Source organism: Sminthopsis crassicaudata, chromosome 2, assembly GCF_048593235.1.
Source record: "Sminthopsis crassicaudata isolate SCR6 chromosome 2, ASM4859323v1, whole genome shotgun sequence".
NCBI classification, from domain to species: domain Eukaryota; kingdom Metazoa; phylum Chordata; class Mammalia; order Dasyuromorphia; family Dasyuridae; genus Sminthopsis; species Sminthopsis crassicaudata.
The window spans coordinates 78,805,981-78,950,159 of record NC_133618.1 but is presented as its reverse complement, the minus strand read 5'-3'; the positions used below and the strand labels follow the sequence as shown (position 1 = coordinate 78,950,159).

The window sequence follows — 144,179 nt, the reverse complement described above, 5'->3', positions numbered from 1 at the left end:
ATGAAAAAAAGAAAGTGAAAATAGTATGATTCAATCTGTATTCAGACTATATCTTCTTTGTCTGAATGTGGATAGCATGTTTCATCATGTATTCTTTGAAACTGTCTTGAATCATTGTATTGTTGAGAATAGCTAAGTCATTCATAACTGATCATCACACAATATTACTGTTACTGTATACAATGTTCTCCTGGTCCTATAAGTCCAGGTTTTTCTGGATTCATCCTGTTCATTTCTTTTTCTTTATTTTTAGCTTTTTATTTTCAAATTATATGCATAGTTTTCAACATTTACCTTTACAAAGCCTTGCAATCCAAATTTTTTCTCCCTCCCTTCCCCCCACTACCTTCCTTAGATAGCAAGTAATCAAATATATGTTAAAAATGTGCTCATTCTTCTATACACATTTCCATAATCACCATGCGGCACAAAAAAAAAAAAAAATCAGATCAAAAAGGGAAAAAAATTTAGAAAGAAAACAAAAACCAAGCAAACAACAACAAAAAAAGGTGAAAATATTATGTTGTGAATCCAACTCAGTTCCCATAGTGGCTCTCTCTGTGTAGCAGATGGCTCTCTCGAACTGGCCTGAACCTAGACCTCATGAACTGTCATTATCAGACACAACAGATATTTCCTTATACCATCAATTTTCCTTAGCTTTCTTCATTCTTTCTGATTTCTTTCTATTGAGTTCAATGCTTAAGTGTATTGTTGTTGTGGTTTGGTTGGAGGGTTTTTTTGTTGTTTTTTGATTCTTCTATTCATTTCTTTCTTTCTTCCTTCCTACTTCTTCTTGACTCTCAGCTATCACTTTAGTCTTTCTTTCTTCTCCTTTCCTTTCCCTTCTTTCCTTTCTTCTTCTTCCTTCCTTCTTCTTCTTCTCTTCTTCCTTCTTCTTCCTTTCTTCCTTTCTTCCTTTCTTCCTTTCTTCTTCCTTTCTTCTTCCCTTTCTTCCTTTTCCTTTCTTCTTTCTTTCTTTCTTTCTTTGCTTCTTTCTTTCTTTCTTTCTTTCTTTTCTTTCTTCCTTTCTTTCTTTCTTTCTTTCTTCCTTTCTTCCTTTCTTCCTTCTTCCTTTCTTCCTTTCTTCCTTTCTTCCTTTCTTCCTTTCTTCCTTTCTTCCTTTCTTCCTTTCTTCTTTCTCTTTCTTTCTTTCTTTCTTCTTTCTTTCTTCTTTCTTTCTTTCTTTCTTTTCTTTCTTTCTTTCTTTCTTTCTTCCTTCCTTCCTTCCTTCCTTTCCTTCCTTCCTTTCCTTCCTTCCTTTCCTTCTTCCTTCCTTCCTTCCTTCCTTCCTTTCTTCTTTCTTTCTTTCTTTCTTTCTTTCTTTCTTTCTTTCTTTCTTTCTTTCTTTCTGTCTTTCTTTCTTCTTTCTTTCTTTCTTTCTTTCTTTCTTTCTTTCTTTCTTTCTTTCTTTCTTTCTTTCTTTCTTTCTTTCTTTCTCTCCTTCTTTCTTTCTCTCTTTCTTTCCTTCTTCTTTCTCTTTTCTTTTCTTTCTCTCTTCTTTCTCTTTTCTTTCTCTCTTCTTTTGTTTTGTTTTGTTTTGTTTTCTTTTTTTTTTTTTCCTGAGGCAATTGAGGTTAAGTGACTTGCCCAGAGTCACACAGCTAGGAAGTGTTAATCTGAGGTCTGATTTAAACTCAGGCCCTCCTGACTAAAGGGCTGGTGCTCTATCCATTGCACCAACTAGCTGCATTTTTCTTATAGTACAGTAATATTCCATTAAATTCACACAGCACAATTTGTTTAGCTAAATCCTTGGGGTTTGCTTTTAAGATATATGAGGACCAGCCTAATGATGCATCAGTACTAGAAATGGGTTCCAGCTCTGATCTTTAAAAGCCTTGCTTTCAGGGAGGACCTTGAGAAAAAATTAATGAATTGAAAGAAGCATTTGAAGGGAGTATCCTGAAGTGTCCATGAATCAGAATATTCCAGATTTTAATTTGTTGAATTTCTGTTACTAGAAGCTCACTATATCACTTGGAACTCTTGTAAAACGTTTCCCCCAAAATATGATGGGAGCTAACAGTTCCAGTATAATATGTAGAGGTGTGGTGAGCCCATTTTAGGTATGTGCAATGGAGAGGCCCTTCCCCCCAACTTGAGATCATATGCAGCAATCCTCTGATGGTTTCTTCTGGCCTGATATTTGATGATAGTTTTTTTAACTGATTGATACGCTTGAATTGAATTTGTATACAAAAGGTTTAAGGGGAATGATCTCTATCTGAAGGCATTTGAGTGCAAAGTTCTGTTGAGAGTGGCTGAGAAGGGAAAGACCACTTCTAGCTTCTGACTCTATGGTCTTTGATGTTATATAGGCCTCAATTACAGTCCCATCTGAATGCCTGGGGCTTCCTTACATCTGTCCCTGTAGCTTTCTGACATGGGAATAACCTTTTATATTATTATCCCCCTTTTCCCATTGGTAAGTTTCTCCTTATTCCTCCATTTTGGGGAAGAACCCTGGTTGGCTAATCTTCATTAGCCTCCAGCTGTGCTTTTAACCTTTTGGACTTGAACACACAGATAACCATTCATCTTTTTCTTAATTTTCAGCTCTCTATTCATAGGTTGTCTTCCTTCATTAAAGTAAAAGCTCTTTGAGAAACATTTGTTACCTGCCATTTACCTGCTTGTATGCTCTATCTTCCCCTCTCCCCCACCAATTGCCAGGTGGCCAGGGACACATGGAGTCTCTATTCCTGTAGTGTTTCTTCTTTTGGAATCTTTGATTAATTTGTGACTTTTTTTTTTTTTTCCCTGAGGCTGGGGTTAAATGACTTCCCCAGGGTCACACATCTAGGAAGTGTTAAGTGTCTGAGATAAAATTTGAACTCAGGTCCTCCTGACTTCAGGGCTGGTGCTCTTTCTACTGTGCCTGTCCCCTAATTAGTGAGGTAATTAGTAATTTTGAGAGGAAGCAAAAGCTATTAAAAGTCCTCTCAGCAAATGGAACTGGTAGCAGAGACTACAATGCAGAAGTTGACTGGCTGCTTTGTGGAGCACAGGCAAGTACTAACCTGTTAGCCTTATTGAGCAAGACAGTGACTTGCATATCACCAATACCTTGTTCTTTTGGAAACTTGGAGACTCTGGGAAGGGAGAAAAGATTTCTCAGGACCAGGGGTCACTCAGCCTCATGTGTCTATTAAATGTGTGTTTGCAATTTGAGTCCCTTCTCCCAGGGACCTTATATATATTCAAGGAGAGAATACTTCCCCACTTTGGGGGATGTTTTTGTAATTTCTGTTCTTCATAGACCTACTCTTCTAAAAGCTAACTGATATCAACTGACTGATCAGTATTAAGAGGGATCATACCAGATACCAATATGGTGGTATTAGATGTCACAACTTTTCAAGATTATTTCTAGAACTCTGAGGACAGGAATAGTCAGCTCCTCTCTGGGTAGCCAGCAGGCCAATGTGACTTGGGACTGGGAGAATTAGTCCAGAGAGGGTGCTACATTTCAAATTGGATAGACTTTACCTTTGGATTAAGAACAGGGAAGATTGTGTGTTTCCTCGGAGAAATCAGAAGAAACTACCTCAATACTTAAAATTGATTCCACTCTATGTATTTGAACCCATTTGCAGTAAGCTCTATTTTCTACTTATTGAGAGGATGCCAGTTAATATAGGCGCTTAATTATGTTCGCTTCTATGACTTTCTAACACTTATGTAGGTTTTAAATCTTCTCTTTCCAACCATATAGGATATGAATTCATTATATATTTCTTAGAGATTCTTTACAGCTCCGAGCATATTGTTTTATTAAGTACTTAATAAACTATATAACTACATTTCAATATTCCAATAGATCTATGCTTTTGTTCCAGTGGAGGTTGCCTCTAATAATATATAACCCATTCATATATGCCCATCTTGTGAAATTCTTTGTTCATGTCCTCCCATAAAAATCACCATAAGAAATCTATCCAACATGTTTGGGGCCTTTCCCATCTTTTCTGTTTACCACACGGAGATTAGTGAAGCATATGGACTCCCAACTGGTTATCTCTCACTTTAACCACATCATCAACCCATTTTTGCTTTTTCAGTTATATAGCTCTTTAAGACAACAATAGAAACACCACATAAATATGCCATGATTATTATTGGCCTAGGCTCATAATAAATATTGGGTAAATTAAATGATGGAAGAAAGCCACTTGTGGATTGTTTGTAGTGATAATTTTCCCTTCCATGCATAGGTAGAGCAACACAGCACAACACAACACACATACACACACATATACATATACACATCTAGATCTCACAGCCAAAAAACCTTGTTTGGGGCTAGACCCAAGGTATCAAAAGGACCTGAAAGAATGATATTAATAACAGGCTGCCCAACTTTTTGTGCTTCTGTATATGCTTGAGGTCAGGTTTGGCTCTGCTGTTAACAATGGTTCAGGTGATTTCCCTGAGGAAGGTACCTTAGAAAATCTGCAAATGGGGCAGGAGAATAGTTTTCTCTCCCACTGTAAGCAGCATTGTTTGTGTCCTTCCATGCTTGAAGGAAAGAATTGGGCTCAATATGCCTGATCTTATTACATTAGTTTGATTTCATCACTGCTCACATCCAGCTTGGGAGAAGCAAACTCTCCCACATACCTTTTCTAATCTAGAGGACCCTCAGCACTAGTGTGTGTGTGTGTGTGTGTGTGTGTGTGTGTGTGTGTGTGTGTGTAAGATTCTCACTACTCCAGGCAATTGTCAGTGTTGTAAAATTACCCATGCATATATCTGGTAAATAAAAATTATTAAAAAAAAAAAGAGAGAGAGAGAGAGAGAGTCTCACTCCTTCAAAAAAATCCATCTTTTTAATGCTTCACCAGATCATGGTGCATGAATGTAGTAGAATATCATTACATTATAAAAAATGATAATTGTGAAGAATTAAGAGAAATATGCATGTGTGTGATGACACTATTCTGTACTATTCCTAATGTAGAAAAACATTTTTTGTCATATCTTTTATCTAAAGAATCTGGGCCTATTTTTATGGTTCAATATTCAGTTTTGCATTACTTTAGAAGTCACAACTTCTCAGGAGTTATTTCTAAAACTCTGAGGGAAGGAATAGTCAGCTCCTCCTTGGATAGCCAGAGGGCCAGGGTGACTTGGGGCTGGGAAAATTAGTCCAGAGAGGGTGCTACATTTCAAACCCAACAGACAATCTAGCTGGATACCTTAGGAGTGACAGCCAACAGTGAAAAGTTAGGACAATATAATGGCCCTCATTAGTTGTGGAATTAAATACTCCCTGAAGTCAACTGGTTTTGTCTGCCAGCTGTCAGCAGAGTATAGAGTCCACTTGGGAAGTCTCTGTACAGACTCTGAGGGTGGGCTGGAGGGAATAGAGTCATCATTGAAAACAATATTGTGGTTAGATTTGGAAAGTATATTAGGCAGTAATTTTATAGCCACTTATAACAACAGTGGTTGCTCTGCAAGCTGAAATAATGATCATCTGGTAATCAGATCCTGTGCTCTGGGGCCTGCAGCTATAAAATGATTGTTGTAGACTAGCTCTAGACATCTATCATAAATAGCCATTTTCCACAGGGCCTGGGAAGCATATGCTTCTGTCCTCGGGCTCCACATCATGACTTCTGCCTAGGCTATGAGGTGTTAGAAAAGCATTCAGGTACAATGTTATTCTTGAGGGTTCACTTCTAATCCTAAACTTTCTCTGCCATCTTACAGCAGCCTTTTTACCCTGGAAGGTCAGTCTGCCCTGCTCTTTTTACCCTGAGAGTGACCTCTACTGCTACAACCCTTTCCTCTGACAGATAGATTCTTCCCAGACCCTCCATTTTAAGAGGATGCCCAGGGTAACCATGTTTTCATTGTTTTCCAAACTATTCTTGATTCTTTGGATTTTTCCCTAGCATGACCACACATCTTCAATCTCTTCTGCTCCTATTGCTCCCCTACTATTTAATGTGTTTTCTTACACCATTAGAATGTAACTCTTTGGGGCAGCTAGTTGGTGTAGTGGATAGAGCACTAGCCCTAAAGTCAGTAGGATCTGAGTTCAAATTTGGTCTCACTTAACATATCCTGGCTGTGTGACCCTGGGCAAGTCACTTACCCCAATTGCTTTGGTGGGAGGGAGAAGAGAATGTAACTTTTTTTTTTTATTAAAGCTTTTTATTTTCAAAACATATGCATAGATAATTTTTCAACATTGACCCTTTCAAAAACTTATGTTCTAAATTTTCCCCTCCTTTCTCCAACCCCCTCTCCTAGATGGCAGGCAATCTAATATATGTTAAACATGTTAAAATATATATTAAATCCAATATATGTATACATATTTATACAACGATCTTACGCATAAGAAAAATAAGATCAAAAAGGAAAAAAAAAAAGAAAGAAAACAAAATGCAAACAAACCACAACAAAAAGTGTGAAAATGCTATGTTGAGATCCACACTCTGTTCCCACGGTCTTCTCTCTGGGTGTAGATGCCTCTCTTCATCACAAGATCATTGGAACTGGCCTCAATCATCTTATTGTTGGAAAGAGTCATGTCCATCAGAATTGGTCATCATATAATTTTGTTGTTGCCATGTATAATGATCTCCTGGTTCTGCTCATTTCACTTAGCATCAGTTCATGTAAGTCTCTCCAGACTTCTCTAAAATCATCCTGCTGGTCATTTTTTTTTTAATTATAGCTTTTTATTTACCAGATATATGCATGGGTAATTTTATAACATTGACAATTACCAAACCTTTTGTTCTAATTTTTCCCCTCCTTCCCCCCATCCCTTCCCCCAGATGGCAGGTTGACCAATACATGTTGAATATGTTAAAGAATAAATTAAATACAATATATGTATACATGTGCAAACAGTAATTTTGCTGAACAAAAAGAATCAGACTTGAAATAGTGTACAATTAGCCTGTGAAGGAAATAAAAAATGCAGGCGGACAAAAATAGAGGGATTGGGAATTCTATGTAGTGGTTCATAGTCAACTTCCAGAGTTCTTTTGCTGGGTGTATCTGGTTCAGTTCATTACTGCTCTATTGGAACTGATTTGGTTCATCTCATTGTTGGAGAGGGCCACGTCCATCAGAATTGATATAATATTGTTGTTGAAGTATATAATGATCTCCTGATCCTGCTCATTTCACTCCTGCTGGTCATTTTTTATAGAACAATAATATTCCGTAACATTCATATGTCATAACTTATAAAATGTAACTCTTTAAAGGCATTTTTTCTTTCTGTCTTTATTTGTATTTCCAGTATTTAGTACTAAGTGCCTGTTACTTTTTAAGTATAATAAATGCTTTTTGACTTGTTGACTTGACTTGAGCTCTAGGACTTTGAGTCAAAAGATTTGAATGATCTTCTAAATCTTGTTTCTGCTATTTACTGACTAGACAGGATGACTAAGTCTCATTTGGCAAATCTACAAAATTATGATCCATAATTCTTAAGTTCTAGATACCACAAATAATCTAAGTTGTGAAGTTAAGTTTAATATACATAAAGTGCTATGTGAACATATGATATTATTTAGTACAGCATGATGGCATCCCTTTTTTTTTTAAAGTCATTATGAATCTGACATGTATTTTACCTTTCTTCTTGCTTGTAAGGCATCATTAGCATTAATATGTTATAGTCTCCTTGCACCTGCCATGCATCCTTCCATTGGCCTTTGGGTCACTGGCAGTTACAATTCTCCTAAGATTAGTGTTTCAAGAACTGAAGTTGCATAACATCACTTGGGGACACCTTTGATTGGAATTTTAAAAAGTTATTTATACTCTTGTTTTAAAAAACAACAACAACGTTGCTATCATTTCCCAATGGCTTTTCTTCTCTTGTCAAGGAAAAAGAAAAAGATAGAGCCATCTTTTGTTACAAAGAAATACAATTTAGCAAAATAAATCAGCACATTTATCATGTTTGACAATACTTCAGTTTACCTCCATACTCTACAGCCTCCCTGATGACAACCACTTTATGTGTGTCATGATTGGTGATTTTATTGATCAAACTTCTGACGTTTTTCTACATTGTATTATTTTTACATTTGGGTCTCCACTTGTTATTCAAAGGCTTGACCTCACTGATGATCTTCCACTGATCTTGCCAGAAATCTTGTCCTGCTCATTTTCCAGTCTGGGATGGTTTGTCCCTGGTAGGCAGACTAGTGACAATCCCCCCTTACCTTCTAGGGGATTTCTTCATTATGGAAGACTTAGTGGAGATGCCTAGCAGACTTTAACTCCACTATAGCCCAGAACTTCTGAATTCAAGTGATTCACTGGTCTCAACCTCCCCTGTTAGTAGGGATTACAGGCATGTGGACCATATCCTGTGCTCTTATTTTACTTTGGTCTGTTCATATAAGTCTTCCCAAGTTTTCCTGAATTCATTATTTTGATCACTCTTAGTTATAAAAATATTAAGCTAATTAATATATAAAGATTTAGAAAAATCTGATTTTTAAAAGGTCTCTTTTTTTTTTAATAGTAGGAAGTTCATTATAATCACTAATCTAAATTATTAGTGCCTTCCTTTCAAACTGCATTTATTTTTATGTATATAACATTTAAGTATATGTATAGAGCATGTTTCATATGTGATCTATATATGACATATATTCACAAATATTCCCCTTTCTCCCTATTAGAATGTAAGATCCTTGAGAGTAGAGATTGCTTCGTTTATTGTATTTGTATTTCTAATGTCTGATTGATTGAACTGTCAAATGTCCTAAATGCAGTTCTGATTATTCTCTTTTTAATTCAATTCTGGGTCTAACTCGTTGTCTACTTGCTATATAAGTCCAATTACTGTATAATGAGAGACTAACTCAATGATATATTCATTTAACTGCATTTAATAAATTGAGAAATGGGGCTTATCCAATTGTTTTTTCCTGTGTGGATTGTTAGGCTGACCATTTTTTGAATGGTTGGAGATTTTGTTGACTTCAAAGTTGTGTATGATGAGAAAAGAAGGTGAACTAATTATGTAATATGAATGAAGAATAAGAAATAGCTCTTTTGCTTCACTAATTATGTAATATGAATGAAGAGTAAGAAATAGCTCTTTTGCTTCACTAATATTCTTAAATACAAAAAAATACAAAAAAGAATAAGAAAAAGTGTTACATCTGTTGAAATAAATAATACATTTCTTTTGTATTAATAAGTAATTGTTAATATCGTGGAGAGTCAGGATTTTTTTCCTTCCTATTTCTTTACTAGATCAAATCAACCTTTGAAGACTAGGGCTGATAATGAAATTGTTTTTTTTTAGCATTCTTCTCAATCTTCTTTAGACCCCATCCAATTGTGAAAATTTAGATCTGATCAAAAAGTAAAGAGATTTTAGTGCAGATGAAATCTAGCCAATTGGGTTCTTGTCAAGACAGATCTGAGTAGAGATAGAACCCTTTGGTCTTGATTTGTCCTAGTTGGGAGTGGTCTGAGAGGTCAGAATCATGTCCCTTAGCACCTCATTAGAACAGGTCCACCTCTCATAAAATTTATTGATTCTTTTCATTAATTGTTAACCAATTAATGTTTGTAAGAAACACCCAGTCTTCCAAGGACATATAAGTATCAATAAAAACATTGTCAGTTTTTGATTCATGAGATGGCCAAATGATCAATACTTTTATTAATTGTTTACAAACATAATTAATAAAATGATTAAATATCCTAAATAATGATCATTAATTAGACTTCCAAGGTTCCTTCTACTTATAAATTTATAAATCTGTGATTCAATGAACTAACTTATTCTGTCTCTATGTATGAACTTAAGAAAGAAGAATGTTACAGAGAGGTGTGATGAGATGGTTAAGTTGAAGAAAGAGAACGATTTTCTTGGACATAGAGATTGGATAGAAATGTAGTTTGTTGTATCACTCTGATATTCTGAACATGTCTCCAATAAAGCTGATGGTGCTCATATCAGGATATGGGCACAATCAGATTCAGGCTTATCCTGAAAGAGTCAAAGAAGAGCTGATATTTAATTGTATATGACCTTTCCACACCATTAAGAGAAAGCTTGTCCTTTGGCTTTTTGCTTGCCCTAATGACTAATGACATTATGGGGTGATATCTTGATTTATGCGTGAGTTGAATTTAATTGTGGCAGAGTTGCACAAAGTTGTTACCCTCACTCTCTCTTCCAGAGTCATTGAAGTTCAATGGTAAGACAAAAGTCAAGATGGCTAGTGATGACCCAGGATGCAGTAGATGTAGAAGAACTACTTACTGCTAATTAAATCTTTATCTCCTAGCCTTAACTTAAAGCTTTTATTTAAAATGAATCAATCTATTTTTTCTCTTAAATAACCCCTTTTTAACATAAGTATTGACATCTTTTTTTTTTAATATCACCATAGTTTCTCTCAGTATTCATTTCTTCTCTTCCTAGAAAGCCATCCCATGCAACAAATGGCATTTTAAAGATTAGATTTAACAAAGATTTAAAAAAGAAGATGAAGAGAAGAAAAATCAGTATAGTTGATCAACATGGCCAAAATGTCTGAAAAACTGTACAAGGTATAATACTTGTAGACCCCTATACCTGCAAAGGGGTGGAGTGGGAAAGAAGAAAATCAGTATTTATTAAGCACCTCCTGTATACTAGGCACTGTGCTAATCATATTACAATTATTCCCTCTTTTGATCTTCTTAACAATTCAGAGGTAGGTACTATTATTATCCCCATTTTACTGTGTTAAAATTTTTTTCAGCTACAAATTTTCCATATTAGCTATATTGGGGGGAGGAAAGAAAAATAAATTTAAAAAACATTCTTTACTATGCACTGAGTTTATGAGTTCTTTTCTATTTTACTGTTACTGGTGGAAGTAAACACAGACAATGTATTTCATATCTATCTTTCTGTTTTCTTTTCTCCTAAACAGAAGTTCCCCATTTGTATTGTGCTCTATGAGGAATATCTTGGGTTAAGTCACACAAGTATCATCCTGATCATCATTATTTTACTGATGAAGAAATTTAACTGATTTCATCAAGACCACCTAGCAACTAAGAATGATAAAACAATGTATCAGTGTCCCAGTTTTCCCACATCCCCTCCAACATTCATCATTATTTGTTCCTGTCATCTTAGCCAATATGACAGGTATATAGTGATATCTCAGAGTTGTCTTAATTTGCATTTCTCTGATCAGTAGTGATTTGGAACACTCTTTCATATGAGTGGATATAGTTTCAATTTCATTATATGAGAATTGTCTGTTCATATCCTTTGACACTTTCTGATTCTTAATTCCGATGTGTGATATATATCTATAAAGTTTTTTTTTAGAAGATCAAATTATACTTCTGATAGTCATATGTGAAATCTCCAGATTTATCTAGTTAAGTTTTATAAATTCCAAAGAGTCATAGTCAATTCAGTCTGAGATATTTTTTGGTAAGAAAGAATAAATAACTACATGAATGAAGATTTCTTAAACACAGAGTCCATGACCTTGCCTTATCCTTCATATTTTAATATTCCTATGAACTGAAATCTAAAAGTGCCATTTTCCCAAATGTACATGATAATTTTCTGTTCTGAAAATTTAAACTAAAGGAAAAAACACTGATTTCCTGATGAGAGGCAGCTTGGTGTAGTGGAAAGAGATCTGGGCTTTGAATCAGAGAACCTGCATTTTGTCTCTTGTTTACTGATTATGTGACCTTGGATAAATCAAATAACATGTCTGAGACTCAGTTTCCTAATCTATAAAATGGAGTTAGACTAGATGATCACTAAGATTTTTACAAATTTAAATTTTTTTTGAAAAAATATGTTTTTATGGAAATATTTTGTTTTTTCACATTGTCATAGTTTCCCAATAACCCTTTTCCTGCTCCATCCCAGATATCCCATATAACAAATACTATTTTTAAGATAAATAAAGAGAAGAAAAAATCAACAACTGATCAGTATGTTGAAAAAAAAATCTGAAAATATGTGCAGTGTACTACATTTATGGACTTTCTTTCTACCTCTGAAAGGGGTGGAGTGGGAGTATTTTCTCATATCTCACCTTCTGGGCCATGCTTGTTTTTTATAATTTTACAGCGTTCTCTTTTTGTTATTGTTGTGGTCTGTTAGATTGTTGCAGTTATTTTGCATATTTTTTCATAGCTCTGATATATATTTCCACACACCTCTGTATTTGTCACATTTGTAATTTTTTATAGAAAAGTAATTCTATGACATTCATATGCCAAAATTTATTAAGCTATCTTTAACAGATTTAATATTCTATAATTTCAACAGCATACTTTATGAAAGAAAATCTATTTTATTATTTATTACTTATACTTGAGTAGTCAGATCCACCATCTTCTTAGGTAATGCAAAAGACAGTCTAATGAATTGACAATTTCTTAAAACAGATATATCATCATAGGATGATAGATTTAAAGTTGCGGGAGGTCTTAGAGGCCATGGAGTCCAACACTCTCATTTTTAAAATGAGGAAGCGGAGAATCAAAGGAACAAGATGACTTATCAGTGCTAATGAGTGGTAAAGTCAACATTTGAACTCAAGTCTTTTGATTCAAAAGCTAACATTCATTCTACTGACCCACATTATACACTGTGTAGATATTACATTTAACACAAATATAACGTCTTTCTTTTTTTTTTTCTTTAATTTTTTTTTATATTTACTTAAATTTTTAAGTTCCAAATTTTCTCCCTTCTATTACTTCCCCACCCATTTATAAGGCAAACAATCTGATATCTATTTCATATGTGAAGTCATGCAAGTATATTTCTATATTAGCTAAAATGTAATATCTTTCCAAAAAAACAAAACAAAATAAAACAAAACAAAACCCAATTAGCAACTGTTTCAAAGTCTGATTCTTTTTGTACAGCAAAATAGCTGTTTGGACATATATACATATGTTGTATTTAACTTATACTTTACATATTTAACATGTATTGGTCAACCTGCCATCTGGGGGAAGGGGTGGGGGGAAGGAGGGGAAAAGTTAGAATAGAAGGTTTTGCAATTGTCAATGCTTAAAAATTACCTATGCATAAAATTTTTGTAAAAATCAAATTAATTAATTAATAAAAAAAAAAACCAAGCAGCAAAGGATAGTGGTGAGATGAATACCATTTTATATCTGGGAAAATGGAAGCAGAATGATATTGAAGACTTTCCCAGTGCCACAAAGTGGAATCTGTAGCAGTCATTATTAGAATCTAGAGACCTTGAAGATGTCTTGTTTTTCTAAGCATACAGAAAAGCAGTCATTTCTTTAAAAATCCTTTCTTGGAGGGATTATCTTCCAAACTGAGTCCCACAATCTAAAAAAAAATAATCCAGCCTGGACATTTGGATAAGACTTTTTTTGATGGGGTGAATGATTACTGGGGGATCAATTCTTGTGTGAACTATGGTTGGTAAAAGCTTAAGAAAGATTTCTGTTGGCTTACATCTTTAAGAAAGGACACATGTAATTATTGGTCCTCTTTAGGGAAAGCCTAGGGAGTGACTTTGGGAAGAAAGCCAAACTTACCAACCTTCTTTTCATGTAGGCAAGTACATTGTCTTTCTATCATTCTTTCTATCAAATGAAAGAGTCTTATGCCAAAGCCCAGGTTTGAATTCTTTCTTGCATTCAGGAATACTATTAAGCTCAGAGGACTCAGGTCTTATGCCTTCTTCTCTATTAAGGGACTTCATTAATTCTGGATCCACAAATGCACCATCTGGATTCAGGTCTAGGGGAGCTTGATCTCATAAAAGGCGGTCCTTTAATTATTCAGTGCTTAGGTAACCTTTCAGCATATAGAGAAGTAGCACAGAAAATATTTTAGACTGTTGGACTTGAAGAAAAGACAAATATGAACTTGCATCATGCCTCCCACTGTTATATTTACTCACTGAATGATCCCAGACAAGTTACTCAATCTCACTAAATGGTTAGTTTTCTGATTTGTAAAATGGGAAACATGATAGTATTTACCTTACAGGATCATTTTGAAGGTTCAATGAGATAATTTTTATAAAGTGATTTCTAAATTTTGAAAGGACTCTATGAATATTATTATTTAATCTATTCCTGGGCCTTTATATAGAAATGATGCTTTTGAGTTGCTTTAGATGCTTCTAGAGTAAGGGAAGAAGAAGCTGATGGTAAAGGATACCAAAAGTGGTGATACCATTATCCCTCATTCTAGTGTCAAGTGAGAGCTCTGTTGGTCAAGTAGTAATGTCACATTCCTGGTGCTCTCAATTGTCATATCCAATTTCCTCCCCACCACTCCAGTTCTCATTCTGAAAATGAGAAGATGGGACAGACTGAATTATCCATAAGTGGCAATTATTACTCTTCTTAGTTTCTGTATTCTACATTACCTTTCAGTTAATTTTTGGGGAAAAAAAGATCATATGCATTATTGTAGCAAAATCCTAACTACTAACTTCTTGGACTTAATAAAACTCTGTATGGATATTTTTCAGCTGGTTGATATGGAAGAGATGAGGGACAATTGGAAGACCCTTCACTATATACTCTCAAATGCCTTGAAGCCTAGTTGAAGGGAGGGAGTTATCTGGGGAGTGAGCAAGGGTGGTCTTATATTCATTTCTGAAACCCTAAAGGAATCTCTCTGACAGTTGGAGCCCCATGAAGAGATAACAGCAGTTGCATGTCTGGTAACTTGATGATATGACCATAGTGGTTTGGATTCCACTGTCTCTATTTTGTAATAGATAATAAGAGGTTGCATTTATATAACGTTTAATGATTACAAAACATTCTATATGCATTAGATCATTTAATTCTCACAACTATTCCCATCTTAATTTGAGAATTAAAAGACTTACCTAAAATCATAGCATGTAGCAAATAAGGAATTTTTCTATCCAGATCTTTTGAATTCAGGTTCATTATTCTTTCCACTGTCCCAGGCTGCCTCCTTTCATAATATGCTATTTAAATAATTCAGTTACTTATCCTAGTAGCATTAGGTCTCAGAAAGCCCAATAGATAGTGTTATTTAGTTTTTTTAAACTGTTAATGAACAGGACACTTAAATAGGGAAGATAAACAAAAATTAAAATAATTTTCACATTAACACTTTGACTCTAACCAGTCACAAAAGCACAGGAGAGAATTTCTGACTTAATATAGACTTAGTTTTAGTGACAATATTCGACCCACCTTCTGTTTAGTATTCTTTTGTAGCACCTAACACAATACAGGATACATAATGTTTACAAAGTGTCTTGTGAGCCTTAGGAGGAAGAAGGCAGGAAATTACAAATACTAAAGTCTCCTCTAACTGAAGGGAGGATAGTGCTGGAGAAAAGGAGTAAGTTTGCCATATATTTATAAAGTCATCTACAGCTTAAAAAGCTTTGTATGTCTAGTGGAAGAAGGAGTTGATCAGGACATCCTTAATTACTAATTTTCCTTCAGTAACCCAGTGGAGAAAGCTCTAGGATATCAGAGAAGGGAAGGGAGATGAATGGGGGTATGAATTCCCTATCAGAGTACTACTGTACTCCAAGTATGAACCCATTCTTTTAATTGGCATTGAAGGAGAGTGTACTCATCAACAAAGACATTCAGGGGGCTGTCCTTTAGGGTGAATAATAATGATGATGGCCCAGGAAATAGTGCTGAATATCAGTCTTAATGGAAGGAGCATCTATACTAAGCATTCTGTATATTAATAAAATCATCGGTCTAGATCTCTTCCCCTGTATCCTTCCTGCTACCTTAAAATAGCTCACATTTATAAACTTTGAAACAAATTTGTGTGAAAGATATTCCTCTAAACTAAAGGATACACTCTTAATTCTGTTTTTTTTTCTTTTTTTTCTACAATGTCCCAGAAACCTCTATAAGCTAGAAGTTCCCTTCACCAATGCACTTCACACTTTGAAAGACTCTCCTCTCTTCCCTCACTGTCTGGTTCCTCCCCAAATTTCCATTTAAAGAGGAACCCAAAGCCAGCTTTGTCTTCTTTCTTCTTCTTTGTCTTTCTTCAAATTCCCCAGTCTATATCTTCATTTCTTCTTCTCATTCACATCCTTTCCAGTTCTAAATTAGGGTGTAAAAGATTGTTTCTGCTTATGACTGCATTTCAGTGCTTAGCAGGATAGCTGGTACATAGGACCCTCTCAATAAATGCTGTTGACTATTGATTGAAAGACTGAGGGATACAAATTACATATCTAGAGACAGTCCCACAGGAAAGGGAAAGGGTATTTATTTTAATAAAGACTAAAACCTGGCAGTTTTAGGAGTTCCTAACTCAACATTCTTTTGTTTTAAAGTTGAAAAAAGGCTTTAGCCATTTTCCAGTTACATATACAGAAGTTTGCTGTAATAAGGTCAGTGTGTTATCCTAATCTGCAAGGGACCAAGATGCTTTGTTCTCTTTCTGATGAATAGAATCTCCCGCTGACTTCAAAGACATTCTTGAGAAATAAAAGTTACATGAGGGAGATTCTGAACAGGTTGGATATTGCCAGACATCATTCATGACCTTGCTTCCAGGGAAGGTTATATCACATTGGTAATGTTTTCCATTTGATTTTTTCTTCAGTTGGCTGACATGTTATTCTTATTCTGGAAGCTGTAGCCCTATTTTCCTCTTTCTTGATACTCTTAGTATCTTTTGCTATCTTTTACTGCAAGATTGTGTTACTATTTCTTAGAGAGATATTTTTGGCACCATCTTCAGAAAAACAAACTCTTTAATCAGGCCAAATTTATTGATGCACTCTCTGCTGAAATTAGTTCTCACAAGGATTCTTGTGCACCAGGTAGATGAAAATCATTTAAAAATATTCTCCCATCTATCCTAGGGATGTAGGGACTATTTAATGAACTAAGAAATAGCTGAAGTTGGGTTCTCACTGAATTTCAGCCTCAGGGAAATTGCCATGCCATTTGTACTGTGCTCAAGGGTGGTTTGTTTTTTTACTTCTGTATTTCTGAAAAAGAAGGAAGAGTCTGGGAGACATCATTACTCTTCTATAAATCGAGGAAGAAAAGGGAGATCCAATGAGAAGGCACAGCCTGAGACAGAGAAAGTGTCAAAGGACCTTAGTTTGAATCACAGCTCTGCCACATTCATCACTAAGGTAAATTGTGTATTCTCTCTGAGTCTTTATTGTTTCAACTGTGAAATAAGTCCAAAAGGACTACATCACCTCTGAAGTCCCTTCCTTTACTAATTTATCATATCTGTCTTTTTCCACCTTGTATCTTCTGCCATACTTGGTTTCAACTCATAGAATAAGATGCCCTTCCCAGGCTAAGCTCATTAATTCTAAATCTACCATCAGGCCTCTAACTCAAGCCTTGATGGACATCACTCCTTCAGCTTTTTCTCCCTTCTGACTGGAGGCCTGAGGCCTGGTCCTTCCTGATACCTTCCTTTATAAAGAATAGAAACTGGACCCTGCTCACTCTACTTTGTATCGGATGCACTGTCTAGTTTCAACTTTACAGAGCAAGATTCTCTCTTACTCCCCCATCCTAAGCTAAGTTGGTGTCTATCCTTCCCCTTTTTCCCCTTTCTTCCCTTCTCTGTTTTCCTGTCCTGTTAAAATTCCTTTTGAATGTTCTCTCCCTTTTTAGGTTGTAAGCAGCTTGAAGACAGCGACTTTTTTAAAAAATAAATTGTATCCTTGCCTGACACAGTCTCTCTCCCTGTTTGTGTTTCTATCTCCCTCTCCCTTTCTGTCTCTCTGTCTCTCTCTGTGTCTCTGTCTCTTCCCCCCTCCCTCTCTCTTTCTCTCCCCCCATCCTGTCCCTCTGTCTGTCTGTCTTTTTATGTTGCCTTCTTCATTATACTGTGAAGTCCTTGTGAGTATTGACAGATTTTGGCCTTTCTTCATATCGTCAGCACTTGGCACAATGCCTGGCATTAGTAGGTGTTTAATAAATGCCTCTTGGCATGCCTTGACTAATTTCTGATGATCCTGAGTTAATATTATGAAGAAAACCTGGGTTAGAAGTAGGATATTATCCAGCTGTTGAGGCAAAGAGTTAAACTCTCTACTAGCAGGAGGCAAGCCACTGTAAAACTCTTGACTGAAGACTAGGCCAGCTTAAGATGTAATTAGAAAATATTTAACAAAATAAATTAAAATACAATTCAATATAATGTTAATTTGTCATTAAATCCTCCCCCCCCCTTTGTTTCTATTTGAGTCTGATATCACTGGAATAGAGTTCCAAATAATAGCTTCTCAAGATTACTATTCTGATTTTCCTTAGTCTACTTTTGGGGGCAATTACTACTTAAAAAATTTGTATTTGCTTATGTGTGTACTTATTATTTGCTTACATAAAATGAAAACTCTCTGAGAATAGGGACTATCATTTTTGTCTTTTTATCCAGCACCTGTCAAGAGTGCCTGATACATAGTAGGCACTAAATTTTGTTGAACTGACTGTGAGTAGCCCAGTACCTTTGGACAAAGGTTTATACAGGAGAATGAAAACATATCCAGGATCCATGAAGATTTAATTAGCCAGAGGCCTCAAGTTGCTTTTTATAAGCCGGACTGGGCTCCCTTCTCAGGTATAAAACAAACATTCTATAATATCTTGTCAGCCAGTGGGAAAGGACTGCAAAATTGAAATGAAACACATAGGGGTAATAGCCAGATAAAGAAACAAAACTAGCTTTCTTCAGTAATGAAGGCCCAGTGTGTAAACACATGGTATCATGTTGAGTTCTAAGTGAAAGGGGTATCCAAAATGAATGTCTCCGAATAGGAGGGGAGTAGCGTTTCTATTAAGTGTATGTCCTTTCCCTTCTGTTTCAGTCAATATGGCACATTCATTTTAGTAAGCCACATAATTTGTCTAATTCTTAAATAACTTCCTATTCTCATATATCTCTTCACAGGTACCTAATGATGAATTAATGAGAGTTTACAAGACTTAATGGGTTTTCTTGTCCTTAGTATTATCTATTAGTCTTACATTTCTTTGTCAACTTTTGCTCTTTGGGTTAATAATAGAAAATGTCCTGACAAAGTGGACTCTCCAAACAGTTTGTCACAAAAAAGATAAAGAGAGTGTTATTCAACAAGCTGATATGTGTCTTCTGAAATCACAGAAACTAGAGCTGGACTTTATCAGAGGATAGCCTTTTAGCAGTGTTGGCTAATTCAGTGGGGGTGAACTTGTGTGATGTGTTGTAATGACAAAGGTCACAGAACTGTATCTTAAGTTCCAGGAGAATATTCATTAAGTTCCCACAACATCTCTGCATTTGTCTGGGATGCATGCCCTTCTCCATATTTTTTCTCTATATTCACACAGCTACCAGCAGTCTCCTTTTGTCTATGACTTGGGCTATCATAATAGACTAATTAGTCTCTCTGCTTTAAGTCTCTCTGAACTTTAATATATTCTCTACTCAGCAGCCAGTGAGTTTCTTAAAACATAGGTGTAATCATGTTTACTGTAATCATGTTAAATCAATAAACTCTGGTGGCTCCATGTTACTTCAATGACCAAATGTGTACTTCTTTATTTGACATTTAAAACTCTTTACATCCTGGCTCCTTTCTATCTTTCTCGTCTCCTTGCAAATCACTTGCTTCCACAATCCAGAGATATTATCTTACTTCTGTTCCTTCTATAGGATGCCCTATCTATTGTCTTTGTGATTTCATTGCTTGTCTCATTTCTTTCCCTCTCTCTTCAAGACTCTTTCCTTCTGACTTCCTGCAAGACTTCAATTCAAAGATCTCTTTCTATAGGAGGCTTTTCCTCATTCTTTTCCCAATTGCTAGTGCTATATCCTTTGAGATAACCTTCCAGCTCTTCTCCAGACATTCTATATATGCCAATTTATGTACACACTGTCTCCTCCATTAGAATATAAATTTCTTGAGTAATGAATTCTTCTTTCTTCTTCTTCTTCCTTTTCTTCTTCTTTTCTTCTTCTCTTTCTTCTTCTCCTTCTTCTCCTTCTCCTTCTCCTTCTCCTTCTCCTTCTCCTTCTCCTTCTCCTTCTCCTTCTCCTTCTCCTTCTCCTTCTCCTTCTCCTTCTCCTTCTCCTTCTCCTTCTCCTTCTCCTTCTCCTTCTCCTTCTCCTTCTCCTTCTCCTTCTCCTTCTTCTTCTTCTTCTTCTTCTTCTTCTTCTTCTTCTTCTTCTTCTTCTTCTTCTTCTTCTTTCTTCTCTTTTTTCTTCTTCTTCCTCCTCCTCCTCCTTCTCTCCTTGTCCCTCCTCCTCCATTTATGTCTTCTTTTTCATCTTCATCTTCTTTAGTTTCTTTTTTCTCTTTTTTTCCATTTTCTTTCTCTTTGCTAGCATAGAGAACTTAAGAACATATTTAGATTTTTCAAAACATATATAGAGAATATGGAAACAAGGGCTGGTAATGGAGGATAAATTCAAAAGTGAAGCATGTGTTAAGTGTGCTAAAGCTCAAAATGAGTCAATGTTGGTAGAGAAAGCTGAATATAGTAAAAAAAAAAGGGCATTGGACTTTTACAATATATATGTATATATATATATATGTATTGGAGAAAGGAAGAAAATCAAAGAAATGATCATAGAGAAGCAACTTATCCTTGTTATCTTCTACAGCAAATTTTGTGAGAACTACATAAAGAGAGAAAAAAAATTGCAATGTCAGGATTTCTGGGATACCCTTTTATCACATATGTTCCTTACACTTATGCCTCACTACCACTGTAATTGAAACTCACTTTTTTCTGTATGTATGGAGGATGATTGTGGATTGTGGAATGTGCAATCCGTGGAAATGCCAGAAATCAGACCAGCTGCTCTGGCTCTCACAGAGATCATGAAAAGTGAAAGAAAAGATGAATAGACACCAGCATTTTCCAAGTGAAAAAGAATAAAAAAGAGAGATCTTTATAATTAACTCTTACTTTAAATGCTTTCTAACTACAGTGTTGCTAAGGAAACACAAATGAAAACTAAAGTAGATAAATCAGTCAGTGTATGAAGGGATTATGTGAAAGTTGGGTTTAAGGAGAAATTTTAGCATTCTCAGACAAACTGTCTCTCCTCCTATCTGGGCAGGTGGCTCCTGTAGATCTGTTCGCAACCACTCAAGCACATCTACTCCCAAAGCTTCCAGGCATCCACCAACCAATGAGCAAACTGAAATGGAGGTTTAGTGCCAGGTCAGAATGATATGTTACTGGAGACTGAGTGCAGATTAAGCAGGAAAACAATACATGTAAAAGTACAGCTTGGAATACAGCAAGCAATGCATAGACTAGGCAGGTGTGATTACATCACAAAGCAGGGGTGATTACCTGGGAAGTCACAATGGCTTGTCCCTGATTTATTTTTATAATTACTATTCTTGCTTTACTTTCTCAGTAAATCCTTTTTCTTTCTTTCTTTCTTGTCTTTTCTTTTCTTTTCTTTTCTTTTTTTTTTTTAAGCTGAGGGAATTCAACTAATTGATAAGAGGAAACACACTGATGGGAGCTTATAAACATTGTACCAGAAACCCAAAACCTTAAAGAAAGGAGTAAGCAAATCTCTAGAGTTCTGATTTCTGATTTCAAGTGCAAGTTAGGGGAGTGGTACCAACTACATATATTTTGTGTATTCTTATTTGTGAATATGTTATATGTCCTTACCCCCACACTCAATAAAATGTAAACTATTTGGGGAAAGGGACTATTTCACTCTTGTCTGTTCATCCCTAGCTCATTGATCACAGAGAAAAAAGGAAATGATACTAATGTAGTTTATCTATATGTTTACAAAGCATTTAACATTTCTTATGCTAATCTCATAGATAAAATGGAAAGTTCTAGATTAAACAATAGAATTGTTAGTTGGGTTTAGAATGGGTTGTGTGGGTAGATTTCCCCATCTGCAAAATAGTTATTGATATTTTAGAAGAGGTCTCAAGGGAAATTTCTCATGCATTTAGTCTTATGGGAGTTAAGATTTTTATCATTGACTGGGAAAGGGCAAAGATGGCAAATTTTCTGATGACTCAAAGCTTTGAAGGATAATTAAAATGCAGGTTGAAAGTTAGGATTCAAACAGATCTTGACAAACCAGACCATTGGATTAAATCTAATAAGATGAAATTTAATAGAAGATAAATGTAAAGTCTTACATTGGGGTCCAAAAAATCAATGTACAAGCATAAGATAAAAAGGCATGGCTGCATCACAATTCTTATTGAAAAGATCTAGTAGTCTGTCTGGCCTTCAAGCTCAGTATGAATCATCAGGATGATACTCCCTCTCAAATGATGAGATATCAATCTATCCATGCTTGATCAATCTTTGTTAATCTTATTCCCTGTCCTCCCTAAATTCACACTGAAATCAGCTTAATATGCTGGAGATCTTCCTTATATTTTAATAATGTAATTGATAATAATATTGCTCAGGATTTGGGAGGCTCTGAAGGAAAGAGTGGGAGAGGAGAGGTATTAAATCAACTACCAAACTGAAGGGCTACAGAGCTGACCTCACTGTTGTATACCTGTGAAATCTGGACAGCGCTGTATGTGCCATGCCAGGAAACTGAATCACTTCCATCTGAATTGTAGGAAGATTCTGAAAATCACCTGGCAGGATAAGATACCAGACATGGAGGTCATTTCTTGAACTAAACTGCCAACCATTCCAACTCTATTGCTGAGAATTGTTGGGCTGAACACATTGTTCGCATTCCAAATGGATGCTTGCCAAAAAAATTATTTTGTGGAGAACTCATAGAGGGCAAGCACTCACAAAGTGGCCACAAAAAACAATACAAGGATACTCTCAAGGTATCTCTTAAGAATTTCTTTTTTTTTTTTTAATTTTTTTTAAATAATTTTTTTATTATATATTTTTTATAATATTATCCCTTGTATTCATTTTCCCAAATTATCCCCCCCCCTCTACTCCCTCCCCCCGATGACAGGCAATCCCATACATTTTACTTGTGTTACAATATAACCTAGATACAATACATGTGTGTAAATACCATTTTCTTGTTGCACAATAAGCATTAGATTCCGAAGGTACATGTAACCTGGGCAGACAGATATTAGTGCTAACAATTTACATTCATTTCCCAGTGTTTCTTCTCTGGGTGTAGCTACCTCTGTCCATCATTGATCAACTGGAAGTGAGTTGGCTCTTCTTTATGTTGAAGATTTCCACTTCCATCAGAATACATCCTCATACAGTATTGTTGTTGAAGTGTATAATGATCTTCTGGTTCTGCTCATTTCACTCAGCATCAGTTGATGTAAGTCTCTCCAAGCCTCTCTGTATTCCTCCTGCTGGTCATTTCTTACAGAGCAATAATATTCCATAACCTTCATATACCATAATTTACCCAACCATTCTCCAACTGATGGACATCCATTCATCTTCCAGTTTCTAGCTACAACAAAAAGAGCTGCCACAAACATTTTGGCACATATATGTCTCTTTCCCCTCTTTAGTATTTCTTTGGGATATAAGCCCAGGAGTAGCACTGCTGGGTCAAAGAGTATGCACAGTTTGATAACTTTTTGGGCATAGTTCCAAATTGCTCTCCAGAATGGCTGGATTCTTTCCCAACTCCACCAGCAATGTATAAGTGTCCCAGTTTTCCCACATCCTCTCCAACATTCATCATTATTTGTTCCTGTCATCTTAGCCAATCTGACAGGTGTGTAGTGGTATTTCAGAGTTGTCTTAATTTGCATTTCTCTAATCAGTAGTGATTTGGAACACTCTTTCAAGTGAGTGGATATAGTTTCAATTTCTTCATCTGAGAATTGTCTGTTCATATCCTTTGACCATTTATCAATTGGAGAATGGTTCGGTTTCTTATAAATTAGGGTCAGTTCTCTATATATTTTGGAAATGAGACCTTTGTCAGAACCTTTGCTTTTAAAAATATTTTCCCAATTTGTTACTTCCCTTCTAATCTTGTTTGCATTAGTATTATTTGTACAGAAACTTTTTAATTTGATGTAATCGAAATCTTCTATTTTGTGATCAATAATGATCTCTAATTCTCTTCTGGTCATAAATTCCTTCCTCCTCCACAGGTCTGAGAGGTAGACTATCCTCTGTTCCTCTAATCTATTTATTATCTCCCTCTTTATGCCTAAATCATGGACCCATTTTGATCTGATCTTGGTATATGGTATTAAGTATGGATCCATATCTAATTTCTGCCATATTAATTTCCAGTTTTCCCAACAGTTTTTTCCAAATAATGAATTTTTATCCCTAATGTTGGTATCTTTGGGTTTGTCAAAGATTAGATTGCTATAGATGTACCCTTTTTTGTCCTTTGTATCTAATCTGTTCCACTGATCTACCGGTCTATTTCTTAGCCAATACCAAATGGTTTTGGTGACTGCTGCTATATAATATAGCTTTAGATCAGGTACACTTAGACCACCTTCCTCTGAGTTTTTTTTCATTAGATCCCTAGCAATTCTCGACCTTTTATTCTTCCATATGAATTTTGTTGTTATTTTTTCTAGGTCATTGAAATAGTTTCTTGGGAGTCTGATTGGTATAGCACTAAATAAATAGATTAGTTTGGGGAGTATTGTCATCTTTATTATATTCGCTCAGCCTATCCAAGAGCACTAAATGTCTTTCCAATTATTTAAATCTGACTTTATTTTTGTGGCAAGTGTTTTGTAATTTTTCTCATATAATTCCTGACTTTTCTTTGGTAGATGGATTCCCAAATACTTTATACTCTCAACATTTGTTTGGAATGGAATTTCTCTTAAGAATTTCAGAATCAATTGTATGACATGGGAGACACTATCAGAGGACCGCTCAGCATGGTGTGCCCTCATCAGAAAAGATTCTATGCTGTATGGGCAAAGCAGAATTGAATTAATTCAAAAGAAACATGAGATGCATAAAGTTAGAGAATCCACCCCAAGTGTTCATGGGGACTATTTGTGTCTGACCTGTGGCAGAGCATTCTGAGCTCATATTGGCCCTATTAGCCACAGTCAGACACACTGCAAGTTGATTCTAACATCATGATGTCATTTTGTTACTCTTTGAGAACAAAGGACAATAACCAACCAATTAACCAACCAATTGATAATAATATTGCTAATAGGGATGACAAGGAATATGTGGCCTTCCCATTCACTATTCCTTCTTTGATCATGCTTTTTTGTTGACGTCATTATCTTGCTTCCCCTCTTCACTCTTTGTTTGTAATATGTTACATCTCTGCTCCTCTCCTAATTGGCTAAGAATCTTCCAGGTGGGCAATTTGGCCTCTTCAAACTCTTTTGTATGTGCTAGGTTCCAACTCAGCAACCAATTAAAAGGCCTTTCTTCACAAGCAGTAACCAGACAGGAAATAATTACATCATGTTCTGAATCAGAGACAAAGCACCTCTTTTACATGTCTCTTCACATTTTTTAAACAGGCTAATTCAATTCTATCACTATATATATATATATATATGTATATATACATATATATATAAAGAGACAGAGAGAGAGAGAAACAGAGAGAGAGAGAGAGACAGAGAGAGAGACAGAGAGAGAGAGAGAGACAGAGACAGAGAGAGACAGAGACAGAGACAGAGAGAGAGACAGAGACAGAGAGACAGAGACAGAGAGACACAGAGAGAGAGAGAGAGAGAGAGAGAGAGAGAGAGAGAGAGAGAGAGAGAGAGAGAGAGAGAGAGAGAGTGTCACAGAGGAATAGCAGGGAGTTCCTATTGGGCTTGCTCTAAGGACTAAATCCCTCCTACCCCTTACACTTCAAAACTCTCAAAATTTCGCTATTTCCAGAATGGATCTTCTCAGTTTCCTTGGTCTAGTCTACCTGTTTTGTCTTGTCTTCAAGGTTTCAAGGCTGTTTCTATCTCTTCTTTCTAGAGTCCAAATTGAGGGCTCCATTGTGAAAAGAATTTGTTATAAAAATCCTTATAGAATGGTTATATCTATTATTTACTTGCTTCTTCTTTTTACTTCTATCCTCAAATGCTCTATGATGACTTTGCTTAGCTGGGCCTCTTACTAGCTTTCCTCAGGCCTGTTTTCCCCTCTGCTGCTTCTTGCTGTCTCATGAGGAGTTATTCACGAGCTCATAATCTTTCGCCATCTTTTCCCCTAATATTTTACAAATGAATTTGTTTTGTAAAGGCATGGCCTTGGCTGCTATTAGTTTTTCCTTGGCAGAAATTGTCTGGTAAATGCAGAGGAAAGAGTGCTGGAGAGGGGGTCAGGGGACCTAGGTTCAAAATCTCATTCTGCCAGCTACTAGTTGTAGGATGCTGGGCAAGTCTATTTCCCTATATTGGCCCCTCTTGTTTCATGTTTAAAATAACTGGGTTGGACAAGTTGACCTCTTTCAATTCAAATATATGACCCTTTGTTATATAATAGACAACTGGAGAGCCCAGTGGACAGAATTCTGGACCTGAAGTCAGGAAGACTAAGTTCAAAACCAAATCATTTAACTTTGTCTGCCTTAGCTTCCTCATCTGTAAAATGGGGATAAAAATACCTTTTTATTGTTGTGAGGGTCATATGAGATGATCTTTGTAAAGTGTTTTGCACAATATTTGCTACATAATAGAGTATATGTTTGTTCCCTTTCCTTAAAATTTATAAATGCTCTCACTGAAATTATCATTAAAAATTTTCTTGATTCAGGATCTTTTGATCTCTTCCTGATGGCAACTGATTGACATTTGTTGAACTTCTACTTGAAATTGTTATAATTAAGTTCATAGTCTTTTCAACTCTTTCAATAAAATTTTTCTGTAAGTCAGATTGGAATTATATAAATTGCATGTCTCATTTTTGTTCTTTTAGCTTTGCTAATTTTGATCATTGATTTAATGAGCTGTACATCGATAGCCTGATTATACATTGATAACCAGTTTAAGAATGACTTTCATGTTAATAATGAATTATTTCCTTTCTGTTAACATATACTTATTCCATATTTTGGGGCATTGGTATTATTTTGTATACTTTTTGATTAATACCTCCTAATTCTTTTCTCAGAAAAACTATTCATGATGTATAGTAGATGTAGACTACTTTTTGTAGTCTACAAGCTTTTGGCCTCTCTCGTTCCTTCTTCCTGAATTATATTTCCTGATTTTTTTTGTCATCTTCACCTGTGCCCTCTGTGAATTGAATTCACTATCAAATTATATGTAAAATTAAATTGAATTTAAGTTCTTCATATATATATATATATATATATATATATATATATATATATATATATATATATATATATATATATACATATGCATATGTATATATATTTACTTTTTCTTCTGTGATAAGTATTGATATATAAGCAGTAATTATTTTTCATGGTGGTCTTTTAAAATATATTTGTCTTTAGCATTGGAATGTGAGATGGTCAAATATACCATGAAATGATGTTTCTTGTTGAATTGGGACACATGATAAAACCAACTCCACCATCTTTTATTTAACTTTCTAAGAAGAACCTGTGAACCATTTTTTTTGATTGATCTGCAACTTCCTTCTGTTTCTGGTTTTATTTATAGCAAAAATGTCAAGATGGTATGACTAGATTTTTTAGAAGTTTGCTGGTAAATATTTAACAAGTGATTCTCTGAAAACACAAAACATACTTTAAAATTTAATCTTCATTATAAACATTTTCTTCATTACTTTCTTAAGACTATAGACAATGAACAAAACAATAAATCAAGCCTTAATTTGTAGAATTTTTGATTTCTGAGATGTAAATGCTCATATTGAAAATTTAAATAATTTAAACTTTGTAAATAAGATTTTTGAGATAACTTTCTGGATAATTAATCATTTCATTAATCATGCTACTAAATAATCAATAAAAGAGGTCATTGACAGTCTTGGATTCCAAATACCTGTTATGGAGCCCACAATGCTTATATATTCTTGGAAAAGTGGGTGTTCCTGAAGGTGGCAATCAACTCTGATTGGTTAACAATTAGTGAGAAGAATGAAATTATAATGAGAGATAGGCTTATTCTGATGGATTAATAACCTTTGGAGTGACCAAAAAATTCCCTTTTGCCAAGTGGCTTTAAGTGGCTCATTAAATTAATGAGCCTCTCTTCAGATGGTAGACTTGCTCTTATGAATCAACCTTTGCAGTCTATGGCTATACTATGGGCCACTTGGTCTGAGATTTTATCATCTTGAAGTCATAGTCAATCCCCACCTAAAGAAAAACTTGGTATTTTTACTCAGAGAAGTTTTATCTGGCTTTTTCAGTTTCCCCCATTTAGCAAATGCAGGCCATATCTATTGAAAAGTGGAATAAGCTATTTCTGAAAGCAATGGGTCCTTTTTCTTTAAGGCTCTCAACTAAAGTCTACATGATCATTTGGATATATTGTAGAGGACATTCCTGTTTAAGACTAAATGGCTTCTGAGGTCCCTTCCAATGCTGGATTCTAGGCCTCTGTGATAGGCAGAGAAGGAGATAGATTCTATAATTTTTGGATTTTTTTCCCTCAAAGGTTATTAAGTGGTTTTTCCTCTTGTTCTAGAGAACCAGATAAATAAAAATATAAATTGGGGAAAATTATAATACTAGTTATTTAGATAAATTTTTAAAAATATATCTCAAAAACAAACCATAATATATAAACATATATTGTATTTAACATATACTTTAACATATTTAACATGTATGGGTCTACCTGCCATCAAGGGGAGGGGGTGGAGGGAAGGAGGGGAAAAGTTAGAATAGAAGGTTTTGCAAGGGTCAATGCTGAAAAATTACCCATGCATGCATATATCTTGTAAATAAAAAGCTATAATAATAAAAAAACAAAGAAACAAAAAACTCAAACAAACCATAGCGGCATTATTTTGGAATACTTCATAAAAACTCAGACTAGGATCACAATCTCTGGAATTTTAACCTTCATTGCTATTTTCCACCAGGAAGGTCTTAGGAAGATATATTAAGTACTATAAGGATTCTAAGAAGTCATCATTTACAGGTGAGGAAACTGAGGCAGGGAGATCATGTGACTTCCCTGGAGTAGTGGATGGTAGAATCAGAACCTCTAACTCCCAATTTAGCAATCTTTTTGCTTCTTCCTAATGATTTCTTTCATCAATTTAAATTAGTTTATCTCACTTGTTTTCTTAAAATCTTGGGAGGTCTAATTTAGTTCTCTTTCACTGTAAAATGTGGATGCTGAGTGATTTCCCAAGCTCCGACTTTTGAAAGGATTTAACAACCATCTTTAAAAGTGATTAACTTACCAACATTTTTATTTATTAATAAAAATTTTTATAACATATATACATATAACATTTTTATAACATCTAATAGAAAAAATGATTGCACATGAATCTGTAAACCTACTATTCTTTTTAAATATATAATAAATTGTACTTTCTTTTCTTTTTTTCTCTCCCCTTCTCCCTGCCCCCCTGCCCTAGAGATGACTACCCATTAGACACAAATGTGTGTGTGTATGTGTGTACATATACACACACGCACATATACATTTATCTATCCATTATCCATCATCCATTTATCTATATATCTATCTACATATAGTGTCTTTCTTCATAGCTCCTATCAAGATATTAGGAGACACCCTACTTTCCAGAGCTAAGGCCCAGCTGGGCCCCCAGCTTAGTATAGGAACAATCCTTTGCACTCCCTCTCTGGATGAACTGATGCTTCCCTGGGCTTGGGCAAGCACCAAAGACCAGACATTAAGTCCTGTTATGGTCACTATACAATCTTTCCTGTTGCAATTGTGCTTCACCACTATTACTGCATTACATTGTTTGATTATTTGTCTAGCCACAAAAATATGAATCAGTCACACTGAAGCAGACCCTGCCATGAGCGGTAGGGCCCTGGCACATGTGTCTAATCTGCCTTTTTGCTGTAAGCAGTTTCTCTCACTTTGAAATTAAACTTCTATTTGATTCCTGACTCTTCTATCTTTAGCTTGCTCTGTTTGGCTCTGACTCTCCACAGGTTAGAGGTCAGTTAGATTTGTCTGACAGTCCTTTTTGACTAATTATTTATTACTAATTATTTATAATAGTCAAAATTACTTAGTTATTTAAAGTTGTTCTTAAAATAATGTTGTTACCATATACATTCTCTTTTGATATAAAGACTAGGTCTCTGCTCCCACCAAGGATTTTGTATATATTTCATATATTCATTCAGTAAATATTGAGTATATGCTATATATGAGATATATCCTATTCTCTATGCTACTTTATTAGCTCTTACTTCTACCTCTTAAAATTAGATTTATCATTTTATCCTTGAAAATGTGACCATCACATTTAATGATTTTTTTCCTCTACACCTCATTCCCCTTGATATTTGTAGGTTTTGATGCTGTTGCCCATTTACAAACATATTCTTTTTCTTTGCTCAGCTTCAGGTGCTATATTTTCCTGATTCTCTTGCTAACCAATCTCATCTTCTTTCCAAACTCTTAATGAAATCTCCCCCTCAAGTGTCTGTTCTAGGTTCTATTTTCGTCTGTTTCTATAAGTTTTTCTTAGATAATCTTTTTTTAACTTCTAAAATATAACTTTTATTTTAAAATTTTCACTTAAGAAGCATTTATCCACCAGTCCCCTACCACTAAAAGGAAAAAGAAACTGAAAACTCTTTCACCAAATATGAATAATCAAGCAAAACAAATTCTTGTATTCATCATATCTAAAAAGACGTATCTCATTCTGCACCTTGAATTTATGATTGCTCTGTCAGGAGGTAGGTAGCAGATTTCATCACTGGTCCTCTGTATCATGTTTGCTTATTGCATTGATCTAAATGCTTGTCTTTCAAAGTTGGTTTTTTAAAAAAATCTTTACAACACTGTTACTAGTGCATAAAGTTTTTTTCTCAATCAGTTTACTTCACCCATGTAAATTCACATGTCATATAAGACTTCCCAGGTCTGAAATTGTCTCCTTTATCATCATTTTTTTGGCACAATAAAGTATTCCATTACATTCATAAATTATGAATTGTTTGCTGTTTCCCAGTTGATAGGCACTCCTTTGTTTTCTTGACATTACAAAAAGAGCTCCTACAAATACTTGTGTATATATGGATCCTTTTCCTCTTTCTTTGGTCTTTTGTGGGGGGTATATATCTAGTAGAAGTATCTCTGGATCAAAGGATATGCAGTTTAGTAACTTTTTAAGACATAGTTCTGAATTACTTTCCAGAATGGTCTCTTGATAAATTCATTTACTTCTATAATTTCAATAATTTATATTTATGCAGATAACAGCCAAATCTGTTTCTAATCCTTAACTCTCTTTCCTAAGTCCTAGACCCACATTCCCAACTCTCATAGGATATCTCTACCTTGGTAGTGGTGGAAGATAGGAATATAGAGATAAGCTCAGGCCAGATTGTGGAGGATCCTGAATGCCAAAGGAAAGATGCTAACTTTAAACTGGCATTGAAGTCAATGAAGAAAAACAAATACAAAGCTTTATTATGCCAGGGACTAATTTAATTAGATTAAAGTGGTTATTGAATGGATGGAGTAGAGTAGGGAACGAATAGATGTAGACCAACTGATTGAGGCTGTTGCAATATTTTAGGTCAGAGTGGAATGAGGAAATATACCACAGAATTGATTTTTTGTGAAGAATAAAAGCAAGGAAGGAGTTAAGTATTTAGGACTTGAGTGGGAGTATAGAAGTGCTATTAACAGAAATAATAAATTCAGAAAGAGGAACTCATTTTGAGAGGTTTGATGCTAGGGATGGGAGTTTGGTAATGGATGCTGAATGTGAAATGCCAAAGGGACATTATAGTGAAAAAATTCAGCAGAGTTGAAAATCTGGAACTGGAACTTGGAAGAGAAGGTTTTCATAAAGATGATAGAAGATACAGAAATAGGTGAGATAATAAGAGCAAAGAGTATATGTCATAAACAAGAAATAAACAGCCAGGTCAGAACTTTGAGGAATGCTTAAGGATAAGGAAGAAGAATCCTCAAGGGATACGGATTAGAGAGTTAGGAGAAGAATCACAGCACTGAAGTTTCATGAAAACAAGAGTTCTTAAAAGGCTAAGACAGTTTAGGAGATCAGTAGGTAGTTACCCATACAGAGGACTCGGTAGCACCAGTAATGGGCATTGGAGGCTGTGGCAGTAGCTGCTTCAGGAGCTCTTAGCTTAGAGACAATATGGGAGTCAGATAATTGGTTAAAAAGATTACCTTTGCTAAGTATAGTGGGCACTGATTGGCAGCTCTATTGTTTGGAAGCATTTCTTAGTCACAGTTTCAGGATAAAGAGACATATCTGTGGCTGTTGCAGAGGAACAGGAGCCTTGGTTACAATTCCAATTCGGAGAGAAGTGCCAGCTCTTATAGCTATAGGTGAGCAGGGTAAAGACCAGAGAACAGACTGGGAAGGTAGTGACCACCTATGTCCTTGATTACAACCCTGTGGAAACACTACAAACTTACAGATGCCAAGAACCAGCTCTGAAAATAGCAACACAAAAAAAGCTTGAAGCTTAGGATGGTGCTTTCCTACTCCCAGGTGAACAGAACCCAATTTTAAGGTAATATTCAAAGATAAGAAGCTGGAAAAATGAGCAAAACAGCAAAAGCAAACATACCCTTGACTATAAAAAGCTACTAGAATGGCAGGAAAGACCAAGATACAAACTTAGAAGAAGACAATAATGTGAAAACAGCTCAGACAAAGCCTCAAAGGAAAATGCTAATCAGATCCAAGCTCAATAAAAATTTGTGGAAGAGCTAAAAATGACTTTAAAAATCAAATAAGAATGGTAAAGGAAAAATGGGAAAAGAAATTAGAGTAATGCAAGACAATTATGAAAAGACAACAGTTCAGTAAAAGAGGCATAAAAAACTACTCAAAAAAAAAAAAAAAGTCAAGTCCCAAACCGCACCTTAAAAAACTGAGTTGGCCTGTTGAAGACACACAAAAATTAAAGAACTCATTAAAAAACAAAATTCACCAGATGGAAAAAGAGGTACAAAAGTTCAATGAAGAAAATAATTCCTTAAAAGTTAGAAGTTGGGCAACTCTAGTTGCTAATGATTCCATGAGACATCAAGAAACAATAAAACAAAGTCAAAAACTTGAAAAAAACATGTGAAAAAATTCAGAAAAACAACTGATCTAGAAAAGAGGTTGAGGAAAAATAATTTAAGAATTACTGGACTTCCTGAAGCTATGATTTTAAAAAATAGCCTAGATATTTCTCTATAATATAAATTACATAAGAAAACAGTCGTGACATCTTGGCCCCCAAAAATAAAAAAGAAATTGAGAAATTCCCACTAATCACCTTCTGAAACATCACAAAATGAAAATTTCCAAGAACATTAGAGATAAATTCCAGAAGAAAGTATTGAAGGTAGCCTGAAAGAAACATTTCAAATATTGTAGAGTCACAATTAGGATAACACAAGATTTAGCAACTTCCACATTAAAAGAACAGAGGCTTTAGAATATGATATTCTGGAAGGCAAAAGAGCTAAGATTACAACCATGAACAGGCTATCCATCAAAATTGCATATCATCCATCAAGGCAAAACTAGATATTTAATGAAATAGCTGATTTCCAAGCATCCCTGAGGAAAAGACTAGAGTTGAACAGAAAATCTAACATTCAAACATAAAACTCAAGAGAACATGAAAGGGTAAATATGAAAGAGTAATCATAAGGGCCTCAAAAAAGTTGAACTGTTTGTATTCCTACTTGGGAAAATGATATTTGTAACTCCTAAGAACTTTCTCATTATTTGGGCAGTTTGAAGGAATACACATAGAAAAGAGGACATGGGGGTGAATTAATTATATTGGGATGATTTCCTTATCCTCTCTGCCCCCAAAATGAAAGACTGAGAAAAAGAGATATATTAGGAGAAGAGAAATGGAAGAGGCAGAATAGGAAAATTGTTCTCATATAAAAGAGGCATGCAAGTGGAAGGGAAAATGGAGGGGTGGTGGGCAGTGCATGAACCTCTCTCATCAAAATTGGTTCAAAGAGGGAAGAATACATACACATACACACACTTATTTACACATATGAATGCTTTTATACACATAGACTTAGGTATAAAAATATATCTGACTTAATAGGAAATAGGAAAGGAAGGGGATAAGGGAGATGGAGAGAATAGTATGATAAAACAGAGAGCAGATTAAAGGAGGCAATGGTAAGAAGGAAAATAGACTTTTGAGGAGAGACAGGATAAAAGGGGGAAAAAAGGAGGGTAAATAGAAGAAAATAGGAAAGAGGGAAATATGTAGTAATCATTACTGTGAATGTAAATGGGATAAGCTCACCCATAAAATGGAAGCAGAAAGCAAAATGGATTAAAACCAGAATCCAACAATATATTGTTTATAAGAGACACACTTGAAATAGAAAGACACAAAGAGTTAAAGGGCTGAAGCAGAACCTATTGTGCTTTAAAAGCCAAAGTAAAAATGGCAGGATTGTAATTATGATCTCAAATAAAGCAAAAGCAAAGATAGATTTAATTAAAAGAGATAATCAGGAAATTATATTTTGCTAATACCAGAGACAATGAAATAATATTTTTTAAATTACAGAAAATTTCTCTGATAAAGCTCTCATTTCTTAAACATATAGGGGATTGAGTACAATTCACAAAAATATGAGGCATTCTTCAGTTTATAAATGGTCCAAGGACATAAAGAGGCAGCTTTCAGAAGAAGAAATCAAAGCTATCTATAGTCATGAAAAATGCTCTAAATCATTGTTGATTAGAAGTGCAAAGTACAACAATTCTGAGGTACTACCTCACACCTCTCAGAAATAACACATGTTGAAGGGATTGAGAGAAAATGAATACGCTAATAAACAAATGGAGGAATTATAAACTATTCCAATCATTCTGGAAAACAATTTGAAACTATGCCCAAATTATTATAAAACTGCATTATCTTTGACCCAGATACCAATTCCAGGTTTGTATCTCAAAGAGATCAAAGAAAAAGGAAAAGAATATGCATACACAAAAATATTTATAGCAGCTCTTTGTGGTGGTGAAAAATGAGAAATTGATGGAATGCTTGTTAGTTGGGAAGGGCTAAACAAGTTGTGGTATATTATTGTGATGGAATGCTACTGTGCCAGAAGAAATAATAAGAGGGAAGGTTTCATAAAAAAACAAAACAAAACCATGAGAAGTCCTGTATGAATGGATGTAAAGTGAGATAAAAGCCCAAATAGAATTTAGTTACTGTCTTGCACAAGTTTTCTTGCCTTGACATTGATATCTCCTCAATCTTGTGAAAGGAAGGAATGAAGAATAAAAAGGAAAGAAAGAAGGGAAAGAAAAAGGGAGAGAAGAAGTGAAGGAAGGAAAGAACAGAGAGGGCAGAAAGGAAGGGAAAAGAAAAGGGAACAGAAGAAGAGAAAAAGCAAGGAAGGAAAGGCAAGAGAGAGGGAGAGGAAGGAAAGGTGAGGAACAGCAATAAGAAATCTTGTCATAATCAGATTGTGGTTTGGATAGCTAGGATAAGTATCTTCCAGTCTTGACCAAGGAGAGAAGAATTAGAATTAGAATCCTACTTGGGGGGACTTCTGGCCAAGATGGCGGCGTGGAGGCAGACAGCTGCTTGAGCTCCACGCTTTCTCTCAAGACTTACTTCATGACAAGCCTCAGAGTTAATGCTTGACCAGAAAAGAAACCCACAAATAATCACCAAGAGAAGACATCCTTGAAATTCACCAGAGAAGGTCTGTATTTGCTTGGGGGAGGGTCGAACAGACTGGGCGCAGACTGAGGGCAGGCAAGCCAGAGCGAAACAGACAGCTCACACAGCTCAGACTGGAGGGGGGAGAGGTACGATCTCTGCCGTTTCTGTGAAAAGGCTTTTAATGTGTGGATGTTCTGTCTTGGCAGCAAGCCAGGAGCAGCAGAGAGGGTGTAAACACCGGAGGTGAAGATTGAAACCCGGAAAGCTAGCGTCTCTCGGAACTGGCCACCCCCACCCCCACCTGGACTGACTCAGCGCATTCTCAGAGCCTCAGAGCGCAGACGCAGTGCAGCCATCACTTTCCTGTTAGTGGCGTGAATTTCACCCTACCCCCAGTCTGTAGAGGAAGCCCATTAACACCATCCAGTCCCATCCCCCCCAAAACAGACCAATTGTTTCTCTTGTCAATTTGTTTTCTTCTATTCCGCTCTTGACAAAATGAACAAAAAATTCAAAAGGGCTCTAACCATTGACAGCTTCTGTATGGAGAGAGAGCAGACTTCAAATACTGAGAAGACTAAAAACAGACTGTCCCCAGAGGAATCCCCTAAGGGGGATATGAGCTGCTCCTCAATACAAAAGAATCTCATAGAGGAAATCAAAAAGGCTCTCACAAGAGAGCTAGAAGAGAAATGGGAAAAGGAAAGGGAAGCTTGGAAAGAGAGCCTGGAGAAGTTATCCAGAGTGGATAAAGAGATCAAATCATTGAGAAATAAAATTAGTGAATTAGAAAAGGCAAACAACTCCAAGGAAAACAGGATTAGTGAATTGGAAAAGATAAACAACTCCAAGGAAAACAGGATTAGTGAGCTGGAAAAGGTAAACAACTCCAAGGAAAACAGGATTAATGAGCTGGATAAAGAAATCAGCTCTCTAAAAAATAAAATGGGGAAAAAAAATCCATAGAAGAAAAAAACTCACTTAAAAACACAATTGGACAATTACAAAAAGATATAAAAAAAGTAAGTGAAGAAAATACATCATTGAAAATTAGACTCGAACAAGTAGAAATGAATGACTAAAGGAAAAACCAAGAGGTAGTCAAGCAAAAGCAGAGAAATGAAACAATTGAAAACAATGTCAAGTACCTTATTATAAAGACAACAGACCTGGAAAACAGATCCAGGAGAGACAATTTGAGAATAATCGGACTCCCTGAAAAATGGGAGGAAAAAAAGAGCTTGGACACTATTTTCGAGGAAATTATCGAAGAGAACTGCCCAGATGTTTTGGAAACAGAGGGTAAAATAGACATTGAAAAAATTCATCGATCACCTACTGAAAGGGACCCTAAAATCAAAACGCCAAGAAATATAGTGGCCAAGTTCAAGAACCATCAGACAAAGGAAAAAATATTGGAAGCTGCTAGAAAAAATCAATTCAGATATGGAGGAGCCACAATAAGGATAACCCAGGATCTAGCAGCATCTACATTAAAAGAACGAAGGGCCTGGAACATGATATTCCGAAAGGCTAAGGAACTTGGTATGCAGCCAAGAATAACTTACCCAGCAAGAATGAGCATCATTTTCCAGGGAAGAAGATGAACATTTAACGAAATAAATGAATTCCATCTATTCTTGAAAAACCAGACCTACAAAAAATGTTTGATCTTCAAATACAGAACTCAAGAGATTTCTAAAAAGGTAAAAAAAAATCTTGAGAACTATACTTCTGCCAAAAAAATATGTAAAGAACATATGTACAATTTGTCTTAGAAACTAGAGGTAGAAAGGAAATTATATCATAAAAAAGTGTAAAGTGGTGGTACTACATCTCATGAAGAGGCAAAGGTAACCTATTATATCTGAGAGAAAGAAGGGAGGGAGATGAACATAGTGTGTATCAATAGACATATTCGATTTATGGTGAAACTTCTTCCACTTCATTGAAAAGTGAAAGGGAAGGAGTAAGCTAAGGGGAAGGGAATACAGAAATTGTGAGGAAAAGGGGTAAAATAAGGGGAGGAACTTTAAGGTGGGGGAGGGATCCTAAAAAGGGGGGGCTGTGAAAAGCAAGTGGTGTTCACAAGTTTAATACTGGGTAGGGGGGTAAGAGGGAAGGAAAGGGGAAAAGCATAAGCAGGGGTTAATAGGATGGCAAGCAAAATAGAATTAGTCATTCTAACCATAAATGTGAATGGGGCAAACTGCCTCATAAAGAGGAAGCAGTTAGCAGACTGGATTAAAAATCAGAATCCTACTATATGTTGTTTACAGGAAACACACCTGAAACAGGGTGATACATTCAAACTAAAAGTAAAAGGGTGGAGCAGAATCTATTATGCTTCAGGCAAAACCAAAAAAGCCAGAGTAGCCATCCTTATCTCAGATCAAGCAAAAACAAAAATTGATCTAATTAAAAGAGATAAGGAAGGGCATTATATCCTGCTAAAGGGTAGCATCAATAATGAAGCGGTATCAATATTAAACATATATGCACCAAGTGGTGCAGCATCTAAATTCTTAAAAGAGAAATTAAGAGAGCTGCAAGAAGAAATAGATAGCAAAACTATAATAGTGGGAGAGCTCAACCTTGCACTCTCAGAATTAGATAAATCAAACCACAAAATAAATAAGAAAGAAGTCAAAGAGGTAAATAGAATACTAGAAAAGTTTGATATGATAGATCTTTGGCAAAAGCTAAATGGAGACAGAAAGGAGTATACTTTCTTCTCAGCAGTTCATGGAACCTATACAAAAATTGATCATATACTAGGGCATAAAAACCTCAAAATCAAATGCAGTAAGGCAGGAGTAGTAAATGCATCCTTTTCAGACCACAATGCATTTAAAATTACATTTAATAAAAAGCCAGGGGAAAATAGAACAAAAAATAATTGGAAACTAAACAATCTTATACTAAAGAATGATTGGGTAAACAGCAAATCATAGACATAATTAATAACTTCACCCAAGAAAATGACAATAATGAGACATCATACCAAAATGTGTGGCAGCCAAAGCAGTAATAAGGGGAAGTTTTATATCTCTACAGGCCTACTTGCATAAAATAGAGAAAGAGAGGGCCAACGAATTGGGCTTACAACTAAAATTGCTAGAAAAGGAACAAATTTAAAACCCCCAGACAAACACAAAACTTGAAATTCAAAAAATAAAAGGTGAGATTAATAAAATTGAAAGTAAAAAAATTATTGAATTAATTAATAAAACTAAGAGTTGGTTCTATGAAAAAATCAACAAAATAGACAAACCCTTAGTAAACCTGATTAAAAAAAGGAAAGAGAAAAAGCAAATTGTTAGTCTTGAAAATGAAAAGGGTGAACTCACCACTAATGAAGAGGAAATCAGAACAATAGTTAGGAGCTACTTTGCTCAACTTTATGCTGATAAATTCGATAACTTAAATGAAATGGAAGAATACCTTCAAAAATATAGCTTGCCCAGATTAACAGAGGAAGAAGTAAGTAGTCTAAATAGTCCCATCTCAGAAAAAGAAATATAACAAGCTATTAACCAACTCCCTAAGAAAAAATCCCCAGGACCAGATGGATTTACAGGTGAGTTCTACCAAACATTTAAAGAACAACTAACTCCAATGCTATATAAACTATTTGATAAAATAGGGATTGAAGGACTCCTACCAAATTCCTTTTATGACCCAGACATGGTACTGATACCTAAACCAGGTAGATCGAAAACTGAGAAAGAAAACTATAGACTAATTTCCTTAATGAATATTGATGCTAAAATCTTAAATAAGATATTAGCAAATAGACTTCAGAAAATCATCCCCAGGATAATACACTATGACCAAGTGGGATTTATACTGGGAATGCAGGGCTGGTTTAATATTAGGAAAGCTATTAGTATAATTGACCATATTAATAATCAAATTAATAAAAACCATATGATCATCTCAATAGATGCAGAAAAAGCATTTGATAAACTCCAACATCCATTCCTACTAAAAACCCTTGAGAGTATAGGAATAAATTGACTATTCCTTAAAATAATAACAAGCATATATTTAAAACTGTCAGTAAACATTATATGTAATGGCGATAAACTAGAACCTTTCCCTGTAAAATCAGGAGTGAAACAAGGTTGCCCACTATCACCATTACTTTTCAATATAGTACTAGAAACGCTAGCCTCAGCAATAAGAGCTGAGAAAGGGATTCAAGGAATTAGAGTAGGAAATGAGGAAATCAAATTATCACTTTTCGCAGATGACATGATGGTATACTTAGAGAACCCCAAAGACTCTGCTAAAAAGCCATTAGAAATAATTCAGAATTTTAGCAAAGTTTCAGGATACAAAATAAATCCACATAAATCCTCAGCATTTTTATACATTACCAACACAATCCAACAGCAAGAGGTACAAAGAGAAATTCCATTCAAAATAACGGTCGAAAGTATAAAATATTTGGGAATATATCTACCAAAGGAGAGTCAGGAATTATATGAGCAAAATTACAAAACACTTGCCACAAAAATAAAGTCAGATTTAAATAATTGGAAAGACATTCAGTGCTCTTGGGTAGGCCCAGCAAATATTAAGATGACAATACTCCTTACTTACTGCTTTGGTATGCAGAAAGATGGGAACTGGTGAGTGAGGTTAGGGGTGGTGGAAAGCTGGGAAGAAAACAGAAAGTACAGAAAATGCCAGAGGGTGATGAAAAAATGTGGCTGCAAGGGAATAAAAAAAAGAAATAGTATCATTCATAAGGCAGGCAGAAGAAAGGGGTAGGAAAAGGAGGTAAAGAATCACTTTGCGGTGAAAGGCATGAATCAGCTAATCCACAAGCATTTATTAAGCACCTACTATATTCAAGGTAGTGTACTAATTAATTGGGATATAAAGAAAAGTAAAAGACAATTCATGATCTCAAGAGGATCAGTTTGATGCAGGAGACGGCATGTATACAGCTATGTAGGAAAAATGCTATTTACAAGATACTGGAGTTAATCAATAGAGGGAAATCACTAAAAGGAGGAAGGCTGGAAACCTTTTTGTAAATTTAAAATTAGTAAAATTAAAAGTGAACAGGAAACTTTCTTGCAGAAGGTGGTGTTTTAGCAGAGACTGACCTAGCTCTTCTTCAATTTGGTATAGAAGAGCTAGGTCAGGGGTCCCGTGGACGTTTCCTGCGGCAGGCCAGGGTTATGGCAAATGGGCTGAGGGGCAGAGACAGAATGTGAGCTTTTGTTTTTCCTATAGTCCGGCCTCCCTCAGTCTGAGGGACCGTGAACTGGCCTCTATTTAAAAAGCTTGAGGACCCCTGAGCTAGGTGGTATAACGGCTAGAGCACTGGGCCTAGATTCAGAAAGACCTGAGTTCAAATCCAGCCTTAGACACCAGCCATGGAAGTCTGGGTGACTTCCTCTCTGTTTAATCACTTTTTCCACCTTAATAATAGCATTCCGCCCCTCTCCCCCCAGAATTGTGAGGATCAAGTGAATTATAAAGCAACAGGTGTCGTATAAAAATGCTAGCTGTAATGTCACGTCAAAAACGAAGTCAAGGTGCACTCATTAAGTCATTCCATGCTTTTATCAGGGCCTTGTGTTTATCATGGACCTTTATATCCAGGGCGGCGTTTGTGGCCCACAAACACTCTTTCTCAAGCCCGTTAGGGGTGATATGAGCATGATCATCCCCATTTTACAGATGCTAAAATGGAAGTGACTTGTCATGATTTCGAAGGGAGTCAGAGCCAGTCCGGGTATCCCGATTCCAAGTCCTCGAACTTTCCTCTAGGAGGAGACCCAGCCCCTGCTGGTAAATGTTTTTTTTTTTTTTTTGAAATCTATAAGGACTTTATTTCAGACAGACATACGGACGGAAATATCTAGTCATAGATCTGGTAAATGTTTAACCACCTGCTTTAAGTGTCCACTAAACACTTAAGTTTAACATGCATTATTATTTTCTCGACCACTTTCTACAACGTTCAGACAAGCGATAAAAGAGCTAAGCCTAAATTCGCCACGTGCGCTGGGTTTCCGAGGAGTAAACGCTACCGCTAGGGATTTAACACTCGGCTCCGCTCCAGCCCGAGCTTGCACCTCCGGCTCCGCAGCCGCAGGAGCCCGACATTTGTTTACAAAGTGCGCCGGAGTCCGGGAGCTCACGTGTCCGGGGCCCCGGCCGCCATTGGCCAGCGCCGAGCCCCGGGAGAAGGCGCAGGTCGCCGAGCGGTATCTCCGCAGCCCGTCCGCGTAGGGATGACCGCGAGGCGGGGCGGCGGGACGCGGCCGCCGGGGCGGGGGGCGGGGGACGCGAGGGGCGGTGCGTGGCTCAGGCGGCGCTAGGACCCGCCGCCCTTCTCCTCCGGCTCCCGGGAGGTTGATAAAGCGGCAGCGGCGTTTGACGTCAGCGGGGAGTTAATTTTAAATCGGTACAAGATGGCGGAGGGGGACGCGGCAGCGCGGAGGCAGCAGCAGCAGCGCCTGCCCCAGGAGCTGCGGCGGCGGCGGCGGGGGCGGCCTCGGAGCGGAGACCCGGCGGTCCAGGACAACCACGTCTCGTCCCCGTCCTCTCTAGGTATGGGCCGTTCTGGGCCGCGTCCTCGTCCTCCGGGGCTCCCCGCGACCGTGCCCTCCCGCTCGCCCGCCCGCGCCTAGGCCGCTGCCGGAGCGAGTGAGAGCGGGCGCGCGCGCGTGGGGCCGGCCTGGCCTGCCCGGAGGGGGCGGGGGGCCGGGGAGCCGTCCTTGACCGTTCCCGCTACCGAACGGGGCACTGCGGGGGGCGCAGGGGGGCGCCTGTCGGGCGTGGACGCGCCCGGGGCCGGGGGCTGGCGGCTGGCGGGCAGCCCCGGGAGAGCGAAGGCCCCTCCAGAATCCCCTCGGGGGCTGCCCTCGGGGTGGAAGTTCAAGCCCGGCGGTCCTCTCCGCCCGCGCGTGCTCGGGCCGGGGTCGGAGGGGGGGTGGAAGAGAAGGGGGTCGGGTCGGGGCGGGGAGGGGGCGCAATCGGGAGGAGAGGGACGAGCCCCCGGCCCCGCGGTGCGAACGTCAGCGCGCTGGGGCATGCCCACGGCCCGGCTCCTGGCGTCCCTTCACCTCCTCCTCCCCATCCCTCCCGCCGCCTCCTGACACCCCTATTTTTAGGAGAGGAGCGTTTGGCCTGTCGCGGTGGCGTCAGGGGCACGGAGGAGTCCGCGGTCACCCAAAGTTACCCGCACTTTGCAACAATGCACCTCCACCCTTCCCTGGGCTCGCGCCGGCAGTCCCCGCCGCCCGGCGCGCTCGCAACTTTGCCTGCCATGGATTCCTCCCCGAAACTTGCTTTCGCTCTAGAGAGTTGTTTGGCTTCTATTCGTATTGGGTGGGAATCACTTTATGTAATCCCTGGTAGCCCTGGGCAGGATTCCTTTCCCCCATTCTCAAAATCCCAACTGCTCTGCATTTCTAGGTTGAATTCTTTTCCTCATTCTGGTAAAGTAATCCCAGCTAGACTCTTAAATTAAATTTTCTCCCCTCCCCCATTCCCCCAAATGATCCCAACTAGCTCTGGACTCCAGTCTTAAAAAAAAAAAATCCGTACATGTTGGAGAAATTTAAACTCTTCCCCCTCCCCCATTGAAATTGAGAAAATGCCTGCCAACAAAAACACCTGAGACAGTATAAGTGATACTTCCACTGTTATTCCCATCGTTAGGAAAACTTTACTAAAAAAGACTAGGATGTAAGAAATTTTAGCTATTAGCTTTTATATTTTTGCTACAAGTTATAAGGGTTTTCCCCCCATATTAGGAAAAACTCTCAAAAATGTTAAGAATTTTTAGGTATCAGCCAATCATTTGAACAAGCAGTTATGTGTTATTCCGAGAATTAACAAAACTTATTTGCTAAGGTATACTGGAATGTGAAGGATTTTTAGGTATTAGTTAACCTTTGGAACAATTACTATTAGTGTTATTCCTAGGACAATAGATATTCCTGAGGAAAACCATTTATTACCGAGGTTGTCCAAAACCCTTGGAAATGAGACTCTTAACTAATAAAGGTGTAAATTTTCAATCTCAAAAATCAGTCATTTAAAGTAACTTTTTGTATACATTTTCAGGTGTTAGAAATCTAGCCACTATAGCACGCTGGGTAAATATAAACTCTTAAGTACTTGCTGAAGATATATTGCCCTTCACTAATTATATCTTTGAAAGGTTAGTCATTTGAAATACTTGTTAATATAAATCTTCAGATGTTAGAAATGTTCTCATTGTACAGTATACTTTTGAGATAATTTAACTTCTAAATGCCTGCTGAAATTTAATTGGCTCTCACTAAATTCCTGCTTTGATGTCCCACTCTGGCACGGAAGTGTCTGAGGTAGATTTTTGGAGGGTGTGCCAGCAAACCTACCAAACCTGAACAGTTTCCAGTTCGTGGATGGTTGTCATTGGAGAACCAGGGTAGTTAAGTCATGGGAGAAGCTAGGAAAGCTTTTGTTTCCCTCCAAGCTGTAGCAATTCATGAAGATCATGTACATCCCTTTGATAAAGTAGCCAACTCTTCATGATCCACCCAGGAGGGAGCTCTTGAAGTCTTGGATCTTTGGATTAGAAGTTAGTGTTAATTTGTTGCCAGTTAATGAAAATTACCTATTTGGTGGTTTTGCCATTATAGTAAGTCATCTATTGCTATGCTTTCAGAATTATGTCTGCATTTGTTGAGGAAACATTTGTCACGCTTACCTGTGGTAGGCACTGTGTGAAGTCTTCCAGGGGATAAAGTGAATCCAAGTAACAATATTGGAAGAATGCATTATGAACTCAATACTAAGTTGTTAAAAATATGTACAGTTATTTTGGGGAGCTGCAAGGGCACGAGCCAGGATAGATCTCTTGTTGGAGGTGACAGTTGAGCTGAGTCTTGAAGGAAACAGGGTTGTATGAGGCAAATGTGGGGGAGACATGAGGGACACAGTAGTCAGCCAGCCAGGTGTGTAGGAAGGTGGTGTATAAATGAAAAAGAAGCTGGAAAGTAGACCTGAGCTACTCTTGAAGGGTTTTAACTGCCATAGAAGGCTTATGTTCCTCCCTACAAGGGCCTCCCTCTATTTTCTGCTTTCTGGTTACCTAGGTTGTGTAAATACAAATTTGTTGCCTGCTGGAATGCATTCATTTTCAGTTTATGTGCCCTTTTTTTAAGAGGCAGTTTTAATGGCACAATAAATAAGAAACAGCTCTAATCTTGACATCAAACCAGAGTTCAGATCTTCCCTTAGAGACATTTACTAGCTCTGTGACTGAGGGCAAACTCCTTAACCTCTGTCTGCCTCACTTCCTTCGACTTTAAAGTGGACATAATCTCAGCACCTACCTGAAAGGGTTGTTAAAGGATTGAATGAGAAACTATTTGTAAAAAGTGTTTAATACAGTATGCACACATAAGTAGTAATTGCTTATTTCTTTTTATCAGTTTTCAGTGTGCATAGAGCAGTGTCTTATCATTTTTCAGGTTCTGCTTATCTATGAACTTGAAACTAGTTTCAAGGGTATTTGGAATCTCTACAGAGTAGTATATAAAGCAAGACTTATTTAATTGTTTCAGTTGGGCCTCTGTTCTCCATTTGGAGTTATTTTTTGTCAGCGATAGTGGAGTGGTTTGCCATGTCTTTCTCCAGCTCATTTTACAGATGAGAAAACTGAGGCAAATAGAATGAAGGTACTTGTCCAGGGTCACACAGCTGGTCTCAGGTCAGACTTAGGCTGAGGTCCTCATGAGTCTAACTAGGGCTGGCTCTGTATCCACTGAACCACTTAACCTGCCCCAGAACACTGCTCATTGACTAATAAGTGAAATTAGGACTAATTAGTGAAATAAGGGCCCTTAAGTGAAAGAGCCAAAGAGAGGCTGAGTTGTAACTGTGCCTGTGTCTAAATTTTTTTTTAACCTCCTTTAAAATTTAATATAATTTTTTGCACACCTATTAAATTTTTATTAGATTAATTGAATGAATCGGGTGCATGAATTTAAGTGTATATTTTGACAGCTTAGAACCTTTTTTTAAAAGAAACTGATTTCTTGGCTTTATTCCTCATATATAGGTGTTATATGGAAGTTATGATTAGAAGTCTTGGTGTCAAAGGAAAACCTTAATCATCCTAGAGATATATTTTTATTAAATGCACTTTTATAAAGTTTCAGAGTATGACCAAAACAATGTAGTATTTAAAAATAAATTTATTATAGTGTATTATTTTTGGCTGCCTGTGGAATACAATCCTTGGGATTGGGGGAAATGGATATTGCCTAGTAGAGACACTGTCCTTTTCAGTAAAAATAGATAAATGGTGAAAACAACTCTGGTTCTAAGGTTAGAACACCTTCATCTCTTTGGAATTCTATTTAGTGGATTCCAGTGAAGTAGGACTCTGGATGAAGTTGGGAAAGCCTATGTTTAAGCCTTGCTTCTGAGGCTTACTAAACATAGAATTGTTTATAATTTTTTTCCTCCTGACTCAAATCAGCCTCTTCTGTATTTGGTGTCATCTCTTACCTTGTTCAATTGAATCCTTTCCCTGTAGGTTGATTAAATCCTGTCAGTCATATGGGCCAGGGGTAATGACCCTTGGTTTGTCAGTTAACCTCTTCATGCTTCCAGCAGTGAACTTGCTAAATCAACAAGCATTAAGTGCCTTCTGTGTACCAGTCACCTAAGATGGTGGTACAAAGAAAGGTAAAAATCACTACTACTCCCAAGGAATTCAGTTTAAAGATGAAGACAGTCTGCAAACAACTATATACAGACAAGATAGAGACAGCATAAATTGGAAATAATCTCAGGGGGAATGCACTGAGATTAAGGAGGAACTGGAAAAGTCGTCTGCAGTAGGCAGGACTTGGGCTGAGTCTACAAATGACAGCATATAAATATTCATGTGCATTGGTAGGGGGAGTTTTCATACTCAGATCCTACACCAATGAAAACATAAGAACCCTAGGCCAAAAAAAAAAAAAGTTAACATCTATATCGCTTCCTAATGTGTAGATTACTTTATAGCAAGTAGTCTTGAGGTCATTGAAATAGGGAATAGAGAAGGATTACAAATTCCATTTTTTACAGATGAGGAAACTCAGGTGTAGAGAGGAATTGATAAATTGAGATTTACATAGCTGTCTATACTAGTGTTGGAATTAGGACTCAAATCTAGGAACTTATTTTGAGGGTTTTGTTTTTTTAGAGGTTTCATTATAGATTTTTTTTTAAAAACATAGTTTGTCATTTTTCAAAATATTTCCATGTGTCTGATACCCTTTGGGTATTCCTTGGGTTAATATAGCATTTAAAAATCACACAGAAAATCACACACTAGTTGAAAGCTTTTGGAATTCAAGGTTATAATGCTTCTCTTAAAAGCATTAGGCTAAGCAGTATGAAAGAAAATAAAAAGGTAATGATTAAGCACCTGCCATATGTTAGCCACTTTGGTAATTTTTGGAAATACAAATACAAAAGTGACATTAGTAGTCACTCTAGAAGCTTATATTCCGATTGGAAATTGTGAATGAAACATAGGGAAGTGGGGACCAGGAATGAATTTTGGTCTACGGGAGTCACCATGATTCTTGAGCATAGCCATCTGGCAATTGGTTATCTCACTTTTTTAATAGCAGTGGTAGCTATATTTTAATTACATTTGATTTTCAGAGCAACTGGAGGACTAGGCCTTGGGGCATGGGTAAGTTGGAAGAGAGGAATGAAAGAATAGATGGCAGAATGGCTTCTGGTAGATAGTCTGGGACCAATTGTATGTACTAAGGTAGAGATTTCATTCAGTCACCCATCAATTAAGATAGTACTTCCCCAAGATAGAGTTTAGTGGATTAATTCCACAGGATGAGGGTGAGAGTGAGGGTAGGGGGACTTGTTCTCTCTAGAGATCTGGGTCTAGAAAGGTACCCTTTCCGGTGGCAAAATAGTAAAAAGAGTATAAATAGTAAAAATAGAGTATATAAATAGTAAAAATAGAGTATATAAATAGTAAAAATAGAGTATATAAATAGTAAAAATAGAGTATATAAATAGTAAAAAAAAAGTATAAATAGAAAAAATAGTAAAAGAGTAAACAATATCTGAACCCTAAAAATCTACCAGAGGTTTTTTCTTTTTCCCTTGTCAACTTCTTTTTAGTGTCTAAAGTTACTTAGATTCTTTATTCTCCCCTATGTATCAGACTTTGGCATAGATATGAGTATATCCTCTTTCCTTCAGTCAAGCTGTGATAGAGTCAACTGAGATAAAAAAAAGTACAAGAACATAGAATTGTTTATATTTTTTTCCTCCTGACTCAAATCAGTCTCTTCTGTATTTGGTGTCATCTCTTACCTTGTTCAATTGAATCCTTTCCCTGTAGGTTGATTAAATCCTGTCAGTCATATGGGCCAGGGGTAATGAATTCCTAATTTCTGAAGTCTCTTATCCTCCTCAGGAATACAGTAACATTTTCAGCATTCTTTTTCTTCCATTTCTTTGCTTGAGAACAAGAAAGAAACAAGTTAGAAGGAAGCAGAAAGTGATTTGGGCTCTGGAATTCAAAGCCCCAAATTTAGGATATAAAAAAGAAATTTAATTGCTATAAATTTAGTTTCTTTTCAATGTCATGGGTTGTTGAGATTATGCATTAGACTTAAGTAATATGATAAAAAAGCATTTGTTAAGCACCCCTGTGCCGGGTACTTGTATAGACCTTTTCCAGTTTCTCCTTTGGACTGGCAGCATATTCCCAGGGAAGAGGTGTTAGAAATTAGAGCATCTTACCCATTAATTACCACAATTCTTCATCTCTCTTGATAATTTTTAGTCAGTCAATAGAGGAAGAATGTCATGTGTGAACTTATGTATAAGTAAACTTCTCACTTTTAATTCTTCTACACCATCTTACCCACATTCACAACATCTAGGCATTTAGAAACTGAATTAGAATATGTGTGGACAAATTCTAATAGTATGATAAATTTGGACCATCATCGTTCCTGTAGAGAGCAATACCATCCTCTCGGTTCCTCATCTTGGACTCCTCTCCCCACAATCTGTTGCCAAGGCCTGTGATTTCACCTCCACCTTTCTCCATTAAGCCCTCTTCTCTCTTTACCACTACCTGTCACCTCACACCTGAATTACTACAGTAGCCTGCTAGGTTTTCCTGCTTCGTGTCTCTTCCATGCCATTCTCAGCCATTTAGGTAATTTTCTTAGCATGTCCCATTGTGGTTCTTTGACACCTGTCCCCTCTTCTCCTCCCCCCCCCCATTCTACACACAATAACCCCTTTTTGCCTCAAGGAGCAAAAACAATGTTCTGTTTGACATTCAAAACCCTTCCTAACCCAGCCCTCTCCTGCTTTTCCTTCTTACACTTTTTTCGACAACACAAGCTCTTCATTCCAATGACATTGGGCTTTGGGACTGTCCCATGAACAAAATATTCCATTTCTCAGCTTTGGGAACTTTGTTTGGCTGTTTCCATGCTTGGAATGCTCTATCTCCTTTTCTTTGAGTACTGACTTCCTTGTCTTCTTGTCCAAGTTAAAATCTTATACAGGAAGCCTTTCCTAACCCTTCTTAATTCTTGTACTTCCTTAAAAAAAAAATCCTATTTATCCTGTATATAGTTTGCTTTATATATATTTGCATATTGTTTCCCTGTTAGAGTATAAGTTTCTTGAGAGTAGGGACTTATTTTGCCTCTTTGTATCCTCAGTGCACAGTGTCTAGCACAAAGTAGACAATTTATTGAATGAATGAATGAAATAGAAGTTGGAAAACTAAGAAATATAGAATAAAAAATAGAAAATTGGAATAATGAGAGAGAACAAGGGTGGGAAGAAATCAAGTCAAATTTTTAGCCCTTTGAATTTTGTCAGATAATGTCTTTAATGACTTCTTTGGAAATAGACTATAGAAACAGTTTTCTTAACTCTTTATCATGAACAAGTAGTTATTTGGAAGGCCTATAAATTATATGGTAGTAACATAATTTGTACAGGACAATTTAGGTTTTAGTTCTCAAAATTTATACTCCCATCAAGAAGAAGGAATTTCAGGTTTATTCTAAAAATACTTAACTTTCCTTACTAACTTGTATTTGTGTACAACTGCTGCCTTAAACCCACAATATAACTTGAAATGACCAAAACAAATTTCTATGATCTGAACCCAGATTACTACATTTCAGAGAGAAGCATAAATATATGTTAAGACTGTTATACTTGAATCTAGGTGGTAAAATTTCTTAAGTTTTGAATTTTACTAGTAAATCTACTTAGCTGACCTGGGATTGATGTTAGCATTCTCTTAGAAATCTAGCATCTTATCTTTAATTGTGTGAGCTTCAGTTTACTTTGGCCAAGCTTTCTTTTATTATAATACAGATTATGTAAAACTGAATGTGTGACTTAACTTTCAAGTAGAGTGCTTTGCAAACATGGTATAAGTGCTATCCTTGACTGGGTTTCACAGCAATCCCGTGAAGTAGATGATGCAAGTAATACTTTTCCTATTTTACAAATAGAAATTGGGGGTCATAGTGTTTTTAACCATTTTAACCATTATTGGTCATAGTGTTTTTAAGCTCACATAGATGCCAAATGGCAGAAGGATTTGAATCCCATGTCTCCTGGCAAATAAGTCCTGTATTTCATGAGCTTTACTTAGTGCTTCTCAAGGACAATTTACACTCTAATTTTCAGAACATATTCTTTAGTGGAAGAAGTGGGAAGGATTAGTATTCTGAATTAGTAGTTTCTTAGTATGTATAATACATTTCTACACCATTACTACATTCAAGTACCAGGATTTCTTTGACAGAAGTAGGTGGGATGAGTAGAGTGCGATGCACTTATATAGAACCAATAGCCTTCTTTGGACAGTGGAGGTGGTTCAGGATGCTGAGCTCAAAAACCTAGGGCAGCACTAGACCTGCTGCTAGCTCAGCCCCAACAGCTTTTATCAAGGAAACGAAACAACAGGCATAGCTACTAAAGACTGGTCCTCAGTCCTGGAGCCTCTGGCCTTGGCTGGTGGTTCAAAGCTGAGATGGGTATATTTGAGTCCTGGAACTGACATTGAAGAAGGTGCATTACCAGCTTTTCAGCAGTAGACTAAAGACTATCCATTCTTTCCATCTGACTTGGTGCTGAAACCTTTATGTACATTTCTTCCATTTGAGTATGAACTCCATGAGAGTGAGTGTTATTTTTCTTATTTGCATCTCCAATATTTTGCACAATGCTTTGTACACAGAAGTGCTTAATAAATGCTTAGTCCTTACATATTTTCTTAAGTCTTACAGCCTTTAACTTTATTCATCCTTGTCCTAAGCTCCATATTGAAGTTCTTTCCCAAGCTGTCACACTTTCACTGGCTACCGGCTTCTCCCCTTCCTATCTGCAGTACCTAACAGTCTGAAATTCTTAGCTCCCTAGAAGCTTCCACATATTCACCTCTTATTCTTTTTCAGTTTCTCTGCAGTCTGGCTATGTACCTCATTCATTTGAAACTGTCCCCTTCAAAGTTAACAGTGGCATTTTTACTGTAAAATCTATAAGCCTTTTACCGATTCTTCTTGATCTCTCTACAGCATGCAGTGTTGTTTATTACATTCTCCTGGGGACTTATTCTATTCTGAGGGTATAGGACAGTGCTTTTTCCTGGTTCTCCTATCAATTTGACCTCTCCTCAGTCTTCTTCTGCAACTTCTCCATTTATGTCACTTAGGTGCTGGGGATTCTCCAGAAGGCTCTACTCCAGACTCTTTTTTTCTTCCTTGATACAATCCAGACTCTTTTTTTCTTCCTTGATATTGTTTAACTTCATGATTTCAGTTCCCATGAGTTAGTTGTCTTTTCTACTCAGATGATTGGATATTTTGAACTGGATAATGGAACCAAGTAGAATTCATTATATTTCCCTTCAAACCCCATATTCCTTATCAACCCATTATAGTTGAAAGTTCTACTATTTTTGAAGTCACAGGTCAATAATCTGTTTCATCTTCAACTCCTTACTCTGACAACAACCCACATACAGTCTGTTGTCAAATCTTATTTTTATTTTCACAGCATGTCTTTTGTGTGTATCCTTTTCTCCATCAACACTGCTGTCACTCTAGGTCACATCCTTATTACCTCTAATTTGGGTTGAAGCAACTTTCTAACTGGTCTTCCTGCTTCTCATTTCCTACCTTGATCTATTTTCCACACAAGCTCCTAAGGTGATTTTTCTGAAGTTTAGCTGTGACCTTGTGAGCGCCAGGACTCCTTGGTTTGACATTAAAAGCTCTTCAAAACTTGGTCCCTTCATACCTTTGCAGACTTCTTAGACCTTTTTCTCTTCCATTCTCTTTGTGATTTATTTAACCTGTTATTGTTGCTGTTGCCCTCTTTCCCTCCTTTTCCTCTGTGTTTTTGCATTGACTGTCCCCTAGACTGGAATACTTTGTCCTGTAACAGGTCTCATGATGACCTTTTTTCCAGGTGTGGGGTTAGCCTATTAAGGAGGACTCTGGCAAGAATTTTTTTTTTTTTTTTTTTTTAATAAAGCTTTGTATTTTCAAACATATGCATAGATTCACCCTTGCAAAAACTTGTGTTTCAATTTTTATTCTCCCTTCCTTAACCTTACCTCTTTCCCTAGATGACAAGTAATGACAAAAGAAAAAAATAAGAAAGAAAAAAATGCAAACTATAACAAAAATGTGAAAAGTATTGTGATCTACAGTCAGTCCCCACAGTCCTCTTTCTGGGCGTAGATGGCTCTATCTCAAGTCCATTGAAACTGTCCTGAATCACTTCATTGTTGAAAAGAGCCATATCCATCAGAATTGATCACATAATCTTGTTGCCATGTACAGTAATCTCCTGGTTTTGCTCATTTCCCTTAGCATCAGTTCATATAAGTCTCTAGGCCTTTCTGAAGTCATCCTGCTAATCATTTCTTATAGAACAGTAATATTCCATAACATTCATATACCATAACTTATACATATATACCATATATCATAACTTATACAGTTAATCAGCTTCAGAAAGGGCCAAGGAACAATTGATAGGGTGTTTTACTGCCTAATAACTCCAGGAAAAATTCCAGGAGTACATTTTTAGATCTAACCCTAAGGCCTTTGATACTGCCTTTCAATAGTGACGCTTAAGGAAAATTATGTCAAAATTTGGTTTCTCAGAAAAGTTCATCAATATAATACATCAGTGTCATGATGATCTGCTTGTTTGGGTTCTAGACAATGCACAATGCTCTTGAGTTTTTCCAATCAGAATGAAACAAGGCTATGTGCTTACTCCCATGTTTTTTAACATGATGTTTTCAATGAGGATAAACACAGAATCAATCAACTACTGTACCATCAGATACATGCTTCAACCTGAAAAGACTACAAAACAAACTCAAGGGGAGGGAGTGTTGGTGCATGCTTTTCTCTTTTCACTGATGACGCACTCAGTGCATCCTCCGAAGCTGAGATGCAACACAATATTGATTGAATATCTTTGCTTGTGCTACTTTTGGCCTAAGAGTTAACACCAAGAAAACACAGGTGCTCCATCAGTCAATACCACATCACCCATGTGTGGACCTGTCAGTTACAGCAAATGGTGAAGTTTAGAAAGTTCATTTACTTTGGCAGTCTGCTTTCCAGGGATGTCCACATTAATAATGAGATATACTTTGCCAGAGCTTACTCAGTGTTTGGGAGGCTCTGAAGGAAAATATGGGAGAGGAGAGGTATTAGACTGACCACCAAACTGAAGGCCCAGAGAGCCATTATGATGACCTTATTGTATGCTTGTGAAACCTGGACAGTGTATCAGCACCATGCCAGGAAACTGAATCACTTCCATTTGAATTGTCTTAGGAAGATTTTGAAGGTTTTGAAGTTTGAAGGTTACCTAGCAGGATAAAATACCAGACACAGAGGTCCTTTCTTGAACTAAACTATGCCGAGAGCATAACTCTGTTGGGCTGGCCACATTGTTCTAATGCCAAATTTATGCTTGCCAAAATGATTTTTTTATGGAGGGCACATGGCAAGCCACTCCCATGGTAGTCATAAAAAGCAATACAAAGACATTCTCAAGGTCTCTCTTAGGAACTTTAGAATTAATTCTTTGACATAGGGAACACTGGCACAGGACTGCCCAGCATGCTGTGCTCTGTGAACAAAGCAGAATTGAATTAGCTAAGAAGAAATGCGAGATGCTCAAAGTTCTCAAAGTTCAAAGCCATCCTAAATGTTCATAGGGACTATTTGTGTCTGAATTGCTGCAGAGCATTCCAATTCATTTTGATTTGATTAGCCACCATCAGACACACCATACATAGCTCAACTCTAACATACCAATTTCTTTGTGAAAAAAGGACAACCACCATCCAACTCATGATGATGGAGAAGGGTACTGAAATATGGCTTCCTTGACATTCTACTTAGTCCTCTGATAGGTGAATGTTGATGTTCATGTAGGGCAGACACATGAGTTGGCATAACTTTTGGTTTTTATATTTTAAGTTTATATTTTGGAACTACCTGCTTTATTTGTCAATCTGAGTCATAGTATTAGGCTCTTACTATAATGGACTAAAATGGGCATCTGGGCTTAGGGATAGAAATGTTGTTCAATGGCCTTGACTTGGGAGGCTCCACTCTTCTAGGCCAGATGGTGGTTATCTGTGGAATTATTATTCTTGGGAGGAGGACTAGGCTTTTCCATATATGGAGTATATATGGAAAAGCCTTGTCAATCCAGTTGTTTCTAAGAATTTGGATTGGGGACTCAGGATAGACAGTTTCTCTTTAAGCATTTAACAAGAAGGTTAAAATAAGGTATGATATTCTAATAGAGGCTTATTATTATTATTAGAAATAATTTTATATAAAAACATACAGGAGTGTTTTTAAACAGTAACTTTTATGATTTTCCTTTATCTTAGTTTTTGGATAAATATGTTCAACCAACCATACAAAGTATGTATACTACACAAGATAGAGACATTTAACAGGGAGTCATTATAATCTGCTTTCTCCACATAATATGACTAGGAGAGAAGTAGGCCCTTTTTACTTAAAAAAATTTTTTAATGTCATACTTATGAGAGGAAAAAAAAATCATTTTAATAATATGATGTTGCTGCTATGAATACAAACCTGTGTAATAATTTAAGAAGTAAATGCTATAAAATCATTGATTTGAGAGGCTTTAAAATATGTTAATAGAGACAGTAACATAATTGATCTAAGTACTTAGTTTAAATTGATTATTTGATTATGATGTTAGAGAGGGAAAGCATTCTAAAATGTCTACTTATTTGATAATAGTTTATTTGAGATCATAGCAGTTTACAGGAATAATTGCTTATTTAATTTTTTTATTGACTTTTCACATTGACTTCAAGCCTTTTAGGACTTATACTCAGTGTTGACTGGAAATGTTTTTGTTGTGTCTGGTTTTTTTTTTTTTTTTTTTTTTTTGAAGACTGATGACATCATAGGGTGATGTCTTGATTCATATAAGTTGGATTTAAATGAAGCACAATTGCATAGAATTATCTGCCTCAATTTTCCAGAGTCTTTGAAGTTCAATGGCAAGATAAAAATCAGGATGACTGGCGATAGCCTAGGATGCAGTGGGTGCCTTTGGCATCTTTCAATGTCTGATCAAGCGTTTCACAGTGACTGCTTTGCTTGCCTTCATGGCTATTGGAACAAATCATTCTCATCTGCCCACTCCACAGAGGGTTTGAAGAGGATTGGTTACCTTCCCCGTGGGCTAGTCTGTCTGCTGAGGTGTTTTAGTGGGATGTGGCCAATGAGCACACTGTATCATTTTGGAGCAACAGGTAGGAGTTGAATGCCAGATGGACATCAAAATGGTCAAGGGCTCAGCAAGCCCTCACCCCAGAGGTGCCAGTCTTTGAGTACCCCCATACTCTCAAAATTAACTGGAAATGTACTTGTAGTGAAGGCAGTAAAAGGCCTTGGTCATTTAATAATCTGCTGTGTTCACGGAAATTAAAATCAGTCTTTGCATTTCTGAAATTGACTTTGTCTTTATAAAGCTGTATCTTCTTTCTTTTTACTCTCTGTCCTGCTGAAAAAATTGTGAAAGAGAAACTAATAACGTATTTTCATGACCAGGTTTATATGAGGTTTATACAAGTGTTTGTTTTTCTTTTTTTTCTGAGTGAAATATGTAGTTTGTCAGATTTTTTTTTTTTAAGTTGTTGCCTTTTATTAGCATTTTTTCATTTTTAAATAGATGGCAACATGAACCACACTGGAAAATTTTTTATTGAGAGTTGACTGTTAGCACAAAAAACTGCAATCACATCTCAAAATGGCAGGTAGTTCGGTAGAAAAATATAGTACAATCTGAAAATGACATCTATTTGTTTCAGTCTATTTTATCCTACAATCCTTACTCATGTAGTTATTGTTTGTGTTAATGTTTGTGATTCTGAAGGCTTAGTATAACTGTGCTTGTTATTTTTATTTATTACTCTAATAATGAACTATACATACCTGATGGGGTTTATAAAGTATTTTATGTAGATTGATATTTCAGCCTCCCAACAACCCTGTGAAATATACTAAACCTGTATTAGAATCTTCATTTTAAACACAGAAATGGAGATTCAGAGAAGTTGAGACTTGCTTACGTACATGACCTGTAAGTGACAGAACTGTGATAGGAATCCAAGTTTCTTCATTCCATATTCAGTACTCTTTCTGTTACATCATAGCTGAACTTATTGGTCCTGTGGTTTATATCTCAACCTCATAAAGTGTAAGAGTTAGGGGGACATCATACAGTGTAAGAGTTATAGAGTTATTGAATTACTCAACTCCCAAGTATTAATTTAAAAAAATGTTTTATTGTTGCCTTTTGTTTTTATGTCATTCATTTCACTGTATTTAAATACTTCCTCCTCTACGGAACTTTTTTGTAACAAAGAAACAGTTGAGCAAGAAAAAAAAAAGATTGGGTCTGACAATATGCATTTTGTATCCATGATCTTCCCACTGCTTTATTAGAAGAAGGGATATATTTTCTTATGTCTTTTAAGACCATTTTATAGCCTTTTCTAGATCTCTCAGGAGCTCAGCTTTCTTTTAGTATTGTCATTGATATTTTATGTGTTTGGGTATATTCTCTTGGTCCTGTTTTAAAGAATGAGTTTATGTAAGTCTTGTTTCTTTGAACTCATCTCATCAATTACATTCATATATTTTGTTCAGCCATTCCATAATATATGAACGCCCACTTGGTTTCAATTTTCTTTTCACTACCACAAAAAAGTAATGCTATAAGTACTTTGGTTTAAATAGGGGCCTATTTTTTTTCTTTGATTTCTTTAGGTGAATATGACCAATTATGGAATTGCTGAGTGGAAGGATATAAAACCACTTAGTGACTTTTGTCACATAATTGCAACTTAATTTCTAGAATGATTATACTAGTTTGCAACTCTTTCAGTAGTATTTCAATGTGTCTGCCTTTTTCCTACAACTTTTTCTTGTTCCTTTTTTTTTAACCATCTTTGCCAGCTTGAAGGCTGTGAGATGAAAATTTCAGTTATTTTAACTTTCTGTAAGGATTTAGAACATTTTTTTTTCATGTTTTTTGATAGCTTGCAGTTATTTTGAAAACTTTATATCTATTTGCAGTTTATCTCTTGTTAATAATTTTTATATTTCCTGCAATTCTACTTTTTCCCTGAGACATATTATTTACTTCTCTCTCTGGTCTACTACTCCCTTTTTTTCATCATCTAAATATCATTTAATTTCTCTGTTGGGCTTTTTTCTCAATATGTGGGTTTGAGGTAGTTATTATTGTGGATGGTGGCATAAAACATGAGCAGAAATCATCTTTTCTCTGTGGAATATTTACGGCATATAAAGGGCTGTCTTAACTGGCCTGTGAAATGTGTAAGATGGGTTGCCAACCTCGAGGATCTTGTGCTTTATTTGAGATAAACTATGTGAGGATAGTATTGCTTTATATTTAAATGCCAAGTGAGTAGCAGGTAATGAAGTTCAGAGAGGAAGCCAAAGTAGGGTACCCAAGTCTTTTGGGATTTGGGATTTGGTGAGAGAATGCAGCAATCTTAAATGGTCAAACCTTGGCTGTCTTGAAGAATTGGGAAAATGTAGATATATTCTTGGAAGGGTGGGGAACCATACTGTATTATTTGTGTCTTTATTACACATATTTATTACACATATAGTATCATTCTGATCTTTTATAAGAAGCAAATAGTGATATCTGCTTTCTAAGGATTTATGATAGCCTAAAAGAAATATTTAAAGCTGTATGCTATATTTTTCTTTGTAGAATTCTACTTTGATAAGTTATGGTATGTAGATGGAGGAAACTTTTTAATGTCTATATTGGCATAATGTAAACTTGTGGCTTACCAAGCTCTGAAGTATGAACAAAATGACTTGACTGTCTCCCCATTTAGGAGAAACCTAGTTAAATTGGAGAGACTCCATTCCAGAGAGGCTTCAGTGTAATGAATGCTATAGCCTTAGCAACTCTCCAAGAGAAGGTTAGAAAGGTTTCAGCCTGGACTCACAGATGGAATAAGTTCTAAGGAGTACTCTTTATCTAAACTTTTTGCCTCCTCAAAGACCTTGCAAGAAATTCTACACAAAGTAGGTTAAATGAATGAATATTTAGTTAAGTGTGGTTATGATATAGTGATGTAATTCTTTATTTGGGGAACTGAGAAATATGCTCATTTAAAAAAAAAACTATTATATGTTTCTGGATAATTTGGGAATACTTATCTGAATAATCTAGATTTCTGTATTAGTTTTCAGCTTCATTATGATTCATCAGCTACACTGACCTTTATGTATGTGATTAATACTTGAAAATTGGGTGTATGTGCCCAAATCTCCAAATCAGGATAGTGAAGAAAGATCAGGCAGAATATATGGACAAGTTGTTGCTCTCTTCAGTGCTGCTTTTCAAAACTGGAATAAAAAAAATACATATTTGTTTTCACATCTTTGGCACTATTCCTTTCTTTTTTGAAGCTTGCTATTGTCCTCATAGGTATTTTGTCTGATGTTTTAAGCCAAGTCTGGGGGATGAGCATATGATTTCTTTAAACTACTGCTATATCAAGTTATCTGGGGGTGGGAAGATGTGGCAGAATTGGAATTGGCATCTTCCTTCCAGAGACTTGGCAGATGCTTTTATGTTTTTGGAGATTTGCTCTGGAAACCCTAATCTAACTTGATCTTGGGTCTTTACATTCATTTCTATTTGTTTCATTTTAATATTTAGGATAACATTGTCTGTAGAGTAGGTACTAAGAAAATAAATCTGAAAATGTTACTCAGCAACATTTATTTCCTTAAAGAATACTGTACTAGGCATTGAGGGGAGTCTAAACCTTGAGTCTCAGCACTAGTGATCTGGTAGGAGAGATAGAGTTCATTCACTTATGTTATCCACATGTAAGCCTTAAAGTATCAAAAGTACTTTAAAGGGAAAGGAGATATTTTTTTCAAATTGGGGAAAGTGAGATGACCGTAGAATGAAGAAAGACTTGGGAGTAAAAGTAACATTTGATTTAATATCCCTAAGAGTGGGTAGAATATCTATATGTACAAATGTACGAGTTCCAGGAAGAGAAAAGCATAGACAGTAAAGGTACAGGGTCCTTTTTGACAAAGGGTAGAAGCAATTCATCTGGTGACAGGTATGGATGTGAAGATTGTGGAAACTAAAAGGCAGCATCACAAATGAATGTTGTTAAATAAATGTTTTGAAATGTTTTGTTAAATGTTAAATAAATGTTTTGAAACAAAACAGTCTCAGCAATATATTTAAAAGATGATTCACTTTGACCAAAAAGGAATTATAACAAGTGTTAGGATGGTCTGACATTAGGATAACTATAAAGATAAGGCAATATCAATGTCAATTTATGATTATATGAGATTTTTGATAAAATATAGTATCACATGTTTAGAAATATTAAAATAACTAAACACTCTAAAGCATTAAGCAGTATTAAACCACCAAAAACAAGCACTAAATGAGTCTCTACTAATTATGAAAAACAGTTCTTAAAAACCAAGAGCTACTGTTGAATATAGTGAAGAAATATATGAAGTCTTTAGAATAAGATAACAGTTAAAGAAAGGATGGCTATCATAACTGCTTTTATTTGATAGCATTCTAGAAATGCCAGCTATTTAAAATAACTAAGTTGAGGAAATAAAAATGTATGAGAAGTAGGTTTTGGGGAGATCCTATGAGTATGAAGGCTAACTTGTGAATATAAGAGTCTTGACCTTTTTGTCATCTCTCTTTTTTTCATCTTTTTAACCCTTTTTTCCCTTTATTTTTCTTTTTCTTTAGGTCAACCTCCCCCACCCTCTTCCTTTTATCATGACTAATCTCAGTTCGGTTTGTGTCTGGTTAAAGTAGTTAAGATATTAAAATGGGCATGATTTGATTTGAAGGCAGTTAGATAATGATAATATTGATGTCTTTGTTACAGAGAAAGGCCCAGAGGGGTGAAGCTACTTGTCCAAGTTCACAAATGGCAGGTGGAATTTGAAAGAAGGTCTTTGACTTCAAATCCAGGATTCTTTCCTCTTGGTGAAGATATATAGTCATTTGTGCCAAGGAGTCCTCCTAGTGCTTCTTGACTCTGACAGGGTGATTTTATTTATGTGGACAAATAATAACATTTGTTGTGAAGGAGTAGGTGCTTTAGTGGTTGATATTAAAAGTCAGAATCTCAATTCAGCTTTTCAGAATACAAGTAGATAAAGAGTATATGTCAATACTAGGTAAGCCGAGTGTTATGGCAACATTCAATCATAGAATTGCAGGTATTAGAAGTGATGTTAGGAACTCCTACTTGAAGCATGAATCCTGTAACATCCTAGACAATTAGTTGGTTAGAGAGTAATATTACTAAAAGTATAAGGGACTAGAGTCCTTCCTGGAGATGAAGATACAGACTTGAAAGTATGATTGGGAACAAATCAGTGAAGCTTGTTATTAAGGTTTATGTTGTTAAGAAAACCTAAGAGTTGGTTCTTATTGAGGGGTGAAGTATATTCTTGCTGGTCTAAGGTCTGTCTGTAGAGATCAAGAAATCTCTTTAGTTTTTTTTTTTTTTAATTTTTATTTTATAATTATAACATTTTTTTGACAGTACATATGCATGGGTAATTTTTTACAACATTATCCCTTGCACTTACTTCTATTCAGATTTTTTCCCTTCCTCCCCCAACCCCCTCCCCCAGATGGCAAGCAGTCTTATATATGTTAAATATATTACAGTATATTCTAGATACAATATATGTGTGTAGAACCGAATTCTTTGTTGCACAGGAAGAATTGGATTCAGAAGGTAAAAATAACAGTTTACATTCATTTCCCAGTGTTCCTTTTCTGGATGTAGCTGGTTCTGTCCATCATTAATCAATTGGAATTGGATTAGCTCTTCTCTATGTTGAAGAAATCCACTTCCATCAGCATACATCCTCGTACAGTATCATTGTTGAAGTGTATAATGATCTTCTGGTTCTGCTCGTTTCACTCAGCATCAGTTGATGTAAGTCTCTCCAAGCCTCTCTGTATTTCTCCTGTTGGTCATTTCTTATAGAACAATAATATTCCATAACATTCATATACCATAGTTTACCCAACCATTCTCCAATTGATGGACATCCATTCATCTTCCAGCTTCTAGCCACTATGAAAAGGGCTGCCACAAACATTTTGGCACATACAGGTCCCTTTCCCTTCTTTAGTAGTTCCTTGGGCTATAAGCCCAGTAATAGTATGGCTGGGTCAAAGGGTATGCATATTTTGATAACTTTTTGGGCATAATTCCAGATTGCTCTCCAGAATGGTTGGATTCTTTCACAACTCCATCAACAATGCATCAGTGTCCCAGTTTTCCCACAGCCCCTCCAACATTCATCGTTATTTGTTCCTGTCATCTTAGCCAATCTGACAGGTGTGTAATGATACCTCAGAGTTGTCTTAATTTGCATTTCTCTGATCAATAGTGATTTGGAATCTTTAGTCTCTTGTTGAGATCTCTTTGAAAAAGCAGAGTTGTAATCAGGTGGCTTTCAGCTTCTTAGGAAGCTCCTTTTTCTATAGTCAGTTATGGCTGTTGACAGGATGGTTTTTATTAGTTATTATATAATTAAAGAGAGTCATTTTAAGTTAATGAACCAATGACACTTGTTAGGTTCAAAATAATCACAAGAGGTATTCTAGGCAGTATCTTAACTTTTTTGGTGGACAGAAACTTATATTCCCAAATTAGATGACTTGACATTACACAAGTAGTAAATAGTAGAACCAGGGTTCAAAGCCAAGATCTGATGTCAAATCCAGTGTTACTACTATCTTATTAACTTTTGGCCAAAAAAATGATGAATTTTTTCTCCATCAGTCCTGTGATTTCCTTGAATTTTTGTTACTTACAATAAGTTTCTTGGAATTGTTTTTAAACATTTGTAACTTTTGCTAACTAATTCTGATTGCACATGTACTGTTTATTGCTTAGTCTGTTTTGAGTATGAGTAGGTAAAGGCATAATAGAAAGTATGTTTTCTGGTTGAATGCCTCAACAAGCATAGTGGCCTAGGGGGAAGGCATTGTTGGATTTGGAGTCAGAGGACTTGGATTCACATCCCACTCTAAGGTTTGCTACCAGTATTAAATACTGCGTAAGGGCTAAAGCTGCTTCATTTGAAAAATGTGACAGTTGCATTAGATGATAGAGGCCATTTCAGTTTTAAATCTGTAATCCTCTGACCATTCTCTTTTCATCCTATACATGTAAACATGCATACATGTAAAATATCTCTGTACATTTTTATCTGTATGTCCATTTGACTTATCTACAAATACAGTATAAATGGGTGGTAATAGGGAGGGGTGGAAAGATGCGAAAAGTCTTTTGTAGAAAATGGGATTTTAGTTACATCTTGAAGGAATCAGGAGGTAGAGATGAGAAAGAAAGCCAGTGTTTGTGGAGGAGACATATAAATATAAGACTGGAAAGGTAGGAAGGAGCAAGATTTTGAAAGGCTTTTTAAAAGCCAAACAGAAGATTTTATATTTAATCCTGCCATTTATTGAATGTGGGGGTAGGGAAGATGACATGGTCAGATAGAATCTTTAGGGGAAGAAGGAGAGGAAATAAACAGGTTAAGTGGTATGTCTCAATTTGATGGTTGATTGAGGTATGGACTGGAGTGAGGCAAGACATGAGGTCATTTCAGTAGACCAGTTGTGGGGCGATAGATAGGCTCTGCCATGGTGGCAATTGTAAGTGGAAAAAAGGAGGACATACACTTGATATTGTAAAGGTAAAAATGACAAAACTTAGCTAAAGTCTCTTTACTTGGGCTAAATGTAAGTAAGAAATCAGTGGTGACACAGAGATTGGGGGCCTGGGTAGTTGGGAGGATGGTGGTGGTACCCTCAACAATTGTAAACTTTGGTAGAGGGCAGAGTTTGGGAGAAGACCATGAGTTGGGAATGTTGAGTTCTAGATGTCTCTGTTACATCAGTAGGCAGTTGGTGGTGTGTGATTGGAGATCGGGACAGGATTTAGAGTCTGGATAAATAGATCTGGAGTCATCTGGATGGAAGTGATAATTAAATCCATGGAAGCTGATGAGATCACCAAGCAAAGTAATATAGAAGAGAGCCCAGCACAGAGCAGCAGCTCATAATAGAGCAGCTATGGTTAATAGGCTTGATCTGTCCTGCAAAAGAGATTGCGAAGGATTCTTCAGAAGCAAGAGAGCAGAGTCGTGGAAACCTGGAGAGAAGAGACTATCAGGGAAAAGAGGTGATTGTTTTAAAGGCTGCAGAAAAATCAAGAAGGTTGGGATTGAGAATAAGACATCAGATTTGGCTATAAATTAAAGATTATTGGTAACTTTGGAGACAGACATTTGATAATTGATAAGGTCAGAAACCAAGTTGCACAGGGTTTAAAAGAGAGGAAAAGAAATGGAGGCACCACTTCTCTTGAAGTTTAATCACATAAGGGGGAAGCAATAAGACCATAGCTAGCAGAGATGGTTAGACCTAGTGTTTTTTAAGCATGGGGTACTCATGGGTACATTAGTAGAAAGCAGCATAGATTGTAGGGATAAGGAATTGAAAATTAATGAGAGATTGAAAGGTGGAAGGGAGAGAGGAGAAAACGCCTTCCCAGGCACATACCACCTTCCAGTGAAAAGGTAGACAGAGATACTAGAGCTTCCTGTTTTCATTAATCCTGAATAACTAGGTAGTAGGGACCTAGAGCTGGCCTGACCCATCAGCCTGCCCAGAAACCAGGAAGACCCACCTCTGCTCTTGGACTATCTATGTGCCCTTGGCAGGTCATCTGTCATCCAAGACTGTAGATTGTGCTGACCTGCATTGGTAGAGTTTCCTCACCAGGAGTTCTCTGTAAATTACAGTTCTCATCTGTCCGTTTTGCTAACTAGATGCTGAAAGTAAGTTTTTGTTCATAGTTAGCAACTGGGGAATGGGGGCAAAGTAGTTTTAATTCCTGTGACAGAGAGTGCTTTTAGGAAAGTGTCTGAAAAAGGACTTGAGGCTATAATATCCTCACCCTCCAAAAAATAAATTTTTGACTAAACTTTACTGTTTGTCAAAATGTTAGCTGTGGGATTCAAAGAAAGGCAGAGACTGGTTCCTGCTCTCAAGAACCTTACATTCTTATGGGAACAGGGGGAGGAAAAAAATAACACATATAGTTTAGGTGTATATGAGACATATGTAGAGCTAATGGAAGACATTAGCACTTGATACCAGGGAAGACATTCTGGACCAGATAGGATTTTAACCGAGTCTTGAAGGAAGTCAGGAAACTTGAGGTGGGTGAGGGTTAGAACATTCTAATGCTCTTGAGGGTAACTAATTCAAAGGCATGGAAGTGGAGACTTGCTCAGTAACAAGTTCATTCCGCTTGTCCTGAAGTTCAGGATAAGCAGGAATAGTGAAGCCACATGAACTCCTGAGTGTCAGAAATATACAGACTGTGGAAAGAAACCTTGCAAGCCTCAAGTTAAATGTCAGAGGAGGACTAGAATCCAGTCTCTGGAATCTCTAGAGTTTTTAGACTCAGTTGCTAAAATTTGACATGTTTATTCCTTGTACAATATTAGGCCCTTTGGTCTCGTGATTTCAGATAAACAGCTGAGGAAAAAGGGCTTGCAGTAAGATCTTGTCTTTTTTGTTTTTTAGTTAGTTTATATGATTTGCTGGGGCATCATCAATTGTAAAAAGCCTATTAATCTACTTATAACATTCCTTTTAGAGATAACTTGACATAGATTAATAGATTATTTCTTAAAAACTCAACATTTTAAAAAATTATTGGAAATTTTTTTATTAAATTGTCTAAATGAACAAGAATATATTTTCCCTTTCTAGATTTCCTAAAAAAAGCAAAATTAAAACCAATATTAATAAATATTATAATGTGAATAATATAAATATTCTTTAAAACAACATTCCTTGTCAAATAAAACATTCCATAATTATGTCCAAAAATATGTCTCATTCTACACCTTGAGTCTGTTACTTCTGTCAGGAAGAAGGTGGTATGCTTCATTATCATTCTTTTGGAATCATAACTGATGCTTGTGCTGATCAGAATTCTTAAGGTTTTCAAAGTGCTTCTGATTTTGCTTATTCAAATTCAAGTTTTCCCATAAATGAATGTTTTATTTTTACATTATCACTTTCAACCATTCTCCCCCCAAATTGTCACAAGGTAAAAGGACAAAAACATTTGATACAATGGCCATATCTGATAGTATAGAAAATATTCTGACTTCATAGTTCCTGTTCTGTCTACTCTGAGGGAAGAGATGAACTTCATTATCTCTTCTCTGTCTTGGACCTGCATTGGTTTTTTAGTTAGTTTTGTTTCTTTTGACTGTACTTTTACTTTGCATTGTCATTGTGTATATGGTTCTGGGTCTGCTTGTTTTGTTTTGCATTAGTTTTAGATTATTTATAAGAAAGAAATGTCACAGATGGAAAAAAGGCATCTGGATTGGTAGTTTTGATATTCTTCTAGTTGCCCTTTTTTGGTGATAATGTTTGTGATTACCCCTTCCCCTTGATAAGCTTCTCTTTAGGTATTTTGAACATGGATACTTTGATGCCCTTATGATTGTCTTATCTTCTATTGTATATATAATTAGTCCAATCCAGTTGTTTTTCTCATGTTTGTTTTCTTTATGCTGTTTCTAGTTTCTCTCGTAGCATATCCAGGATGTTGATGTTGTATGGTGGTTTTTTCTTAATGGTTAAAAAAAATTGTTTTAAAATTTTTTTGTAGATCTTTTTCTCATTTTTCCAATGAGATTCCAACAAGATGATTGTTCCAATTTCATCTTTAAATGTTTTTAGTTCATTAGAACAAACATTTATTATGTGCATATTCAGTTGTCTGCTGTGAATACAAAGATTTAAAAAAAAAGAAAGGAAGCCCTGAAGGAGGTTACATTCTATCAGGTAGAAGCAGCATGTAAATGGACATGTATGTATAATACATTTTGGGGGATTTGGAATCTGGATCAGCTCTTGGAAGCTTGAGTAGTTGAGTTTGGACAGTAGGAATTTGAAAAAGACAAGATGGACCAGGAGAGTGTTCCATGCAAAGTCACAGTAGGCGAGAAAAACAGTAAAGTAGAAAGGTTGTGTTTAGAGAATAAAAAGTTGAGCCATTTTGCCTGGGATCTAGAATATATAAAGAGGAAGTAATGTGAAATTACTTGAAAATGTGATCTGCTCTGGATCAGGTTACAGCTCTGTTTTTGAAAAACTTTAAATGTGAAACAAGAGTTTATATTATATGCTGAGTAAATTAGGGAGCATCTGCAGCTTTTTGAGTTGAGATTTCTGTCATCTCAAGCAAGCTGTGGGGAGGGTAGGTTGAAGATGGGAGGGTCTAGAAGGAAGTTTAGAGGTTATTAAAATAAATCACTGAGACAGGCCTGAATTCCGATGGTGGCTGATACTATAGATGTGGAAATAGAATTGAGGAGATTTGATAGTTGACAAATATAGACATAAAAAGAGAGTGAAAAGTTGAAGATGACTTCAAGGTTGTAATCCTGGGTATTTGGAACAGTGATGGGATAACTTGGCCTAAATTGAATTTCTGACCTGTAGATGGCCTGGGCAGACTCAAGACAGGAGAGTCAGGAATCAAACAGATTTAATTTCAAAGTGAGAAAATGGTTTGCAAACATGGAGGGAACCTAAATGCATGTGTCAGGTCCCTCTTGGGGTACCTGAGGCAGGGTAGGGAGATCATGTTACTTATACTAATGGATTTTCAGTGAGCTGTAGTCCTGACAATGGGAGGTAATAAGGAGCCACTGGATTTTATTGAATCAATGGGTTGGGGGTAGTCATGCTTGCTCTTCATGAGGATTATTTTGACAGTTTGGTGGCTGATAATTTCTTATCTTGGGGCACAAAGAGCAGCTAGAAGGGGGCTTCTTCAGTAGTCTAGGAGTGAGGTGGTGAGGGTCCACACCTATGTGGTGACAGTGTCAGAGGAGAGAAGAGGGCATATATGAAAAATTGTCAGGGCCAAAATAACCAATTGGATGCAAGGGTGAGAGAGTGAGGAATTGATGATATGTGTGGATTGTTAGTTTGGGTGACTTGGGAGGATGGTGGTATTCTTGATCCATATACTAGGGAAGTTAGGAAAGAAGAGGGAAGGGTTTGGGGAAAAACAGTGAGTTCAGTTTTAGACATGTTGAATTTAAAATGTATCTATCAGTTTTAATTGGAGAGAGGTTCTTACTGAATTTGTAAAATTTTTTACATCTTTTCTAAAACTGATGCTGAAATTTGTTAAGGTTTGTTTTATTTTTATTTTTTTCCCTTTTTAAATAAATGCTTATCTTGAACACTAGAGTATAAGAAGTTTGACTTTTGATGCAGAATTATAGATGATAGATTTAAGCCTGGAAAGGATCTTAGAGGTCATCTAGTTCAGTTCTCTTATCTTACAGATAAAGAAAGAGACTTAGAGAAAAGATAACTAGTGACTGGATCTAGATTTGAAAAAAGGACCTTTGACCTTTGACTCCAAGCCCAATATTTTTTTCACAGTATCACTCTATACTTCCTATTAAAACCAATTTAGCTAACTCTTATTTGTATTTCTTGAAGAGAAGCTTCTGAATCATTCTTTTATTAATTTGCAACTTCCTTTGTTTTCTGGTTTGACTTAAAGCAAAAAACAAACAAATTAAAAAAAACCCTCAATATTGATTTTGATCTTGTTTAATCTCTCCAGTAGTGTTAGTCACTGTGTAGTTGTATTTAAAGTCAATGTTTTGAAAATGTTTTCTTGATTCTTAATCTTTTCTGCTATTAGGGATCCTCATGTAGAACACTAGACTTGTTCTTTTTCTAGGTGTTTATCTCACAGATAACTCTTAGGTTTCCCTATAGGATTGTTTTTTCTTGTCTGTAAGGAGGTATCATGTTTTATCTTTGCATCTCTGCTAACTTGTCTATATTACTCTTTGGATCAACCTTTTTCATTCTGTGGATTCTCCACAGTTTTTGAGTTTTAGACCTTTATTCCCCCAAGTGAATTCCCCCAAGTGAGAAAAATATAAGCACTACTTTTAAACACTCATTTGTATTTAACAAGCCAAAGATTTTATTAGTTATATTTAATGTTTGCTTTTAAAAATTCCTTAAAATTTATAAATACATAATTTTTCTGCCTCAGTTTTTTTGTGAGAATGGCACAATTCAGTTCTGTGACATCAAGGCTGGTTGCTGTGGTTACAAAATTGACTTCTAGTGGGAAGAAGCAGAATATTATAGTAGGAGTCTTCCCCCATTCCTCCTAAAAAAGATTTTTTTGGGAAAAATTCCATGATTCTAAACCTAGAAAGGAAGGACAGTATTTGTTACATTGTTTTTAATGAGACAGTTGGTATGCTTCGGTGCATGGGGCAAAATAGTAATAATCATTAAGAGTTTTTAGTTTGTTTACTACTATTCTCCTGGCCCATTATTATTGTTTGGGATAGAAAGCCTTAAAAATTCATACAATGTTTTTATATAAAACCACATATTGTTTGTTCACTAATCTCCGTATTTATTCTCAAGTTTATTGTTATGTTGCCACCAAGGTAAAAAATTGGTAGCATTTATTGATTGTATATTACATACAGAGTGTGCACTGAGCTAGATCTTAGAAATAGCAGTCTACTTAAAAATTTAACTTGCTGCAAGTCTCCTCTCCCCTCCCCTCTTTATTTTTCCTTTTATATCATTTAACCAGAAATATCTGAAAAACACTTTTTTTAAAGCAGGGAAATGGTCCTGAACATTTAAAAATGTTATTGTCTATGTTAGTGGATGGAGTTATGAGCCTGGAATCTGGAAAACCTGAATTCAAATGTCACTTCATACACTTATTTATTAGCTGTGTGACTCTGGGCAAATAAAAAAAAAAATCAAAACTTCTTTTTGCCTTAATTCACTGGATAAGGAATGACAAACTATTCTTGTATCCTTATTAGGAAAACCACATGAAAAGAATTAGCATGCTATAGTCCATGACTGAAGAATTACAACTTTTTTTTTTTTTTTTAATAAACTATGCTTTTCGGATCACATTGTAGAATAAATTTTTTTTTTAGAATTTTTTTTCCACAGTACATATGCATGAGTAATTTTTTAAATAATATTATCCCTTGTATTCATTTTTCCAAGTTATCCCCCCCCTTCCTCCATTCCCTCCCCCCATGACAGGCAATCCCATACATTTTACATATGTTACAATATAACCCAGATACAATATATGTGTGTAAATATCATTTTCTTGTTGCACATTAAGTATTAGATACCGAAGGTATAAGTAATGTGGGTAGATAGAAAGTAGTGCTAACAATTTACATTCACTTCCCAGTGTTCCTTCTCTGGGTGTAGTTATTTCTGTCCATCATTGATCAACTGGAAGTGAGTTGGATCTTCTTTATGTTGAAGATATCCACTTCCATCAACATACACCCTCGTACAGTATCATTGTTGAAGTGTATAATGATCTTCTGGTTCTGCTCTTTTCACTTACCATCAGTTGATGTAAGTCTCTCCAAGCCTCTCTGTATTTCTCCTGTTGGTCATTTCTTACAGAACAATAATATTCCATAACCTTCATATACCACAATTTACCCAACCATTCTCCAATTGATGGACATCCATTCATCTTCCAGTTTCTAGCCACAACAAAAAGGGCTGCCACAAACATTTTGACACATACAGGTCCCTTTCCCATCTGTAGTATTTCTTTGGGATATAAGCCCACATTGTAGAATAAATTAAAAGAAGACATTTGAGTCAGGATTTATTGAGTGTTGAGAGTTACAAGCTGTTGCATATATATCTGCATATTCAATCAAAATTCCTTTCAGTTATTATTCTGGATTAAGGAGAGGTTTTTTAAAGTTGGTTTCGTTTTTGCCATTTAAGTCATATTGTAGTTTAAAATTCTGTTACTTGTGGAAATTGTTATGCTGTTCACTTGAGATATATAACATTGGGCATGTCACAAGAATTTGGTATAGAATCTTAGACTCATAGAATTTGAATTTAGAAGGGACCCCTCAGCAAGCTGTCTAGTTCAAAACACATAGCTGTTCATTTGTTTTCATCATATTTGACTTTTTATATGATCCTATTTAAGTATTCTTGATTGAGATAATGGGATAGATTACCATTTCCTTTTCTAGCTCATTTTCCAAGTGGGGAAACTGACTTGTCCAGGGACACAGATAGGAAAGTCTCAGGTCAGATTTGAACTTTTTATCACTGAGTCACATAGCTGGCCTACCTTTGATAATTATTTTTTGACAGGCAGTTATTCAGCTTTTATTTGAAGGCTGCTAAAGAGGGTGAGCCCCCTACTTTTAAGGCAAGCAGCTTTTGAGCAGTTTAATTGTGAGCAAATTTTTCCTTGCATTAAGTTTAAATTTGACTATTTGCAACTTCCAAGCACTGCTCCAGGTTCTCCCCTTGGGGCCAAGAGAGCAAGTCTTACTCATCCTCTCGACAGCCCTTTAAATACTTGAACACGGTTAATCTGCCCCCTTGTGTCTTCCTTTCTAAAGAAAATCCATGCCTAATTGCTTCTCTTGGTTCTCCTTATTTTATGATAAAGGCCCTTGCTCTGTTCTGGACACCTTTCAACTTACACTGTTCTTTTTGGTAGACCAGAACTTGGCATATCAGAACTATATGCAACATTGCAAAGGAGATCTAACAAGGACAAAGTATGTTATCTCCCTCTTCCTGGAAGTTGTAGCCTTCTTAATGTAGTCCAAGACTCCATTAGCTCCTTGCTGCTGCCATATCACATTGTGTGACTCATATTGAACTTGCACTTCATTACCCCCCCCCCCATTCTGCTTCAGAATTGCTTGCGATCTGTGCTTTTTCCTCCTTGTGATTTTGAAATTATTTTTTGTATTTGATTGCAAGACTTTCCATTTATCCCTATTAAATTTCATTTTACTAGATTCAGACTATTGTCTGAATCCCATTTTGTCTCATTTGCCCCCTGAGTAAAGGTTCTTCTCTCCCCCCCCCCGCCCCCCCAGCATTAACTAAAAAAAGCTTTTTTTTTTTGTTTGTTTGTTATCTTTAGCTTCTCTCACCAGCCTCAGCTCATTCTGACATTTAACATTAACATTACTGATGCTGCTTTTTTAGAAGGCTGAGCCATGTTCTTATATTCATCTCCTATTACTTGACCTTATTAAAAAAAAGAAAAATCCAAAGTGATCTATGAGCTAGTTCTTTGTTTATTTACATTGGTTTCTTCAGACACATCAGTTTTCTTCCTCAGAATTGTTTCCTCAGAATTTCATTCTTGAGCATCTCTTATTCTTTCTGGAATGAATTTCCATGAAACATTAATCTTGTTTCAAACAGGGTTTTCTATCTGGTGTAACCTTGAGCAAATACTAAATTTCTCAGTCTTAGTCTTCTCATTTGTCAATTTGTTGTGATAATAGCACTCATGTCACAGGGTTACTCTGAGGATCAAATGAGGATCAAAATACAGAAGGTGCTTTGCTAACCTGTGGCAGTATTAGGAACATGTTAGTTTTAATTGTAAATTCTAGGGTAAAGTGGTCACTTCACCCAAAGGTTGTTATTACATCCATCTCAGCTTTCAGATCCTAATCAGATCCACAATAAGATTTCCCCTTACCACTTTTTCCATCTTTTGAAGGATGAAATCATTTAGGTAAGTAAAATGATAGTAATAGTATGTCATAATAATAAAGATTACTTAAATAGAGCTTACTGTCTGAGAAGTGTTTTGCTAAGTGCTGGCTTGAAGCAAGAAATGAGTTATTCAAAAGTTAATGAGTTAATTTCTGTGAGGTCAATTTCCCCCCTCCTTGTATCTCTTCCTTTTGTTAATTATCTAAACCTTGGCTTTCTGTGTCTAGACCCTACTAATCCTAACCCTTCCCATCTTTTTTAGTTTACAACACTTTTTGTATATTTGCAAATACATTCTTATTAGCCTTTGTTGATTGTAATCTTTTTCTGGCTAGAAATAAGTTATCCCTGTATTATAACCTTTAAAACTTAAAAATTCTAAATCCCATTTTTATGCTACCTTGTTAGCAGATAACTCATTTCTTAAATTAGTTTTTCTCTGTTTTCTTCATTGGTGTTCTTGACTTTCTTGTTCAACTCTTCATAATCATTGACAGTATTTTTTAGCTTCTTTCAGCTAGTGTCATCTGTGTCTGTGTCAGTAACTGAAAAATAAGTAGTGTCATCCATCTTGATAAGTCTTGGGAGGTTTGATGTTTTATCTTGTACATATGTTGCAGAATGACTAAAGAGTTCTCTTATTACATCAGGACTACAAATAGCTTAATAAAATCCTTAATGTGTCTCTCTTACCTACCTGGTAACTTAAAACGTATAACTTGGTTATAGGAAAACAACCAACTTCTTCAGATCATCCAGCTTTTTACTCTTTAATCTCTATGTAGATCAAGGACAATCAGTATTTAAGATAAGTTGAATATTTTTGTTAGCCATATAGAGGAGTCATGTACATCAATTTTTCATAGACAGAATTGTAGTAGTATTAGAAAACTTGGGTCTGAGTATACACATATACATATACTGTATAGTATTTAAATTTTGATCTTGGCGCCTTATTTTCATATTTTAAAAATTCTTTAAATTTGTATTCATTTCAAGTCTGCTATAGTTAATTTTAAAATGGCTAATTTGTCATTTTAAAGAAGACTCAGCTATCTTGTCATAACTTTTCATATTATGTTCAGATATCACTTGAAAGAAACAATTGGAAACAAAAAGGCCTGACTTGGATCATGGCTTTTTCATTTATTACTTGCATGATACCAGCCACAATAAGTCACATTCTCACTTATGAACCTCCTTTTCCTTGTAAAATGAAATGTTTGCATGTGGATTTGATGATCTATAAATAAACTCTATAAACCTATGATCTGTATTAATGTAACACTTGTTAAATAATAGAGATAATAAATAGGGACAGCTCAGCATTGGACTTAGAAATCAAGAAAAGTTGAGTTCAAATATGGTCTCAGATAATGTCACTAGCGATAGGATCTTGGTCAAGTCACAACCTCTCCTTACATGCCTCAATTACTTCAGTTTACTTCAGTAAAAAAGGGGATAAAAATAGCACCTACCTAGCATGATGAGTTGAAAAGTTTAATCACAAAATTTTACAACAACGAAATGATAATTAGCTTTAACGACACATACCTGTAGGAGTGACTGGAATCCAGGAATCTATTTGTTGGGCATTTGTAGAGGAGTCACCTCTTTGTTTGAGGAGTTTTAGTAGGGAAAAAAAAAAAGTGACTTTCTAAGATAACCTGTTTTATTTATGGATACCCAGTGATTTTGCATAGAGCTTAAATTGCCATTTCTGCACTTTATCTTATCAACATTTTTTCCCCCTAAAATGTGGTGATTAGAACTGAATATAGCATTTCCTTTGAGATATAAGGGCAGAATGTAGCCGGAATACCATTTGCTTTTTTTTTTGCTGCTCTGCCCTTCTTATGCAGTTCAGGATAGCATTAGTTTTTTTTGATTATCATTTTATAAAATAAATTAATAGAATTTGCATTTTATCCAAATTCTGAGAATTTTTTTCAGATGAAATGCCATTTAGTTATACTTCTTGTACTTGTAAAATTCAGATTTAAGTTGCTACGCCCCTATGGACTACTCTATCCTGTTAGCTCCCCTTAGAGCTACTCTTAATGCCCTTCCGTCAACTGCACGGCTAGGCTGCGCTTACCTGGCTTCGGGCACCAACCTGGATCCCACAGAGATAGACCACCAGCAGGTAGGGGTGAAGCGAAAGAGAAATTTATTCTTAGAAAGCATATATTTATACCCCACTGATGATATGGGGGATAAAGGGGGGGTCCTCTAGAAACCTGGCATAATGGGATTGGCCTGAGAAGGAGGGAGGCGTGCTAGGCCTTGAGCACTAAGGAGGGAGGCTTGGTACCTGGAATCAGTCACTGCCTCATGGGGCTATGCCCTACCTTCCATGTAAGACTCGCCTGCGCCTCAGAATCTCTCATCCCTCAGGTCCTCCCACATGCCTTGAATTGCATTCCTTGCTCCCAGAGGCTTTTTAACCCTTACATAAGTATTTTACATTTATTATTGTTACTCTTTTTCAACTTATTAAATTACCCTCAAGTATTTCAGTCTTTTAGTCTTTTTGGCTTTAGAGTCATATGTTCTAGATGCCTTCAGCCAGATTAAAAAAAAAAAGTAAATAGTACAGAGCCAAACACTGGTATTGGAATGTATCAATAAATATTAACCACTCCTGTAATGTATATAGGACCATTTCTTTTCATCTGATCATTAGTTCCAAATACATCTATACGTTTCATCTTTCTCACAGACATAAAGTAGGATTTTACCAAATGCTTTGCAGAAATCTAGGTTGTTTCTATAAGTATTCCTCTCATCTTCCAGTCTAGTTACTGTCAAAACAGTATAGGTGATTGGTTTGTGATCTGTTTTTGATAAAGCTATGTTGGCTTTGTCATCACTTTCCTTTTCTAAAAATTTATTGATACATTCTAGGATTTTGCTAACTATCAAGGTTAAAGCCCACTTGGTTGTATTTTGCTAGCTCCATTTTCTTCCTGTTTTTGAAAATCAGGACAGCGTTTTTCCTTCTCCAGTCTTTTTCCTCTCCTATTCTTTCTAGTCTTCCAAAGATCACTGACAGGCGCTCACTAATCACATCTGCTAGCTCAATTTTTACTGTACTCTAGGGGGTAGTTCATCAGGGCCTGGGTGAATTAAACAATGATAGCAGCTATATACTCTTGTCTCCTGCCTTATCTTGAACTTCAATTCTATTAGTTATTTTTGTTCTGTCCATTTTGTCCAAAGGTCATTTTTCTTGGTAGAAAAAACAAGCTAATAAGCTTTGAGGAAGTAGCTCTGCTTTCTCCTGCATTATTATTGTCTTTTATCCCTGAACAGCAGGCCTGCCACTTGAGTTTACTCTATTCTTAAGTATGACTTTAGAAACACCTTTATGTTATAATGAATTTATCTCCCCCTCCTCTGCTTATTGTGAAATAGGGCATCATTATGTGAAGAAATTGCTGTGGTTTTGCATTTGTCTCATTACTTGTCCTTGAGTTAATTCTCAGTATATACCTTTTAAAAGACGGTAGAGGATTCTAACCTTTAACCATCTACATCAGTGTCTTCAATAACTCCCTTCTTTCCTCCTCCTTGCACTTTTTCTCTTTGTGTCTTTAGAATCTCCCTCCCCCATATTTGGCTTTACTGTAGAATTTTAACCCATGGGATCTTTCCTTTCCCTGAACCTCTGAAAAAACCATCCACTGCTGAGGAAATATAGAAATACCTGGTGACTTTCAGAAAAAAAAAGTGGGGCACGGTACTGTCATAAGTTGTTAGGTGGAATTCAGGCTTGTCTTTAAAAAGACCTCTTAAAAATGCCAGAACTTATAAAATTGTCTTTTACAAATACAATCTTGAGAACATAATTAAAAACATTAGCTCATAATCTGAAATGGAACGGTTTCAATTTATTCTTTTTTATTATTTTTGTTCAGTCATTTTCAGTCTTGCTTCAGCTTTTTGATCCTATTTGGGGGTCATGTCCTTCTGCAACTCATTTTGTAGATGAGGAAACTGAAGCAAACAAAATTATACAGCTAGTAAGTTTCTGAAGCCAGATTTGAACTCAGGAAGATTGGTCTTTTTGACACCACCATGTCTAGCATTCTTATCATGCTTTAAAGTTTGTAAGGTACTTCTTTTTCTGTAATCTTGCAACTTAGCCAATGCAAATTTATATCCCTTTTATTGGTGATAAAAATTAGGCTTGGGGGGAAGTGATGTCTCAACAATTACAGTAGGAAACAGCAGAGATTCAGAGCTTTATCTCTTGTTTATAAAGTTAATTGCTTTTTGTGCTGGACAACCACACTCCATTTGTACTTTATATAATCTCAGTACCTGATTAAGAAATAGAAGTGTCTAGGAAAATAAAGCTGATTATAAGTGGCTGAACATAATCAAATCAATAGAGATAAAATCTATGGGACAGATTTTTAAGACACTTTGGAATTGTTTTTCAAGACTTTTCAGAGGGCAAGATGGTAAAACATTGTAAAGATCCAGCTGGTCTTAAATTGTTAAAAATCTTCTGTAGATGTTGTCTAAGTCAGATAGTGACCATTCCTTTTCTTTCTCAAATACAGCTTTTATTCTCTCCTTTCCTCTTCCCTCCCCTACTCTTCCTTATTCTGCTTCAGAATAAACATGGAAATTTTGGTTTCTACCCCATTGTTCTTCATCCCTGTCTAATCGTTGTATTTAGGATATATACCAGAAGATCCCTATCATGTTCTCCAAGCTAAATATCCCAGCTCCTTCAACAGTTATCCTATTACTTATTGATATTAAGCCTTTCATCATTTTGGCTGCCCTGCTCTGGAGTCGTGGTATCAAAAGAAGGAAGTGTGCATCTTGACAGTGTGGTTATCATATAAATTTTACTCCTGGATCAGTTCATTTTTTTCAACATCAATTTTAATCCTTCCCAAGTTTCTATTACCCTGTTCTTTTACCCCATTCGACAAAAAATAATTCCATTCCAGTAATATTTCATAATTGTTCAGCTATTTTCCTTACTGAATTTCTGGGTTTTGACTACTACAAAAAGACCTGCTGTGGAAGATTTTTGTTCTTTAAACTAATAGGTCTTTTTTGATGGCCTTTTCTTAATCCTCATTTTATCTTCTTGACTTTTCTGTGGCATGATATTACTGAATACCTTTCCTCATGAGTACTTTCCTGTCTGGGATGTTGAAAATGATGTGTGCCACATGTAAAAAAATTTTCATATCTATGCACTTAAATTTGGAAACAATTTTCTAATCAGTTTTAAAATATTGCAAATAGAGAGCTACAGTCAATTTGGACCCATTTGTTAAAAGACATAAAAATGCAAAAACGAATTGATGGGTATCAGTGAAGGCAGAAATTTATTAGCTAAATTTCAAAAGCAGATATGTTTTACTTAGTTATAGCCAATATATTACTTCTGTTTTGATCTATTTCAATTAAGACAGTCATTGAAATCAAGTATTGAAATAAAATGACCAGACTTTCAGATCACCATATTTCACATTGTTAAGCAATGATTTTTCTTTATACATTTACAATGCTGCACAAGAAAAAATCAGATCAAAAAGGGAAAAAAATATGAGAAAGAAAAAGAGTAAGCAAATAAAGACAAAAAAGGTGAAAATTCTATGTTGTGATCCACATTCAGTTTCTATAGTCTTCTCTTTCTGGATACAGATGGCTCTCACCATCACAAGACCATTGTCTATCACTTCATTGTTGATCCTCACATAATCTTGTTGCTGTGTACAATGATCTCCTAGTTCTCCTCATTTCACTTAGCATCAGTTTATATAAGTCTCTTTTTGCCTCTCTGATATCATTCTGTTGAGTGTTTCATATAGAACAATAATGTTCCATAGCATTCATATATCATAACTTATTTAGCAATTTTCCAGCTGATGGACATCCATTCAGTTTCCAATTACTTGCTATTGCAATTTTTTTTTGAAGCTTTTTATTTTCAAAACATATGCAAGGATAAGTTTTCAACATTGACTCTTGCAAAAACTTTGTGTTGCATTTTTCTCCCTTCCCCCCATCTCCTCCCCTAAATGGCAAATAATTCAATATATGTTAAACATGGTAAAAATACATGTAAATCCAATGTAGTCATACATATTTTTACAATTATCTTTAAGCAAAGATTTTTTTTCCCCTGAGGCAATTGGGGTTAAGTGACTTGCCCAGAGTCACACAGGTAGGAAATGTCTGAAATCAAATTTGAACTCAGGTCCTTCTGACTTCAGGGCTGGTGCTCTGTCCACTATGCCACCTATTTGCCCTTAAGCAATGATTTTTTAAAAGAAGTGTATTGTATTTTTCTAAAAGTTAAAAAGATCTTTTGTGTTATATTCAAATTTCTCATGTATGCATTCAAAAAGAATTTTAAAAGGTTTGGAATTACTCATCTAGAGAGTCCCCAGATTATCAGCTTTCCTTCCCCCCTCTGTGGGATTATTATTGTTTGAGTATTGTTAGGAGCCAGAACTAGGTTTCAAGGATGCTTAATTTTAAAAATATTTTTATGATATCTTCTTTTACTTTTCTTTCCTCATGGATCCATCCTCTCAATAGACTTATGAGAACAGGAATTCTCAAAACCCAATCAAAATATCCATGTTTATCCAGCAGTATATACATTACTTGATTCCTCCTTGTCTCTTTTACTTCTGGGACTGAAATTGTTGTTGTTTTTCTTTTGAGAAATGAATGTAAAACATGGTGTATAAGAGGTGATTTCTGAATGTAGGATATACATACTATGGGAATAATATTTTACATATTCATATAGTTACACATACAATTTTAATCTGCTTTCTCTTGGTTTATTTAAATCATTTATTCATGATTCACTTCTGCCTTGGCCATTTTTATGGAATAAGTTCCTGGTTAATTTGCATAATATATTTTGTCTCCCAGGTGTTTCTTGCATACTGATGAAGAATCTCAGAAAAAAGTAAAAAGGTTTTGCCTTCTTGATGAAATATGTACATGGCTCAAGTTATACTTTCTGATGTTTATTTACTTTAGATATTTAGATGTTTATTTACTTATTTGTTTTTGTGCCTGAGCAGGTATCATTTTTGCCTCTTCTTAAAGAGTAAAAAATTAGGTGTTTATAAAATTAAATTTGAGGCAGATGGTGCTAGAAACAGAATTTTTGAGAAGGAATGCTAATGGCAGGAATGCTAATAGCGTCCCATTTTACAAAAAATATAGCTGAATTAAAGTCTGATGGATTGGTTCTAGGTCAAGTAGGATAGTTGATCTGCATTCTGCATTTGTTTTTATTTTTAAAAAGTCTTTAAAAAATAAGTTAAATAGTCTTAGTCTAATATTACTATTAACACACCTATCCCTTGGCTCTCAATTATGTTTAACCTTTTTTAGGTTATTCTTATTTTTTTCAAGTTCCTCATGCTGAAGTTTAAACATTAATTTTTTTTTTTTTTTACATTCAGTAGAGAGAAATATCTGCCTACTATATTCTTAGTATTCTTTATGCTGCTTCTCTTCAGACTCATTTTTGGAGAAAGATATTTATTTATTGCTTGGCTTAGGTTTAAGTTCAGTTCATTGCTAAATTGTAACTTTCATTTTTTATATTTTAGTTTAGAAATTCAATCAAGTATCTTGTCATACTTTCAAAGGTCATCTTTCTTTAGTTGAATGTGCTTTTTAATTTATTCTTAGGAGTAACTTTAATTTAATTTCTATCATTGTTAATGATTGGAACTGAATTAGTAGATTTATGCACATTGGATTTATAAAATAAATCCAATATATAAATAAATCCAATAGGTCTCTTAACTACAAGCTTTTATGGTACCTTTATACCATAACTGTATACTTCTCTGAATAATCTTGTCTTCTGTTTCTTTTGTGCTGGTATTTGACTCGTGGAAACCCTCAGGGGCATGAAAACTTAACATTAGAATATTATATAACAAAAGAATATATACTTAATACATTGCATTTTTATGAATGCATTCTGATGATACTTTTAAAATATCAATAGTAATTAAATTATTTGTTATCACACCTTAGTCATGATGAAATAAAATTTTGCCTTACTTTGCTCTTCTGTAAAATTTTGAGGTCATTATTGGCGACTGGTTGTAGTGTAGTGTTGAAATCTTTCATCATCTTAGGATGTTCCATTGGTCCTATTACTCTTCTGGCTGCTTTAGCTCCTACAAGCTGTTCTACAAGGTGTCCTTCACTTCTCTAAATTTCTCCCTTTTACAATTTTGTGATGTGCAGTATTGATTTCTTATATTCACTTTACATATCTTAAATTTAGGCTATCCTTATACCAAAATATCCTTATACCATGGCTATTACCCATTTTGTTTATAGTTCTTTTCTTACAATCAAAAGTTTTGCTATTTGTATATATGTACACATGTAGCACTTTGGGATGATATAACATGTTATATTAGATTTTTTTTTTTTTGAAACACTTCATGGTTACCTTAGTGTTTCCATATGTAGACATCTAATTATGAAATATTTAAATGGATTTTGTGAAACCTCTACATTATTTTCTTTAACTTAGAATTATTTCCTTTGTCTTTTGAGTGTGGTACCTAACCACAGGATAGATCACTTGTTGATCTTGTTTAATGCTGTACTCATAAGCTCTATATAATTAAAGCTCCCCTGTAAGATTCCCCTCCCATTTAACCTTTCAGTTGCATTGTGGTGTCTACTTCATAGCATTTCTCTCATCTTTAGGCTTCTCTACATGAGCACAGTCACCACTCTAGTCCAGGTCCTGACCACCTTTTTGTCTAAACCATTCAATAATCTCCTAGTTGGTTTCCCTGCTTTAATTAAGTCTTTCCTCTCTCCAGTTCATCTTCCACACAGCTACCAAAGCAGTATTTTTAAAGTACAGACTTGACCTTGTCACTTCTCAAGAAATTTTAGGAATTTCTTCTTGTTCCCATGGTCCTCTAGGAGTTCTTCAGCTTTGTTATACCCCCTTTTGCTGTTTCACGAAGATTATGGACTCTTTTGTGAATATTTTTTTAAATTATTGAAGGAAATGGCTAAATTTCATGCAAAGCCTAATGAAAATAAAGAAGTAAATCTCTCCCCCCACCAAATCCGTATTCAGATACCCTGAAATCTTTTCTTTGGATCCCTCTCTTGGCAGACCTTGGATTAAGAACTTTTTTTTTCTAGAACATAAAAGACTTCTGGCTAAAATCTCATTAATTCACATTTGCCTTACATTACTCTCCCTTATGCATTCTTTATTTCAGTCTGATAGCAAATTTCATCCAGATTGATATATTTGCTTTTCTTTGTTAATGGCATTTTATCTCTTATCCATAGGGAAATATCATACCAGGAATTGTCCCTTGGAATCCATCCCCAGCTTTTTTTGAGTGCTCATAGCATCATTTCTTTTCTGGTTCTCTTTTGACCAGTCTACTTTCTATGTACATATATTTCTTTCTTTTGTACATATTTGCACATTTGTGTGTGTGTTGTCTGCCCCCAGTAGGACATAAAGTCTTTGAGACCAAGAGTTGTTGTATTTCTCTTCCTGTAACTCCAGTTCCTACTGTGATGCCTTCCATAGAACACAGTGCAAGATGCTGTGCTAACTTACACCTCAAGTCTTTTGTAGCCTACCTTGTGTGTGTATTTCAGGAGTGAAACTGTGGGTGGTTTATTAATAAATGAGAGAGTATAAAAAGTGTCATCTTTTTTCTTTTCTCTTAGGTGAAGATTATGAAGACAATGAGTTGGTAAATTCAGATGAGGCTATGAAGAAACCCTGTCCAGTACAGATTGTTCTTGCTCATGAAGATGATCACAACTTTGAGCTTGATGAAGAGGCATTGGAGCAAATTTTATTACAAGAGCATATACGTGATCTTAATATCGTAGTGGTATCTGTGGCAGGAGCTTTCCGAAAAGGGAAATCATTCTTATTGGACTTCATGCTGAGATATATGTATAACAAGGTGAATAGTATTTCTTCACTTTAAAAAAAAAAATTTCCCCTCACTTTATAAAATGCTATATAGAAATGATTTTTGCAGGCTTGTAAGTTATTACTAGTTTGTATTCTATTTATTTTTCTTTTTCCATAATTTTATCACATATTTTTTGTTAAGCACATAGTATCTGTATGCCTGAAAATGCAGGACATTATTATTCACTGGAACTGGAAGCTTTCAAATTAGGAGTAGGAGCCCTTCCTTGCAACTAGATAGACTAAAACTTTTTCAAAATTTTAAATTTAAATGATTCTTTCCCTATATGTTCTATTTCTTCCAAACCGTTAGTTTTACAATAGATAGTCCACTGTAGAAGAGTAATATATAAACATTTTACTGGTCTTTAGTATAATTTTGAATTGGGTATCATGGAATTGAATCCCTAAGATTTATTTTTCACTTCTAAAATTTTATGATTCTAAATTTTGAGCTTAATCATTATATTAAAGGCAAATTGTTAAGCAGTTGAAGTGATGTTATTATTAGTGCTACTTTTATATAGCTAAGCTAAATAGTTAAACTATTTCTATGGTTAATGCTGTAGGCTGAGTGAAGTATTAGTCTGAAATTTATTATAAATAGTGCGGCTGTAAATATTTTTATATATTGATCTTTTCTTTCTGTTATTAATCTTCTTGGAGTATATATTGTACTTAGTAGTGGAATTATTAGGAAGAAATCTGAAAATTTTCATAGTATTTCTTGCGTGACTCATAGTTTACCAGAAAAGTTGGACTAGATCTACTAATAGTGGTCTACTTAGCTGGTCTTAAGGTTATTGTGCCATGTGTGGCCATTCATTTTCCTCAGATTAAAAGGATTCCCTCACATTATCCCCTACCATTCCTCTGAATGATTGTTGTAGAATCTGTCACTTGTGTAGAAAAAGTACTATTTTGAAGATTATTAGAAGTTAGAATGTATTATATAACAATGTTATAGTCATTTGAGGTAATTGTACTGTACTGACAATATGCTGGCTTACTAAGTATGAAATAACTGAGGTGGTTCAGTGGATAGAGCACTGGGTCAGGGGTCAGAAAGATCTGAGGTCAGAGGTGACCTAAGGCAATTTGCTAATTTTGTGACCCTGGGCAAGTCACCTAACTTCTGTCTCAGTTCATCATCTGCTAGAAAAGGATAACAAGCACCTGCCTTGTAGGGTTATTATGAGGATCAAATAAGATCATATTTGCAATACACTGAAAATATAGAAGACAGTATTAATAAATATTAGCTATAAGTAAAGTTAAATAAATGCTTGTTTCCTTCTCCTTTCCTCTGAATAAAATCATGGGATAGGGCTGTGATTTATATTGAAAAGTAGTCCTTATTACAAAAAACTGATTTTTCTTAATAAAAAGGTGCAAAAAAAAAATTTTTTTTTTCTCCTTTTCCCCCAAGAGGCAGCTATTTAAGTAGCTTAAAGAATACTAAGGTTGAAAATAGTTTTCCTAGTTCCACATTGCTTTTTTGGTCTTCTATCTAATCTCATCATTATCATATTTGATCATTACTATTTGGGGTTCTTCATGCAAACCAGTAGCTTTGCTTATTAATAAGAAATTGAATTAAAGCGATTATATTGGACTACTTTCGTGATATGTATTTGTTTTAGGTAGGTGACAGTTAAAAAGTAAATGTTCATGGTAAAATTTGTTAGTCAAGAAAATGTGATGCTAATTAGTATGACAGTTTAGGGAATATGAAACAAATAAAATAATTTTAAATCATTAACTTCTGTACTCAATTGAAGTAGACTGCCTAACATTTAAGCATACAGAATAGTTAAGGGTGTTAAAAAAAGATAACATGCAAAAGTAAACATTTCAGTAATAATATTATCCAACAAATTATATAATAATTTAAGGTTTGTAAAGCACTTTATTTTAACAATAGCCTTGGGAGGTAGGAGTTCTTCTCTCATTTTGCAGGTGAGGAAGTGTCTCAGATGGGTTTTGAACTCTAGTCTTCCTAATCCCAGGCTTGGTGCTCTATCCACTGCACATTGCTGCAGTTATGTTTTAAAATGTATTTAAGGTATAATTAGATGAGAAAGAATGTGCGGTGATCTTTAAGTTAAAATGTGAATAATTGTAAAGTTTCCTGAGATTTATTAATAAAGTTTTATTGTTTCTTTGTTATGTCACTCCACCTTCCCCCTCTCCATAGACTCTTCCCTTTTAACAAATAAAACTGAGCAAAAGCAAACTGACCTAGGAGCTGTGTTACTCCTTACGTGCATTGGGATCCTGTATATTTCATTGCCAACATGCTCAACTCTAGGCTGATCAGTGACACTGATTAACATTCTGTTTTCCTTTTCACTGTTGTGGTCAGTGGGTCAAGTGTTTGGTATGCTCTCTGCATCAGGTTTGCTCAAGTTTAATTGATGATGTAGCTCTGAAATCCTTTCTGTCTGTCATTCCTTATGGTATAATTATTATTTGCACACATTCTTCTCATTTTGGGGACCTACTCTGTGAAGAGATTTGTGTCCATAAACATTTTTAATATCCAGGAGACTTTTCTTTAGGTTTTGACTCCATTGGGGATATATGCCCAGTAAATGTGATCTCCTGAGTCAAAGGTTTCTATGTGGTTCCAAATTGTTTTACAGAATTACTGGATTAGTGAACAATATGTTAATGTGTCTGTCTTTCCATAATCTCTGCATACATATTTATCATTTTTATTTGCAGTTCTCTCTTTTATTGATGAGAGACTAGTTTTCTTATTAAAAATAAGTAGCTGTTCCTAATAATAAATAGACTTCCATAGTATAGTATATAAATAATAGCTTCATAAAGTTTACATGCATTATTTAGTTTGATCTCATTCCAATAGTATGAATAGGTGCAACTATTATCCCTATTTTACAGGTGAAGAAAATGAGTCTTGGCAAGTTTAAGTGACTTACCTGTGGATAGAGATCTTGTATACTGGTAGAGAATTTAAACTTCTATCCCTTCTCATTTCAAAAGCAGTGCTATGTTCATCATGCCAACAGAGAAATGCTTTTCAAATTGTTACTGTAAGTTAGAAGAACTGCTCCTTCCATATGGGGGGGGGGAGAATCTCCATCCCCAAGGTTGCATTGGCCTTGGGCGGGCCTACCTGCTATGGCCCAAGGAACCCTGTTTGCTACATCTAGGGTATGGTGGGAGAGCAGCAAAGCAGCCTTTGCAGACTGGCCTTTTAGTTACAGGGAATTGTACCAGAATGGAGCCAACACCTTTATAATGAAATATCTCCCCAGGGAATGGCCGGAGGGTGGGCTAGGTCTGACCTAGTGTGTAGAGGGGGAGAAGCTGTTAATGCACAGGAAGGATTCTGCAGCCTGGGTTTGCTCCGGGAGCCCCTGGAGGGCACAGTCAGAACTCGGGTCTTCCTGATTTCCAGGCTGACTAAATGTTGCTTCATGTTACTTCTGTCCATACTTTTTTTGTAAGGGATTGAAGTTTATTAAAAAAGTGACACAGCAATGTTTTGATCACAAAATCAATTTTAAAGATTTCGGAGAGGAGGAAGTATGGTGTGATGAATAGGGAGCCCTATCTTAGGAAGATTTAAGTTTCAAGGCCTGCTTCTGGCATGTAGCTGGGTGGCATTGATCTCCCAGGGCCCCCAGGTAGTACTCTTAAGATGTAGGCTTTCAGCCCCCTGGCAGTGCCCTCAACCAGTGACCTCATAGGTCTGTACTTCCACCCGAAATTGTACACGTTTTTGTATGTTGACTGGACTTGAACACAGGTCTTCTGAGGAACACCCTATCCCCACTGTACTACTAAGGAGGCACAGTGGATTATATTATAGAACATAGTAGCTAATCTGTGCAATATTACGTATGTGGATAATAAAATCAGGTGTGTGTGTGTGTGTGTATGGATGAATATATACATACCCATGTATATGTATCTGTATGTGAGATTATCCACTGTGAACCTGGGAATGTCACTTAACCACTTTTTTAGTGCTTGGGCAATTGAAAGACTAAATTGCAGATGACTTGATCTGCTTTGTTAGAGGAGTTCTCTTTACTAAAGAAATCACTGAGTTCTAATTAACCTTGGCTTATTCTTCAAACCCCTCGTTCCCTTCTCCCTATTTTTCCCCCCTTTTCCCCATCCCTTTTCTTTTGACTTAAAGGTAATTTTGATAGAGAAAAAATGGTAGAATATATTCTCAGGTTCAGTGATTGGGGGATGGGTTTGTGCTAGGTACTTCCATGAAAGTGGATTGTTTTTCTATATCTTTTAAATTGAAATAGTTTAAATTTGAGGTTATTATATTGCTTAAATTTTACATGCCTGGTTCAGTGTGATATGTTGGATTCCACACTAAATGTTACTAATCTATGAGGGAGCCTAGGCAAAAGTATAGAATTCTTATTATTTAGGATATAATGTTTCTTGTAAAATATTAATCAATTGGCAGAAGCAAATATTTGAATGATATTATTACTTTTAACTAAGTGCAGTTAAATGGTGCTAGTGGGTGGTAGAGCGCCAGCTCTAGAGTTGGGAGAACCTGAATTCAACTTTGGCCTCAGAAACTTAACACTTCCTAGCTGTGTGATCCTGGACAAGTCACTTGACCCCAATTGCCTTGGTCCCCTTTCTTCCTCTCCTCCAATTTATTACTTTTGAATTAAATGGAGTGGTACATTAGAAAATTCTTTACCATTTATCTCTGAATTTTAATGCTTAGATAAACTTCTATCAGTAATTTAAATTCTTGTAAATAAAAGGCTTTGGTAATGCTTAATTGAAATGAAATTGATTCTTTTTATCTCTTATATAGGTTGTACTGTTTGATTGCTTTTTGTTAACTGTATTTGTGATAAACAATAGAAGGGAAGAAAGCATTCTTGAGCAATTTAAGCTTAAAAGACATATTTGCTATTTAGAAGGCCTCACCCAGTTTGAGTCTTTAAATGGGATAGAATGAATGCAATAATAAAAGTTATTTGCTGGGATTATCAGTATAAATGGGGGTGCCTTTGATTGCATTTGGCTTTGGAGATAAAATACTAGAAAGACCACCAGTTCTTCCCCAATCCAATCTTCTGACTGTCCAAACTAATAGCACACTCACAGAAGAAACACTAAAATAAAAAAAGGCTTTGAATTATATTAATTTAATTTTATATCTGCCACTGTTACAATAGCATTACTGTGACTGTAGCTTTTGAGTTCTATGGGGCAGCTGGGTAGAGTGCTGGGCCTGGAGTCAAGAGGACTCGAGATCAAATCCAGCTTCATATACTTAGTAGCTGTATGTCCTAGGGTAAAAGGGGCGGGGGGAGTCATTTAACCTCTGCTTAATCTCTAGGAGGCATCTAGCTAAATCAGTGAGTAGAGCACTGGGCTTAGAAAATCTAATCTGATATTTATTAGCTGGGTAATCCTGATCCAATAACTTGGCCTCTGCCTCCATCTAGTGCTTCTCAAAGTATGTTCTGGGGTACCCCTGAAGGTGCTGATATAAGTAAGTCATTTAAATATCTAGTATGATAATTATTAATAGGTATAATCTACATAAACAAAACATTATGGGGGGGTTGTCCTTCAATACTTTAAGGAATTTTAAAGGGTCGTCCTGCTATTAGAAAGTTTGATCTTAATCCATCAGAGAAGGAAATGGCAAATCATTCTTAATATTTTTGTCAAGAAAATGCCATGGACAGTATGGTCCAAGAAATCCCCAAAAGTCAGATGTGACTCAATAGCAGCAGTCTTTTGAATGGGAACTACAACAACTGAGGGAGGACTTAAGAAGGACCATGGTGAGTCAAATGATGAGTTTTTGATTTTTCAAAACTGCCTGGAGGACTATTCTTCTTAGTATGAGTAGAGACATTCATAGGTATTTCCACCATCTTTTGGCAGTAACTTTTTTCTGTAGCACCAAGGCTACTCACAAGAGTGAGTGTTGCTCATCTGGAATGTGCTCTTATTCAGGCCTGTGTTGATGGTTTTAGCCAGCTTTAGATCCAGTTCTTGATACTGAAGTGAATTCATTTGTTTTGTTTTGTTTTGATTTGTTATTGAGGTAGCTAGGATATTTTATCTTTTCTTGAAGATCAAAAATATTTCCCATTTGACATAAGTATCTTTGGTTTTATACTGATCTTTTGAGCCTTTATTTTGTGGGTACACACACACACACACACACACATACACATATACACGTTCTATATTTTTGGACTAGAGATTGGTTTTGAGATGATTTAGCTGAATTTTTAAAATTATCAGATATATTTGCAATTTCTAAGATTATGATGGTAAAGTTAAAAACACTTTAAATAGAATTCAGATTGTATGGGATGTCTGACAGTGATATTTATACATGTTAGAGTAGGGAAGAAGAGTTATTCTTGGAGCTACCTTGTGCTTTTAATAATTTTGTATGACTATCCAATTTGGTTTTCATTTGACTATTTTTGAGAATTTCTACCAGAGACTCACATTAAATACCAGACATGAGTTCATTAGATTATTGCATATTGGAATTCTTTTGGAAAGTTCAATTGATGCAGAAAAAGGAAAACCTCTTAATCTATGAATTAATTTTTCCTTACTCTATTATTGGGCACGTTATATGGTTGCTCTAGGTCTTGGTTTTCTTATCTATAAAATGAAGAAATTGGATCTGATCCTGTTTAAGGATCTCTTCTACCTCTTAACTATTACTTTCTGTTCATTTTTAAGTCTGGTGTTTGCAATTAAATTGGTTGTATCTCTGAACAACAAAGATGAGTTTCTTCCTATCCCCTAACCTTTTAAAGAAAGAATACTTACACCTATGATATCTTATTAATCAAAAATATGACCTTTTGCATTACATGTTGTATATTAAATGAGTATGTCATATTCATAGACTGAGAGCTAGAAGAAGCCAACTAGTCAAGCCCCCCTCCCCCAATTTGGCAGATGAAGACCTGAAGATGAAAAATGAATCATTCTACCAGGATCATATAGATCATATTCTACCAGAGATGCCATTAGAGCCCATTTCCTCTGACTAAAAGCCAATGTTTTTTTCATTCAATCTCTCCATCTGTAGATTTGGTTAACAAATAATTTTTGAAATTGTCTGGAAAGCATTGAATTCAACAGATAGACACAAAGATGACTATAAAGCTGTCCATGCCCTTAATGCTAGCATGGAGGTCAGAAAGGTGAAGTATCCAGAGAACTGATGCTCATCCAATGAAATGACAGTTGGAAAACACTATGTTAAAAATGAAAAATGAAATTTTTTTTTTTTTTTGGTAAGGAGGGTATTAAAAAGAATTGAGCCTTCTTGGCCATTCATTTTTTCATCATAAACATCAGTTGAAATTAACTCTGTAAAAGGATAATGATCAACTGTGTAATTGAGGTATGTAGGATTGCTGACTTACACTGTATATTTTTACATTTTATATATATATATATATATATTTTTTTTTTTTTTTTGCTTTTTTCTAGTTTTTTTTTTTTTTTTTTTTGAAATTTGCTTTGCTATCACTTATTGCTATTTATGCTTTTCTCTAGCAACCTTCTCCCCTCCCCCCCTTTCTTTTTCCTTAAGGCCTCTGTAGACTAGGAGACCAGATAACGTATTAGGATTTTTTCTAATGTGAGAATAAGTTTTGGATGAATACTTGAAGGGCTACTTAAGACAATTTTGTATGATTGTCTCAGTGCATGAACTTGCTCATCAAAGGAGACAGGAAGAATAGTTATCAGGGTTGATTTGTTTTCGATTTCTCTCTCTCTTTTTTTTTTTTTTTTTCTTCTAATTTTAGCTGAGGATCCCGGAAGCATTACTTCTATATTGTTTGATTTATAGCACTGTGTAGCTCAACAATTGTTTTAGTAAATGGACCCTATTTTAAAGAAAATTAAGATTCTGTGAAGCTATTCTAGAATAGTTTTCCTGAAAAACAGTATTTGGAATGCTTTGTTTCAATATATTAATTTATATTTGACTTCAACAGAATTCCCCTAGTTGGATTGGTGGAAACAATGAACCATTGACTGGCTTTACGTGGAGAGGCGGATGTGAGAGAGAAACAACAGGCATACAGGTCTGGAATGAAGTGTTTGTAATTGATAGGCCAGATGGAACCAAGGTAAATTTTTATGAAAAATTTTTCCTTTGTTTTTTCTCTCCTTCTACTCCCCTCCCCCCTTCCCATCCATAATAGTTCTCAAAACTCATCTTTTAGTTGAGATAAAGTTTTCTTCATGACAATGATCTTGTCTGAATTTTAAAGTTCAGGTTTGTGATACCAACTAGTCTAGACCATCTCTTCCTTTGTAATCTCTCTGCTCTTTCAAAAAAAAAAAAAAGATTGTAACTAGAGGGCATTTTATCCCATGACAAGAATGCTTTCTTATTCCTTTTTCATTTTTCTGTTCCTTTTTCTTACCCTCTGATTCTGTTGTCTCCTGAAGATCACCTATCAAACTTCTTGGCAGTCAGAAGGGAAAGGGCAAGTTGGGACTACTTGTGTTAGCAAGGGAGGCTTTCTTTTTTGTCAGTTGTGAAATGTGCAGAGAGCCCTGCTGTTACTAGGAAGAAGTGTTCTCTGGCAGGTCTCTCCTTTTCCCTGGTAATCTGGGTTGATACTGTTATTTCTGTTTGCCAGGGACTAGGAGCAGAATTATTGGACAAGGCGTACATTGGGGATGGTCACACTGACTGCTGGGTATTCTAAGTTATGGCAGCTAGCTCAAATCTCACAGTGCCCCTGAGAAAGCTATTAACTGTTATGCAATAAATTCAGAAACTCAGCTTCTTGTCTTGGGCTCATTGCTCTTTGTAACTACTTTGTTGTAAAAAAGTATTGGGCAAACAAAATAGTTAACAAGAATATCTTAAGAATCCCAAATGTAACTCTGCTGACATACAGTGTTGTGAATCTTAAGGAGTCTGTTGCTGCTGGTCAATGCATTTGTTTAATATGCTGCTTTTTTGTTTTTTGGTAATTTCTAGGTTGCTGTACTGCTAATGGACACCCAGGGTGCTTTTGATAGTCAATCAACTATCAAAGATTGTGCAACTGTATTTGCTTTGAGCACTATGACAAGTTCTGTTCAGGTAGGACATGGAAATTATGTAGGATGTGCAAACTAGACATTATTTTCTACATGCATTTTTCTTTAAAAACTGAGAGAGATCTTAAGGCCACATTGTCATATTTTCTCTCTCTCACGTGCACACACACACTCTCTCTCTCACTTCTATTTTCTGTTGTTCTAAAGTCATATGCTACTTTAATTACCTTTTAAGAAGAGGCAGTAAATTATTCATTTTAAATTCTTATTCTTTTCACATAGTACCTGTTTTAATAAAAGGAAAATAGAGGTGGCATGCTATTCTTAATCCAGTCCAACTATAAACTTGCCAGAATTATAAGGTGCACAGTATATTTTTACATGTGTTGGACTAATCAGGAATAAGACATTTTAGTGCTGGAAAACATGGTCATTATCTCAACTAATGGTAAAAAGTACAGAAAAGGATAGATAATTCCAAATTTTGTTCAGACTATAATTTTTGCCTTCTCATTTATCTTTTACTGTAGAATTTAAACCCCTGATTCATTTATTAATAAAAAACATTAACTTTTGTTACTACCAATTTTGTTGATATATATATGTAGATATAATTGTTATTCTGTATCACAAGTTCTTAAGACAGTCTGTCCCTTCTCTCTCTTCTCCCCTTCCTCCCCCCCCCCCCCCCCAGCTTTGCAGTTAGACAAATTCATCAAATGTTTGGCATTTATTTTCTTATGTTTCTTATTGAGTGGGTACTAATCCAAGTTGATAAATGGTTGAAAGATGGACACTGGGGGAAAGGGATCACTTGAAATATTTCACCCCTTAAAATTTTTGAAGCATATTTAAGAAAAGAAAATATGATGCTCTAAAGATAAAAATGTGTCTTTGGCAGCTATTGTGGTTGGTAACACTCTTACTGTGGAAATTTGCATGAAAAGTATCAGGAATATGCATGTCCTTGATGTAGGAGACACTTTAGTATTTTACCAAATTGGGAAATGGCCTTTGTGCCTCAGTTTTATTGGTTTCCTTTCCATTTCTTCTTTTCCATTAAGTCTGTATTAAGTATTCCCTGATTAAATGTGATATTTAGTGCATAGTGTAGAATGAGGAAGCATTTCCTTAAACCAGAAATTCTTAACTTGCCGTCACTGAACTTGTTTAAAAAATGTTTTTTGATAACTACATTTCAGTAGTAATCCTGTGTGTTTTATATATTTAAAAACATTCTGAAAAGGTGTCCATAGGCTTCCTCAGACTGCCAAGGAAGAAGTCCATGATATACAAAAAGATTAAGAACCTCTTCCTTTAACTTCTGTCCTTCCTTTCAGATAAACTGGAGATCCAGTAACATGGAGATGGGGTGGGTTTCGGGGAGAAAGAGATGAATAGTAGAATAATAGATGGTATAGAAAATTCAAATGTTGGGCACGTTATGCTCTGTCCAACTAAGGATTTGTTGGGCTATCTTGGTGCCTGGATTGATTAATTCCCTTGTCTGAATCTATAGGTGAGTTGCCTGGTTGGTCTGTCCTTTATCCTTCTCGTAGAGAAAATTAACTAAATATAAGAAATGAATTCCCAAGACATCTCATAAAGCTGGAGATATTGTAATTGCTAAATGAATGGTATATACAATGAATTAAATTTCTTTAGTTTGCCATTTGATACCCTTTAGCATCTGGTACCACCATGTCTTTCCAGTTTTAATTACTATTGTATATGGTTTATATTCTAGACATCAACTTCTTAAACTATGGGTTGCAACCCAATATGGTGTCTCATACTGAATGTGTGAGTTTTTAAATTATGATTTGTTACCACAAATATTTGATTTGTATACCCATTTTATATACCTGGGGTCATATAAACATTTCTCAGGCAAAAAGACATTGAGTAGAAAAAGTTTAAAAAGCCTTGCTCCAGACAAAGTAAACTCAGTTTTTATAGAAATGAAAGAGAGCACAGCAGAAATGAAATCCAATTGATTTTAGCTGAAGTTAGCAGCTCTTAACCAAGACATATCAACAGATGGAAGAATACAAAGCCTTTCTACCATAAATAGCCTCACATTTATAAAACAGCTTGAAATTTACAAAGTGCATAATCCTAAAGACCCTGCAAAGTAGGCAGTATCGTTATTCCTACATGTGATAAATGTTTGTGGAATTTAAAATATAATCTAACATCTCAAGCTTTTGAAATCATAGCTGCCCTTCTAAGTTCCATTCTTTCTACAAGGCTTCTCTGACTTACATAGTAGCCTTAAAAGTAATTTCTTTCTATATAGCATTTTGTCTGTCCATGCTTATGATGACACCCATTGTATTTTAATAGGTGCTCTGGTTATTTGCGTTTGTGTCTCAAATTGGATTTCTCAAGCATCTCCGATTCATCATGTCCACTCTTCCTCAGCTGTCCTGTTGGAGGCATGCCATCAGCCTTGATACTCAAGCTCCCAGCTTGGGTATTATTCTTCATTCCTCCTCTAAGCTCACTCCCCATATTTAACCTGTTTGGTCTTTCTCACAAGCCTTGTTCAAGTCCTTGTCGCCTCTTCCTGGTGCTCTGTCTTTCTGCTTCAGTCATCTCTTCAATTCCTCCCTCCTTCACACAGACTTCAGTAAACTCCAATGCTAAATAAAAACCCTCCTCTCAACCCTTTGAAACTCTTTGTACTTTCCTCTCTCCTCATTGTTCTCTACTGCTCTGGCCTGTCCCCTCTTTGTATCTGACATGATGTTCCTCATTCTTATCTGCTCTCCCTTTTTACTCTGTCTCTTTGAAGGGAATCCTTGGATTTTTTTTCAAGGCTTAGCTTAAAAGACAGCTTATATAGGAAGTTTTTCCCCATCTGAAAAGTATTAGAGCATTCTGCTCCTAAGATTTTTTTTGTCTTTTTTTGTATCCCCCATACTTGGACTGATTGATTTCTCTTAAATTGTAATTAAATTTTACAAACATTACATGTAGGAATAATGATACTACCTACTTTACACGATCATTTTAGGGAAAGCACTTTGTAAATCTTATACTGCTTTATAGTGTGAGGCTTGTTTGTGGTAGAAATGCCATGTATATCCCAATTCTTTGATAGGTTTTGGAGCTACTAGCTCCTGTTTGGAGGTCATTTCTGCTGTGTTCTCTTTTAATCTTTCCACCCAGCTCAGGGTAACCATATGATCACCTGTTACATCCATTGCTGGGACACGTTCTCCTTTTAAAACTTCCAGTTACTGTTAAACTAGTTTTTTGTGAAATAGTGCCATCTTTGCCATTTTTAAGATCCTCTCTGAATTAATGAAAAAATGCTTATTAAGTTCTTGAAATGTATAAAGTGTTGAGAATACAAATAGAAAAGGGAAAGAATTTCTTCCTTCAAAGAGGTCACATTCTAATGAGAAACAACACTGCAGCTGGAAAGGTCCAGTGTTACTTAGGGGGATGCAGCAGAGCAGATGGTAATGAAGTTTCTTTAAAGATTATTTCCATTGATAACATCATAAGCCCTTTGACTTGCTTTAATTCATGTGAGTGTAGATAATGTTGTAACAATGTGCTGTTTCACCTCCCTAAGGAAATTGGAGAAAGGATCACATTTGGAAGCTTAGCCCTTCCCACATTGTAATGCCCTCCAGATGATCTGTTAACAGGAAACTTCTCAAAAGCACCTGTGGGAAGGATACAAGCACATGAACTACTGAGAGGAGGTTATACTAATCCAAATTGAAGAACTCAACTGATAGGAGGATAGTGTAAAGATTTTAATGTTCTGTTGGTAGTTTGTATCATAGAAATATTTGACTTCTAAAATCAGAAAATGAGTATTATAGAAAAGACCTTTGATATCTTAACTTTGTTGGTTATAACAATAGGTGAAAGCTTAATTTAAGGTGTGGTATAAAAATTATAACTGATATTCCATTTAAAAGTGATAAACTATATACCCTTTGTAAATCTTCTAGTGCTATATAAAGATTTATTGTTTTTCTTAACAGGTTTATAATTTATCTCAGAATATTCAAGAAGATGATCTTCAGCATTTACAAGTATGTATACTTGGAAACTCTTAACTTCTCCCCTTCCTCTCCAAGATAACTCTATAACATTATTGAGTGTTGTGAAGTTATAAACCAGTGTGTTTGGTTCTTTATCAGGATAACCTTTGTTCTATAAACACTGTTAGAAAAATGTTTGATTTCTTTTAATGTTCTGTTTGAGGTATATTTAATTCCTGATTTAAAGAAAATAAATTTAATCAGTGTCACATCCATCCTCTTCCTATTTTCCTGTGTCATTAATTTTAATAGCTTGATTTATTAGTTGTTTACAGAGTATGGAAGACTTGCAATGGAAGAAATCTATCAGAAACCATTTCAGGTAAATTTTTTAAAGTTATTCTATCTCAGCATGAAGTTTTCAAGTTAGCTTCTATCTTCTGGAGAAACAGATTTTAGTAAATTTTGTGAAACTGATAATTGAATTTTTAGCAAATACCACTTAATTCAGATCTTTTTTGGGTGGTCATAAGATTGCCAGGAAGGTAGATAAGGAAGAAGGGAGTCTGGACTGTTTGTTTTCATAATTTTAAGTTTCAAAAAATTGTGCTACTTTTTCTTCTGTATAATTGACTTGAATTTTAATCAAGGGATTTGGTCTTTGATTGATTTTTTTTTAATCAATTAATTAGGCCTAGAGTCTCTGTTTCACTCTTATATTACTACCTTCTATCCCCACTTGACTCTTATATTGAGAAAAGCTCCACTTAATTTCAACTCTGAACTCATTTTTCATGAACACCTTAGGTAACTATAATAAGATTGTAGCTTTTTGGTTTGTGTCAATTGGATCGCTTTTTACTTGTCCCTGTAGCAGGAGTCTAGGATTTGTGAGGCTAAAATTAGATTAAAGGGCTTTTAAATTTTGTTTTCTCTGGAGGAATACTTAGTAATGAAGGGAATGCAAATACTGTATATTGATGTTACAAATTTTTTATGATGATAATGGTCCTTGTTTGATATATTATCTTACTGGGTTTATGCTGACTATATTTTGGAAACTAACTGGCTCGGGTAAAGTTACAGTTTCACATTTGTATGGTTAGAGTTGATGTTATTGCATTGACCTTACATCCAGTATGTTATTTTGGCCTCAATTAATGTTATGTAAGGCAAAAGTAAATTGGACTTTAGTTTTTTGAAATCCTGGTCTTAGCTATGCAATATACTGATTGCATAACCTTGAGCACTGACCACCTTGCCTGTCTAATTTCTCATCTATATAATTAATGAGTTGGACTAAATAATTGTCCAAAATTTCAGCTGCAAGTCAGTTTTACTTAGTTTTTACTTAGCACAGACTTAATATGGTTGGTTTATCTTATTTTTCTGGAATAAGGATTCAGCTAATGTACTTTATTATGATGACATTATGTATTTAATCCCATTGTGGTTTTAAAAAATTAAGTTGCCATTGTACTTTAAGGTGGTGCAAGGACTCTGATAGCATTTAAACTTTCAGTTAGATAATGGTAATGTGTGATAGAAGTAGAAGGCTGTATTACTGAATCATAGGCATGTTACATACACATGCACCTACACACATGTGTATATTATATATGTGTGTATATGTAACAGTGGAGAGAAGGGAGAACAAATAAAAGATAATCAGAAGTAGAGAACTACCATTGTTTCTGGTAAAGATTATTTAAAAGGTTAAGGGAAATGTTGATTGGTTATAGTAGGTAAAGTCATCTTTTGTGTTATAAGATGATCTTTTTTTTTTTCTTTTTTCTTTTTTTTTTTTTGTGTGTGTGTGTGTGTGTGTGTAGACATTAATGTTCTTGATTCGAGATTGGAGTTATCCATATGAGCATTCATATGGCTTGGAAGGAGGAAAACAGTTCCTTGAAAAAAGATTACAGGTAAGCCAAAGTTGGAGAATGAAGAATGAACAATAGTACAAATAGTACAAATGACCCAAAATGCAGAGTATACTTAGAAAGAGGGTAGTCCTCTTCAAAGTAACTAAAAATATAAATAAACTACTTGGGAGTCATCCTAACAAAATGAACTCAATATTATATAGATTATTACCAAATGCTTCTTATGGAAATAAAGAATAACTTAAATAGCTAGGAGAATAAATAAATATTCAATGCTCATGGGTGAGCTATACCAATAAAATTAAAATGAAATTTCTATAAAAGTTACTTTGTAGATTTAATTCTATATCAGTCAGACTTCTGAAGAATACTTGCTAGAGCCACATAAAGCAGTTGAGAGAAGTAATTCATTTTGGACTCCTACTCTATTCTAATCAGTATTAATCAGTTTGATAGAATCATTTCAAAGTTCTGATAAAAGGCCTCAGAGCTGTGAACTGCAGATTCTAAATTCATTTGCATAATTAAAAGTCCTTCACCATTGTTTTGCCTTATGATGATGATCAAGCCAGTTTGACAGAGGTGACAACTACATAAAAAGTTCCCCCAAATATTTGGGGCTATATCAGGTATATCAATCACCAATCACTTGTCCAATAGGAGCAGATGACCATTTTATGACCACGCAGTGCACTGACTGATAGCTTGTACCATTTCCTACTGCCAAATTAAAGAGAATTATGTGGAGATACTCTTCTTCACCCAACTTGTGACCCTGTTGACATATTATTTTGCTTATTCAATGAAATTATTCTGAATTTGATATTCTAGAATGCCTGAATATCTAGTCCTATAAAAATAGACAGCTGTAAAGAAGAGACATCTTAAATTGTGAGGAGATCTGAGGTTCTTTAATAAAGGGCCATTGGCTCAAACCTCTGCCTCAGTTTCTCATTGTAGGTGGGATAATTTTAATTTTCATAATAAAGTGAGAGGAACCAAATATTTTGAACATCAAGGAAAATAATGAAAAAACTTGATCATGAATTAGAAATTGCACAACCATATCTGAGATGGTATAAGGTAGCAATCAGAATCTTTTGGAACTAGTTTAAAAAATGGAAAAGTATATCAGTAGACTAGCCCAAGGAGAAGCAGAAATAATGGAACTTATTAATGCAGTGTTTGATATACTCCCAAATATAAATTACCCAGGAAAGAACTCCCTCTTTGATAAGAACTTCTGGGAAAATTGGAAAACAGTTTGGTAGAAATAAGGCTGAGAAAATTTTGTGTCATACTCTATAACAAATTAAAAATGGGTAGCTCTTACCATAAAATAATTAGAGGAGAGACAAGTCATATATCATTTTCTGCCCTGAGTAAGAGATAAATTCCTTAAACAAGGGATATGGTTGAATTTTGATTACCTGAAATTGAAACAAACAAACAAAATTAATATTTGAAGTTATAATAAGGGAAGCATTTAACTGGAAAAAAATCTTTGTATCAAATGTGTCTGATATTAGGGAGTTTCCAAGATCTTATTCCAATTTGCATCAGAAGTCAGCTATCAAAACTCTAAAAGTTTTGATTTAAGCTACTGAAACTTAGAACAGCATCAAGATTTTGGGAATATGCTGTGTACTTAAGAAAAAAAGCTATGTTTCAGCAGATAAGGTAGTTGAAGGCATGAAGATAATTCTCAAAAGAAACATTCCCAACCACTTTATGAAAATAATTCCACATCACTGATAAGAAAAATGCAATCAAATCAATTGTGATGTGCTTCCTTTCACATCCAAGCAAATTGTATTCCAATCCAAATCCAAAAGGATTTGGAATCATTATGTCTAGGTAATAAAGTATTATTGGTATAGCTGCAGATTGATAAAACCATTCTGGAAAACAGTTTGGAATTATGGCTCAGCTGTCCTTATCCTCTGACCCAAATCTTAACAATAGGCATATACACTAGGGGAGATCATTCACCACTATGTAGAAGGGCTTCATGATACGCTAAAATATTTATAACTGCACAAATTAGATGCCCATTGATTAGGGAATAGTTAAACTGATTTTGTTACATGAGTGTATTGGACTGTTGCTGTTCTGTAAAAAAAATTTTGAATGTGACAGACACCAAAATAACCCTGAAAAGACATGTGTAAACAAGTCCAAGGTAAATGACCAGAAGCAGGAAAAAAGTGTGCATGATGCAACCACAATATAGATGGAAAGAACAACTAACACAAAATTTTTATTAGTTTCCAAAAGAAGAGATGGAAAATACCATGCCTTTATTCCTTGCTGAAGTTGAGGTCTGTTGCTTTGTAAAGCTGCATCAGATCGTTTTGATGTGTTCATTAGTTGTGATACATGTCTCTCTGTCTCTGTCTCAACATTGTGGTAGATGATTATTGGGGTCTGGATGGGAGTAGGAGAGGAATATAGGATAAAAACTAAGAGAAAGAAAAACAACAAAACAGTAGAAATAATTTTAAAAATAACTGGGATTTTAGTTTTCAGAGGAGGAACACCCTGAAAACTATATTTTACGGTCAGTGAATCTTGACTTCAGAGATGATCTGATCATTTGTCTCTTTTACACAAGAAAAAATTGAACATCAATTAAATGGTGATTTACTTGTCCACTGTATTCAGAATTTAGGAAACCAGAATTCAGAATTCGCTGAAATGTAGAATTTCAATCTTCAGTCTGTTAATATGAAGAGTTGAACTTGTTTAGCTAGGAAAAGAGAAGACTGAGGGGGAGGTGACAGCTGTCTTCAAGTATTTGAAGGATAATCATGTAGCTGCCTACAGAAATGGGTTCTCCTTCTTTGAAGTCTTCAAACAGAACCTATGAGTGTGACTAGATGGTTAGAGAGTTCAATGAACTGTGGTTCTGGTCTCTTGATTGCTGGTATTTTTTTTTCCCTACTACACAATGTATGGACCTGCCCCAGTTCTCCATTTAAACATAGAACTAAATTAAAACATTAAAACAAAATGTCTTTGTAAAAACAAATTTTTTCCAAACTCTTCCTCGAGACACTCCTAGGATGGATACGACTTTCCACCTGATAGAGTTGTAGGGAACATAGTGCTAGAGTGCTAAAGGGAAGAGTAGGGCTGGACAAAAGGGGGCAACCTCTTAAGAACTGGGAGGGAGCGGGGAGGGAGGAAGTGGAGAATTAAGCACCTGAAAGCTGGAAGCAGATAGTAGTGAGAGGCAACATACTTGCTGCATGGCATCTCTGAGGTGCTGATGCTTCCGCAGTGGATAGGACTGAGTCTCACTACATGTTATAGTGAAGCTGGTTTTGAGAGACACATTGAATGCTAGGTTTCAAAGCATCAGAGCAGGACAGACCTGTAGCTGTCACAGTATTAGGGAAAGGCCTGGAGACTTCTCTCACTTGGTGGGCCGTGTGGGGAACCCTAATTCAGAGGGGGATGGGATAGAACTTGTAGTAGAGTGATAAATTTAGAAGAGACCTGAGAGGTTGAGTCCAATTGTCTCCTTTTACCATTGAACAAGTGTTAAAGTGATCTAAGTCACCCAAGTATTAACTTGCCCAGCTGGAATAGATCTCAAAACCAGCATTTTTTTCTTCCTCTCTTCTCTTTGAAATTTAAGTGCTCATGCTTACAAAAAAACCCCCAAACAAACTTAATTTTTTAAAAAAGGATTGCCTGTATTAAGTGGAATTTGAAAAGTAACTTTGGTGATTTTCTTAGGATTCCCTAATATTGGTGGCATTTAATTATTTACTTAAAAAGAAAAATTTCCCTGAAGTTTATATCTTTATCTTGTTTTTTTTCTTACTTCATAACAGGTAAAGCAAAACCAACATGAAGAGTTGCAGAATGTAAGGAAGCATATTCATAATTGTTTCTCTAACCTTGGCTGTTTCCTGTTGCCACATCCTGGTCTTAAAGTTGCAACCAATCCAAGTTTTGATGGGAGATTGACTGGTAGGAATTTCTCATTCTTATTCATGTGAAAATACTGTGAAAATACCATTTTTAAAAGCAACATATTACTTGGATTTTATTTCATATGGGCATTTGGATTTGTGAGATCACTAGGATATATGGGATATAAATGCTTTGCTTGCTCATCTTTCTGTTTTGAAGTATTTTTAAAAAGTAGATACCATGCTACTTCTTGTCTCAAGGTTTTTAAGGTTGAATTTTGTTGCAACTATATAAGTGATAACTTTTATATATCAGTTTTTTGCTAGTGGAAAAATTTTGAAAGGTTGGTTGTGAAGATTGTTTACATTTATTTGCAAGGCTCATAGCAGTATATTAAGAAACCTAATATACTAAGAAATTTAGATTTCAGTCTTTTTTGTTGAGAAGATAGTACAGTTTCTTTTTCATGTAGGTTAGTGTAAATAAATGGAGAATAGTTAAATTGAGTATTGAAAAAATTTATTCAGGAGGATGAGAAGAAAAAAAAACCCACAGACATTTACATGAAATAAAAAACACCAACAATTTCTTATCTTATGAGCCACTGACAAAAATGACACTTTTGATTCAAGGGTTATTCTTATTCTATTCATTTAGGACTCATTAAACCGCTTCTGTTTGACAAGCTTGATACTAGAGACCCAGGGTTTAATACACAAAATATTTCCTGTTTTCTGTGAAAATTTATATTGTATTAAGACATCATTTTCTACAAGGGTATAGGGAAATTGTTTATAATATTGAGTCAGATACCTGCTTTCACTAGTTGTATAGTATCTATGACATATAATTAGTTCAGTAAAGGTGATTAATTTTTTTTTTTTTTAATTATGTAATCTAAAAAAAAATCACAGCTTCTTAATGAAGCCATGTAAATGAGACGTGGTTTCTCTACTGCTTTTCCATAATAGAAACCTATTGTAGTTTTATGTCACTGGGGAATGAATCTATTTCATTTGTGACTAATTTAGTGTTGACTAATTCCATCTCTACTAGATATTGATGAAGACTTTAAAAAAGAGCTTCGCAATCTGGTTCCGTTACTGCTTGCCCCTGAAAATTTGGTAGAAAAAGAGATAAGTGGATCCAAAGTGACTTGTAGAGATCTTGTAGAATACTTTAAGGTAGGCATACTTTGTTATATTTAAAACTACTAAAATATAATTTCCTGAATTAGAAGTGTGATAGCTTGCTCATGGGGTACAACATTGTTACATGAAGATGTATTAAGAGAGAACCTGTTCCTAAAGGAAAATTCTTTTGATTTTCATGACTAGAACTTTTAATTGTGATGAATTGGCTTCATTTCATGCAAAGTTTGAAATGGATTTGGTGAGTGTTATTAGATAAAAGCAAGAACTGACATTCATGATACTGTAACTAACTATAATACCTGTTAGGATTGATAATCAGTAATTCCTTATCTCTGGTGATCAGGAAAATTTTCTTTTGGAATCATGATGATTTACTAAATGCAGTTAAAGTATGAATAATGGTAAAGTAACTTTATGGCCAACACTTCACATTTCACTCCAGTTGTTCTTTTCCATCCTTCAGAGTACAACTGCTCAGAAGGAATTAGAATAAGTAATGTAGTGGAATTGTATGGTGTTGTATTAATTATTGTGTTAATTAAAATTTAGATTAGGGATAAAGGGAAATGAAATTTTTTTTTTTTTTTTTTTAAATCCCCAACTCCTTTTCTCTCCTTTTCCTACACTCTTGGTTTAGGTATTATTTCTTTTTAAAACTTGTATTTCTGAATAATTATGCATATGAATTAAGATAGTCTTGATAGTCATTTATGTGAAGAATTGTGTGTGTGGGGGGGTGTAGGTCTGTAGGTGTAGGTAGAAAGAAGGCGTCATAGTGCTCCAAACCTGATCTTTTTCTCCAGCCAAAAATTGGAAATTAACTTCCGTGGGATAGAATATGGCAAAAGATGGTCCATCATATAACCATTTTCTACATAGAATTGTGGGTATATGATTTATTTATAATTGAAAATAGATATGATTTTAAAATTTTTGTCTATCTTTTTTCCCCACATCTATATTTCCTTTTCTTCCCCAACCCCCTTGAGAGCCATGTCTTTTAAGAAATAATTTTTGAAAATTCAATAAAATTAACTAATGTTGAAAAAGCTACCATTTGAAGCATTCTGCACTCTTATTCCTCTTCTCTGCAAAAAAGTAGGAGATAGTTTCTCATATCTTTTATTTGGAGTCGAGCTTGAACACTATAATTCCAAAGCATTCCATTTTGAAAACTTCTATAAGTTTTTCTCCATTTACATTATTGTAATTATTCTATATCGTGTTTTCCAAGGTCTCTAATAAAGCAGATCTAATTTAAGATACATGGAAATGTTTCAGTTCAAATATATCCTATAGTGTTTTAGGTTTATTTTACCTTTTATTTAAATAACTTTTAAAAGGGGGGAGCAGGTTGATATTATGAAAACAGTATATAAGATTTCTCTTTGTTATACTTAGTACAGTTTTCAGGGTGATGAAGATTTTGAATGATTATGTGTATGAATACCCCTTCCCTCTTTATTTTAAATTTTGTTTTGATATTTTTATTCCAGAATTTAACCAGTTAATGAAGATTTATTTGTTTTTAGGCTTATATTAAAATTTATCAAGGAGAAGAGCTTCCACACCCTAAGTCTATGCTTCAGGTACTTTATCTTATTTTGTATATTTGAGGAAGAAAATGAACTTAATGTAGAAAGTTATGTTAAGGATATGAACAAATTTTAAAATATGTGATTACATATTTTTGAAGATAATCTGAAGTCATATTTTGGATGGCAAAATTTGACAATGTTTTGAATAGCTGATTTGTCTTGGCTTAGAAAATAATTTTAACTTAGGCTGAATTCATTTCTTATCATACATTGGTACTAATGGGAAAAAGTACTTTGCTAGAAACTGTATCTGTTATGGGTTGGAAAATAACTTCCTTTCCTTTTAAATACATCAAACTTTTTTGTATGTTAGTTAATGATGGATTAGTATAAAATAAGCATGAAATAACCTCTTTTTTATAAATAATATTAATAATAACATTGCATTTTATTTTCTTTTTCACTAATTTATCTTTTAGAATAAAATATAATTTCTGAAAATGTGATGATCTGAGACTTAGTTTGTAGGAGTCAGAATGTGTTTATACCATTCTCTTAGGTAAATTTTGATAGACTAAGAACTTTTTTTGCTGCTTTGGACAACCTATCAATTTTACAGCATAGCAGGCGCATTCTCTCCCCCCCCCCCCCCCCCCCCCCATGAAATTTATCTTGATGAAGTGGAGTATGTCTTTACTTTTTACATGGATCATGTGGCTTTGTTTTTACTTTTAAATGGACTGAGAGAGAGAAATGTTACTTATTTGTTGAATGGAGATGTTTCATTTTTAACTCTGTTCTGATCACCCAACTTATTTTTGGATGATTTCTAGCTATAATTATTTGGTGTATGCTCAGTACATTTTAAATATTAGTATCATAGGATTTAGATCTGAAAAAACACCAGTCTTCTAGCCCAGCCCTCTCTTTTTAAAAGGAAATTGATTATTCAGGAATTTACAGGTAGCAAGTAACAGTATTGTGCTTTGTGCTGAGAGTTCTATATTTTTTCTTGCTTTTCTTTTAATTCAAGGAAAATATAATTAGGAAAGAATATAGTTATAGTTCTGTTCCCTCCCCTTAGCCTCTCACCCTCAAAATATTTATATAAAGCAAATAGAATAATCTTTGAATCAGACGAATTTTTGGACTCCTTACTCTTGTTCCTCTTGGGAAAATAATTGCATATAATTTCTCATAGCTTATGTTATTAGATTAACAGATATCAAACATGCTCTTATTTAATAGAAGGTGGCATTTTTTTGTTGTTTTTCAAAATAGGCAACAGCTGAAGCTAACAATCTTGCTGCAGTAGCAGGAGCAAGGGACAGCTATAGCAAAAACATGGAGCAGGTTGGTAATTTTATAATTTTGCAATCATTTGTGATGTCAGTTGTTTAAATATAGTCTTTCTGAGTTTGTTATCATACCATATCCTTGTCGCCTTCCTCATTCTCATTCTTGGAAATAAGTTGTTTTTACAAAAGTTATGAGCCTTAAGAGAAGGAAAAGAGGCCCAGTTAGCAAGCCATATATCAGATAAATAGAATTTTTTTGGGTGGTGGTGGTGGGAGGAGAGGTTAAATAACTTGGAAAACTGTTAATTAGTAGCCTGTGATGAATAAGCAAGCTTAAGGCCCATAGTAGTTTCTAAAATCAACTGTAAATTAAGATTCTTTCAGTGGTATATTTGTTACATTTTCGTGATGCATCTTCCTAGCAATTGTCATTGTATCTTCCATTCAGGTATGTCGTTCAGTCTTTATTAAGTGCCTACTACATTCTAGGCACTGGGAATTCAAAGATAAAACCAAGGATAATAGATTTTATCAGTGGAAATGCATGTAGGCAAAGAAGAAATGAAAATGACTGAGACTAATGGAAGTAATTTGTTCTGTGTTTGTATTAGGAATATATTGTAATATCAAAGTTTTGGGGAAGTTTTAAATAGTCTCTACACTTTTTGGAAGGAAAATGACTTAGTGTGTCTGTGTGACTTATAAAGTATAAGCACATTGTTCAGGTAACTCTATTTCTACATTGAGCTGTTAAGCCCTTGGGCCTTGCACAGTTGTGTCTGTCATTGTAATAATTAAAGTTATGTACTGATTTTTTTTTTTAATGTTATTTTTAGAAGGTAGCTCATTGTATTCCCATTTTATTTAAATAGGTATGTGGTGGAGATAAGCCTTACATTGCACCTTCGGATTTAGAAAAAAAACACTTGGATTTCAAGGAGGTGGCTGTCAAACAGTTTTGTTCTGTGAAAAAAATGGGAGGAGATGAGTTCTGCCGTCGTTATCAGGACCAGCTTGAAGCTGAGATTGAAGAAACCTATGCAAATTTTGTAAAGCACAATGATGGCAAAAACATCTTCTATGCTGCTCGCACCCCTGCCACGCTGTTTGCAGTCATGTTTGCTATGTACATAATCTCAGGACTGACTGGCTTCATCGGCCTGAACTCCATAGCTGTCTTGTGTAACCTGATAATGGGTTTAGCACTTACATCCCTTTGTACTTGGGCATATGTTAAATACTCTGGGGAGTTCAGAGAAATTGGAACAATGATTGATCAAATTGCTGAAACACTATGGGAACAGGTTGGTATATATCTTTTAGTTTTTTATTGACTATTCCCTCTCTCCCTCCCCCAATCTTCTTGTTTCCTCCTTCATTATTTGAATAGCTATTCTCTCTCTTGTATCAGATCTCAGCCTCTCTGGGTCTTGGTTTCCCTGTCTGTAAAATGAGTGAGTTGAAGTAGATGATGTCTAAGGTTTCTTTCATCTTTAAATCCCATGAACTGGTAATTGTATTGATGTTCTCTCTGTTGAGTGAATTTATAATCAAGATGTCGATATGTTGCATGGGTTAAAAGTTTTATTTTTTTAAATCATGATTATTATGCAAGCTTGGCCATACCAAAATCAACATCTTTGGAGTAGACACCAAATGCCATTTTTAGTATTGATTATCATAGAGATATAGTCAATTCAACAAAAAATGTTATTCAGTTTAAATGAATGAGGGTGGTTTTGGTGAGTTTTATTTGGAATATGAGAAAGTCCTCAATAGTAACATAATCATGAAAAAGTCCTCAATAATAACATAATCATGAAAATACTTCAAGAAGGAAGACAAATAAGTTTTGTGATCATTACTAATATTTTTGAAAAGTGCTACTTAGCAATATGAGCAAGAAGCAATGCATTGCCATATTCCATAATGTGTATTGAGTAGTGGACATATCTACAACCAAGTGACTAAATTGCGTATGAGGAAGATAAGGTTGACAGACTGACACACTATGAAGAAAAAAGTCTAGAATTCATTGTGTATCAAACCTGAGAAACTGTTAATTTATTAACATATGACATGGGAAGACAAATACACTGGAAGCCAGGAGGATTCATTTCTGGATTTGGATTTTTGGTGTTATTGTAATGGTCAAAATCAAACTTCACCTAACACTAAGGAGTTTGCTAAATTGGAGTGACTATGTGTGAATCTGGCATTTATGTGCTGGTTTTTGCATGTAGTACACAGATATGAAAAATGATGACTTTGGAACATTTGAACAGTATTATCAGATGGAAAAATAAAACTGCTGTCCTTTGTGAACAGTATAGTAGTTATTTTTAGTTTGCATTTCTGTAGCCTAGTGAGATATTGATCAAAAAGCTATAATTCATGTTGAGTCTCTATGGTTTTTCTGCTTTAGAATTTTTTTAAAAAAAATTCATTTTGGAATTGTAATTATGATATCTTAATTCCTTCCCTCCAATTTATCGCATAAAAATGTTTTCTTCTATTTATTGGTAGATTATTGGTAATTCTACAGATTCATTGGTAGATTCTAATCTACCAATAAGACTGGAAGACTTACACACTTAGTCTTTGAAATAATATTATTTATTCATAGTTGATGAAAATTCATGTATGTATAAACTTTAAATCCTGCCCTGTCCTGAAAATTCTCATTTTCTAGCATTTTGGGGATCTTACTAAAGGATTGGTTGGAAGACAAAATTTTCAATTTGTCCTTTGTTTTTGTACTGAGTTTATAATCTCTCCTCATCCTTGTCCTAATTGTCTTTAATTATTTTAAATTATGAGTGTATTTTCATTATGCTTTAAAATAATCTACCTCCTGTGCAGCATTAATTCTATAATTTTAAGTGTCATTAAAACAAAGTCAACTGGATGAAAACAGTCTGTAATATTTAAATAATTTTCATGTTAGTTTGAATTGTGTTGATTACTATTCAGAGGACAAAAGCCCTCTTTGATTGATTTTGTCTAAATTTCTTTGCCTTTCTCTTTTCTTTTGCCTCAGAGGAGTCCCAGGAAGGTGAGAAACCTACCAAGTCTCAAATTTCTTAGTCTTAAAACTCTGTCAACTTCAAATCATTCTGACGTCATTTTCCTAACCAATCACTCCATGTTTTAGGTGTTTTCCAAACTGTTTGAAGTTATTAGACGCCGAATGCTTCATCGTGCTCTCTCATCAGCACAGCGACAGAGACTGTCATCCAACAATAACAAGAAGAAAAATTAGACAGTATTTTTAACTTTTCTGTATATGAAGTGTTCACATTTACACATGTAGGACACTAAGCAGGACCGTCTGGGCCGGTCGGTCTGCATAAAATGCTGTAAACATACCAGATTGATGCTGCATAGAGGGTATGGAATTGCACATACGTCTCATAGGAACTATAAAATGGTTTGAATTCAATGACATACCATATAGGAAGAAAATAATTTCTATTTTTCTTTGTAAAGTGACTAAATACATTATTTCCAGCAGTATTGCTTATTCTTTTGAAACTTTTTAGTTTAGTTTTCCATATTCTTGGTTACTTTGCTCATTACTTTGAATTGAATTTTAAACTATTTTTATATGTAATTTTTTTTTTACCTTATGGCTTTTTGTTTTGTTTTGCACATTTCTCATACCACAGGTATTGAAGCCCCTGGGTGATAAATTGATGGAGGAAAACATAAGGCAGTCTGTAACAAACTCTATCAAAGCAGGCCTGACTGACCAGGTGTCTCATCATGCCCGATTAAAGACAGACTGACAGTTCATCTCCTCTTCAACTCTGCTCTCCCGTCCTTTTTCATGCTTGCTGTACAATGAGAACTCAAAATAAACCAAAGTTTACAATCCACTATAGAAGTAGTTTAGTATAACTGGCTCCACAGATTGTTGCCACAGAGTGTGAAAATTGGTTGTTGGTTTTAAGCATTCTCTTCTTTGCTTGCTTCCAAGACACAAGTTAGTGCCATGGAGACAGAGAGGAGCTTTCTTTTATCACGCACGTTTGTGCCATGTTTAATTCTTAATTTAATCTTCAGTCTCTGGCTTCTTAGAAAAAGTCGTTGTCTGAAAAGGATGTATCAGGGAAATATTTTGAGAAATCTATTAAAGTGAAGTCTTTTAACAGAATGTAAACATACAGTGTCCCATTGATTTTAATTTTTGAAGTAGCTGTGAATCAGAATCAGTTTGAGATGGTAGTGACAACTGGCACCAGGGATGTCTCTTTTGAGCCACGACATTAAGAATATAGATTGCTTTCCTGCCATCAGTACCAGTGTTACACAAAGTGCATGTATCATCAATTCTTCACAGAAATGACAGGATTTCACCTTTGTCACTAAGGAAATGATTTTGGAGTGTACATTTGTCATGCCTTCTTAAATTCCATAGACCTACCCTAAAAGGAGATGCATAACTGGGAAATGGAACTGTCTCTTCTGCAGTTTAGCCTTTGTGTATATAAAATATGCCATTAATTTTATTGGGAGAATTCCAGCCAAAAATGTTGCCTACAGCAATGAGTTAGGATTGTCTGTACAGTGTGTAGCTTTTATTTTCTAAAATCACAGATAGGGCATGTATATGAATTATAAATATATAAATACGATTTTGTATTAAAAGTTTTGTAGTTTATGGCAAAATCTGGTTCTGTAGTAGGCTAAGTATGGTTTATGTAAAGGAATGTTTGTGGCTCATGTAAATGTGTGAATGCATAAACAATTTGAAGTTTTTGATATATTTGTGATATTTACCTGCCTTGAGCACTGCATTTTCACATCACCACCACCCCTTCCTCCCCTTCCCTGGGAATTCAGTGGGAATGTTTGTTGTGAAACTTTTGTCTTCCGTTGCATTTTAAAGTTATTTCCTGTAATTTATTTTAAGTACATAATTAAAAATTGGTTTTTTTGTGTGTTTGTGTATATATATATATGTTTCATATATATATGTATATTTCATGCATATATGTATATATGAAATGAAACTTGTGATTCTTTTTAAAGAAACTCTTCAAATATATATTACACAACACAAACCATGTTTGTTTATACTAAAATGAGCATGAGCAGGAAATGCCCAAATGCCAGCTCCTAAAGTACTATGCCTTGAGATTAAGCTAAATTTGTGAAAGAATGCAGTTATTCTTCCATGTCTGTCTTTTTTTAGAAGAAAAAACATTGTCTGGGTCTAGATGTAATTGTGGGGTTTTGTTTTGTTGGTGTTTGTTTTCATTTTGGGGGTATAAGTTAAGGCTGATATTCTACAGTGACCTGCACATGTGAAAGCACATAGCTTGTTCTCTAAGTGAAAAATTCAGAAGTCAGATGTCATGTTCCATGTTTTTGAAACACATTTTGATTTTTGTATCTTTTTTTCCCTTCCAATTTTGTTTTTATTATGGATTGTATTTATTTCTATCCACATTAAATTGATACCAGCTCACCTATTTTCAAGCAAAAAAGAAAAAAAATATGTCCACCTGAACTTTGTATGTTTTCTTTAATCACCCTGTTTAATGATGCTGTGGATTGTTGATGAATAGAAAAATAAACAGTTGGCTGTGTCATAGCAAAGCTTTTGAAATTGAAGACTGGATTTCACATGTTTCCAACCAATAGAGTAATGAAGCCCAGACTACTAACTTCAAGTTTTTGTTTGCTTGTTTTTAAATAATTCATGCTTTATCATTTCATGACTTGGAGTCAGAGAGTACCTTGGTTCAAGCCCTTCCTCCCGTATTTTCTGCCTGAGCTTTGGATTCCTCATTTGTAAAATTAGAACAACACATACCACCTATCTCAGAAGGGTTACAGGGATCAAATGTACATAAACTGCTTTCTTCAGGTCTGATATGAGCTAGAGTTGCTGAATTGAATGGAGAGTCTTGGTATTGTATAAAAGACATCTAAAGAAATCTTTTCCTTTGGCCATCAAGATTGACCCTTATTAGGTAAGTAATGGTAACAAAGCTATTGGATCAGATGGGTTTACTGTAAAAATTCTTTATGGTTTGTATGCACAATTTATTTTTAATGATTTTGTTTACAAAGAGGTTTGAGGAATTTTAAGCAGTTTTCTTCACTTATAAGTAGACTACTTCCCCTCTCCCTCCTCCTAATCTCCCTTCTGAGTCACTAAGATGGTTTAAAGGAGTACATCTGGCACACAATAGGTTGTACATGAAAGTGTTTTCCAGTCCTGGTTCTCAAAAGGTGTGACTTTCCTGTCTCCTAGAGAAGGAAACCTGGTACAATGAATGAATGAAAGAAAAAGTATTTATTGAATGTTTAAATATGTGCTAAACACTGTACTAAGCTCCAAGCACTTAAAGAGAAAAGGAAGATTTTCTCTGCTTTCAAGGAGAGGCCTCTATGAGAAAAAGTAGTGGATCCATATCGAAACAGGATTTAGCTGTTGGATGGATTAAAGAGCTTGGTAACAGGCAGAGGCAAATTAAGACAATGGCTAGGGGACTTGGGCCAGATGAAAAGGACAAGAGGACCTCCATTTCTGAAGAACAGAGTCCTAGACTGGGAAATAAGACATGTAGGTTACATGCAGCTCTGCCACTAAACCAACTTACCATCATTCATCAACCCCTTTGAGATTTATAAAGTGCTTTGTAGTCTGTGTACACTCTGCTGAGAGCTCTGAAACAACCTTTTAAATTAGGTAATAGGAAGTATCTTCATTTTATAGATGAGAAAACGGGCTCAGAATCTGACTTATCCATCGGCAGAATTGGGAATTAGAACCCCTGTCTTCTAGTACTTTCTGTACCACCTTGCACCCAATGCCAAAAGTGTCTCACAACTGAAAAAGATGGAGTCTAGGTAGGCTAGCCTTTCAAGGCTGTTGACAAGATATTTTAAAAATAATCATCACTGGCAAATGGGTTGTCCTTTCACACAGTGTAAAAATCTGCTTTGGAACATTGTTTCAAAATTTCAAGTTATGTGACAAAGTGAAGTATTTTATTTTTGTGGGGAATTAGATGGGAAAGTTGATAATGCTGCTTAGTAAGAGTCCTCTAAGAGGTGGAATCCCCAAATTCTTCAAAGTACTTGTCTGTACCTTAGGCTTGATTCGATCCTCATGTGAGATTATTCGGGACTTGAAGTTGGACCAGAACCTTACTTGGGATTATCTGTGATGACAGTGTTTACTATATTATAATACCTTTTAGACAAAGGAATTCATAAATCTACTGTTTGTTTCCTTTTTGATAAAATTACTTATCCAGAAATATTTCAAGAATAAAATAAGTTTACCTAGAATCTTTTATTGATCTGTGAACATTCTGTATCTTTTTCTCTCCCCCCCCTCCTTCCCTTCCTTTTTCTTTCCTCCTCTTCTCCCCTCTTTCACACATGCATGCACACACAAAAAACTGATTATTCTGCCCTCTTTGGGGTTGGGGAAGAATGATGCACTGTTGCCTGCTCACAGGACTCATGGAACTTTAGAGAAATGGAAGACAAATGTAGGTGATTTTCTTTTTTTGGTGATACTTTATGACTAGGGTTCCACCTATTAGCGTTTTCTCTTATATACTTTTCAGGAATCCTAGGGAAGGTATATTTTTCCGTGATTATGTACCCTACCATTAAGCCATGCCATGGAATTCACGCTGGCCTGGGTTAATTTATGAATAATTTTGATTTTTACTATCTTAATACTGTGCCACGTTAATTCAAGAGGATTTCTCTGGAACAGGTCTAGCAGCAAATGGCTCCTCACTGCAGAGGTCTCTGAAACCTCTTGGGTATAATTTCTCTTATTTCAAATTGTGGTCTTTGGATATTGTTGGTCATTGGTAACAGAACTACAAGGGAACATCATAAGTAAATGAGAAGCCTTCCCCTTTCAAAAGACAGTTATCCACTTAAATTTAAGTTTATAATTTTGGGGGAAACGGATTAGTTTAACATGCCATGTCAAGCAGAATCAATCAGCAGAAACCCATTGCTCTTGTCTTTGAGCCACTCTATATGTTCTATTTAGAAAACAGTGGAATTTTTTTTTTTTTAAATCTTCATGTCTTACTGGACTTCAATTAACAAATAACAAGCATTTATTAAGTGTTTACTATGTGCCAAAAATTGTTTTAAGTATTGGCAATACTTGGACAAATGGAAAAGTCTGCCCTCAAGAAGCTTACATTCTAATGGGGAAGGCAACATATATACCTATACACCAAGTTAAATTCAAGTTGGCATTGGAGGAGAAGGTACTAGTAGCTGGCCCTGATCCTGGGTGGACCAGGAAAGACCCCCTTCCCTCAACAGTGGGTGCTACTCTATGTGAGCTGAAGGCAGAGATGTAGGGATTCCATTCTGGAATTCCCCATTCTGGGGATTGCTGGGACAAAGGCCCAGAGATGGAAGGTGGTGTGTCGAGTGTGAAGAACAGCAGGATAGCATACCTCGACCATTAAGGGAGGAGAGCAATATGCAAGTAAACTGGAAAGATAGGAAGGGACTTTGCTTTAAAGAAATTGGGTCCTGTAGGTAAAAGGGATTCTTTAGACTTAGTTTGGGTTATGATATGGTTAGACATGCTTTGGGAAAGGCAGTTTGGAAGCTATGTAAGAATATTCCTTGAAATAGAGAGAAATGAGGTAGGGAGGGCAAAAATGGTAGAACAGAGTAAAAGTGATGGAGTGTTACTAGGGTGCTGGCTACATTGAGTGAAGAGAGGGGAACGTGTTTGAGAATTTTTGGCAAACAATTGGATACATGGAGTGAAAGCATAAGGTTGTCCCAAAGGTTATAAGCCTGAATGATCTGAAAAATGATGGTACTCTGAATTTGGACAGAGGACAGGTTTTGGGGTAAAGATCACCAAATTTTTGTTTTAGATATGTGAGCTCTAACTTGTGAACATGATGGAGCAGTGGAGACTGAAGCCAGGAGGAGAACCAAGAGAAGTGTGGTCTGATATTGAGGAGGCATCTAGAAGAACAGTGAGATAGTGTTGAATGAATCACTTGGAATAACAGTGTTGGAAGTGAGATTACAGGGTGTTGAAAGAAGCTCTGAGTTCAGAATTTTTGACTCAGTAGCTTAATATGGCAATCAAAGACGTTAAGGTGGTTTGGGGCTACACCAAAGCAAGCACAATGTCTAGCACTAGGGAGGAGATAATATCCAGCTCTGTCCCTGGTCACCCCTCTCCACCCTCCTGCAATATTGGAGTTTTGAGCCCCGTGTTTTAGGAACAACATTGATAAAGGAGAGTGTTAAGAGGAGGGCAGTTGGTATGGTATTGTCAAGTTCAAGGCAGGTGAGAATTGCTCAGAGCAACTGGTGATGTGTAGAGAAGAGTCAAAGTGGGGCAAGATAATTGTGTTAAGTATTTAAGGTCTTTTAGATGGAAAGGGCATCTGACCCTATAGGGCAAAAGTAGGAACAAGGTAGAAGTTAAGAGAAGAAAATGTAGTTTTGATATAGGGAAAACTGTTCAACAATCTGTACTTCTGAGTGGGAATTGCTGCTTTGAATGGTAGTTAGATTCCTCCTTTTTTTCCAGTTCTTCTACTGCAGGTCACAGTACCCCTTCCTGGGTGTGTTGTAAAAGACTGTTCATGTTCAGGTTGGACAAAGTGGCTTCTGAGGGTCCTTTAACTCTTGAGCTTCCGAGATTTTGCTTCTATAACCATTGAAAGCCATTTCTTCACAAAATTAATTCTTTTGTGAAATACTCATGTTTAGAGTGGAGTTGTAGGTCTTCTACTAGATTTGAAGAGGTTAAAAGGAGATAGCCCAAGATACAAATGATTAACAGGAATTCCTGTCAAATTATTAGTCAGAATTGTTAGATTATTTCTCCCAGAACTGCAACTTCTCTTTACCTAATGACCAATAAATCGTTTTTGACTTAATTCTTGAGTGTCTGTTAATGAAGTTTATAACATTATTTCACCTATAGCATCTGCCAGTTCAATTCAATAGAAAAAAAGTGCCTATTATGCATCAGACACTGTACTTAGTAGAGGATATAAATAAGAAAAAGACAATATCCCTGCCCTCAAGCATTTATGGGGATAGCATACTAAAGGGAGCTGAAAAACAGGAAGTAGGATGTCAATAGGGGTTCATTGAGTTAAAAAACCAATTCAAGTTGTAGATGGAGAAAGGAGTTACTAGGAAGTTTTGGAGCCCCCTACTCAGGAAGGCTTTGGGAGGAATTTAGTGCCCCTCCCAGCCTTCCAGAGGTGAGAAGAAAAGTCAGCTTTCATTGATGACATTTCAGATGGTTGTAAGAAGGAGGGTGGGAGAGAGGAGGTAGGTGGTTCTGTTAAGCTGAAGCCAAGCAGAGCTGCTGATGAAGAATGCCACGCGTATGCCTAAGAGATGAAATCACCTTTTGGAAGACTGGTAACTTACATGGCTCATGAGAAGGATGATGTTCTAAAGAAAGTCCCTCAAAGTATTGGCCAAGGTGCAATTGGGTAGTCCACAGACCTTGATGTTGCATCCCTGAAATCCATTGTAAGTTAGGTGAATGGATCCAAAGAAAGCTATATAGCTATTTCCAGAAACTTGCATCGGTAAGCATGACTTCGGAACAAGTCGACCGGAAAGATAGACAATATCTTCAAATGTTATACGATTAACCAGCTAAGGAAATGAAAAAGGAGACCTAATATTTGAATTGAGGAGAAGGAAAAACAGGAAATGATGACAGCCCTTTTGGAAGGTGGGTCAGATAGTCTGAGTTCAGGGTTATAGTGTGAAAATCTAGGCTAACTCAAAACTGGATTCATTAATAGAGGGGAAAGACTAATCAATTCAACTTTGAAGATTATTTAGTTGGTGGTTCTAATTGGTGTGTGTCATAATGAGAGTTTTTTCACATTCCTACTTACCTGATGATTTTGTTACGAGGATTCATCATAAATTGTGAAGCAGTTGTAAGAACTTTGGATTTAATATCAGTCTAGGTCCAGATAACAGTAAGTGGTCTACCACTACAAGAACATTTAACCTCACTGAATGTTGCTTTCCTCATCCATGATAGATGACCTTTAAGGTCATTTTTCTGCTCTGTCATTCAATGACCTAATGATAAATCATTTTCTGAAATCTATAAGTTAAGAAAATGTCTGACAGATTCTCATTTGTGCGTTGTAGTGTGATCTCTGCATAATAAGTTCATGAAGTGTTTCATAAGCTCTTAAGCTAGAAATAGTAGGAGATTGGGCAATTGGTTAGAAAGATTAGAGGGGGCATTTGTGCCAGTACAGAGTTCAGGAGAATTACTTACTGTTTGGCAACTTCATTTTTTATGCCAGGGCTTCTTAAACTTTTTCTACTTGTGACCCCTTTTTACCAGAGAAATTTTTACACTGCCCTGAGTAGGTACTTAAGTATACAGATCAAATACTGATAATAAACCATAAAGATTTAAAACAATTCTTTGGTACATATATAATTTTACCATTTATTAAAGGTGAAAACAAATTTGCATATCAATGAGATGGAGATGCTAATTTTTACAGTTAAATCCTGGCAGAATACTGAAGCTAAATTTTTCCACAATCCCCATATTCAGTTATGTGACTACATATAGTGTTGCGCCCCACAGTTTAAGAAGCTTTGGTCTATACCAACTTGTGGGTCACAGTTCAGAGCTGAGAGAAATGCTTTTGGTTATGGGATCAGAAACCCTAAGGAGCAGTATCATTTTTTCCCTTCAGGATAACAAGTTTCTGGCATATTTATAACTTTTAATTACTACCCAATCTATTTTTAAAAATTGTTGACAGTTGTAGCAGTGGGGAATGGTTGGGGAACAGGAGAAGCACTACAACAAGCTCTTTAGCCTTCCCTTACCCCCCACCCCCCAAAAAAAATTTTTTTTTAAATAATGTTTAAGTTGAATTCTAGAGCAGCAGAGCCAAGAAAAGATTATGGTGAGACAAAAGGTTGGAAGAAGAGCAAAGGAGTAGGGGCCCTTCCTGGGTAAAATCAGAACAAACTAGGAGAGCAGTGATTACACTGATCACCCTGGAAGCATGAAAAGCTTCCAAAATTTGAAAAATACATCTGAAAGTAGTGGTGCAAAAAAAAACAAAACAAAAACCCTGATGCTTGGAGTGCCTCCATTCCATTTCCAATCCTGGGAAGAGAGCCCAACTTTTAAAAAGTTGCAAAGTCTAAAAAAATAGGCTTAAAAAAAGTGATAGGGAATCTGATCATAAAAAGCTGTCATGGAGACAGGGAAGATCAAGACATAAACTCAGAAGGAGACAATGATGTCAAAAATAGCTACACCTTAAAGATAAATGTGAATTGAATACGTGTCCAATAAGAATTCCTGAAAAAGCTAAAAATTACCTCAAAATTAAGAGGTAATGGGGGCAGCTACATGGTGCAATGGATGGAGCACTAGCCCTGAAGTCAGAAGGACCTGAGTTCAAATTTGGCCTGAGACACTTAACACTTCCCAGCTGTATATAAGCAATCCCAACTGCCTCTTGGGGGGGGGGGAAGTAAATGAATGAATAAGAGGCAAAACAAAAATTGGGGAAAGAAATGAGTGATGCAAGAAAATTATGAAAAGAGAACAACTTGGAACATAAAAATATTAGAGGTACATAAAATACACACACACACAAAACCTCTTAAAAATAGAATTGGCTACATGGTAAGACAGGTACAAAACTTCTTTAGAGCAGAATTGATCAAAAGAAAACACTGATAAAATTTCTTAAAGAATAAAATTGGACCAATGGAAGTTAATGACTCCACGAGACATCAAGAAACAATCAAGTAGAAGTTGAATAAAGAAGACAGAAGGAAATGTGAAAAAAACTCAAATATATTTTTAAAAGAGATAAGAATGATTGGACACCCGAAAGCCATGATCAGATAGAGTCTAGACATGTTTTTTATAGAATTATATAAAGAATTATAAAGGAAAACAGCCCTGATATAAAAAATTGAAAGAATCTATTGATCAATCATCTTCTGAAAGATTCCAAAATAAAAGGAATAACATCCAAATTTCAAAGTTTTTAGGTCAAAGAGTAAATCTTTCAAGCACCCTAGAAAGAAATCATTCAAATATTGTGGAGTCACAGGATTACAGATTTAGCAGCTACCATGTTAAAAAAAGCAGAGGACTTGGAATATTATAATCTGGAAATAAAAGGAGCTAGAATTACAACCACAACTTACCCAGCAAAAATGAATATATAATCTTTTGGGGAAGAGGTGGAAGGGATATTTAATAAAACAGGGAATTGCAAGAATTCCTGTGAAAAGATCCAGAGCTTAAATAGACTTAGACTGTGACTTTCAAATATAATATTCAAGAGAAACAAAAAGGTAAACATGAGAAAGAAAAATTATAATGTGCTCAATAAGATTATACTTATGCATTCCTATATGGGAAGATGATTCATGTAACTCCTAAGAACTTTATCATTATTAGGGCAGTAAGAAGAGGACATGGGAGTGGGTCAGTAATGTTAGGATGGTCTTTAAAAAATATGTTGATGAGAAAAAAGGATGCGCTGAGAGAAGGGGGAAGGGAGAGGAAGAATGAGGAAAATTGTTTCAGAAGAGACATGCAAGCAAGAGCTTTTACAATGGAAGGAGGAAATGATGGCGTTTGGATAGATAGCACTTAAAGTTCACTTGCATCTGAATTGGTTCAAAAAGGAAGACCACACATACACACACACACATGTACACACACACACACGTACACACATATGTATATATACACCCATAAACATACACACACACATTCACTTGGGTATAGAAATCTTTCTGATCCAACAAGGAGGTAAAGGAGGAAGAGCATAAAAGAAGGGGCTGGGGATATGATAAAAGGGAAGGCAGATAAATAGAAGTAATCATCAGAAGCAAAATAGACTTGAGGAGAGATGGTAAAAAGAGAAAAGGATAAATAGAAGAAAATAAGATGGAAGGAAATTGAATGTGAATGAAATTAGTTCACCCATTAAAAAAAGGATTAGAAATCAGAATCCAACAATATGTTGTTTTCAAGAAAAATGCTTGATACACAATTGCAGGAATAAAATAAAGAGCTAGCGCAGATTCTATTATGGTTCCACTGAAGTAAAAAGGTTAGCAATCATCTCAGACTAAGCAAAAGCAAAACTAGATCCAATTAGATAAAACAGAAAAACTACATTTTGCTAAAAAGGTACTATAGACAATACAGTAATATCAGCACTAAACTTAGCATAACATTCAGATTCTTAGAGAACGCATTAAATAAATTACAAGAGAAAATAGACAATAAAACTTGTAGTGGTAGACTTTTAACTTTCCCCTTTCAGAGCTAGATAAATTTAACCATCAAATAAACGAGAAAGGAAGTTAAGGAGATAAAGAATTTTAGGAAAGTTAGATACAGTAGACCTCTGGAGAAAATTGAATGAGAATTGTACCTTTTTCTCACCTGCATGGGTCATCTTTGCAAAAACTGACCATTAGAACATAAAAAACACATGCAGAAATAGTAAATGCACTCTTAAGACTATGATATATTAAAATTTATATTTAATAAAGGCTTATGGAAGCAAATATTAAAAATCAATTTGAAATTAAATGATCCAATTTTAAAGAATAAGTGTGCCCAGCAGTGTTAGTACTGGGCTTATATCCCAAACAGATCTTAAAGAAGGGAAAGGGACCTGTATATACAAGAATGTTTGTGGCAGCCCTCTTTGTGGTGGCTAGAAACTGGAAACTAAGTGGATGCCCATCAATTGGAGAATGGCTGAATAAATTGTGGTATATGAATGTTATGGAATATTATTGTTCTGTAAGAAACGAGCAGCAGGATGATTTCAGAAAGGCCTGGAGAGACTTACATGAACTGATGCTGAGTGAAATGAGCAGGACCAAGGGATCATTTTATATACCTCAACAACAATACTGTATGATGATCAATTCTGATGGATGTGGCCCTCTTCAACAATGAGATGAATCAAATCAGTTCCAATAGAGCAGTAAGAACTGAACCAGCTACACCCAGTGAAAGAACTCTGAAAGACGACTATGAACCACTACATAGAATTCCCAATCCCTCTATTTTTGTCCTCCTGCATTTTTTATTTCCTTCACAGGCTAATTGTACACTATTTCAAAATCCAATTCTTTTTGTACAGCAAAACAACTGTTTGGACATGTATACATATATTGTATTTAATTTATACTTTAACATATTGAACATGTATTGGTCAACCTGCCATCTTGGTGGGGGGGGGGAGGGGAAAAATTAGAACAAAAGGTTTGGCAATTGTCAATGCTGTAAAATTACCCATGCATAATCTGGTAAATAAAAACTATAAAAAAAAAGAATAAGTGTATCAAAGGACAAATCATAGAAATAATTTTATTAAAGATAAGAACAATGAGAAAATATACCTAAATTTGTGGGATGCAGCTATAGCAGTACCTAGGAGAAAGTTTATATCTTTAAACATGTGCATTAATAAAAAAGAGAAAGAGCAAATCAATGAATTGGGCATTTAAGTAAAAGAAGAAGAAAAAATTAAAAGCCCCTAATTAAATACCAAAATGGATATCCTGAAAATCAAAGGAGGCATTAGTGAAATTTAAAGTGAAATAAAACAAAACAAAACAAAATTGAACTAATAAAACTAGAAATTTGTTTTGTAAAACAACACAACAGCAATACAATATACAAACCATTGTGAATTAAGTCTAATTTAAATGAATAAATAAATATTTACAAAAGGTATAAATTGCCCAAGTTAACAGAAGAAAAAAAGTAGAATACTTAAAATTACTCTTGGAAAAAGAAATTGAACAAGCCATAAACTAAGTCCTTAAGAAAAATCTCCAGGACAGACAGATTTACAAGTAAATACCACCAAACATTTAAAGAACAATTAATTCCAATATTTGATGTTATCTGGGAAAATAATAGCAAAACAGGCACCCTACCAAATTTTCTTTTATGATACAAATATAGGACTGATACCTAAACCAGAGGGGGAAACAAAAAACCCAGAGAAATAAAACTACAGCATGATTTTCCTAATGAATATTGATGTAAAAAATTTAAATAATATACTAGTAAAGAGATTAGATTTTACCAAAAATGACAAGCTAGTCAATATTAGGAAAACTATTAGCATAATTAGCCAGATGAATATCCAAAATCATATGATTATCTTAATGGATGCAGAAAGTTTTTCACAACATATATACCCATTCACATTACACACACAAACATACACAGAGTATAGAAATAAATTTATCTTTATCGATAATGCTGAGAAACTAGAAATCTTTCCAACAAGAAAGGAAAAAAGGGAATAGCAAAGATGTCTATTATCACCTTTTTTATTCAATATTGTATTTGGAATATTAATTATGATAAACAAACAAAAAAGAAATTGAAGGAATAAAATTAAGCAATGAGGAAGCAAAACTATCAGTCTTTGCAAGTGATAGTGAAGCAGGTTGTGGTTCCTTTAAGAAATTGTATTTCCTTCTGATCTGTGATCCCTTTCAGATTCTCAGCCCTTCTTGGGCAGTGTATCCTCCCCAGGTCTTTCCAGGATGTCAGGACCTTTGATTCAATTAGAAATCCTTGTCAAAAAGCACCCCTCTGAAGAGTTCTTAATTTCAATAGGAGATCTGGGCTGATAAGAATCTAAGCCCAGGAACCGGGGCTGTCCCAGCCCCCTACCTGGTGTGACCTGCTCAAGCTGTCCCAGTCCCCACCAAGACACCCATTAGAATAGCTTCCCTCCACTAAGGTTTTCTCAGAAGAACCTAGATAGTTCACTCAGCTGCCAGAACCTTCTGCCCACTGAGAAAGCATTCTCAGTGCAAAACTCTATTTTTCCACTAGATCTGCCTCTATAGAAGTTAGTTTCTTGGTAAACTGATTTATATCCAACAATAAACTTTCATTTTGCAACTAATAATTCAGGAATGAGTGAATTCTTTCACTCCTAAAACCTGTGGCTGATTTAAAGGGGATTCTTAATAACTCTCTTACGGCCACTAACCTCTAAACTACCAGGAATTGAGACCACTCAAACTGCATCAATATGATAGTATACTTAGAGAATACTCAAGAATCAATTAAAAAACTAATTGAAACAATTAACAATTTTAGCAAAGTTGCAAGATAGGGAAAAAACCCATATGAATCATCAGCATTTTTATATATTACCATTAAAACCCAGCAAAAGAGAGAAGAAAAATTCTATTTAAAATGGTTGCTGATGATAAAAATTAAATCAGTTTTGAAATATCACCTCACATCTATCATATTGGCTAATATGAGAAAAATATTCTGAGGGGAGTGTGGAAAAATAGGGACATTAATGCACTGTTGGTTGAGTTGTGAATTGGTCCAACCATTCTGGAGAACGATTTGGACTTATGCCTAAAGGATTATGAAACCCTGTATACCTTTTCACCCAGAAATACCATTACTAGGTCTATATCCCAAAGAGTTATTAGAAAAGAGAAAGGGACCTATTATTTGAACAAAAATATTTATAGCAACATTATGAACTGTCCATCTTGGACAATATAGCTCATAGTTTCATTGAATTAAAAAGCCCCTCTGTGCCACGGCAAGGCAATAATCTTGAAGGAGGTAGATCTGGCAGATTACATCTGGTGGATAGAATGACTAAAAAATCATGGACAAAGGTTTACATTACTGTACAGAAGACAACAATAAAAATATTTAAAAGAAAAAGAAGCAAGAAGCAAAATAGCTGTTTGATTAAGCTTTACAGATTTAGTTGAGGAAAGAAGGAAAGGGAAAAGGAAAAGAAAAGGGAAAAGATATACCCAACTGAATGAAGAATTACTGGGAATAATGAGAGAGAAGATTTTCTTAAATAATTAATGCAAAGTTAAAGACGAAAATAATAGAAGAGGAAAGACAGATCTTTTCAAGAAAAACAGCAATATCAAGGGCATGGAAAAATGAGCATGATAAAAGACAAAATGGTAGGGTCTAAACAGAAGCAGAAGAGGTTAAGAGGTGGCAAGAATATACAAAAGAACAATGCAAGAAAGATTTTAACATCATGGATAATCAAAGAACTGTGATAATGTGGTTACTTATCTAGAACCAGATATCTTGGAGAAAAAAGTCAAAAGGGACTTAGGAAGCAGTGCTAATAATAAGATTACTGAAGGTGATAGAATTCTTGCTGAGCTATTTAAAATCCTAAAAGATAATACAGTTGAAGTCAATGTGCCAGCAAATTTGAAAAATTCAGCAGTGGCCACTGAACTGCAAAAGATCAATTTACTCCTCAATCCTAAGGAAGCACAATGATATGCCAGCAAGGTTATGTTTAAAATTCCACAAGCTAGATATCAGCAATATAGGAACTATGAATTACTAGAAGAGCAAGCTGGTTTTTGAAGAGGTAGAGAAATTAGAGACCAAATTGACAACATATGTTGCATTATGGGAAAAATCAAGATAATTCCTGAAATGAAAAATCAACTTCTGCTCCATTTACATCACTAAACCTTTTGTGTGGCTCACAACAAAATATAGCAAATCCTCAAGGAGATAAGAGCACCAGATCATCTTATTTTTCTCTTGAAGAATCAATGTGTGGTCCAATAAATAAAAGAATTGAACATGGAACCACTAATTGGTTTAAGAATGGGAAAAGATTATAACAAAATTGTATATTGTCGCCTTATTTAATATATATGCAGAGTGCCTTTTGTGAAATACCAGATAGAATGAGTCAAAAGCTGAAATTAAGGTTTCTGAGAGAAATAAACAATCTCAGATATGCAGATGATACCAATATGATGGCTGAAAAATAAAGAATTAAGAAGTCTCTGTGGATAGTGAAAGAAAAGAGCACAAAAGATGGTTTAAACAAAGTTTAACATTAAAAAAACTAAGATCTTGGCAAGTGGTCCCATCATTTCTTGGCAAATAGTGGGAGAAAAAATGGAAGCTGTGTTAGATTTTTTTATTCTTGGACTCAAAAATCATCACAGATAGTGACTACAGCCAAAAATTAAAAAGATGTGTGCTCCTTAGAAGTAAATGTATGGCAAATTTGGATAACATACTAAAAAACAGAGACATCACCTCGTCAACAAAGATCTAGATAGTCACAGCTATGGTTTTTCCAGTAGCAATGTACGATTGTAGAGTGGAAAGATGAATAGGGAAAGCTGTGAGATAAGTTGAATACCACAGAATCGATGCTTTTGAATTGCAGAAAAGACTTTTTGAGAGTTTTGAGAGGAAAAGCAAGGAATCAAATAAGTCAATACTTAAAGAATTATTTTGGGCTATTCATTGAAAGTTCAAATACTGAAGCTGAAATTTAAATTCGTTGGTCATATAATGATAAGGTGGAATCACTGAAAAGGCCCTGATGTTGGAAAAGATTGAAGGCAAAAGAAGAGGACAGAAAAGTATGAGGTGGATATATATAGTGCTTTGGAAAAAAATGAATATAAACTTAGACTGAGAGACAGTGAAAGATAGAAGGGCCTGGCATGGTCTATGGAATCATGAAGATTAAGTAATTGAACAACATTTATAGCAGCTCTTTTTGTGGAGGCAAAGAATTGGGAATTAAAGGGATGCATATCAATTAAGAAATGGTTGAACATGTTTAACCTATCTATATCAGATTGTTTGCTGTCCTGGGGAGAAGGGAGGAAGAAAAAAGGGAGAAAAATTTGGAACCCAAGGTTTTGCAAAAGTGAATGTTGAAAACTATCTTTGCACATATTTGGAAAAATAAAATACTACCTAAAATGAAAAAATAGCTGAATAAGTTGTGGTATATGATAGTGATGGAATATGATCATAGTATAAGTAATAACAAGCAAGAAGGATGGCTTCAGAAAAAAACCTGAGAAAACTTATAAGAACTAATGCAAAGTAAAGTGAGCAGAACCAGGAGAACACCATACACAGTAACAGCAATATTGTTAATAATGCTCAATTATGAAATACTTAACTACTTGGATCAAAACAATGATCCAAGATGTTTCCAAATCATGATGAAAAATCCTATATGCCTCCAGGGAGAGAACTGAACTTTGAATGCAGACTTAAGAACACTTTGTTCATTTTCTCTTTCTTTCTTTCTTTCTTTCTTTCTTTCTTTCTTTCTTTCTTTCTTTCTTTCTTTCTTTCTTTCTTTCTTTCTTTCTTTCTTTCTTTCTTTCTTTCTTTCTTTCTTTCTTTCTTTCTTTCTTTCTTTCTTTCTTTCTTTCTTTCTTTCTTTCTTTCTTTCTTTCTTTCTTTCTTTCTTTCTTTCTTTCTTTCTTTCTTTTCTTTTTTTTGTAATCTGGCCTGATATGGACATATATTTTGCATGACTTCAAATGTGTAATGGGTATCATAGGGGCATTATATTGCTTTTTTTTCTTAGTAGATGTGGGAGGGATGAGGAGAGAGATAATATGGAACTCAAATTTTTAAATATGAATGCTAAGTATAAATAAAAAGGAAAAAAAGTTGCAGCAATTGATAAGTGGAATGTGCTGTCTTAGGAAAGAGTGGATTCTTCCTCTTTAAGGATCATTGAGCCAAAATCATGATCATTTGGGAGGCATGTTGTAGGGGGCATTGTTTCTCCAGACATGGAGGCAATAGATAGTACCTGAGATCCCTTCCAACTCTGAAATCTTGTAATTATCCAGTCTCCTCACCACTGCTACGAGAGAGGGAGAGAGAGAGAGAGAGAGAGAGAGAGAGAGAGAGAGAGAGAGAGAGAGAGAGAGAGAGAGGGAGGGAGGGAGGGAGGGAGGGAGGGAGGGAGGGAGGGAGGGAGGGAGGGAGGGAGGGAGGGAGGGAGACACACAGAGAGGAGAGAGAGAGAGAGAGAGAGAGAGAGAGAGAGAGAGAGAGAGAGAGAGAGAGCGCAAATAGATAGCCAGCTATATCCGTGGTTAATAACACACTTTTGATATAAGCTTTATGAGTGTGCCAGGTATTATTTTATTTGTGAGTATTTAGGGCAGACTTAAGCACACTTTGTTAATTCTTCCTCCCTTCCTCCCTTCCTCCCTTCCTCCCTTCCTCCCTCCCTCCCTCCCTCATTCCTTCCTTCCTTCCTTCCTTCCTTCCTTCCTTCCTTCCTTCCTTCCTTCCTTCCTTCCTTCCTTCCTTCCTTCCTTCCTTCCTTCCTTCCTTCCTTCCTTCCTTCCTTCCTTCCTTCCTTCCTTCCTTCCTTCCTTCCTCTCTCTTTCTTTCTCTCTTTCTTTCTTTCTCTCTCTTTCTTTCTCTCTTTTTTTCCTTTCTTTCTTTCTTCCTTTCTTTCTTTCTTTCTTTCTTTCTTTCTTTCTTTCTTTCTTTCTTTCTTTCTTTCTTTCTTTCTTTCTTTCTTTCTTTCTTTCTTTCTTTCTTTCTTTCTTTCTTTCTTTCTTTCTTTCTTTCTTTCTTTCCTTCTTTCTTTCCTTCTTTCCTTTCTTTCTTTCTTTCTTTCTTTCTTTCTTTCTTCTTTCTTTCTTTCTTTCTTTCCTTCTTTCTTTCTTTCTTTTCTTTCTTTCTTTTCTTTCTTTCTTTCTTCTTTCTTTCTTTCTTTCTTTCTTTCTTTCTTTCTTTCTTTCTTTCTTTCTTTCTTTCTTTCTTTCTTTCTTTCTTTCTTTCTTCCTTTCTTCCTTCCTTCCTTCCTTCCTTCCTTCCTTCCTTCCTTCCTTCCTTCCTTCCTTCCTTCCTTCCTTCCTTCCTTCCTTCCTTCCTTCCTTCCTTCCTTTCTTTCTTTCTTTCTTTCTTTCTTTCTTTCTTTCTTTCTTTCTTTCTTTCTTTCTTTCTTTCTTTCTTTCTTTCTTTCTTTCTTTCTTTCTTTCTTTCTTTCTTTCCTTCCTTCCTTCCTTCCTTCCTTCCTTCCTTCCTTCCTTCCTTCCTTCCTTCCTTCCTTCCTTCCTTTTTTTCTTTCTTTTTCCTTCCTTCCTTCCAGTACCAGGCCCAGCATCAGGAAGATTCATTTGCCTGAGTTCAAGTCTGGCCTCAGACACTTACTAGCTGTGTAATCCTGGGTAAATCATTTAATCCTGTTTGCCTCAGTTTCCTCATCTGTAAAATAACTTGGAAATGGCTAACTGCTCCAATATCTTTGCCAAGAAAACCCCAAATGGGGTCATAAAGAGTTGGACATGACTGAAACAACTATAAACAACAATAACAAAAGAATAATTTTATTGAGAAATAGTAAAATAGAAGCAACTGGTAAAGAACTTGCCAGAACTTGTGTCTAGCCCTCAAAACCCCCAAACCACATACACATTATGAAATGTCAGTACAACAGATGAACAACTTTTTAACTGCTGAATCTAAATTTTTCTAAATTTTTTCTAAAATCTCATTCTATTCAACCTCTTTAAAGATTTTAATACTTACCCATCATCCTCTTCACCACACAATCAAACTTGGGTGCATACACATATACTTTTCTCAGTCTTCCGTCTGTCTGAGCTTGCTTTTTTGCTTTCTTTTACTACATCATTACCTGTCTAGCATATATGAATGTTTCCCCAAGTTCTGTCCTGGGTCTTCTCTTCCCTTTTTCTTGGTGTTAGAAGGTCTTGTAGATTTAAGTAGTGCCTCCATAAAGATGACAAAGTCTTGGGCAAGAAGCTGAAGACCTCAGGAGCACCTGTGGAATTTTTATTATTCCTGACTTTTTGAAAGCAAGGGAGGCAGAGTTGGAAAATGGGAAAGCTAGTTAAGATGGTGCTGGAGGATAGGATTTAACTTATACCAACAGTTGCTTAAATAAGCCAAGTATAAACACGATAGACACATTCCATTCTTGGCTAGGAGTTTCAATAAGTTGCTGGTAAGATGTGCTTGCCCGGAGCATTACAAATCTAATTTAAGATTTTAAAGTGAAAAGGAAGGTAGGTATAGAGAAAACCACTTAAGTATAACCATCAAATTAGATTCTATAGAGAAGAGCTACTGTATAGAAAAAAATGGTACTTGAGACACCCAGAAGTATACAGAAGATAAAATACAAGAAAGGAGCAAATCATAAAATCCCTGGGTTTAGATGTCTCTCAAAAAATACACAAGGAACATGGAAGAAATTTTCTTTCAAAGGAGGAAAATTTGACCTTAAAAGTGTCACTAAGAAGGGGCAGGAAACTTATCAATCACTATGCTAACTTGGAAGGACATATTTTATAAAATAGACAGGGCAGGGGGAGAGAGTGAGTGTAAAAAGAGGTGGAACACCATATATTAGTGAGGTATGCTTTTTTCAAGAAATTCAGTAACCAGTAAGGAGAGCAAACACAATAGCCTTGTATATTGTCTAAGCAGATTAAAATATAATTGAGAAATAAATTTATAAAATAAGAAAAATACAATAAAACATAAGATAACATTAATATTTGGTTTTCTAAGTAAGTATCTAGCCAGCAGGGATCCTTACATATGGTTTAGTGGTTCCCCATGGTGCCCCAGGACCTCTCTCTGTATTTGAGCTTGACACTATTGATGTAAAGCATTTGTGTGAAAATTAAGAGAAGCAGAAATGAGATTTTTTTTATCAGAACATACAGACTACCTAGATGAAAAGAAAAAAGGAGAGTCTATTTAGGAAATAGATCATAAGCCTGGCACAGAATAATTAATTATCTGAGCATCTGTTAGAGTAAACTTCTGTAAGCAGAACAGCTAATACTGTCTTCATTTGCCTTAATGATGACTTTGCCAATCAAAAGGCAGAGAAACAACCAGGGAAATTCTATTTTGAATCTGATTCTTGCCAATTCTAGTGCCTGCGGCAAAAATGTTGGGGAAAGAAATTTCCTTTGTTTAAAAGGATTGCATGTTTTTTAACCTTCATCAGATTTCTTGCAATCTTGGGGAGAAGAGACAAAGGAGGGAAGGAGAAAAATTTGGAACATAAAGTCTTACAAAAATGAATATTGAAAACTATCTTTACATATATTTGGGAAAAAATAAAATATTACTAAGAAAAGAGACCCCAAACCATTTTAGCATCTTCTGGTTCTGCTCATTTCATTTAGCATCAGTTCATGTAGATCTCTCCAGGCCTCTCTAAAATCATTCTGCTTTAAGATCTCTTTGGGATATAAGCCCAGTAGTAACACTGCTGGATCAAAGGAAAGGTACAGTTTGATAACCTTTTGAGTATAGTTCCAAATTGCTCTCCAGAATGGCTTTATCTGTTCACACCAACAATGTATCAGTGTCCCAGTTTTCCCACATCCTTTTCGTCATTATCTTTATTTATCATCTTAGCCGATCTGAGAAGTGTGTAGTGATATCTCATAGTTGTCTTAATTTGCATTTCTCTGATCAATAGTGATTTAGAGCATCTTTCATATGACTACAAATGGTTTCAATCTCTTCATCTGAAAATTTTCTATTCATATCCTTTGATCATTTATCAATTGGAGAATGGCTTGAATTCTTATAAACTTGAGTCAATTCTCTATATATTTTAGAACCCTTAAATGTAAAAATGTTTTCCCAATTTATTGCTTCCCTTTTTGATCTTGTCTGAATTAATTTTGTTTGTACAAAAACTTTAATATAATCAAAATTATCTCTTTGGTGTTCAATTATGAGTTCCAGTTCTTCTTTGGACACAAATTTCTTCCTTCCCCACAGACATGATCAATATTTTTAAGCATCTAAAGAGCTATTCTATGAAAGACAGATTGGATATTTTATTATTGGCCCCAGAAGGCCAATGTTACAATGGGTGAAAGTTTCAAGGAGGTAAATTTCATAAAAAAAACTTGTCAAGATGTATAATGGAAAGACTTAGATTTGAAATGAGAGGATTTGGGTTCAAATCTTGCTTCTTTCATTTATTTTCCAGATGATCTTTGACTAGTCACTTAAAGTCTCCAAATTTGACTTTCTTCATCTGTAAAATGAAAGATTTCAGCTTGATGTCCCATCCAGACCTAAGAGCCACTTAGAGGAGGAATGGGCCACTTTAAATAACAAATAGCATGATTCCTGTCATTTGAGACCTTTACATACAGGTAGAAAACAGAGCAGGGATATTGGAGGGGTTTTTTTTTCCTCCAGGCTAAGTGGACCCTTCTCACTGTGATATTTTGTAATTCTGTGATTCCCAGATAGCAGTTCCTAATCTTTCACTTGAACTCATTGTATTTCTAGATTTGTAAAATGCTTTGTATGTTATCTCATTTTATCTTCACAAAAGTTTTTTGAGATAAATGCTACTTTGATTACATTTTACATCAGGAAACTGAAGCTGGTAGAGATTAAGTGATTTGACCAGGATCATCCAACATGGAGATGTCTGATAAAGGAATTTGAATTTGTGTCTTCCTGACTCCAAGTCTAGCAGTTCTACTTAGCTGCTTTCATTTCTACCTTTCTCTGTGTTCTCTGTCTCTTTCTGTCTCTCTCTCTATCTCTCTGTCTCTCTGTCTCTCTCTCTGTCTCCCTTTGTTTCTTTCTGTCTCTCTCTATCTCTGTGTCTGATGGTCTTTCTCATAATATTTGGAGGAAATCACAGATGTCAATCAGGTAGGACCCACTATAAATTTGTCATCCAATTTCACCTGAGCTCTGATTGCCATATAGCAACCAACACTTTTATTCATTCCTTGATAGACAATCATACTATCTATAGCAGCTATTTCAAATCTTCTCTCCAGTTCCTCTACTGCTTGTTAGAAGATAATGTCTCCTACTTTATTAATCTCTGTGAACTCTCCCCCTACTGCACACTTTAAAATCCTTTGTATAATCTCCCTTCCTTTTTTCTTTCAACTTCAGACTGTAACAACGAGGTGGACTGCTTCACCAAAGCCAAGAACTCTGCATTTACTCTTGATTTCCTCCCCTTCTGCCTCTTCCAAGAATTGGTCCCTTTCATCAAATCATACTTCTTGTTTTCTGACTATAATCTCTCCTTATCTGCTGACTCCTTCTCTAATGTCTACAAACTTACCTAAGTTTTCCAGATCTTTAGAAAACTTTCATTTTACCCTGTTATCCTTCTGAGATATTCTTCTATCATTATGGGGTACAATGGATAGAGCATGGAGCCTAGAATTAGAAACACTTGAGTTTCAATTAAAATTCAGACACATTAGCCATGTGATCTGTATAAGTCATTTAACCTCTGTCTGCTTCAGTTTCCTTAGTTGTAAAAAAGGTATAATAATAGAAACTATCTCCCAGGGTTATTGTGAGGATCAAATAAAATAATATTTGTAAAGTAATTTGTAAAGTAATTGTGTCTGGCACACAGCATGCATTTAATAAATGCTTATTACTTACTATCAGAGCCTAACTAGAAAGAATCAACTGTACTCATTGCCTCCACTTTCTTACCTTTCACTCCTACTCAACTCCAATCTGGATCTCAGTTTTGACTCATGATTAGACTGAAGCTTCTTTCTTCAAGGTTACCACCCAGTTTCCTTTGCAGAACATTTTCAGAGCTTGTTCGTGTCCTCTCCTTCCTCAGTTTAGCTTGTATTTCCTTATCTCTTTACATTTGGTATCCTTCAGGGGGAATATAAGGGCATGTTTTTTTGTTTTCTGACTTCACATCCCCAATGCCTAATGAGATGTCTTGCCCATAACAGATGCTTAATCACTGTTGGTTGAATTGAGACTTGGAAGTGATCTTACATTCTTGGGAGCTGTGCCAATGGAGCCCAAGTTTTGGCAATTCTGTCATGCTGAAAAGGCTTTGAGGATTGTCCCAGGGACGAGCTAATAAAATGGAACTAGCTTAGCTCCTAGTACAGAAAGGCTTATCACAGATGCCTTGGCCAGCAGGTGTTCAATTCTTGGACTGTAATAAAGCATAAAACAAAAAAAAAAAGCAAAATGTCCCTTAGCCCTGTTCATGGATGATGCTAAACTAATAGAAAAGAGGACAGAGAATTCTAAAAACCATCAGATTTTTAGACTGAATATAAATATAAAGTTACAGTTTCATGACTCTCAGTGTGACATCTTTATCCAACAACCAAGGTGTGGGGGTATAGGTATGTGTATATGTGTATATATAGAGAGATATATGTACACATATACATATATTATATGTATGTTATATATGTATATAGATGTATTTATTTTATATATGTGCATGTATATATATATATATGTATATATGTGTGTATATGTGTGAGTCTATGTACAGATATACACACATTATATATACACATTTTCCCCCCAAAACTAATAAAACTACAAGATTTAAAGCAGTTACAGCTAAGTGGGAAGATGGTGTATAGATTCTTGGAGATCTACATAAAAGGAGTTTATAGGATTGGTTTCATTTTATTCCTCAAAGTAGCAAGAGCATCATTTCATGGAATTCTTTGTTGTCTCTCTGCAGATTTCATGATGAGCACAAGTAGCAAGGGGTTCACAATAAAGATCCTTATAGTTTATATGTTAACATCTATTGCAGAGGATGAAGGGAAAGAAGTTCTATTAAGTTTTAGGGACATGTGACTCATGACTGACATGAATACTATTTATCTTAAAAATGGTTCTATAGATGGACTTATTCTTCCAACCCATATTTACACTAGTAGATTAGGTTCCCCCCCAGAGCAAGACTCTTGCTTCCTCAGAGTTGTAGGAATAGCTTTGTGAGTTGGAGATATTTTTCTCCAGTATTCATGAGACCCTATCTAGTATATTCCTTCTAATATCATTTATCTAGTTAATATCTTCCTCATACTAGTAATTAGAGTTCCAGTGTCAATATACTGTTTAACATCAATTATCTTTTACATAAGGATATTTCCTGAGAAGATGGCAGGACCCAAAGTACCAAAACCTCCACAACCAGGAGAACATCATCCTCTACTAGCTCTATTCCCCAAGGAGAGTAGGCTCACACTCTTGTAAGTGGTTAATTAATACCAATATTCTTTTCACCAAGTCCACTTCTGGGTGTGCAGTAGTTTATGGATGATGTCAGAGCAGGATGCCTGGGTTGCCAAGTTGATTTACTGCTGAGCTGGGTCAGACGTCTGATGATTCTTCTGAACTTCTGAAGTTCATGGGGTGGTGACTAGAGTAAGTCCATTCTCTCACCTAAGATCAAGAAAGAAGAAACACAACAGAAATACAAAAAGTAGAGGTGCCATGTGGTCATGGCCACATGGCTTGGGAGAAATAATTCAGTTGGATGTTGCTACTTCCCTCCTACTCTGGAGGTTTACATCAGTTCTTCTTCCTTCTAACTTTTAAGAAACTAGGAAAGAGAGAGTTTTGAACTGTTCTCTTTTTTGCATTTACTCTCAGTTCTAGTTCAGTAGCTTATTAAGAATAAGCCAAAAGGAAACAATAGGCACTTGTACATATTCTGAATTGGGGGAAGATCCTGTTCCTTCATGCATCTCCAAGCTTAGAAGCATCCATGTGAATGTGGATATAGATAAGTAGAGAATACTGCACCTGTCCCAAGGATTGGCTTTTCATTAGCTAGTCTTCCCCACTACATGGCTCTAAAGGCAAAATGCTTTTATAAGGGGGGATATGGGGCAGGAGAGAAATTTTTAATTGCAGAGATCTAAGAGTGCCTCAGGGGTCTTTTCTTGTCCCTATACTATTATTTTGTCTGTGACTTGGATAAAGTATAGATGCAATTGTAGCAAATTTGCAGATAGTGCAAGTACCTCTAACATTCCAGCTAACAATCTAGATCCAAAAAGATTTTGACAGACTAGAACATTGTTCTAAATCTAAGAAGATGAAATTTTATCAGGATAAATATATAACCTTATACTCTAATTCTGAAAATTCATCTTGACAACTATAAGCAAGTCAGCAGTTCATTGGAAAATGATCCAGGGTTTTTTATGGACTGCAAAACCACTTTGAGTCAACAGGGTGATACAGCAACCAAAGAATCTAAATTGATCAGGTATATAAAGTTGCAAGGAGTTCCTGTTCACATAGGAAATGGATTAGAATGTCTCTCAAGTCCCTTTCAGCTCCTAAAAGTCTGATTCATGGATAATTTCAAAGGGCAGCACCCAGGGACCCCCCAAACTTACTTCAGCAAAATAAATGATAAGAAAAAGCTGCTTACCTATGTGCTCAGGAGACTTATATACTATCCTGTAGGATGTCACTCCACCAGTAGGGGAGAGAATTTGGGCAGAGAACAGGTATGGTTTCAGATTTGACCAGATAGGGTACTAACAGAGGGATTTCTTATGGAAAAAGGCACTCACAAAGATCATGTGTGTCCAGAGAATATATTTATCTAGCAGAATTGGCCAGTCGACAAGTATTTATTAAATACTTTCTATTTGGGGCAGCTAGGAGATACAGTGGGTAGAGCATCAGGCTTGGAGTTAGAAAGATTCATCTTCCTAAGTTCAAATCCAGCCTTAGACATTTACTAGCTTGGTGACCCTGGGCAACTTGTCTGCCTCAGTTTCCTTATTTATAAAATGAATTGGAGAAAGAAAGTTAGAGAAGAAAATGGCAAAGCTCTCCTGTATCTTTGGCAAGAAAACCCCACACGAAAAGTCAGATACAACTGAAAAATGACTAAATAATAACTAGAACTCTTCACCAAGCACTGCATTAATTTAATGAGACAACCAGCATTTGTGAAGCATTTATTATATGTTCTAGGAACTTCAGGAGTGGAGCGAGGGGATGGTGGTGGTGATGGTGGATGGGTGTGGGAAGGAAAAAAGCCAGGCTCTGCTCTTAAGGAATGCACTCTTTAATGGAGGGCACAGTTTTCAAATAACTACTTACACATACAAGATAACTACAGGGCAGATGGAAGGTAATTTGAGAGAAGGGACTAGCAGCTGGAGGAGATTGTGATGGGCCTCTCTCTCACTAAGAACAGAGCTGGGTCTTGAAGGAAGTCAGGGTAACCAGAAGACATAATTAATGGGGATAGCCAATTTAAAAGCATCAAAGTCACTGGGCTGCCCTTGGTCCTGTCCAGTGGTGGGCTATGATTTATGGGTCCTCTTCTGCCACCTTCTGGCCTTCTGTTGAGTTTCAACCACTATATAGCCCATTTTCCAGAGAAATTAATCCATTGACTTTATTTATTTATTTATTATTAAAGTTTTTGCTTTTTCAAAACATATGCATAGACAATTCTTCAATATGAGCCCTTGCAAAACCTTGTGTTCCAATTTCCCTTCCCCTTCCTCCATGCCCTCCCCTAGATGGCAAATAGTCCAATATATGTTAAACATGGTAGAAATATATGCTAAATCCAATATATGCATGCAGATTTATACAATTATCGTGCTGCACAAGAAAAATAAAATCAAACCAAACTAGTTAAAAAAAAGAGAAGCAAAATAAAATACAAACAATCAACAACAAAAAGAGTAAAAATGCTATGTTGTGAACCACACTCATTTTCCAGAGTTCTTTCTCTGGGTGTAGATGGCTCTTTTCATCACTGAATAATTGGAATTGGTTTGAATCATCTCAATGTTGAAGAGAGCCAAGTCCATCAGAATTGATCATCATATAGTCTTGTTGTTGCTGTGTACAACAATCTCCTGGTTCTTCTCATCCCACTTAGCATCAATTCCAGCAAGTCTCTCCAGGCCTCTCCGAAATCATCCTGCTGGTCTTCTCTTATAGAACAATAGCATTCCATAACATTCATATACCACAATTTACCCAGCCATTCTCCAATTGATCCATTCATTTTCCAGTTTCTAGCCACTACAAAAAGGGCTGCCACAAACATTATTGCACATGTGGGTCCCTTTCCCTTCTTTAGTATCTCTTTGGGATATAAGCCCAGTAGAAACACTGATGGATCAAAGGGTATGCAAATTTTGATAACTTTTTGAGTGTAGTTTCAAATTGCTGTCCAGAATGGTTGGATTTGTTCACAACTCTACCAACAATGCATCAGTGTCCCAGTTTTTCCACATCCCCTCCAACATTCACTACTATCTTTCCTTGTCATCTTAGCCAATCTGAGCAGTCTTAATTTGCATTTCTCTGATTAATAGTTAATCCATTGAGTTTAAAACAAAGTCTCTACCGCTCTTTTGGCTCTGTTGATATCAAGATTAGGGCAACTGGAGAAACCCATAAACATTAGTGGTCTTTTAAACTCTTTAATTTCTGCCTGATTTACTACTCTCTGAACTGAGTCTACTTTGACTTTTTTCAAGTGTTATTCTATCCCTTAGTGGTTTTTGCAGTATAAGCTTCCTTTAGCATGATTAGAAAGTATTGGCTGTGCCTGGCAATCTTTGTCCTTCTTTCCTGCTAGCAGTGAAGTCACCAGGCTTTCTAGCAGCTAATAGAGTTTTGAGCATCTCTTGCCTGAGATATTTTAAAAGTTCAAGAGACATAGTTTCTGAGTAATTAACAATTTTATTAATAATGCCAGCATTTTGTTAATATTTGTTAATTTTGTCCGTGACAATCTTAAATGACAAAGAACAGTCATGGATGGGGCTCATGGATTATATATCCTTAGAAGAGGGGTGTTCCTAATGATGGTAATTAACTCTGACAGGTTAAAAATGAATATTACAAGAGGTGGGTCTGTCTATTGAGGGCTGGGATATGTAATTTTGATTATGTCATTTATTTCTAAATTGACCAGCCTTGCTCTTCCCATACCTGTGTTGGGTTCATTGATTAGTTGTTGCCTTTTGTTGTTGAAGAAGAACAAAATGACATAGGTATGTTAGAGTTAGTTTACAATGTTTCCGACTGTGGCTGACCAGACCAACATGAGCTCTGAATGCTCTGCCACAGGTAGGACACAAATAGTCCCTATGACCATTTGGGGTGGCTTCTCTAAACTCGCATTTCTTCTGATCTAATTAAATTCTGCTTTACTTACAGAGCACAGCACCTTTTCTGATTGTTATATCACCATTAGCCTGCGTTATATTACTATATGTGCTTGTATAATACCTCCCATGCTGATGGATTTATTATACCTGTTTCAAGTAAGACCCTTCAGCCCAGAGGAAAGCTGCTAATATCTGATTTGGTGTTCTCACCTCCCTTCCTGAGAAGTCAGGGAAGGCGTAACCACCTGTGTTCTAAAACAAAAGAAAGCGGGAGATGTAGAGGGCCAAACTTTGGAGAAATAATACTGCTCCAAAGTTCAGTCCTCCACATCTGCTGAGGACACATCATGCAGGACAGTCCTGTACCAGTGTCTCCCATGTTGTGCAGTCAATTCTAAAGTTCTTAAAACAAGTGTCCTTGTACCACTTTTCCTGACCATCTTGTGAGCACTTGCCCTGTGTGAGTTCTCCAAAAAAATCTTTTTGACAAGCATACAGTTGGCTTTTGAATAATGTGGCCCATCTAATGGAGTTGAGCTCTTTGCAGTAGAGTTAGCATCCTTAGTAGTTTATATAGGACATCTTTGTCTAGTGTTTTATCCTATCAGGTGATCTTCAGAATTTTCCTAAGATATTTCAAATGGAAATGAAAAGCACAATGGGGTTCCCCATATTAGATTAAATTCCTTGTAAGATTGAGTGGGGGCTGAACAAGATGGAGGAGAATTTTTTTTTTTTTTTTTTTTTTTTACAACATTATCCCTTCTGTTCCAAATTTTTCCCTCCTTCCCTTCACCCCCTCCCCTGGATGGCAGGCATTCCCATACATATTAAATATCTTATAGTGTATCCTAGGTACAATATATATGTGCAGAACCGAATTTTGTTGTTGTTGTTGCAAAGGAAGAATTGTATTCAGAAGGTAAAAATAATCTGGGAAGAAAAACAAAAACAAAAAAATGCTCACAGTTTACACTCATTTCCCAATGTTCTTTTTGTGGGTGTAGTTGATTCTGTCCATCATTGATCGATTGGAACTGAATGAGCTCTTCTCTATGTTGAAGATATCCACTTTCATCCAACAGTATCATTGTTGAAGTGTATAATGATCTCCTGGTTCTGCTCATTTCACTCAGCATCAGTTGATGTAAGTCTCTCCAAGCCTCTCTGTATTCCTCCTGCTGGTCATTTCTTACAGAACAATAATATTCCATAACCTTCATATACCATAATTTACCCAACCATTCTCCAATTGATGGACATCCATTCATTTTCCAGTTTCTAGCCACTACAAAAAGAGCTGCCACAAACATTTTGGCACATACAGGTCCCTTTCCCTTCTTTAGTATTTCCTTGGGATATAAGCCCCGGAGTAGCACTGCTAGATCAAAGGGTATGCAAATTTTGATAACTTTTTGGGCATAATTCCAGATTGCTCTCCAGAATGGTTGGATTCTTTCACAACTCCACCAACAATGTATCAGTGTCCCAGTTTTCCCACATCCCCTCCAACATTCATCATTATTTGTTCCTGTCATCTTAGCCAATCTGACAGGTGTGTAGTGGTATCTCAGACTTGTCTTAATCTGCATTTCTCTGATCAATAGTGATTTGGAACACTCTTTCATATGAGTGGATATAGTTTTAATTTCATCATCTGAGAATTGTCTGTTCATATCCTTTGACCATTTATCAATTGGAGAATGGTTTGATTTTTTATATATTAGAGTCAGTTCTCTACATATTTTGGAAATGAGGCCTTTATCACAACCTTTAATTGTAAAAATATTTTCCCAATTTGTTACTTCCCTTCTAATCTTATTTGCATTAGTTTTGTTTGTGTAGAAACCTTTTTAATTTGATGTAATCAAAATTTTCTATTTTGTGATCAATAATGATCTCTAGTTCTCCTTTGGACACAAATTCCTTCCTCTGATGGAGGAGAAAGTTAATCCAGTCTTCTTATTAGCACTGTCCTTGATTGAGCAACCTACAGATTTCTGAAAATAAATCCTTGTTCTAATTCAATAATTGATTATTAATATGAGGGATAAATAATCATTTCTCTCACAATTTGGGGATGTTAGAGATCATCTATTTGCCCCATGGCAAAGTTGGATCTGACTTTAAATCCAATGTCATTTCATTGTATTAAATGGCAACTCCATTTTGTATTAAAAATTGTTGTTTATTCAAATTATTAAAAAACAGCAACAACAACAACCAACCATTCATTGTGCTTCCATATTATAGTGAAATATTGGAGAAGAATTTTAATGGAGACAATTAGACCCACTGAGAAAAAAATCTAAATAGCGGGATTAACTATGCCTCCAATGTCTTTTCCTTCCTGGGAGAAAGAATTGACTGTAAATATGGGAAAAGAGAAGATCCTCAGCAGGACTAACCTAGAGTCAGGATTCTTTATTTATAGTAAAATGCCCCCTCTCCCCAATGTGGTTTCGTTTTGGTACATATTTCAAAATGACAGATGAGGGAGTAGTCTTATCCTATCCTCAGGGACACATAAGACTCACAACAATAAAGGATATTCAGCTTCTAATGGGAAATCCAAGAAAAGGAGATGTCTCTAGAACATCTGGGTCCTATCTGTTCAGGGAATAGCTTGTCCTAGTAATAATCAGAGGACAGATGGGCTTTCTAGGACTGGGAAGAATTCAACAGAATAAGGGGGGAGAAGAAAGAGTTCGAGGTTAAGGGTAACTGGGGGAGGAAAAGCACACATATAGGGCATGTGTACTGGAAGTAGCAAGTTGTCCATTTGAACTGAACTGTGGCGTGCATGTATAAAGCTGTGGTACCAGATTGTGGTGGTTCTGGAATATAGGGCTAAGTAGAATGATCTAGGTGCAGCTAAGTAGCTTTAGTGGATAAAGTCCTGGACCTGGAATCAGAAAGACTCATCTTCCTGAGTTCAACTCTGGTCTCAGACACTTCCTAGCTGTGTGAACCTGGAAAAATCACTTATTCCTGCTTGCCTCAGTTTTCTCATAAGTTAGAGAATAAAATGGCAAACCACTTCATCATCTCTACCAAGAAGATACCGGATGGGATCACAAAGAATTAGACGTGATTGAAAACAATCAAATAAGAACAACATAATAAGATATGATGGCAAATGCTTGTGATAAGCTCCCAAGCTTGTTCACCATGAAAAACACTTAATAGATAGAATAGCTTGTAATAAATACTGAGGATATTGCTTGCAAAATATCTTGTTGAGTTCTTCATGTTTCTCCTCCTCTCTACCCCTCATTAGACTTTCCCAAGATCTCTATATCTTTTAGCTCATCATTGTTTCCAAGCCATAGTTTTGAGAATCCCTCCCAGTGTTTTTACATTTATTACCAGCTGTGTGATTCTGGGAAAGTAACTTATTTGCTTTGTCTCAATTTCTTCATCTGTTAAGTAGGGATAAGAGCACTTATCTCTCAGAGTTGTTGTGAGGATCAAATCAAATAACTAAAAAGTGTTTCGCATAGTGTCTGGTACACATTAAAGGCTATATAAATGCTATTATTATTAATATATCACATTAGTAATATTACTATATTAACTGAATAAATTATTAGCATTAATAGTAATAATGGTTCTAATGTATGGCTAATTCTCCTAACATGGAGACATTCTTGAGGAGTCTTCTGAAAATTCCTAGTTTGCTTAACATGGAATCTGCTCTGTCCCTAACATGTGGGTGGGAACAATCTATTTCATGATTGCTAATCTTAAAACCATTGAGATTCATCTGTTGGCTTTCTGCTGTACTCTTTTCTGACAATTTTTACTTGGGGCTTCCAGAAGTTGCCATGAATTGAAGTGGTAAGAGGTGAAGGATTTTCCTTCCCCCATTCTGAGAAACAATCCTGGCACTCTTTTCTGTTCTGTATTGTTTGTCCTCCTCAGTTTGAATTCAAGAGTTTGAGCCGCAGTGACCTTAGAGACGAAATTCAGGTGGGCCAGTGCAACCAGTCAGCCTGGCATGGGATCCCTGAGAAATCAGATAGAGTACCTGGAATATGAGGCTGAAGTGAATTGTGGCTGTGGAATGGGGACTTTGTTCTATTGGAACTGCATTAAGTTATTAACCTAATCCATTTCTTCTCCCCAGAGATCAACTGAGATGGTGCAAAGGGAGAAGAAGATTATGTTTAATGAATCAATAAACATTCATGGCAGATACTGTGCTAAATTTTGAGGATGCAAAAAGAGACCAAGGACAGGAGCTTACAGCCTAATGGGGAGACAACAACAAACAGATATATACAAAGTAAGCTGTGTGCTGAATAAGCAGGAAATGGAGGAAAGCAAGTAAAAGGGATTTCTGCAAAAGATGAGATTTTTATTTGGCACTTAAAGGAATCCAGGAAAGTCAGCTGGAAGAGAGAAGGGGTGGGGGAGAGAATTTTGGACATGGGAGACAATCAGTGAACATGACCACAACCAAAAATGGAGAGTTTTGTTTGTGGAACAGCTAAGAGGTCAGTGTCATTGGATCTAATAATATGTGTGAAGGAGTGAGATAGTAGAAGACAGGAAAAGTAAGTTGTGAAGGGCTTGGAATATTATACAGGACATTATTTATTTGATTCTGGAGGCAATAGGAAGCCACTGGAATTTATTGATTAAAGGGCAGAGATATGACATGATCAGAGCTGTATTTTTGAAAAAATCACTTTAGTGTTGTATACATTTGTAATTTTACCTTCCAAAATAAATTACCTTCCAAAATAAAAGCTAATTTGACTACTCATGGCTAATAAGACTGGGGTGCAGCAGGATCTCCCTTACACTTAGGAGAACACTATTGCTGGGAGCTGGAGCCATCAGAAGAGAGACTAGACAACTCCCATCCCATTAAGGGTAGTAGAGATCTCTGGGGGAAGAATTTAGTATGCCTTGTGCAGAAAGAGACAATTTTTGTGTAGTTCCTAGTTAAATGGCATTATTCATTGAGAGAATCATTGAAAAATTTCTACTCAAGAAAGTTTTCTCATTAGAGAAAGGGGCTATGCTCAGGAACCAGAATTCTATAGGGAGAACTCCTTGTAACTTGGAAAGCTTAATGTGAGATCAGGTTCAAGCTGGAAGCCAGATTTTCTTGGTTTTGATTTTTCTTTTTCTTGTGAGAGGAGAAAGGGCCTATAAGCCTAAGGCTAAGCAAACAGAAATTTTGAGAAAATTTTGTTCAATGCTTCTTATTTTGTTGTCTTATTTGGGGAATTTTCTGTTGGGGGAAGTTTTCCCATGTTTGGGGCTGACCCTCTCCTGACTCACCAACATGTTTGAGACTTCTTACTAATCATCAATCTAGTTTAGCTCATCTGTTGAAAGTTACTGAAGAGTGGCCACTGTGTGTGCTATAACCTCTTGGAACCAAAAATGAGAGGTGGATAATCAAGTAGACAACAATGGTGGATGAGCATCCCTGAAAAAGCTTGGCAGCTCTCCACATCAGAGATGCTAGTCTTCCCTAAACCCCTACTTCTCCTTTTTAAAATTTTGTATTTTTAAGTTTTTAAAAATTATTTTAAAATTTAATTTATTATTTATTTTCTGAGGCAATTGGGGTTATGTGACTTGCTCAGGATCACACAGCTAGGAAGTATTAAGTGTCTGAGACCAGATTTGAACTCAGGTCTTCCTGATGTCAGGACTGGTGTTCTATCCACTGTGCCACTTAATTGTTCCTTTGTATATTTTTTATTAAAGCTTTTTATTTACAAAACATATGCATGGATAATTTTTTCAACATTGACCCTTGCAAAACCTTGTGTTCCAAATTTTCCCTTCCTTCCCTAGATGACAGATAATCCAATACATGTTAATATATCTTAAATCCAATATATCTATACATATTTATACAGTTATCTTGCACAAGAAAAATCAGATTAAGAAGGGGAAAAAAACTGAGAAAGAAAACAAAATGCAAGCAAACAACAGAAAGAGTGGAAAAGCTATGTTGTGGTGGTTCACATGCAGTTCCCACAGTCTTCTCTCTGGGTGCAGATGGCTCTCTTCATCACAAGACCATTGGAACTGATCTGAATCATCTCATTGTTAGAAAGAGCTATGTCCATAAGAATTGATCATCGTATAATCTTGTTGCTGTGTACAATGATCTCCAATGAACTCCTACTTCTTCAAAGCTTTGGCTATAACCAAGAGCTTTGGCCATATGTACATATATTACACACATCTCCTTTGGTTTATTTTCTAGCATATGGGTCTAGTTCTTTCTGGTTCTTATTAAAGATATTTCAACTACAACCAACTTTTATTTGAAGGTGGGCCACACCACTTTGGCCTATATCTGTCCCAGATCTGTAACCCTATATCTGGTTTATCCCTAGAACTCTATAAAGAATAGTTGCCTTTCTGGAATCCAGTCAGCCAATGCAAGTGGGATTTAGGGGGAAGAGGAAAGGTGCTGTTATCTATTCTTTGACAATGTAAACTCACTGAGAGTAGGGACTATGATTTCTATCTCTTTTAGCAATTAGCCTGGTTCTGGGTGCCTAAAATGCTTATTGAAATGAATGGATCTATGCTTGTAAAGAGTGTACTTTAGGAACTATATAAAATATCTTTCTAGTGTTGGACAGTATTTTTTCCCTCATAGGAAGAGCTTAAAAGTTTAATCTGATTGTGAATTTTAGTTTCCCAAAACCTTTTAATCTTGTAGAAGAAGCTCCAAACTGGGAATTGGGAGAGCTTGGCTCTATTTTTTCTAGACAAATCACTTCACATCAACCTGGGCCTGAGTTTCTTGGAAAGTAAACTGAAGTGACTGTATCAGCACACCCCTGGCCAAACCCCATCGATTGATTATGTGCATCTTGCCAACCTGTGTTTGGACATAACCATTGTTTGTATCTGCTGTTGTAATTTCCCTAGCAAGCCAGCAGGGGACAGACGAAGACCATCTTTCCAGGATCTCATTTGTTGGTCCTAGACAAGGGACCAGGATTGAGCAGTTAGCTTCTGTGAGAATGTGGATGATTACTAGCTTACATGATTGGGTTTTGTTCAGTCCGGGGCCAGGGCTGGTGGGTGGAACCTAGATGTTGGTTCTGTGTTTATTCAGAGCAGCTTGAGCTTGAGTATTTCTGGGATCATAAAGTTCAGGTAAAATCAGGCTGCAGGTGTATTTCATTTTCTAATTGCTAATTAAAATTGCTAATTAAGCTGTCATACCCTAAATCACATGGAGAGCTTGCTGTGTGAAGTATTTCTAGCTCTTGTTACCTGAAAGTTGTTTCTATTAAAGAAATAATCACTTCCTTAATTTGTCTTTTCTGTAAATCTAAATAAGGATTTTTCCTATTCTCTTAAGCTGAAACACATGTCTGTGGAAAAGATGGCCTTGAAGGGAAGATAGAATTTGAAAATGTGGAGAAAAA

At 35.6% G+C, this 144,179-nt stretch overlaps 1 protein-coding gene and 1 long non-coding RNA gene across 5 annotated transcripts in view; both read left to right on the top strand.

Annotated features, from left to right (window-relative positions):
• LOC141553224 (uncharacterized) overlaps positions 1 to 11,098 on the top strand; it is a 41,690-nt gene extending 30,592 nt beyond the window's left edge. Inside the window, exons 3-4 of the long non-coding RNA XR_012485327.1 lie at positions 10,433 to 10,560; positions 10,929 to 11,098. This is a non-coding gene — a long non-coding RNA (uncharacterized LOC141553224). The remainder of the gene's footprint in view (positions 1 to 10,432; positions 10,561 to 10,928) is intronic.
• A 30,970-nt stretch (positions 11,099 to 42,068) lies between these two features.
• ATL2 (atlastin GTPase 2) lies at positions 42,069 to 108,822 on the top strand. 4 transcript variants are annotated; one of them, XM_074286615.1, is made up of 14 exons: positions 42,117 to 42,292; positions 81,806 to 82,050; positions 90,074 to 90,208; positions 91,075 to 91,179; positions 95,144 to 95,194; positions 95,469 to 95,525; positions 96,976 to 97,068; positions 100,872 to 101,010; positions 102,010 to 102,137; positions 103,640 to 103,696; positions 104,927 to 104,998; positions 105,816 to 106,247; positions 107,984 to 107,998; positions 108,098 to 108,339. In XM_074286615.1, the coding sequence occupies exons 1-14, from the start codon at positions 42,154 to 42,156 to the stop codon at positions 108,203 to 108,205; spliced, it is 1,776 nt and encodes a 591-aa protein (XP_074142716.1). In that variant the 5' UTR covers positions 42,117 to 42,153; the 3' UTR covers positions 108,206 to 108,339. The 4 variants fall into 4 exon arrangements, with proteins under 4 accessions (XP_074142718.1, XP_074142716.1, XP_074142720.1 ...); XM_074286617.1 differs by lacking the exons at positions 107,984 to 107,998; positions 108,098 to 108,339 and adding an exon at positions 108,612 to 108,822 and having other exon boundaries at positions 42,069 to 42,292; XM_074286619.1 differs by lacking the exons at positions 42,117 to 42,292; positions 107,984 to 107,998; positions 108,098 to 108,339 and adding exons at positions 56,530 to 56,583; positions 108,612 to 108,822 and having other exon boundaries at positions 81,768 to 82,050.
• Positions 108,823 to 144,179: the final 35,357 nt, after the last annotated feature.

Excerpts from the sequence above, each read along its gene's own strand:
- ATL2 (XM_074286615.1), top strand. The coding sequence starts at position 42,154 with ATGGCGGAGGGGGACGCGGCAGCGCGGAGGCAGCAGCAGCAGCGCCTG. Across the intron at positions 95,195-95,468 it reads ATGATCTTCAGCATTTACAA|TTGTTTACAGAGTATGGAAG; the intron begins GTATGTATACTT and ends TTGATTTATTAG. Across the intron at positions 101,011-102,009 it reads TTTTGATGGGAGATTGACTG|ATATTGATGAAGACTTTAAA; the intron begins GTAGGAATTTCT and ends CATCTCTACTAG.